Source organism: Grampus griseus (assembly GCF_964374135.1).
Source record: "Grampus griseus genome assembly, chromosome: 6".
NCBI lineage: Eukaryota > Metazoa > Chordata > Mammalia > Artiodactyla > Delphinidae > Grampus > Grampus griseus.
The window spans coordinates 4,269,843-4,382,862 of NC_139000.1; the positions used below are offsets into that span (position 1 = coordinate 4,269,843).

At 53.6% G+C, this 113,020-nt stretch overlaps 1 protein-coding gene across 3 annotated transcripts; it reads right to left on the reverse strand.

Moving 5' to 3' along the window:
• Positions 1–709: 709 nt before the first annotated feature.
• NTNG2 (netrin G2) lies at positions 710–70,061 on the reverse strand (the record flags this gene model as incomplete). Of its 3 annotated transcripts, XM_082656774.1 has the most annotated exons (10): positions 710–1,708; positions 2,410–2,544; positions 3,956–4,123; positions 5,559–5,660; positions 7,116–7,190; positions 10,464–10,601; positions 11,536–11,562; positions 14,076–14,248; positions 42,533–43,176; positions 69,849–70,061. In XM_082656774.1, the coding sequence occupies 10 exons, from the start codon at positions 70,059–70,061 to the stop codon at positions 1,473–1,475; spliced, it is 1,911 nt and encodes a 636-aa protein (XP_082512900.1). In that variant the 3' UTR covers positions 710–1,472. The 3 variants fall into 3 exon arrangements, with proteins under 3 accessions (XP_082512900.1, XP_082512899.1, XP_082512898.1); XM_082656773.1 differs by lacking the exon at positions 10,464–10,601; XM_082656772.1 differs by lacking the exon at positions 10,464–10,601 and having other exon boundaries at positions 2,338–2,544.
• Between the last annotated feature and the right edge of the window lie 42,959 nt (positions 70,062–113,020).

A 113,020-nucleotide genomic window follows, 5' to 3' on the forward strand; every position in this document is an offset into this window, starting at 1 on the left:
GGGCCAGAAAGACCCACGGGCACCCCAGAAGCACAGGGCTAAGCTGAGGCACCCCTTTCTTTGGAGCTCCCTTTCACAATTCCCACACTGCCCCGGTCCCCTCAGCCGTCACCTTCCTGATGCTCTGGAGGGAAAGAGGAAGGAGAGAGGAGAGGGGGGTCGGCTGTGGGTCTTTGCGTTGCCGCCTCCACCAGCCTGTGCCCACCCTGGCATGTGACCATCAGGGGGCTCTGGAAAGCGGTGGCAGCAGCAGACACTGGGCCTGAGGCTGGGGTCCAGCAGGCCTGATAGGACCCCCCATCCTGATTTATAAACCGGAGCATCAGAGTCGAGCCCTGTTAGACGGCTCTGTCAGTCGCTTGCCTTGCACTTTTCAGCGAAGGTATCAATGTCCACCACATGCTTTTAAATTTGAGGACAACCAAGGCAAAGTGCCAATAAGCTCTGGATTTTTTTTTGGTGGTGGGGGGAAGGAGGGAGATAACCTCCCAAGTTTGGGGAACATTGTAGGTCTCTGCAGGGCCAGGCCTGGCCACATGGTGAGAGAGCTCCGGTGGCTACGCCTGCCTGTCATTCACAGAAGGGCCTGGGGAAGGGACGGCCTTGAGCGCGAAATTGCTTCTTTAAGGCTATTTTGTGGACTCCCCTTTAACTCCCACACTTGCTGGGTAAAAAAGAACAGAAAGAAAACAGGCCCTGGAGGCAGCAGTGAGCAGATTCTTTACTGTCAGATTATACACCATCAACCACCCCCGTGGTGTCCAGCGTCCCCGCTCTTTGTCCCTCCTTATAGGGGCAGTTAATACAAACAAAAATAGTTCTCTACAAAAGTAAGTTTCCAGCCCTCCTAACCCTCCTTCCTAACTCCCTTCCCCCAGACAGCGAGCTCCTTGGTCACCAGGCCTCTGGAAAGGCCTGGGGTCTGGTGGGTTGTAAGGGAAAACAAAGAATAGAAAAGAGAATCAAGTCAGCGACTAGAGGTGTAGGCAACTGGATTTTCGGGTCCGCTGGCTGATGGTGAGCCAGGGACAGGCGCAGGGGGTGTCTGCAACAGTCGTGTGTGTGGGGGGGGTGGGGGGGAGAGGGAAGCAGGAGGCAGGACCTGGGGCTGTTGGGATGAGCAGCTTCTCCCACGCCCCTGTCTCACCGCCAGCTAAAAAAAAAAAAAAAAAGGAAAGGGTCGGTGGGTAATATAAAAGAAAAACTAAGACCGAAATCGCGGGCCGCTGGGGCCGCGACCACACAGCATCCCCTGCTGCAGCGCCGGGGCGGGGGCAGGTGCCACTTCGGGGGGGACGGGGCGGGAGGACTCTGCTGAGTAGCACCTGGGAGCAGCTAGGGCCGCACCCTTCTGGCCGCCGGGCCTCCGACGCCGGCCCCCGGGCTCCCGGCTCTCCGGGCGCGGGGCGCAGGGCGCGGCGGGGCGCACGGACCGCCTCCCCCCACCCCCGGCCGGGGTTTCTCCGCGGGTCTCAGCAGTCCAGGCAGGTGGCCAGCCGCAGCAGCAGCAGGCAGCCGAGCAGCGTGGCGGGGCACGGGGCGGCCCCGGGCGCGCGGTCGCAGTCCAGGCCGCCGTCGGCGGCGCCGGGGTCGCAGCGGGGCTGCTCGCAGCGCACGCCGGTGTAGCCGCGCGGGCAGGCGCAGCGCTGGTTCTGCACGCAGGTGCCGCCGTTCTGGCACAGCAGCTGGTCGTCGTCGCACACGTTGGCTGCGGGGCGGAGGAGCGGTTAACTCGGGTGGCGGCCCGGTCCAGCCCTCCCTCTCCCCGCCCCGCGCTGGAGTTTCAGCCCCTGGGACGTGCGAACACTGGGGGCGCGGCCTGGACCGGGGGTGTTGGAGACTCAGGGCGCATTGGCGCGAAGCGTCCCGGCGGGGATGGTACCAAGGGCCGCGCGAGACCGGGACCTTGCCTCCCTCCCGCCGCTGCCCGGCTCTCCCCGCCCCGGTCCCGGCACTGGCCTTGGTGCGGTTCTTCAGACGCACCTGCTCTCCCGTCCAGAGCTTAGCACGTGCAACTCCACGTGCCTGGGGCGCCCTTCCACCCTCTTCCCGTGGCTAACGTCGGGTCTCCGCTAGCCCCTCACTTCCTCGGACTGCCTCCCTCCCTCCCTCCCCGCAAATCCGCCAGCCTCCAGCCAACTGCAGCCAACGCCCGGCTCCACTTCAGCCTCCAAGCTCCTTCCCGCTACCGACTCTACACCAGCTAGCATCAGGCCCCGCCCACCACCCGGACCCTGCTTCGGACAACACCAGGCCCCGCCCACCTACAGGGCCCCGCCCCGGAAGCACCAGGTCCCGCCCCTGGGACCCACCCACCGACCCGGACCCGGACCCGACCTGGGCGGCCTCGAGGCCCCGACCCGGGCCCCACAGCACGCGGCCCCGCGCAGGGGGGCGGCGCGCACTCACGGTAGCAGCCCTGGCGCCAGTAGTGCGTGGGGAGGCAGTCGTCGCACTTCGGCCCCGCCGCGCCCTCGCGGCACTCGCAGAAGCCGGTCTCGTTGCACCGGTCGTGCACGGAGCCGATCTGGTTGCAGTTACACTCTGGACGGACACGCGCACGGCGAGCGATCAGGGGCGACGTGCGGGCGCCGTCCGCACGGGCCCACCCCGCCCGGCCCCGGCAACCCTCCCAGCAGGATCTCCGCACCCGCCGCTGGACGGCGGGGTGGGGACGCCTGGGGCGTCCAGATCTCGAGGGGACAGTTTTCATTTTCTCACATCCACTAAGCCCCTTCCCCTCTCTGGCTCTGGCGCTGCATGGCCCGGACCAGCCCCTTCCCGTCCCTGGGCCTGCGTCTCCGCTTCTGTAACTGGAACGGGCGCTGATCCCTCCCGGCTCCAAAGAGCTATGACTGACAAGTGGGAGGAGCCTCAGCGGAGGCCACCGGCCATCCGTCCTGGGGGCCGGGGTGTGTGTGTGGCGGGGGCAGGGTGTAGTCGGCCTCCGAAGCTCCTCTCCAGGGCGGGTGGAGGAGCAGCCCCAGAGGCCTCCCGCTCGCCCTGCTCCGTGGGAGAAGCCGAAAGCCCCCACTCTGGGAGTCCTTGTCGCCTAGTGCCGGGCCCGGGGGTGGGGGGCGGAGGCAGACAGGCAAGGCAAGAGGAGGCGCTGGGGGAGACGCCTCTAATCGGATCCAGAGGCCCTGCCCTGTCCCTGCTGCTGGCTGGTGTGACATGGGCAGCACGGTTCCGTTGGGATCACTTTAGAGTTGTGATGAAATTATCTGAAGGCCGCTGCCATAATGCAGACTGACAGCTGCAGCTTTGCGGGCGGCTTCTCCTGTGCACAGCCGGGGCTGGCCTGCTGGGCGGGGGATGGGCAATGGGTTCCCAAGGGCGCTGGGCATCGGAGGGCTGAGAACTGGCCTCTACGGGAGACAGTCTTCCAGACTAGTGAGTGTTGTTTGTGGGCCACATGTTCGGTCTTTTGGGATGGCCTGCCTCTGCCTGGGCCCAGGGCCCAGGGCCCCTATAGATTTCCTTCTTTACCCCAAAAGCCAGTCCAGTTTAAAGAAAGCCAACCGTCTGCCCACTGGGGGTGGAGGGCATATAAAGTGTGAGAAAAGAATTCATTTGAAGAAAAGCTTCAGTTCCCCCAAAATGGTTGAAAACCCTTGATCTGATCCACCTCCCTATTTTACAAACAGGGAAACAGCCCCAGAGGGGGGAAGAGAATTGCCCAAAGGCACACAGCCCGGCAAGCCCTAGAACCCGTCTTTGACTGGAACTAGTGGTTCTGAAATGCCAGTGCCTGCAGGGAGGACCACATGGGGAGGTAGGTTATTAATAGAGCGGATTCTGTATTTAGAGTGGGCCCAGGAATTGGCGTTTCCCCAGCCTCCCCCGGGGATTCCAATGCAGGGGTGCCCCGATCCCGTCTAACGCTGCTCTTCTGCCTCGCACCCTGGTCCACACACTCGCGTGCGGGGCCCCCGCCTCCCAGCCGAGGGCTCACCAATGCACACGTTCTCGTCGTCCAGCTCCGCGGAGCCGTTGCGGTAGTAGCCCAGACGGCAGTGCTGGCAGTGCTGGCCTCGCGTGTTGTGCTTGCAGCTGACGCAGGTCACCACGTTCAGGAAGTCGATGTAGCTGCAGCGATTGGAGTGGCCGTAGCACTCGCAGTCTGGGCCGGCCAAACGTGAGAAACACCAAGGGTCAGAGAACAAATGGCAAGCGTGCCTTCTCGCTGCCCCTCCCTGGTGCATTCCGGAAAACGGAGGCCAGGGGTAGGACCTGGCACAGGATGGTGCCCTGGGTCTCTGACACTTCTGTACCATGTGGGGAGAGATGGGCCTGCTAGCTTCGAGCCCGAACGAGAACCAGTGTAGGCCCAGCTCACAGATTACCACCTGGCCCCATGGACAGGGCACCAGGGAGGGCCAGTGGGCAGCATCCACTAAAAGCCTGGCTGGGTACCAGGGCAAAGTGCTTTCTGGAGGGAGGCCCTCGTGATGCTGCGGGTGGTTAGATATGATTCATGCAGGGAAGATGGGTCATGCCGTCAGACCGTGAGCTCAGGGAGGGCGGTGCCCGGGTTCATGGCATTCACCATGGTACCCCAGTGATTCAATGAAGGGTAGACGCATGCATGAACGCTGGAGAGGATGGAAAGGGCCAGGAGCTTCCTCCCCATGCTGCTTTGGAAGTTGGTTGGAAGGAAAACACCCACCTGCAGGACCCTTTCTTATTAGCCTGAGCTGTTCTGCAAATCTCATTGGCATCAGAGGGCCTGCTCTTGCACGACCCTGAGAGTGAATGCTGCCTTAAAGTTTGTGCCCCCAGCATCTCACCTTGACTCCTCCTAGCCCTGGCCCAGCTTCTGACTCTCACCGGAGGCACCTGTGACCACCTGGGGCAAAGGCCCCGGGGTTTGGAGGTGGCTCCCATGACATCATCAAGGGGCGGGGTTTGGTGAGGAGGGTCACCTTCCCTGCCACAGAGGGGGGCATCCCTTGGTGTCCCTCCTAAGAGGCTCAACACCCCCTTGAACAAGAAAGGATGCCGGCTCCCCGCTGTGAGACACCATCTGTGTATCTCTAGAGGAGAGGATCCAACCCCCATTTTGTGATGTGAGAAGGAGGGACTGACCAGATGTCGAGGTCAAGGGCATGGGAGACCTCAGAGAAATGAGCCTCTGACATGTGCCCAGGAGGAGACGGTGAGCATTCCCACACCATGGCCTCCTGGACCTGTCCCCTTCACCTTGTCCCTCCAGGGACAGTGAGAAGGTGAGGCATCCTCCAGGTGTCCCAGATCTTGCTTCAGCCAAGATGAGCCCCTGGGCCACACCTCCCAGGGAAGCCAGGACAGGTTATTCCTGGCAGCTCCTGTGCCTGCCCCCGTGCTAGCCCACTGTACTTCGGACTCATACCTGCTCCCAGCTCCCTTGGGGAGGGGGGACTGGAGGCGAGAGAGAGGCTCCGTTTCACCTTGACCCAGCTACTCGGGGAGGGGGCATCGGTCCACGCACTGCATTGTTTTGTTTTGTTTTTTTCCAGTGGAGGTGGGGGGAGAGGGGCCGGAGGAGGGGCTGATCAGCCCCGGGGCCTTCCTCTTACCTTCGAATTCTTCAATAGGCATCACTTGAGGAGATTTGGGCCTGAGCTGGAAAAGTCTGGAGGCCTTGGCGGGGGCGGGGGCAGCGGCGGAGGTGCCCGCAGCTTGGAGAGATGAGAAAGAAGCTCTTTCATCAGCTGTGGTCCAGCTGCCCAGGGTGGGCTGTCCTGGTCGAGGTAGAGCTCAGCACAGGCTCCCAAGGTGCCCTGGGCAAGCTCTGAGCAGCTTTGTCACCTGCTCAGAGACGACACAGCACAACCAGGAGCACACGCAGAACCGGGCCTGCCTTTGGTCCCGCCTTGGACATCATCTACACATCCAGCTGGATTCATCCTTCCAAAGTATTCTCTATCTGCCGCATCCCTTATATTGTGCTAAATACTTAGCTGAGGCTGGACAATTTTTTGACTGGTTGAAAACATTGCTTTGCACACCCTGGTACTCTTGCTGTCCCCTCTCCTCTCCAAACTCCCGGGAGCATCACGTCCAGCGTCTGTAGCTGGTATTCGAGATTTGGCCATCTCCCTTCCTTTCTGAAGCAAACTCCCTGCTCCAGCCAGAGTGAGTCCTTCCCCGTCCAGCCATGAGCACAGACTGCCCTGCCTTCCACTGCCCAGAATCCCAGCCCCGTATTTGCGGGGGAGCATGCCACGGTCTCCTCGGCTTCCACCTGGGAGGCTGTCGTGCCCCAGTGGGTCCAGGGCCGGGAAGTGGTTGCTTCAGCCTGCTCTCCGGGGAGGACGCCCTGACTCAGAGGCCGGCCAGGTTGCTGGGAACTGCAGACCCTCACCGTTGTGGGTTCGGCTCCGGAACTGCTTGCCAGCAGGGGGCGCCCAAAGCCCTGCTCACCACTCACAGCTGGCGCGGGAGGGAACTGGAGGTGTGGGCTGGGTTGCTGCCTAAGCCAGGCATTAGGGCTCAACGTCCAGGGAACCGTAACCCGGGACCGGGGACAGCGTCCCATCTCGGAGACTCAGGCAGGCCCTGTGTGCCTCCTGGGTGTGCCCACGATGGCTACAAATGAGCCCGTGGGCCCCCACGTGTTTCTTCCCACTGCGGTGGGAGAATGAGGCTCTGGGCTTGGTCCCAGTGCCTTCCACGACCCTTCCCCGCATCTCGCTCAGTCAGGCCGCTTCTCCCTGCCACCCCACCGCCAAGCCTTTGCCCCAGCTGGTCCTGCCGCCTGGAAGGCTACCTTCCCCCTTCATCTACTCACAGCCAACCCCCTGCAGGAAGCCCTCTCTGACTCTGAGCTCCACCTCGCCCAGGGTGTCCTGTGAGCACGATGGTGGGAGAGAGAGGGTTACTGTCATCAGGACAGGGTCTCCACTTGCCCCGGAAGCCCTTGGGGCTCAGGGTTAGGGTTAGAGTGTAGGACTGAAAGGGGTCGGGTGTGGTGATATCACTCGGGCTAAGTAGGTGAGAGTTGGGGGTAGGGGCAGGCAGAGCTCCAAGGCCCCTCCCCTCGGCGCCCTTGGGCCCCTTGCCACCCTGCGTCCCCACCCCGTGCCCCTGCTCCCTCCACTACAGTCTCAGAAGGAGCTCCCCGCTCCCCATACCTTCTGCACTGGAGGACACCTGGGGCCAGGGGGCGCTCGCCCAGAGGGGGGCAGCAGTAGATGGCCTGATCCACTCTTAGGGGAAAGAAGAGGAGAAACCAAGTTATGCAAGGGGCTGGGGCTGGGCGTATCCTGGGGACCTACTGAGGCATCACCGCATACAGGCCCCTTACAAGAAGCAGTACTATAAGAAGCGGCTCTGCCTACGCTGGCCAAATAGAACTGGGTTCAAATCTACAGGCGAGGCAGCGTCTACACTACGGCAGCCTATGAAGGGCACACGGACACCGGATGGAAGCGGGACCCATGCCCGAGAACCTGCGTACTTTGGGCAGTCCTTTCTTCAGCGGGACACCTGATTCTTGAATCTCCCTCCCTGTGTGGCCCCCGTTCACACTGAAGGCTAGAGTTAGATCAAGTCCCATGTATCTGGGCCCAGACCTCTCTGCGCTGGAGTCTCTGGCCAATGGCCGTAAAGGGGGCATGTGTTCTGGCTAAGACATCAAACGTGTCCAGAGGGTCCTCTTCCTGTCCAACCCCAATCTAGGGACTGGAGCATCCTCCCTGACCCCTAGATTGGGCCCATTTTCACCAGGGACCCCAACGTGAGTCAGCCCCCAAATGCCACCGTGCCCATCTCCAAGACTAACTGGACACACAGCAGGGGACGCAGGTAGAGCTGGCAAGGCAAGGAATCATTCTGTGCCGAATTTCAAAGGACAAACCCAGAGGGACAAGGGAGAAGTCGGATTTTTTCCGCTTCTTAAAGGGATTACGCACGATGCCGGTTGGTGGGGAAAGAAAAAGAAAATCTACCAGCTAAGAAGTGTGGGAGACTTTCCAGCTGGGACCCAAGAGCCTCTGGACATGAAATTGACATTTATGCGATGTTCAATGAGAAGAGGCTGCCGGTGTCCAAATTGGCAAGGGCTTAATTAGGGCCGCGATAAACCCGCCCTGAAGGCACTGTGCTTTACAGCCTCTCTCCCACCACCCTCGGCGGCCAAGCTGGGGAGAGGGTCGATGGTCTTGAACAGCCTTTCTGCCGGCAGCCCCTGCCCTCCGGACAGCTTGACACTGGCAGAAGGGAGAAACATCTGGGCCAGGGGTTCAAGGGCCCAGGTGGACTTGGGCCAGAGCGCCTGAAGCACTTCTTGGGAGGTACCTGGAGAGAATCAGGACCTTCATGGGGGCCTGGGGGTGGAAAAGACTGGGCTGTCCAGGGACAGGCTCAGGTATGCAGGAGGAACCTTCTCGCAATGACCTGTGTCACTTGCCAGGGCCAGATGGAGGCCCCGTCTGTTCCTTCGGAGCTGGGGAGCTGTGCAAGCCAGGCCTTAAAGGCGGCACCACCTCCCAGACCCCCGAGGCCTCGGGGCCGTGGCACTGGGTGGCTGAGTGGGCAGGAAGCATCGGGAGTCGGTGAGCCCCGAGTTCAGGTCCTGCCTGTAATCTTGAGCAACTACTTCTTTTTTCTTTTTTCAAAACAGCTTTATTAAGTATAATTTACATACCATGAAAATCCAGCTGCTTCTTCCTAAGCCTTCATATCCTCACCTACGGGACTACGAAAATAACAGCCCCATCTCACGGGGCTGAGAGCAAGGAATAGAGTACAAGCTCCTGGCCCAGGAGACGTCCGAGCTCCACTAGCTGCAGCGAGTCACGACTCGTGGGGTGGGGGGAATGGGGGCCCAGGCACAGGCTTCGGTTGCTAAGGAGGTCTGATGATCCCCAAGGCTTGGGACACTCAGGCCACCGGCTGTCACACCGCAGCCGCCTTTTTCTCTTAATGCCTGCAGCCTGGCACTGAACTCAGGATGCAAAGTGGACCACGACCCCACTGAAGGACGGTCCTGCCTGGAGGGAGGGGCACGTCCTTCTCACCACCTGAGTCCTAGGGACCCTCACGATTCAAACCTTCTCTCGTCCAGGCTCACCGCCCTGACTCTGATGCTTTCCTTAATTCCTAGCTTTGCAGTTTGCACCCCTCGTACCACGTCAGAAGCAGCTCCAGAAACGGGGTCCGGGTTCCTCAATGTGTGTGTGTGGGCGTCTGGCCTCCCACCCAGACGGATCACCGTCTGCAGGCAGACACGGGACCTACCACGACTATTTTTGGTCCCGTGTGCCCATCACAAGCTCAGCAAAAAAAGCGCAAGTCTCAGGCGGCTGGACCAACTTGTGCCCGGAGCCCGGATTTCCAGAGTGACACACGTCCTCCATCCCAGAGAGGATTCCTGGGCCAAGAGGCCATCCCGAAATCCTCGAATCTCCCGGCTGGCCCCCTGCCCCCCGCAGATGTCTCCCGTGGAGAAGGGAAGGAGGGAGAAAGAAAAGAAGTGTGATGTGTCACCCTCTGGTCCAGTGGAGGAGCTGGGCATTTTCCACGGCATTCACTGGCTGGGAGCGTTCTGAGCACCGACCCCCAACAGGCCAAAGCCGGAGTGTCGGGGATCCCTCCCCAGGGGACAGAGGGGTCTCTGCCCGTTGGAAACACCACCCTTCCAAGGGTCCACGAGCGTCAGAGAGAGGAAGGGCCTCTGCACTGGCTGGCTGTTTGACAAGTTCTCTCTCTCTGCCCAAGGAGTAAGGGGCACCTTACCCCGCCACCTCCTCCCTGCAGAGGGGGTGGGGCAGAGGCGGGGCACACTGTTGGGGACCAGGGACCTTGGCCACATCTTCCCGGCATCCTCTGGGAGGGATGAGTCCTTTCAGACTCCTGGCACTCGCGGTAGGCAGGAGCCGGTGGGATGCCCCAAGTGAGGCCGGGTGAGACAAGGGGGCCACCCCAGCACCCCAAGCCTTGAACACACCCCTGGCCTGGCCCTGCCCCGAAAGGCCCAGCAGCCCAGAGTCTGAAAACGCCAGCTCAGAGGCTCCCTTCCGCCTTGCTGATCTGAGGAGTCTACCTTCTTGGCTAACCCTGCACTGTCTGTTCCTGGGGGTCAGCTGCTGATGGGCAGGGGGCAGAGCCGGGGCTAGGATGGCTGGTGGGGGCGGGGCCTGGGCCGGCTCCCCTGGGCACCCCCTGCTAGGTCACCCCGCCTTTTGGCCAGGCTGAGCAGTGCCCTGGTGTGGGTGGGCAGCAGGAAGAGGATGCAGGACTTTCATGGGAGCCCTGGATGCCCTGGCTGGGCCCAGTGACAGGTGTGTCCAGGCAGCCCGGAGGGCTCTTGGCGCCACGCCCTTGCGGCTCTGGGATCTAGCATTCTCTACGCTAAAAGCCAAGCCCCTGCCCTCCCCAGGGCTGATGCTCCCACATCATCGCACATCACAGAGAGAGGCAGGGACTCGGGCCAGAAGTGGGGAAAGGCAGGGCAGCTGGGGCTGTAGCTGGGCACCCACCTGTGGGCTGTGGGGTGCTGGGGGCCATGGGGGCCCAAGAAGTGGATGTGGAAGGGGCAGGAGTGGTGGGGTCCCCCCTCACGGCCACAGCGGCCACAGGGGCTTTGGGGACGGGGTCTTTCCGGGACCTGCTGATGCCTGGTAAGAGATGAGAAAAGCAAGAGAGGGTGGGGGAGTTGGTGGGTGTGGAGCAACGCAGAGGGGCAACTTAAGACCCCCACGAGTGGACCAGCGTCCCCGCCAGGTCCAGCTTCCTCTGGCCCCCTCTCCGCCCGCTGGTGCCCCGCAGGGAGCAGCCCCGGGGCTGAGTGTGGCCCCAAAGAGCCCTGGCGGAGGGAGGCGGCGCCCCTGGAAGCCTTCCTGAGACTTGGGGTCTGCACTGGCTGGCTGTTTGACAAGTTCTCTCCTGCTGAATCTGAGAGCAGATGGCGATACCCACCTAGGGGGGCGGTGGCTTCAAGGATGAAATGTGATAGTACGAGTATCCTGCTTAGCCGACGCCTGGCACTGTGCGTGCTGGCTGATGACTTCGTGATAGGTGGTCACCCCCTACCGCCCTGCCTCACCTTCCCTGTGGAGCTCTCGGGACTCCCCTGACCCTCCTTCAGATGGTCTGGCTGCTCTGGGGCCTGAGCTGACCTGGACGCGTCGGGATCCGGGCTCACTTCCCTCAGCCTCCCCGTGGGCGAGCGGCTGCAGAGGTGATAGCTGCGGGCTGCCCGGAGGGAGGCCGAACCCCATGGTCAGACTGGGGGGGAGGGGTTCTGCCACTGGTCGGGGAAGGTGACCCCCACTCTTGCCTGGCAGGAGAGGGGGCAGAGAGTGCCCCCGGGGGGCCAGGGGACCTTTCCAAAGCAGCACCAGCTGAGAAGCTAGGGGGAGGAACTGTGAGACACGAAGGAGGGGGAAGAAGCAAATGGATTAGAGGAGCGGGTGGTGAGGCCTATGGACCCAGGGGGACAGGAAAGCCCTGTCTCTTCTCTCCTGCTCTTCCCAGGACATGCAAAGAGCCTCATGCACTGAGGGCCCCAGTCGCCTTCCCAGGGTGGTGGTGACCCAGGTGTGTACTTACTGCCAACGGCAGAGCCTGCGGCGGCACCTGCGGAGAGAGAAGGGTCACAGCAGAGTAAGGGGCCCGGCCACCTCCTCCCTGCAGAGGAGGGGATGGCAGGGCTGGGGAAAGGAAATCAGGGGGCCTGGGCACCTCTCCGTGCAGGGATTGGGTCAGATCATCCATTCCATCCTCACTGGCGCCCTGAGAGGGAGGGGCCCCTATGAGCCCATCTTGCAGATGGAGAAACTGAGTCTCAGCGCTGTGACTTACCCTATCAGGGGACCTGCTGATAAGCCTCCGCTGGGGGCTTCACAGGCACCCTTCTCGTTTGATTTTAGACTCTCGGGTCCTCCAGTGCAGGACAAGGAGGCGGGTGGCCATTCTCTCAGGAGTGATGGGATTTCAGAAAACATGAGGGTCCCCAGTCACGGGGACAGACTGGTTTACTGGAAGCTCTGATGGAAGTTACCACCAGAGGGAAACCGTGGTGCATGCTCCCACCTGAGGAAATGCAGGGACGGCTGAACGACTGATTGGAAGATGATCGCAGCGCCTGCCACGTGTTGAGAGCTTTCTGCACGTCGGCACGTGCTGAGTGCTGTCCCCACCTGGGCCGTTCAGTCCTCACACAGCCCCACAGGGGCTTTTATTAGGGTCCTGATTCTACAGCTGAGAAAACAGGGCTCAGGCGGAGAAATGGCTTGTCCAAGGCCACACAGCTGTGAGTGGCAGAGGCCTGACTCCGACCCGGGCCTCTCTGTCTGTGCCCTGGGGATGATAGGGGCCCAAGGCCACAGTTTGACCTGGGACTTTGGGTACCAGGGCGGGAATCGTCAGTCTCAGAAGGAAGGAGCCAGGGCCACAGCTTCCCCTCCAGGCGGTCCTGACAAAGGACGGAGCGTGAGGACACCCCTCCGTGCCCCGGGAGCCCTGGGGTGGATGCCGAGATGTGGGCAGGGGGACGTGTGGCGTGAGGACCTTCCCTGGTGACCCTGGCGGCGGGACAGTGAGGGAGGCCTGGGAGGATGCACCTGGGGGCCCACAGTGCATGACCTGCAGGTAAGGGTCTTAGTCTGTGGGTGCCGGGGGACCTTGGGGGATCCTTCCAGGAGGAGAACAGGGTCCAGAGAGGAAGCAGGGAGGTGGGGAGGCCAGCAGGACAGATGAAGGGATGAGCCTGCGAGCCAGAGGGAGGTGACAGCGATGAAGGAACGTGTTCAAGAAACGATTCTGGCAACAAAGAGGTGGGCTGGGCAGGCGGTGAGGGGGGAGCCGGGCGGCGCTGGGCTGTCGCCCAGAGCGCTCTCCGTGCCTTTGCAGGCCAGCAGGTGCCGTGACTCTGGGAGGTCACCCTTCAAAGGCTTCTTAAGCGTTGCCCGCACACGCACAACATGCCTGTCACAGCCTTGTTGCGAGGCTTCCGGCTTTGTCAGCCTAAAGTTGCATAAATCTTTCACCGGTTGGTCGCGGGGGTGCCGATGGAGGGGCTCCTGGGAGCGTGCCCAGGAGGGGCGAGCTGAGCGGTGCCGGCGGCCCAGCCTGGCTTTGGAGCTGGGTCCAGTGGTGGCATCTAACTTGCTGCTAAATTAGGAGGGCACTGAGGGTCACTGGGGCTCTGTTTGTTCATCTGGAGTGTGGGATAATAATGAAAATAGCACCCGAGGGGTTACTGTGAGGGTTGAGAAGCTGTGTATGGAAGGTGCCCGGTGCAGCCTCCTTGTCAAAGCACTTGACCAGTGTCAGCAAATCACTGGGGCGGGGGCAGCTGGGGAGTCCCACTCTGGGGCCAGCCCAGGCCCCCTTGTCCATGGCAGCTGGGGGCTCCCTGGGACTCTTGATTTCAGGGGGATACCCAGGGACTATGTTGGGGGCCAGTGATGGGGGCCCCCAAAGCATGTTCATAGTGCAGGCGTGTGTGGGCGCACCCCGAGGATGACCTCTGGCACAGGAAGGCTGAGCCGGGAGAGGAGAGGGCCACGCAGACGGCACGGGCCAGGCCCTCGGAGGAGCCCTCTGTTAAATGGGGTAACAGGAGACCCGCTTCCTGGGGCCCCCCTAAGGGCTGAGGGAGTGGGGACCCCATAGCACTTGGCTATGCAAATGCCCCATAAACACTGGTGATGAGGGATGGCGCTGCTCTCCACGGTTAGCCCGGAGCGAGGACTCCCTACCCCTCCTCCCTGACACCCTCTGGGCCTTCTCTCCTGCCCTGGGGACAAGAAGGGGAAGAGGCCAGCGGAAGGATGCTCATCTCAGGTTTCCAGCAGGATGAAGGTGTGCTAGAGGTTCTTGACGACAAAGCCTGGCGCTTAGGAGCTTGGTAACAAGGGTGTGCCTGTGTGTGCATATGTGTGTGTGCGCATGTGTGCCCACGTGTGCATGCGTGCCTGTTTCTGTGTGCACACCTTTGTAGGGAGTACATGTGTGTGCATGTGTGTGCGTGATGGGATCCACAGCTCCTGAGGTCGAAGGCTAGGGGAGACCATGGCCTCACTGGTCCGAGGGGGCAGTGGGCGGGGGGGGGGGTCCCGGGTGCAGCGGCCGCTCTGTGTACGCACACGCATTGGGAGAGCCGTGGGGCAGTGGCAGGTAGGAGCCAGCCCGCCAGGACCGTGTGCGGAAGCTCCTCTTGCACTTGCCGCAGTCAGGGCCTGTGGTGTTGTGTTCACACTCGCACTGCAGGCTGCCCTCGCGCACGGAGCACAGGTTGGCGTGCAGGTTGCACTTGCACCTGGGGGGACATGGAGGGGGCAAGGCGTCAGTGAGCGTGTGGGCGGGCTCTTCCAGCTCTCTGGAGGGGCTTGGAGGGTGGCCTGGAAGGGACTCTTGAGGCCATCTGTCCAACCTGCCACGACTCTCCTTCGGGACAAATGCTCCCGGATTCAACATTTTGAGTCCTTCCCCAGCATGAGGGGTCCCTGGCTCCTACCTCTCAGTGAGGGGGGTGGGGGGCGTGATGAGATGCCCTTGTCCCAGGTGCTGAATTTTTAGTAACGCAGCTTCTGGTCACCTTTGCTCTCAACCATGGAGGGTTGGCAGGTAGCAAGAGTTACCTGTCCCTGGTTGTGGAGACGTGGACCTGGCCCCAGGCTGTACCTCTGCTCTCAGCCGCGGCCCACACCCATGCCCTTGAGGGCAGAAAGAAATCCCAACTCCCCAAACCCTGTCAATTCATCCACACATGTATTATTCATTCATTCATTCAAATATTTATAGGCAACTCATCATTCTGAAACCAGTAAATAAAGGGAAAGAATCAAGCATTTGTCTCGCCCGTCCTATAAAAAGGGTACCTCCAGGTAACCAGTAGTTGATGAGGGGATGTTTCTTTTTATAGAAGCATTCCAGCTGATAACTGAAGAAGGAAGGACAGAATTTGAAAGTCACCACGTAGCATCCCCTACCGAACGGATAGCTCTTGGCACAGAGCATCAATAGAGAGAGACAACCAAAGAAAAAGTCTCGTCAAGGCAAATTGAACTTGAATCTGATCAACGCTCTGGATCCAGCTACAAACTTATAGGAAATACAGAGGACAGAGAAACATACTAAACACCATCAGGGGGACGCAAGCAACAAAACCCGGAAGTGATGATATAGTTTATAAGACGGATGAATTGCAAGGGGCAAAACTTGAAATGGAGGGAGAAGGGACCCAGATCAGGAGAAACCTCAAAGGCAAAGCAGTCAAGTGCAGATCGTGGACCTCATCTGGATCTCGGTCAGACAACCTCTAAACTCAGATAAACAATGTATATTCGTGAGACAACTGGAAATGTGAACACTGACTACATCTGGTGATATTAAATTAATGTTTATTAAGTGCAATGGTGGTACTGTGGTTACATCTTTAGAAGTCCTTGGCTTTAGGGACACACACGAGTATTTACAGATGAAAGTATCTGATGTCTGGGATCTGCTTCGGAAGAACACAGAAAGGGAAAACATGGGCAGAGATACAGATGAAACAAGAAAGGCTATGAGTGAATTGCTGAACTTGGGTGAACTTGGTTCATCATAGTAGATTCTATTTTCGTATGCATGTTGGAAATCGTCCACAAGAAAAAGTTAGAGAGACAGAGTGCTCCCTATTCTCATATGGGAAGATTTCCAAGATATATTGTCAATATTTGTGAAAAGCAAATTGCAGAATAATGTGTTTGGTAGGATTTTCTTTTTATTAAAATACACAAAGAAAAATGTGTATAGGGCACCTGTTATGTGCCAGGCTCCGAGCTGGGAATGGTGAGTATAATGGTCGACAAAGCAGATGGGGTCCCTGCTCTGATGGAGGATAGGGTCCAGCGGGGAGACGATCAAAAGATCAGTGATTGGGGGAGGGACGGGAAGGATGAATAGGTGGCGCCCAGGGGATTTTTAGGGCAGCAAAGTGATTCTGTACGTGACACTGTCACGGCGGACACATGGCGTTACACATTTGTCAAAGCCCATAGAAGCACAGAGCAGCAAGGCAGAGCCCTAGTGTCAGCTGTGGACTTGAGTTGACAACACTGTATCAATGCTGGTTCATCAACTATAACAAACGTATCACGCTAATGCAAGATGTTAATAACAGGTGGAACTGGGCGGGGAACCCGGGTGTCAGGAACTCTTTGCATGATCTGCTCAATTTTCTGTAAACCTAAACCCTAAAATTTAATATAGACTTAACTTAAAAATAATGATCATGCAAATCTTTCATTAGTGCCAATTGTTATAGGTGCCCACGTGTTCTACAAAGGAGAGGGGATCATGGGTGGGTCTTAACTTAGTCTGGGGGCAGCAGGATAGGCTTCCAGGAAGAACAATTTAACATCGAGAGTTACTCAGGCAAGGAGGGGAGAACCTTCTGGAAGGAGACAAGAGCACTGGGGAAGACCCTAGGGCCGAGAAGAGCTCAACCTGTAAGGTGTAAGATGAGGTAAGGGGGAAGAGGAGGCCAGACCGTGGTTCGGAGGCTGGGTTGTGTTCTGCAAGCCATTGGAAGGTTGGAGGCGTCCCGCTCTGGCTCTTATTTTATGTATCACCGCGGTCGCCTCATGGAGGATGCTTTGTCAGGGGGACCAGAGCCAGGGTATGGAGAGCGGGGAGGAAGCTGTGCCTGGCTGGCAGCAGAGGACAGTGGCGTGGACCAGGGCGGAGGCGCCTATGTCCCACCAGTGACGCCCGGCGTGTGCAACATTTCCCCTCGCTGGATCTCATCGTCTCAAAGATTGTTCCCCGAATGCTAAACCAGCATTTCTTCTCCAGCTCGTAATTTCCCCCTTCTCTTCAAACCCCACCTTCCCCTGAGGGACACTCCTCCCGGACAGAGCGTCTCCCCTTAGCCTCTGCTTATTCACACGATGAATATTTAACTCCCTGCATCTTCCCGCTTCATAAATCAGTCCTGCCTCCCCTCCTGCCTTCTCTGACTCCATCTGACTGGAGCACTGCTGTGAGGCCGGCCTTCCCGGGCAAGGATCCCAAATGGGGAAAACTGGTTGCCAGGTTCCTAGCAGCCCTGCAGCTTGGAGTTAACCTGCTGCCTGCTGGCTTCAGAAGTGCCGGGGCTGCCTTCCTTCTCATAGCTTCTCTCTGCCCTCATATCATCTTGAGGAATGGTTACAGGAAATTGGGCACCTCCATGCTATGGAGTATTATAAAGCCATTAAATATTATGTTGTCAAAGGCTACTTCAAGCCTTGGGGAATGTTCCAGATAGAAATGAAAAGACCATACGCTGGTACTATTGTCACCTTCATTTTACAGACGAGGAAATGGAGGCTCAGAGAGGTTAAGTATCTTGCCCAGAGTCACAGGGCTGTCCAGAACTGTGACTGAAACTGGAACGCAGAGATATCCAACTCCGGAGTCCAAGAGGCTAATGTGGCTTAGAATATGGATTGTAAAAATGTAAGATACCAAACTGTAGGTATTATAGTGTTATGGACTGAATTGTGTCCCCCCCACCAAATTCACATGTTGAAGCCCTAACGCCCCAATGCAACTGTATTTGGAGAGAGACCCCTTAGAGAGGTAATTAAAGTTCAAGGAGGTCAGAAGGGTGGGGCCCTAATCCCCTAGGGTTGGTGCCCTTACAAGAGGAGGAAGAGACCCCAGAGCTCTCTCTCCACCATGTGAGGACACAGTGAGAAATTGGCCATCTGCAAGCCAGAAAGAGGGGTCTCACCAGAAACCAACCCTGGTAGCATCTTGATCTTGGACTTCTAACTTCCAAAATTGTGAGAAAATAAAGAAATGTCTGTTGTTAAAGCTCCCCAGTCTGTGGCACTCCATTATGGCAGCCCAAGCAGACTAGTACATGCAGCTTCTGATTATGTTTAAGTACATATATCCATACCCGAAACACCAGTAGACAATACATCTAGGTATTCCTGTACTTGTCCTGAGGGAGGGGTGGGATTATAAATGATTATAGTTATTATTTCTATTTCCTTCTTTGTCACTTTGCACGTTTCCTGCATTCTCTATAGTGAGCAGGTGTTACTTATTATAAGTAGATAACAAATGGTTTTTGAAAACTGGAAGTCAGGCCAGGCGGGGAAGGAGGCTGGTTCTTGAGCTCACACAGGCCTTTCCTCTCAGGAGGAGAAGCAGGTACGTCAGGGTCCTGTTTGGGAAACCGTCGCTCCATGTTACACACCACGCACTGTTCGTGACTCTCAAGTCCCAGGTTCAAGGAGGTTTTCTGAACTCTCTGGAATAGAATTCTGATGTAGAGTGAAGGCCCTGTCCAAGGAAATTAGCCAGTGCTAAAGTCTGTGCTATTTCAACTCCATCTTCCCTGGACACTTAGCCCTGTCAAGGTTTTACTGCAGCACAAAGCTGAAACAAACAGAGCATGAGAAAGCCTGTTCACTCTTTCCCTGGAGTTCCAATCGATTACCACATATGTACTGTGAGTCTACTATGTGCTCAGCTCTGGGAAAGGCACAGAGAGGGCTGGGCAGGCACCCGCTGGCACTGGGGACCCTTCTTCCTGGGAACACTAGACCCCAAGGATGGTCCATGGCAAAGAAAGGTTCTGTGTTTAAACCTTATTGGTCAACACATATGATGCTCTCCTAATGCCCTCACATTCTGCTCCCTGACTGCCACCCTCCACCCAGGGTCCCAGTGCACATTAGCATATTAAAGGCTCTGACAAGTCCTGCAGGAAAGAAACCTGCTGACTTTGTCTAACAAAAGTTTGTTTGCAAAACAAACCTTCTGGTATTTGACCTCAGAAGGTTTTAATTTTTTCATCTGAATTCCTATTTACCATACCACTGAGCTAGCTGGAGAGGAACACCCCAGCTGGGTGGAACCAGGAATGTACCCCATGCCTCTGGCCCGAGGATCAGATATTTTCAGATATCAGCTACAGAAAACAAAGATTGCCATCTCAACTTTGGGTGTTAACACTGACCTTGGCTTGTTAAAAATTTGTAAAAGGGCAGCTGACTCTGAGTAGCGTGTTATAATGATGATGGTAGAGGGAGTCACAGAATGTGAGAGCTCGACAGGTCTGGCGGGGGCTCGGGGTACAGCCGGGGAGAAGCCTGCCCAAGGTCGTGCAGTTTAGAGGTTACTCTGGATCCAAATCCAGACTTCCTTCCCTGACCCTGGCTCTGCCCCACCCCGTGCTGGCCAGCCCCGCCCACCACCTTCATCTCCCAGAGGGTGTCTTGGCTTCCCTGCCCTCCCCGGTTGAGCCCTGGAATGAGCACTGTGCCTCCTCTATCGGGGAGAGAAGAAGTTCCCTGCTGGGCAGGGCTGCCAGGAGGAGCCCACACAGTGTGGGGGAAGCCTCGCCAGGGCTGGCACAGAAACAGAACCCAGTCAATGGAACCGCTTCTCAGACTTCCTGACTTTTGCAGGGAGCGCGTTGCAGGGAGTAATGCGCTGTGTGTGTTGGGTGGGGGGGCTTCACCTTTCTGGGTCTCTCTTTGTGTCCCTCTATGTCTCTCCATGTCTCTGTGTCCCTTCCCATCTCTGTCCAGCATGTGTTCTGATCCTGCTTTCCTCTAGACCTCTGCGCAATGCAGTTCCCTCCGCTTGGATCGAGCTGCCAGGCTCCGCCCCTTTCTCCTAAAGCTAACACCTAGTGGGCGTGTCAGGTTCAAGGCCAAATGTCGCTTCTGCAGGGAGGACCTCCCATCAGCCCCTGCTATACCTTCCCTCGTCCCAATGCTCATTGCAATAAGCATCATCTCCCAAAGTGGAGCATACGACATGACTGAGGGAGATGCGGGCTAGAACTATAAAAGAGTTTAATCGATTTTGTTTATTTTTGATTACACAGTATTTTTTTTTTTTTAAGTGACAGACTCACCAAGCCTGGGAATCTCAAAAATGTTATTTGGCCAAAGGTCAAAGTTTAAAAGCATATTATTTGAAGAAATTATTAAGTAAATAAATAAATCATGTGCAATATCCTTATGCAAAAGCCTGACATTAGAACTCAACCTCACGCCATAAACAAAAGTTAACTCAAAATGGATCAAAAGGGGCTTCCCTGGTGGCGCGGTGGTTGGGAGTCCGCCTGCCGATGCAGGGGACGCGGGTTCGTGCCCCCGTCCGGGAAGATCCCACATGCCGCGGAGCGGCTGGGCCCGTGAGCCATGGCCGCTGAGCCTGCGCGTCCGGAGCCTGTGCTCCGCAGCGGGAGAGGCCACAACAGTGAGAGGCCCGCGTACAGCAAAAAAAAAAAAAAAAAGGATCAAAAACCTATATGTAAGAGCTAAAACTAGATAACTCTGAAAAGGAAACACAGGGGTAAATCTTCATGACTTTGGATTAAACAGTGATTTCTTACACATGACACCAAAAGTACAAGTAACAGAAGAAAAAATAGATACATTGGACTTCATCAAAATTAAATACTTTTGTGTTTCAGAGGACGCCATCAGGAAAGTGAACAGATAACCCACAGAATGGGAGAAAAATCTTCTCTCTGGTGAGAGACTTACATCTAAGAACATATAATGAACCCTTACAACTCAATAATAAAAAAACAACTCAATTTTTCAAATTAGGAAAGGATTTGAATAGGTATTTCTTCCAAGAAGATACACAAATGGCCAACAAGCACATGCTCACATCACTAACCATCACAGAAATGCAAGCAAATTACAAGGTTACCACCTCACATCCTTCGAATGGCTAGTGTCAAAACCACAGATAATAACAAGAAAATGATTGTGAGAATCTGGAGGAAATGGAAGCCGCGTACACTGCCGGTGGGGATGTAAAGTGTTGTGAGTGACTTTGGAAAACTTTCCTCAAAAGTGAAACTGACTCACCATATGACCCAGCAATTCCCCTCCCAAGTATATACCCAAGAGAAACGAAAACACATCTGCACAAAAACATGTACATGAATGTTCACTGCAGTGTTATTCATAATAGTCACAAGGTAGAAACAACTCATATGTCCATCAACAGAAAAACCAAATGTGGTGTATATACACCATGGAATATTGTTCACCCATAAAAAGGAACAAAGCACGACACCTGCTACAGCGTGGGTGAACCTGGAAGACATCATGCTACACGAAGGAGCCAGACACAAAAGGCCACATATTGTATGATTCCACTGATATGAAATGCCCAGAACAGACAGAAAGTAGACTCGTGGTTGCCAGGGGCTGGGGAGAGGGGAGAATGGGAGTGACCGCTAGATGGTACAGGGTTTCTTTTTGGGGAAACGAAAATGCCCTAATGTTGACCATAGGGATGGTTGCACAACTCTGTGAATATACCAAAAGCCACTGAATCGTGCACTTTAAATGGATATGTTACGGCTTGTAAATTACATTTCAGTACAGCTGTTGCTAAACAAACAAATGAATAACTAACTGGAAAATATGGGAAATAGTGAGGGCGTTACCTGAGTGACTAAAGCCTGGGAACCAGGGTTTTACTGCAATCTCTCTCCTGCAAAGCTTCAAAGGTTTGTTTTACTATTTGTATCAACCTAGCACGCTGCACCTTAAAGAAAGTCTTGCTGGGTGAACACAGCTGATATAAGGCACCATTCTGAGAACTCACGGATAAACACTTCAGCCTTTACCAACCATCCTATGAATGACATACTGTTATTATCTGCATTATACAGACGGGGAAACTGCGGCCTGGAGCGGTGAAGTGAGCTGCCTGAGGCCCTCCAGCTGGTAAGGGGCAGACCCAAGACTTGAATCCGGGCAGCCTGACGCCAGAGCCCACACTGAACGTCCGCATGCCGTGGTGGCCCAGTGTGGCGGGCACTGGGGTCCTGGGATCAGCGGGCAGGGCTTCGACCCGCTCCCAGTGCACATGCTGGGTGGCCCTGCACAAATTCTTCACTAATCTGAGTCCTAGTTTTCTCACCTGGAGAATGGGGAGCAACAACCCTGGTCACACCACGGGCTGTTGTGAGGATCGGTGACCTCGGTCATTCCTGAATAGGGGATGAGCGAATGGACATAAGTAATGCATCTGCCGTGTCACCCAGCCTCGCACACAGGTGCTCATTTGGGCTTCATACTCCTCTTGCCTTTCCTGCTGATTGTAAGATGGTAGCCCTGGCCCCTCGTCCCCCTAGCCTGGGATGTTCTGCCACTTCCTGTGTGACCTTAGGAGGGTTGCTGAAGTTCCTCGGCCTCTGTTTTCTCATCTGTAAAATAGGGATGGCAGTGGCACCTACCTCATATGGTTGTCCTAAGGAGCAACTGAGACATGGCCCTGAAGACATGCATGTAAGCGCTGGGCAAACGCTAGTGTCCTGTTGGTTTTCTCATTTCTTATCTTTATGAGTGTCTAGAGACGGGGTCCTGAGAGCTTTCTTTGAACAAATGTGTCGGTTCTTCACAAGAACCTCATGAAAGGTTTATTGCTATTATCTCTATTTTACAGACAAGAAAATGAGGCACAGAGAAGTTCAGCAAGAGGCCCAAGGCCACACAGCTGGTGAGCCCCACTTTAAGAAGGGGGTGGCGGCCTGGGGTCCTCCAGTGCCGGCTCTCACGCAGACATAGGCTCAGAGACATCCAACCTGCCCACAGTTCCCCCAAAGGACACAGTCATGTCCTTTCCTCCCCGCCCTCAGGCTGCTGTCCCGAGGTTTCCCTTCCCTATTCCAGAAGGCCCTCGGGAGATGAAATTAAAATAAATAAGCAAGCACATACAAATATAGAGCACTCATAGGTGGACAGGTGACGGGCGTTATTGACTGAATCCTTGTGAAAACCCAGGAGGCATCACTCTTGCCATTTTACAGGTAAGGATATAAGATTGCAGTAGGTCAAGTGTCACGAACTCACCCCCAGGTCTCTGGGTGGAAGAGGCTGGATTTGAACCCAGAACTGTCGGGTGCCAGACTTGGATTTCATCACCATATTCTATTGGCCTGTCTCTCCCGGCACTTGCCTTATGTTGATTCCACTTGGATAATGAAGGCCAGTGGGGAGGGGCCACCGGACAGATACTCCCCCAAGCCCACTACCAATTCGGAGGCCCAGGCTCAGCCTAGGAAATGCTGGAGAAAGAAGCTCCCTTTCCTAACTTTCTTTCTAACGCCAACTGCAGCCTGCGTCTAGACGCAGGTGGGTGGTCCAGACTCCTGGCTCTGCCGCTGGCCCGAGTATTTCTGCATCCACGCGATCAATTTTCCTAGGGAATTACTTTCTGAATTTGACCTTTGAGAACCATCAATCTCACCAGAAAGCCATCATCTGAGCCGCCTGACCCCGCTACACAGCACTTTTCGGCTCATCCATCAGGGAACATTATTTAATAATGAGAGAGGGACAGGGCAAGGCTGGCCAGCAGTCCACTCCCAGCCCATCAGGATCTGCTGCCTGCCCCATCACAGAATCCCAGGGCTTTGACCCTTTGGATGGCAGCAGGAGTGGCTCCGTAAGAATGGGGGGTAACGGAGGAACAGAGACACTGAGTCAGTAGCCAGAGTCAGAGCAGATTCCCTGCTCCTGATCTGCCTGGGTGACCTCGAGCGAGTCACTTCTCCGGATCTCAGACCTTTCGCTTGCAGTTTGGAAGGGTTGAATTACATCTTAGCTTTTCAACTTTTCTATTTAGTTGTTCATGGGTGCCTAATATACTGTTTGGCACGCAGTGGGCTCTCAATCGATAGCGGCTGAATGAACGAAGGAGGAAAGGAAGGGAGGGAGGAGACGATGCACAGAGGCTCTTTGCACAGCATCTGGCATGGATGAGCCTTAACGGCTCAGTGAAAGCCAGGCAGTATCGTGGCTGGAGCAGTGTGGTGGCAGGTGACCGCAGGGTCTTAGTCTCCGGGTCCATAAAACGGGGGACTTGACGGTTTCCACGGGACAGGGCTATTGAGAGGATGAAGATGGGCTGGCCCATGGGGCGTGCTCAGCACAGGGTCGGGCACATAGGGAGCCCCCCATAAATACCAGCTGCTTTGCCATTGCTAATAGCCAACAAGTGACATCAGTGGGAATCTGGGGGGATTCCCAGGAACAAAGATTGTCCTTATTCGGCAGCCCCCGGGTGCCCAGCCCCGAGGAACAGGTCCCCTTATCCATGCTGTCCTGCCAACACCCTACTCCAGAGCCCCCCCCCGCTGAGATCAGCTGGCCTTTTCTCCAGGCCCCTTGGGACGCGCCCACTGTCCTCTGAGAGTCACTTCCATGAAGGGCCTCCTGTCACTACAATTGCCAGATTTAGCAAATAAAAATATAGCATGCCTGGTTAACTTTGAATTTCAGGTAGACACTGAATCATTTTTTAGTATAAGTACAGGCGTGTCTCGGAGATATTGCGGGTTCAATTCCAGACCAATAAAGCAAATATCGCAATAAAGTGAACCACATGAATCATTCTGGTTTTCCAGTGCATATAAAAGTTACGTTTACACTATACTGTAGTCTATTAAGTGTGCAATAGTATTATGTCTAAAAAAATGTACCTACCTTGACTAAAAAAATAATATATTGCGAAAAATGTTAACCATCAACTGAGCCTTTGGTGAGTTGCAGCAGTAACATCACAGATCACTGTTCACCACAACCAATGTAATAATAATGAAAGAAAGTTTGAAGTAGTGCGAGAATTACCAACATGCGACACAGAGACCTGAACTGAGCAAACGCTGTTGGAAAAACAGCACCGACAGACTTGCTCGATACAGCATTGCCACAAACCTTCAATTTATAAAAAAACACATTATCTGCGAAGTTCAATAAAGTGAGAGCGATAAAACAAGGTTTGCCTGTATGTCCCATGAAATATCTGGGACACACGCTTACACTAAAAACATTGTTCGTGGCTCACCGGAATTTCGGATTTAGCTGGTATCCTGCGTTTTATCTGGCAGCCCTACCCCTACTCACCCACATGGTGAGCCATGGCCCTCTGGCCCGACCCCTGACCCCTCTCAAGGCCTGGCCTGGGTGTCCCCACCCACCCATCAGAAGCTGGCCGGGCTGCCTGCCCTCCAGAGAGGAGGCCACGGCTGCCTTCTCCTCTAAGTCGCTAAGTTGTTTCTTTTTCTCTAGTTGATGAGTCCCTAACGAGCCCCAGGGGACCATGACGGAGGCAGGACTGAGCCTCACCTGCACGGGAAGGCCACCCCAGACAACCTGAGTTCTCAGGGAAATGTGCCGTGCTCCTGCCAGGAGGAGACCGACACGCTGACTTCACCCCCTCCTGTCCACCTGCCGGGCCCGGCCGGGGGCCTGACAGCCGCGCGAAGCACGAAGCAGTCGTCGGACGGCAGGGGCACCGGCCGGTACCAGGCGCCAGCGTGCCCTGCCCCGCAGGGAGGGGCGGGCAGCGCCTGGGCCCTGCCGGCGGGAGTGCCATCTGGACACGGGCCTGGCACCAGTGCGCCACGAAAATCAAAATCGTGAGCCGGGCCCTCCTCTCCTCAGGGTGAGAGAAGCGGGGTGTTTGGAGCGCCTCCCAGACAGGAGGGTGGAGGAATGTAGGTCAACTCCTGGCTGCCGGAAAGAGTGATGTCATCGGCTCCTGGGGGAAAGATGGGGAAGTGGTAAGTTTAGGCGAGCGAGAGAGCCGGGTGCCGGAGCCGGGCAGGGAGGAGGGGGCCGGGGCTGGTTCCCCTCAATGGTCAAACTTGCCAGGATCTCAGGGCAGTCACAGGGACCCCTCGGTGAGCACAGGTGGGGCGCTCGGGAGAGCCCAGGACCCCAGGCGGTCTTGGTAATTGATCGCCTCTTCCTGGCGTCTCCCCCACTTCTTTCACCACTCGTCCAAACAGCATTGCGTGTGCAGCCTTCTGGGAGCGGATGGGCGTATTTCTGACACCTTGAAGGTCAGAGTCGCTTGAAACAAGTTTCTATTTGAAAGCCTCCAGCAGCGCCTTCCCATTTCTCTTGTCAGAGAGAGCATTTATTTCTGGGGAAAGACTGTTCTTTTGTTTGGGGAAAAACAGTTCAGTGGGCTGCTGGGTTTATAGGGAAGCGAACCCCGAGCCTATGCTGGCCTGGAGATGTTAGCACGTGAGGGTGGACACATGAGGGAGAAGGCTGACCTCGAGAAGGGCACTTCCCTTGTGGAGGGGCTCATGCATCTGGGGCTGGAGGCCTGGACTCCAGGGAGGAAGGATGCAGCCATGAGAGGGGGCTGGGGGCTCACGACAGAGGTGGTCCAGGGGCTGCCCCTCCCAGGCAGCCAGTGGCCACGGCCAATGGCTGGGTCTCCAGGTCAGTGCTGGCTAATGGCCATCCTTTGAAGTGTTCTCTTTGTACGTGATCATTCTCCTGGGCTCGCCCCAGCCTGTGAGTCCACGTGCGAAGGATCACCGTGGCCTGGGGGTGTTAGATCTTCTTTGGGGGATTAAGGGAGAGACCGTGTCTTTGGCTGGTACACAGCAGCGTGGAGAGATTGGCAGCCTTCAAGGAAGCAAGCGATGGTCAGGAGAACCTCTCCTGATCCCAGAGAGGCTGGATCAAGAGGTGACCAGCAATGAGAAGGCCATAGCTGGGGATCTCGCTAAGGGAAGCCTATAAAATATTGGACTCATAGCTAATTAGTGGAATGGGGGCAGGGCTAGGGTACTAGTGGAAAGAGGGCTCCTGGATGCTGGAGAATTTGAACCGTCTGGGTCAAAAGGCTTCAAGTCAAGCCCTGAGACCCCGAGAAGAGGGGACACTGAAAGCCGAGCCGCGGGGCGCGGGTGTGCAAGGCCTCGGCCACCTGGCGTGACCTGGCTCTCTCAGGGTCACGTGGATAAACGCCAGCTGCTGCATCTCCTGGAACGCAGTCAGGCTGGCAGCTGAGTTCATTGCCAAATCAGATTTGGGCTTCTGTGCGAAGTCCTTTTATATTAAGTGCTTTAACATACATCACCTCCTCCAGTCTATTGATAAATCCTATTACCCATTATGAAGCCAGAGGCAGCTTCCCAGCCAACAGGAGAGAGGCTGATGGAGGGGTGCTGGGGGGCTCGGGCGTGTGGCTTGGGGGAGACACGGTGGGTATGACCAGGCTGGTTGACTAAAGCAAGCTCACCTCTTCCCCTGTGGGAGGGCCCAACACCCTGGAGGGAAGGGCCAGGCCTGGGCCGGGGGAGAGGGGGGAAATGTGAGACGTGCTGGGCGTGATGGTGGAGGGCCAGCCCGTTGGTTTTGTCTACCCACCTCCTGGCTCCCGGATTCCAGACCCCTTCTCCTCCGAAAGAGTTACGAATATTAAGACCCATTTGTTCATGAACGAATGAGCGAATCATTTCAACGAATGCACAGCATTCCTGCCTGGTTCTCAGTGCTGTGGCCTCACAGGGTCAAGAGCACAGACCCAGACCCTGTCCTCTCAGAGCTCAGAGCCCAGGGTGGGGAAGGGGGAGGGCGGCTGGGTACAGGAGTGTGCGTGCAGCCACGCACCTGTGACAACGCAGTGGGATTGCTGTGCTCTTTGACGGCCAGAGGAGGGGAGGCAAGGGCTGGCCGCCCAGCTCTCCAGCCTGCGGGGACCCCGGAGAGGCGCCCTGCGAGCCAAGCCCTGAGGAATGAGGCGTTTGCCAGACAGGAGGGGCGGACGGGGTGCGTTGTGCTGCAGGCAGGAGGAGCAGCCCTGAGGCGAGTCAGAGGGCCCCAGCTCCGGGCGGGGGGCTGGCCTGTGAGGACTCAGGGCCCAGGCTGCCCAGGGAGGCGAGAGGAAGGATGTGTGGTCCACGGGAACGGAGTTTCTAAGGTCAATGGGAAGCCACTGAAGGGTGTTGTTCAGGGCAGTGACGTGACTGGGTTTGGGTTTGGGGAAAAACCTCCACGTGGAAGGGGCAAGGCTGAAGGGGGCAAGCCCAGTCCCCTCCCCAAACAAAATCCTGATGCCCCTCTCCGTGGGGCAGGGGTAGTGATGGGGTCCATGTAGGAAACTGCTCAGGCTGACAGAGTGGGATGGGAGAGGTGGGTAGGAATCCAGAGGTGGTCACACCGGTCAGAATGGCCATCATTAAAAAGTCTACAAATAACAAATGCTGGAGAAGGTGTGGAGAAAATGGAACCCCCCCTACACTGTTGGTGGGAATGTAAGTTGGTGCTGCTACTATGGAGAACAGTATGGAGGTTCCTCAGAAACTAAAAACAGAATTACCATATGATCCAGCAATCGAACTGCTGGGTATATATCCAGACGAAACTCTAATTCAAAAAGCTACACGCGCCCCTATGTTCATAGCAGCACTATTCACAATAGCCAAGACACGGAACAACGTAAATGTCTATTGACAGAGGAATGGGTAAAGAAGATGTGGTGCGTACATACAATGGAAAACTACTCAGCCGTAAAAAAGAATGAAATAATGCCATTTGCAGCAACACAGATGGACCTAGAGATTGTCATACTAAGGGAAGTAAGTCAGAAAGAGAAAGACAAATACTATGTGATATCACTTATATGTGGAATCTAAAACATGACACAAATGAACCTAACTATGAAACAGAAACAGATTCACAGACGTACAGAACAGACTTGTGGTTGCCAAGGGGGAGAGGGTTGGGGGAGGGGTGGAGTGAGAGGTTGGGGTCAGCAGATGTAAGCTTTTATATATAGAATGGATAAACAACAAGGCCCTCCTGTATAGCACAAGGAACTATATTCGATACGATATAGTTATCCTATGATTAAACTATAATGGGAAAGAATATATAAAAAAGAATGTGTATATATATATATATATGTATAACTGAGTTACTTTGCTGTACACCAGAAATTAACACAACATTGCAAATCGACTATACTTCAATTTAAAAAAAGATATTTTAAAAAAAGGAATCCAGAGGTGGGCATTTCCCCACAGAGTGGAAAGAGGCAACTCCAAATGGGGGAGAGGCACCTGGACTCCCCGAGGCCAGGGCAGCCCAGACGAGGCCCCTCGTCGACCCTGGGCTTCTGCAGAAGGCTCGGCTTGTCCTGCGGGTCAGCCTCTGTGCCCTGGGCTGCGTGAAGGCGGTGGAGCGTGTGATGTATGTGTGTGACCGCTGCTTGTGGAAGTGGATTCACGCGTGCAGGTGGGGCAGGTACGTGTGTACATATAAGGGAGCACCTGTAAATCTAAAACGTGCTGAGGGACTTCCCTGGTGGTCCAGTGGTTAAGACTCCGTGCTCCCAATGCAGGGGGCCCGGGTTCAATCCCTGGTCAGGGAACTATATTCCGCATGCCACAATGAAGATCCCGCGTGCCGCGACTAAGACCCGACGTGACCAAATAAATAAATTAATTAAAAATAAATAAATAAAACATGTTTGATATGGGCAGCGTGCCAGCAAGCCTTCAAAATGACCCACTCTGGGCTCCCCCTGTTGTGGGGTAGAGAAGCGGCCCAGCCAGGACAGGAGCCCCCACTCCAGCCCTGTCTGTCCTGCCCATGCCTCATTAGCCCCAGTTACAGCTAATAAGGTCCCTCCAATCCCCAAGCTGGGGGCGGGGCAGAGAGCCAGACAGGAGCAGAGATCCAGGGATTCAACTTGGCTGGAGAGGGTCCCCCAGGTGAGCCATGCACCCGTGGAAATGGGGTTTTGTTCAGGTAACTAAATACTGACTCCTTGCAAATAACAAGGGCTCCCATTTCGCAAGCACCTACTGCACGTCAGGCCTTGAGCTGACCTACAAGTGCTCAGACAGTCCTCCAAACAGTAGGATCCCATTTCACAGATGGGGAAACTGAGGCTCGGGAAAATTGAAGAGACTTGCCCTGGACCATAAACTAGCAAACGAAAGAGTCTGAATTCAAACGCAGTCTTCTCTTTGACACCAAGATGTGCCGCTATCGACTCATTACAAAGAGACCTCGGAGCCCCGAGGATGGCTGCCTTCGGTTGCCGGGACGATATGGGGTCTTTAGAAGTGTAAGATGCGGGGTTTCTGGCCGAAATATTGTCTGTCAGCTCGCACCTGTTCTCTTCTCCTTGTACATCATGGAAGCCCGCCCCCCCCCACCCCCATCCTCTCAGGCCCTCTGCCCCTCGCTGATGGCTTTCTCCAGCAGTTTCCCCTGCTGTTCCTTTCTGTTTTCTCGGCATCATCACCAGAACCCCAGGGTGCTGCGGTCCCTCCCTCTTTTCAGGAAGAACCCTTTCCTTCCCTCAAACTCCCCACCAGCTTGTACTCCATTTCCCTGCTCCCTTTCATGATCAAACCTCTGGAAAGCCTTATCGACACCACGTTTGGTTTTTTTACCCCTCATTCATCCTTTTAAAATCTTCTGCATTCACCCTGGAATCCACCCAAGATGGGCTTTGTCCCCGACTCCCCCAAATCTGCCCTCCCAAGGTCACCTTTGACCTCCATGTTGCTAAGTCCACGGACCCACCTGGCCGTCCTCTGTCTGGACCCCTCAGTGGCACTGGACACTGATGCCCATGCCCCCTGGACATGCTCCGCCCGCTGGGCTTTGGGGCACCATCCTTCCCGATTTTCTCCCCTCTATGGCTCCTTGCTCTCCATGTGCTGCCTTCACCGCCCAACTTCCCAGGGCTCCATCCCAGGCCAGCCCTCACCTTCCTCCTTGTTCTCAGAGCCTCACACGCTCCCATGGCGTCGGGGGTCATCTCTAAGCCCAGGACTGGGTTGCCTGCCCTTCAGACTTGGACGTCCAAATGCTCCCATGCCTCAAGGGCACCTCACAGCAACAGGTCAAAACAGAACTCTGGGGCTTCCCTGGTGGCGCAGTGGTTGAGAGTCCGCCTGCTGATGCAGGGGACGCGGGTTCGTGCCCCGGTCCGGAAGGATCCCACGTGCCGCGGAGCGGCTGGGCCCGTGAGCCATGGCCGCTGAGCCTGCGCGTCCGGAGCCTGTGCTCCACAACGGGAGAGGCCACAACAGTGAGAGGCCCACGTACCGCAAAAAAAATAAATAAATAAATAAAATAAAATTTTAAAAAACCAGAACTCTTCCTCTGGGGGCACAGCCACTTGGGAAAACCGTTCTGCAGTTTCTTATAAAGTTAAACACACATTTATCATATGACCCTACAATCCCACACCCGGGGATTCACTCAAGAGAAATGAAAGCTTATGTTCATACCCAAACCTTTACACGAATTTTCAGAGCTGCTCTATTCATAGCTGCCCCAAACTGGAAGCAACTGAAATTCCCTTCTCTGAGCGAATGTGTTAGGGAACCGTTGATTGAAACCGCTCACCTTGGCCCGGCATGACGGCATGACGGCATGACGGCATGACGATGACTGCTTCCCTGAGTTGTCTCACAACAGGAGGTCCTGATAAGTAACCCGGTGCTGCAGCCAAAAACTGGCCAGAAGAATTTGGGAGGGGCCCAAAAGGGGAAGGAGACGCCAGCCCATAATATGTCCTACCAACCTCCCAGAAACCCTCGCGCTGGAATCCATCTTGGCTGAGAGATGCGCGCGCCACCAGGAAGGACCCTGAGTCAGAAAAAATATGGGTGAAGCAAGATGATTGGCCAGATACCACCCGGAAACTCACCTCATCACCATAAACCCCGAGACTGCGAGCCACGTGGCAGAGCAGGGCTCCTGGGCTCCCTTACCCTGCTGCTCTCCGTCCGGGTGCCCCTTCCCAATAAAGTCTCCTGCCTTGTCAGCACGTGTGTCTCCTCGGACGATTCATTGCCAAGTGTTAGACAAGAGCCCACTTGGGCCCTGGAAGGGGTCCCCCTTCCTGCAACAATGGACGGAACTGCAGTGCTGGGGGCAGGATGCTCCCCGGCAATAAAAAGGACCATGCTTGACGGCAACAACACAAGCACCTTGAGGGCACTGTGCTGAGCAAAGGAAGCCTCTCACATGCTGTGCGACTCCATTTACAAGACGTTTTCAAAAAGACAAAGCTGTAGTGACAGAGATCAGTGTTTGCTGAGGACGGGGTGGGGGGAGGGCCGGGAGAGGAGGGTGTGGCTACAAGGGGGGGCAGCTCGAGGGAGCTCTCTGGGGAGATGGACTGTTCTGTGTCTTGATTGTGCTGGTGGTCCTATGAATCTACGTGGGTTAAAATTCATAGAACTGCACCCCCAAAGGTCAATTTTACTGGATGATAATATACAAAGCAAAATGTAAACATATTCAAAAATTTCTTCCAGAAACTTCTTCCTCCACCGGCTGTCCCCACTTCACTAGGTACAATCTCCATCCACCCAGGGTCTCCAGCCAGAACCCGGGGCTCCCCTGGATGCCTCCTACCAGCCACTCGGTCAACTCCATCCCCAGGCAGCCCTCGGCTCCCATCTCCACATCCAGAACCCAGTCCAGGCTGTGCTTTGTCTTGGCGGAAACTGCCTGGTCTCCCTCCAGCTGCCCCTCCCAGCTCAAGCGGCCGGCCAAGCATCAGAAATCAGAGAGCGTGACCTCCCCGTCTAAAATCCTGCAATGGCTTTCCCTGAACTTAGAACAAAACCAACTCCCTCCCGAGGCTGCAGGGCTAGCACCACCTGGCCCTGTCCCCTCTGCTCTCACGGCGCTCACACACTCTAGCCACGTCATATTAAGCTCTTAGAAGGCATCACCCGTGAGTTGAAGGCAGGGCCTTTGCACCTGCGGTTCCCCTGCCGGAAACGCACCTCCGCCTGCTCCGGCTCCCCCTTCCGCCTGCAAAGCTTCTTCCTCGGGGGGCTTCCCCCACCACCTGGGGCCTGGTGTCAGGTCGCCCCTCCCAGCCACCCTCCCTATGGCCCCCTCGGTTTGTCACCTTCCCAGCACCTTGAGTCACCTGTGGTGGTTTGTTTTGTTTATTCCCATCTCCCTGCTAGACCGTAAACCCCGTGGGGCTCTTGGATCTGAAGCACCTGGCTGTGTTGGACACATAGTAGGTACCTGTTATGGATCGAATTGTGTCCCCCAAAAAGATAGATTGACGTTCTATCTATCCTGGTGCCTGTGACTGCGACCTGATATGGAAACAGGGTCTTTGCAGATGTGATTAAGATATAAATTAAGGGGCTTCCCTGGTGGCGCAGCGGTTGAGAGTCCGCCTGCTGATGGAGGGGACACGGGTTCGTGCCCTGGTCCGGGAGGATGCCGCGTTCCGCGGAGCGGCTGGACCCGTGAGCCATGGCCGCTGAGCCTGCGCGTCCGGAGCCTGTGCTCCGCAACGGGAGAGGCCACAGCAGTGAGAGGCCTGCGTACCGCCAAAAAAAAAAAGATACAAATTAAGATGAAGTGATACTGGAGTAGGGTGAGCCCTTAGTCCAGTACGACTGCTGTCCTTCTAAGAAGAAGAGATAAGAGGAGAACACTCTATCGAGACAGAGGCACAGAGAGAAGACGGCCACGAGAAGACAGACGAAGGCATGGGATGATGCATCTACAGCCAGGGGATGCCAAAGATGCTGGCTTCCCCCAGCAGCTCGGAGAACGGATTCTCCCTGACAGGTTTTGGAAAGAGCATGGCCCTGCCACCACCTTGATTTCAGACTTCAAGCCCCCAGAACTCTAAGGCAATACATTTCTGTTGTTTTAAGCCCACCTGATCTGTGGTACTTGGTGATGGCAGCCCTAGGAGACTAACTAATACAAGTGCCCTTTAAAAATATCCATTGAATGAATTAATACGACAGTGACAAAACTCTCAGAAGGAAATCCTCCCCCCTCAGCGAGAGAAAGGGGGGCGCTCGTTCTCCCCAGCACTGTTGGAAGGCATCACTGTCAGGGATTCCATCCCTAACTCACCCACCGGGGCCCCATATCTTCTGAGACCCCAGCCAAACCCAGGACCCCCCTGCTGCCCCCTCCCACCAGGGCTGGGGCCACACCTGGTAGGTGAGCAGCCCAGAGGTACCCAAAGGAGCCTGGACAAATGCCCCATGGGTCCCCCTGCCACACTTGGCAGTGGACACCCCCCCATATCCTCAGCACAGCTCTGCCCCCGCCCCATTCCTCAGCAGACGACAGTATGGTGCGTGTCCCATCTTTGGTGGGAGGGAGTGGTTCAGGAAGATTGGCAGGTTCGGTTAAAGGGTGTAAACTGCGCCTAACAAAATCTCTGTCCTTAATGAGCTGGGAACACACATGTTGGGTTGAAAAAATAAAAAATAGAACACGAAACTGACTCTCCAAACGTTTGGGGATCACAGACCCCTTTGGCAATGGAATGAAAACTAAGGCCCTCAGTCGGGCCGACCTCACACCCACACGATGCTTAGCATGTATTTCCGGGAGTCCAGGACCATTAAGGCCCACTCTCCTGAAAGCACGGGCCCCGTAGAAGGAACTCCAGGCCGTGCCCTGGGATCCTGGTGTTTTATTGACACAGTGGTGACCCTAGCACTTACTGCATGTTTACCACGGCCTGGCCATGGCTCTGAGCCTCTTCACGGGTTGTCTGATTTAAACTCCATGGTTATGGGACTTCCCTGGTGGTGCAGTGGTTGAGAATGCGCTTGCCAATGCAGGGGACGTGGGTTCGAGCCCTGGTCCGGGAAGATCCCACGTGCCGCGGAGCAGCTAAGCTCGTGAGCCACAGCTACTGAGTCTGTGCTCTAGAGCCCATGAGCCACAACTACTGAGCCTGCATGCCACAACTACTGAAGCCCGTGTGCCTAGAGCCCATGCTCCGCAACAAGAGAAGCCACCGCAACGAGAAGCCTGTGCACCACAACGAAGAGTAGCCCCTGCTCACTGCAACTAGAGAAAGCCCGTGCACAGCAACGAAGACCCAATGCAGCCAAAAATGAAACAAACAAACAAACTCCATGGTTATTATCTCCATTTTATGGAGGTGGGAAAGGAGCCACAGACAAGTTAAGAAACTTGCCCTGGGTCACACCTGAGCCAGGATTTGCACCTGGACAGTCTGACATGGAAGCCATCCACCTATTTCTTTTTCTTCTTGTGTGTGTGTGTGTGTGTGTATGTGTGTGTGTGTGTGTGTGTGTGTTAAAATATACATAACATAAAACTTACTATTTTGCCATTTTAAAGTGGATAATTCAGTGACATTAAGTACATTCACGTTATTGTGCAACTATCATCAATATCCTTTTCTAGGGACTTCCCTGGTGGTCTAGTGGTTAGAACTCAGTGCTTTCACCACTGTGGCCAGGGGTCAATCCCTAGTCGGGGAACTAAGATCCTGCAAGCTGTGCAGCACAGCCAAAAATAAAATAAAATTAACAAACAAACAAATAAAAGCAATTACCTTTAAAAGATATCCTTTTCCATGGGGAGGGGGAAGGGTGAGCTGTGACAAAGTGAGAGAGCGGCATGGACATATATACACTACCAAACATAAAATAGATAGCTAGTGGGAAGCAGCCGCATAGCACAGGGAGATCAGCTCGGTGCTTTGTGACCACCTAGAGGGGTGGGATAGGGAGGGTGGGAGGGAGGGAGACGCAAGAGGGAAGAGATATGGGAACATATGTATATGCATAACTGATTCACTTTGTTATAGAGCAGAAACCAACACACCATTGTAAAGCAATTATACCCCAATAAAGATGTTTAAATAAATAAATAAATAAATGATTTTGATCCGTTAAAAAAAAAAAAAATCCTTTCCAGAACACTTACATCATCCCAAACAGAAACTTTACACCGTCTAAGGAACTCTCCATTCCCCCCTCCCTCCAGCCCCTGGCAACCTTATCCTATTTTCCATCTCTATGAACTTGCCTATTCCTGGTGCCTTACCTATGTGGACTCACACAGTATTTGTCCTTCTGTGTCTGGTTTATATCATCCGTGTTGTAGCAGGTGTCAGGATTTCCTTCCTTTTCAAGGCTGAATAATATTCCATGGTATGTATAGACCACATTTTGTTACTCCATCATCAGTTGATGGACACTTGGGTTATTTCCACCTTTCCACTATGCGAGTAATGCTGCTGGGAACATGGGTGCACAAATATCTATTCAAGTCTCTGCTTTCAGTTCTTTTGGGTGTATAACCCGGAGTGGAACTGCTGGACCATATGGGAATTCTATGTTTAATTTTTTGAGGACCCAAAACACTGTTTTCCACAGCCGCTGCGCCATTTTACATCCCTACCAATAGTGCACATGGGTTCGTCTTTGTCCACATCCTTGCCAACACTCGTTGGTTTCTGGTTTCTGACGGTAGTCATCCTAAGGGGGCACCTCCATCTATTTCTTAACCTCCAAGCCTCAGTTTCCTCATCCGCATACTGGGGACAAGGACCCTCAAGGGGCAGGACTCAATGAGGAAACACACATACGGGACTTAGAATACCATATGGCCCATAAGAGCTGCTCGGCAATGACAGCTAATGTTCCTGAAGGGGGGAGCCCCACCCCCCAACCCCAGGTGGGGGTCACAGAGCTACAAGGGTCAGTGCAGGCAGAATAAAAATCACACGCTTCCCTTCTCACCCATGTTCCCTGGGGATCAGCAACGGAAGAGACTAGACGGAGGGCGGGGCAAGTCCGTGCAGTAAGTGGAAAGGCCTCTGCTCTCTCTGATCCCCTCCCCCTCCCCCTCCCCTCCACACACACACACACACACACACACACACACACACACACACACACACATGCACAAAGCCTGCTTCCCTCCTGCGTTTTCTATTCTTGTCCTAAGTTCCGTCTATCTTTAGTTACTGGGTGATCAATACGGCAGGACGTTTATGGAAGAAGACAAGAAGGCAAGAAAGGGGCAGGGGGTCAAGGGAGGAGAAAACCAGGCGGGTGCCGGCTGGCCCAGGGCCTTGGATGAGAAGCCAGACCCCAGCAGCATCTGGGAAAGCCAGTGGATTCTCACACCTACCAAATTTTAAAATGGTATCTATAGTTCCTGTTCACTTAATCAATGGTGAACAGATCAGGTGCACAGGACCTTCATCTGATGCATGGGACCTCTCTCCGTCATCTCCCACCAACACCACCCTGCTTGGCTTGAATACCTCCAAGAACGGGGAACTCACTCTTCCTTTCCTGTCCTTGGCTGGCTAAGGCCCAGCTGGACTGGTTCCCTGGAGCCTCCAAGAGTTTTCTGGGTGGAGGACTTTGCCCTGGGGCAGGGCCTGAGGGTGAGAATAGGATGACCATTTCCCCTTCCCTCTGCCCCAGACCCAGAGTCAGCAGGCTGTTTACCCGGAGTTTGTCCAGATCCCAGGTGCCCGCCCTGCCAGAGGCCTGCAGAATACTGTGAGTGTAGCGGCTATGTTGTCACCGCTGTGAGAAGACAGGCAGGTCTCAGAGCAGAGGGGGCACACTGACAGCTTGTGAGCTGCCTTGGGTTGCAGGTGTGTTTTGTTTTACCTGCACAGGATTTTCAGTAGGTGCCAGTATTTCAAAAAGCAAGTGATTTCACATATATATCTGCTGTGTGCCTTCTCTCACAACATCAGAAGATGCGGCAACATCTGGTCTGCCTCTCTCCCTGACCTCTCCGGCCACCTAGCCAGAGGAATGGGACACTAGGGTAAGCTCTTCAAATATATCGTTTCACTGAAGCCTCACCCCAAGCTGGTGAGGTCGTTATCATATCTCCATTTTGCAGACGGGAAAACTGAGGCTTAGACAGGTTAAGGTGATCCAGCTAATCAGTGATGGAGGCAGGATTCAAACCCTGGTTGGTCTAATGATGCCAGCTTCTACCTGGGGGTTCCCAACTCTCCACTCCCTTGCGGAGATTTGTAAAGAATCTCTTCTGGACCTCGCCCCAAACTTATGGGATCCAGAGCTCTTAGCAGTGGGGCTGGGGAGCCCGTTGTTTTAAAATGCCCTCCTGAGGATTTCCCTGGCGGTCCAGTGGTTAAGAATCCACCTTCCAATGCAGGGGACGGGGGTTTGATCCCTGGTTGGGGAACTAAGATCCCACATGCCGTGGGGCAACCAAGTCTGCATGCCGCAACTAGAGAGAAGCCCACGCGCTGCAACGGAAGATCCCGCATGCCAGATCCCGCATGCGGCAACGAAGGACCCCATGTGCCGCAACTAAGACCCGACGCGGCCAAAAATAAAATAAATAAATATTTAAAAAATAAATAAAGTAAAATGCTCTCCTGTATGAAGCTGGTTGGATGTGGGCCTGGCTGCCCTTGACCACTGTGTTGGGGGTGCAGGTGGGGGCCTTGTCTCTTCTCCAAGCACCGTCTCATTCCTCCTCAAATCCGGTGCCGCCCCGGACTTGCCCAGTTAAAGCCAGCTGCTCTCCCAGTCCACACCTGAGTTTCCCTGTGTGTGGAAGGAGAAAATCGCTCCCGCCCCTTCCCAGCTTTCCAGGAATGGGAGCAACTTAATGGGCGGGACCCCCTCTTCTCTTTGTCTCAGACCCAGAGTAAGCAGGACTGGCAAAGCTGTTTTGCCTGGTCCTGAAGGGAGGGGAGGCCGGTGGTGGGCGGGACCTCCAGGTGCTGGAAGCTACTTTGCTCCCTGCACCGCTGCCCTGTGGGGCTGCGGTTTGCTCTCCTTCTTCCTTTCACCCCCTAATTTGTACCAGGTCCTCACCCCCAGGGGCCTGGGCTTCTCCATCTGCTCCATCCTCCTCCCCCAGAGCCAGGTGCTTGCTGGCTGGAAATAGGTGACATGAGTGACAGGGCTGGAAGCACCCATGGTATCAAAGACCCTTAGATTCCATAGAGAGATGGACTTGAGCTTGGGCACACTAGGGTTGCACCTTGACTGTTTGCTGGTCAGTTTCGCTGTGTGATCTACTTATGTCCCCTGACCTCGGCCTCCTTATCTAAAAACACGAGGTGGAGGGGAATGTCGTCCCCGTGGGAAAGGCTCTATGGGGCGGAGATCAGGTCCGGCTTGCTCAATGCTCCAGCTTGTGGGGTCTTAGAGATTTAATAACCTTGTGGGAAGTGAATGACTATTGATTAACTAAGATGCATGTGAGCCCTGAGCTCACTGCTCAACAGGAAAGGAGCCCATAGCAAACACTCAATAAGTATCAGCTACTATTGTTAGCAGGCCACAGGGGGAGGCACCGTGTAACTCTGGGTCATGAAATTCTGAGCAAATACCAGAACAGGTTCAGTCTGAAATCCCAGCACCCGACAGCCCGGGGATCCTCAGGTCACTACTCAGGAACACCAAGGGCATCATCTGGGTGGGCCCACGGGCACCTTTGCCACCCCATCCTGCCTCTCTGGCCTCTCTGGCTCCCAGGCACAGCTGGACTTTCCCACCTGGAATTTAAAAAGGAAAAGTAGAGGAAGTCACAGCCCGTTGCTGAAGCATCTGACCAGATCTAATTAATCGATTAGCCAAGCTGCCACTTTCCTGCCAACCAGCCGCCTGAAGAGTACTTACTTTATCTGTGAATTGATTGCGTGCTTTCACCACCACTACAGCTAATCCCCACCACCCACAGAGGCTGGGTGCCAGCGGGAGCTGGGAGCTGCCGGGCAGGGACCGCCCTGGCAGCCCCAGGCCTCAGGTTACAGACAGGAAACTGAGGTCCAGAGAGGGGAGCAGAGGGGCGGGGCTGGAACCCAGCTCACCTGACCCCCAGGTCACCTGGCACCAGAACAGCCCTCTTGATCTAGATGAGGCTGAAAAGCTGAGACTCTTTCCTGCCCCCCCGCCGCTGTCCCTCTGTCCCTTCCCAAATACGATCTGCCCCACTTCTGCATCTCAGAGTCCCTCCTAAGAGAAAAATGACCTTCACCCCTGGCTGAGGTGTAAGGGGCACTACAGGTCCTGGCTGTCACCATCCAGCGCAGACCCTGCAGCCGGCCTGGACCTTAGGACCCTGCACGAGCCGCCTAACGAAGGGGCAGGCGGGCCCTTGATTAGACGCCTGAAGATGAGGGACACCCCCATAGCAGCCCAAGGAGGTCAGAAAAGGGGCCACAGCCCCCAGAAGGGGTGGGGATCTTGTTCCTACCTCTGAACTGCTAAGCTGTTGGGTCGGCGGATGGGAGGGTCTTAAGAGAACCAGACCATCGCATCCCCAGGGCTGGCAGAGGTCACCAAGATGGCCCACGGCCCAAAGCCTGCACACGGATCTGAGAAGCAGGAGCAGGACATTGATCCTTGACTCCCCGCTACCGCAACAGCTGCCACATATCAGGCGGTCTCCAGACCACTCCTGGTTTAAAATAGCCTGCCCCCTGGGCTTCCCTGGTGGCGCAGTGGTTGAGAGTCCACCTGCCGATGAAGGGGACACGGGTTCGTGCCCCGGTCCGGGAAGATCCCACATGCCGCAGAGCGGCTGGGCCCGTGAGCCATGGCCGCTGAGCCTGCGAGTCCGGAGCTTGTGCTCCGCCACGGGAGAGGCCACAACAGTGAGAGGCCCGCGTACCGCAAAAAAAATAAATAAATAAATAAATAAATAAATAAAAAATAAAATAGCCTGCCCCAAGTGCGGGTGGGCTAGGAGTCACGGGTGTCAGAACCACAGGCCCCTGCATGTGCACCTGCCTCACTGCCACCTGCTGGCCTTGAACTGACCCCACCTCATGAATCGCTTGCCTTTGCCTTGGCCCACCTGGAATCCACACAGAGTCAAAGGAAAATAAAATGCAGACACAGCAGAAAACCAAAACCCCACACCGCCCCTGCCCACCCCTACTCCGCAGGTGTGACCACAGTGAGACGTTAGTACACAAGCTTCTAGCCTTTCCCCACATCCACGATGCTCCCGGGCCCGAAAGGGCTTCTTTCCAATGTCAACGTCAACAGAGAAATCATGTGTGCGGGCATATTACATATTTTACAAAAATGGGATTATACTATACACACCATGCAGCAAACTGGTTTTTGCACTCATCAGTAATTATATACTCGGGCAGTCTGCAGAGCCTGTCGTGGAAAGCTGCCCAGGGTATGTTGTCCCAGCTGGGTTCTGGTACAGCCCCTGCCCAAACTGGCCTAAGCCATGCTCCTGGCCCTAATTATGCCCCAACACCCTTGGGTCTCAACTTGGTCCTTCCTCAACCTGCCCCAGCTCTCGGACGCCATTATTTTGAACACTATGTATTTTATTCAATAAACACTTTTTTAGCATGTGTGACGTGCTAACCCACAGTAAACTACGATGTAATAAACACAAGCTCACAGTAGTTCTGAGTATCTCATCAGCTCTAACTCTAACTCAATTAGCTTACCACGATGCAGTGAGACAAGCATGTTCGTTATCATCCCTGTTCTACGGACGGGGAAACTGAGGCGCGGAGAGGTCCTCGTCCGGAGGCTCACAGCCCGTCGACGGCAGGGCCGGGAATTCACCCCAGGCCATCTGGCTCCAGAATGCCTACTCCGACTGCCACAGCAGCGGTTCTCGAACGTGCGTGTATCCGAACCCTCCAGAGAGCTTATTAAAACACAGACTGCTGGGCCTCACCCCTGGGATTTACGGTACAGCAGCCCTGGCACGGGGCCCGAGAATTTGCATTTCTAACGCGTTTCCAAGTGATGGTAATGCTGCTGGTCCAGGAACCACACTTAGAGAGCTCCTGTGTTACATGCTGCTGCCCCTTATGATTGACCCCTTGGTTACCCGCGATGCCCCCCGCCCCCCCGCAAGCCTCGCTCTTGAGTCCAGACCAGGGTGTTATATCCGTGGCTGGGGATAAAGGCCTTGCCCCTACTGACCAGCAGGTCATCTGTCGAATGAACAGATGATCTGGGACAGCGTGCGACCATTTTATCATCTGCAATCTACAGAGTTCCTGGGAATCAAAGGCTGTTTTTACCTCCTGTGATGGTCCTTTGCCTCCCCCCAAAGTGTCCACAAAACATCTTCTTCTCCAAATCTGTGAGTAAAGGACTAACTCGGCAGGGTTGGGCTGTCCACACGCTACAGAGTCCAAAGAAAAGTCTGGCCCTTAACTAGCTCCTGGGAGGAGTTTATGAGCCTTGGAATGTCCTGCCTAATAAGAGTCTTTGTTTATCTGGGGCCTGGGGCCACTCCAGATAATTGACACTAATGATGTGATTTATGATGGCGGCCTGGGGCCATGCAGTATCAGCATGACCTGTGGGTCAAGGAATTGGGGCCCAAGGTCAACCACGTGGGCAGTCAGCCACGCCTACATAACCAATTCCCAATAACACCCCTGGATACCCAGGCTCGGGCAAGCTCCCCTGGCTGGCGCTACTCCGCACGCGCTGTCACCGTTGCTGCACCGGGAGAGGATGACCGGAAGCTCGCACTGCTCTCTCCCAGAGCCTGCCCTCTGAACCTTTGTCTGTTGCTGACTGTAATCTGTATCCTTTCATTGTAACCACAGCAGCTGTGGGTATAACAGCTTTGCTAGGCTCTGTGAGTCCTTCTAGCAAATCCTGGAGCCTGAAGGCGGTCTCGGGCACCCCCCAGACACAAGTGCCTGTTCATTGAGTCCGTGGCCAGTTACGTTGTACCTCCCGAGCACCAGGCTTTAGCTCAAACCCCACCCACACTGCCCAGGTCTGCTCAGCTCCACCCATCCTCTCCAGACCTCCCAGCCCTGTGGCTAGAGGTAGCCTGGGCCCTACGGAGGACATTCATCATCCAGCATTCACCTCCCTCCATGGAAAATCGCAGGTAGCCCCTTTGATGCAACACCAGGTAATGTCCCAGGTATCACGTAACATCCTAGGCCTCAGGTAACATTCCAGGTATCTGGTAATATCCCGGCAAGCAGGTAACATCCTGGGTACCAGGTCACCCCCGGGCCTTACCTGCCCATGACCTCGATGTTGGAGATGGCGTAGAAGTACTTGTAGAGGTTCTCCCGCTGCACATACGTGCCGCCCAGCGCCGGGCGCAGCAGCCGCATGCGCAGGTCGGTGAGGGTGAAGAATTCCTTGAGGCCCTTGGCGCTCTCCAGCCGCGTGTACAAGTTGTCCATGTTGCGCAGGTTGGGGCCGGCGAAGATGGCGAAGCGGTCCCGTACCTCGAAGCGCACGTGCTTCTCCTTCTTGGAGCCGGCCCAGCGCGAGTACTCCTCCGTGCACAGCACCCGGTGGGCACCCGACGCCGACAGGTCGCGGGCGCGGCGGGCGGGCATGCCGAAGGCCTCCATGCAGTCCTCTGCGTAGAACTGGTAGGGCTGCCACGTGCGCCCGTTGTCCAGCGACTTCTCCAGGACCATGGCGGTGGGCCGGCCGTACTCGAACGTCACCACCACGTCGTCCGTCAGCTCCAGGCTCTTGTTCCACGACAGGGTGATGTTGGCCTCCAGCGGGCTGGGGTAGCGGCTCCACGGGACGCTCTGCCAGTAGGTGGCCAGGCCCTCATCCTCCCTGTCCAACATGAGCCGGGGCGGGTGAGCCAGGTCCGGGTTGGAGGCGTCACACTCGTTGCTGCACAGGTAGGGGTTCTCCTGCGGGTGGGGAGAAGACCAGGGTGGATGCTGACTGTTCTGGGGGGCCCGGGAGCTTGTCCCAGCCCAGCCCCGGTGTCTGCCCAGAGGTCTCAGAGCCTGTGCTCCGACGTCCGGGCACCAGGAAGCCTCTCTCTTCCAAAGCCCATAAAGACATGCAGCTCTGTTGCCTCCCAAGAAAACATTTGTTCCTACTCTAAGCTGAGACAATCAAGAAGGGCGGGAGCTAGTCACTGCTCTGAGACCCTCCATGGCTCCCCACTGCCCAGAGGATAAAGCCCTACCGCTTTACCTCATTGACTCTGACCTCCTCCCACCATATCTGGAGCCACTGTTCCTGGCCTCCCACCTGAGCACTCCTGTCCTCCAAGCCTCCCTTGTCTGTGCCTCTGAGCCTTTGCAGATGGCATCCCCTCTCCTTGACATGCCCTTCCACTCTCTGTCTGCCTCCAAATTCCTACTCACACTTTTTTTTGTCATCTTTATTGGAGTATAATTGCTTTACAATGGTGTGTTAATTTCTGCTGTATAACAAAGTGAATCAGCTATACGTATACATATATCCCCATATCTCCTCCCTCTTGCGTCTCCCTCCCACCCTCCCCATCCCACCCCTCTAGGTGGTCACAAAGCACCGAGCTAATCTCCCTGTGCTATGCGGCTGCTTCCCACTAGCTATCTGTTTTACATTTGGTAGTGTATATATGTCCATGCCACTCTCTCACTTCGTCCCAGCTCACCCTTCCCCCTCCCCGTGCCCTCAAGTCCATTCTCTACGTCTGCGTCTTCATTCCTGCCCTGCCCCTAGGTTCTTCAGCACCATTTTTTTTTAGATTCCATACATATGTGTTAGCATACGGTATTTGTTTCTCTTTTTCTGACTTACTTCACTCTGTATGACAGTCTCTAGGTCCATCCACCTCACTACAAATAGCTCTATTTTGTTTCTTTTTATGGCTGAGTAATGTTCCATTGTATATATGTGCCACATCTTCTTTATCCATTCATCTGTGGATGGACATTTGACTCTTGAAACATCTCCTACACAGAGGCGCCTTCTCGACCCTTCAGACAATACAATTAGTAGCAACAGGAGGGGCAGTGGAAGAAGTCCACCTGGTGCCCAGCACATTATCTCATTTCTCTCCTGCTCAGTAACTAGCTAACCACCAATGCTCACAGTGTGGGAGTGTCAACTCCATGCTCGGGATGAAGCAACCCGGGCTTTGGAAGGTGGTGGCCCTTGCCCGAGGCCCTGCTAGGAAGAGCTGGGGGCCGCACTGTGGCCTGTCTGTCACTGGGGCCTGCTCTCTGTCCCCACAGCATGCGTGTCTGCCTCACGCACAGCCCGGGTTCCTCTCAAGGGGGTGCGTCTTGTGGCAGTCCTTTCCTTGGCACGTGCCTGGCTGGCCCAGTGGGGGACACTGTCTGGGTAAGGCAGGGCACGGCCCCACATGCTTCCTCTCCCCTCACCCCCGCCTCCAAAAGCTGGCAGCCCACTCCCTGGCCCAGCGGGCTCCAGCCGGGGCTTCCCTCCTCCGCAGTTCAAATCCATCCCCCGGGTCTGGTCTGCCGTGTGAACTCACCCAGAGGCCTGAAAATATCACTAACGTGGTGGTTGCCAGGGGTTGGAGGGATGAATAGGGGGGAGCCCAGGGAATTTTTAGGGCAGTGAAGCCATCTTGTATGACACTGTCATGCTGGATAAATGACATGGTACATTTGTGCAACGCCAGGAGGGAGCCCTACCGTCAACGTGGGCTTGCGTTAATAACGACACATCCATGTAACAAAGGTAGCACGCTAATGCAAGCTGTGGATAATGGGGCAGCTGTGAGGGGAACGGGTCTTAGGGGCTCTCTGGACTGTCTGCTCCATTTTCGGTAAACCTAAGACTGCTCTAAAAAATAAAGGCTATTAATTAACAGGAAACACCGTCACTGAGAACCGCACGCGCCCCAGACCAATTGCAGCTCCTTTGATGAATATTTCAGGACCCTGGTTTTCTCAGACAAAAGCGGCTTCGATCTGCGTTAAAGCCTCATGTTCTAAAAGGAGGCATTCGGCTCCCAGTGGCCGTGGGCGCCTTGTCTCCCGAGGGGCCGGGTCGGCATCACCGCAGCGACCCTGGGCCATCACCTTTGAAGCCCGTTAGTGGAGGGCCAGTTCCTAGGCCACCCAGGGATCCTCAGCGGGCAGCTTGGCTCTGGGGTTTACTGAGGCAGGTCCCACCAAAATAGCTCTGTCCTGGGTCCCCTGTGGTACCACTATCCACCCCACCTGGCCAGACCTGCTGATTCCCAGGACCCGGAAAACTTGGGGTGGAAGGGGTACAGCATTGAGTCCACCCCCCTCACTGAGCAAATGGGGAAACTGAGGCCCAGGTGGGGAGGACTGGCCCAGGACTCCCTGAGGGTGGGAGGGGTTTGAGGACGAGCCTGCTTGTGTCCTGGACAACCTCAGAGGTGTTCTGGAACTCTAGGGACCTCACGCATAACATGGCAGGGAGAGGGGCCTGGCTCGGCCCGTGGGGGTCCAAGCTTCCCCGCACTCCAGCTGGTGCTCTTGTGACGTCGCCCGGAACGGGGAGAGGCTGAAAGGCCCCGTGGGGATGGCTCAGTGGCTTGTAGAGTCCAGGCCTGGTGATGAAAGGGGGGCAGGCCTGCCTGTGGGGGACAGCCTGCTCCCCAGGCCCTCAGCTGGCTCAGAGCTCACACCTGGACACTGGGGACCGGAAGACACAGTTTGCACTCAAGTGGGCATCCTCCCCTCCCCCGACCCAGCAATCATCCTCTTCCCACAGCTTCCCTTCTCCTACTGCCCCTGGCAACTTGTTATGGAGTATACTGTGCGCCCCCGCCCCCCAAACTCATGTTGAAGCCTTAACCCCCAGTACTTCTGAATGTGACTGTATTTGGAAATAGGGCCTTTAAAGGTGATTACATTAAAATGAGGCCCTTAGGGTGGGCCCTGATCCAATCTGACTGGTGTCCTTACAAGAAGGGAAAATTTGGATACACAGACCCCTGGGGCACGTGCACACAGAATGACCATGTGAAGAAGCAGCAACAGGGGCCCATGGGCAAGTCATGGAGAGAAGCCTCAGAAGAAACTAGCCTGCCTTGGTTTTCAAGGGTCAGACCTTGACCTTGGACTTCCAGCCTCCAGAACTTGAGAAAATAAATTTCTGTGGTTTAAGCCACGCAGGCCCTAGCAAACTAATACATGCCTCACCCCAAGTGAGCAAAGCGTGGGTCAGGGTGGGAGGAACGGCCAGACGCTCTCTCTGGGGCCCTCCTCTACCGGCCCGCTTCTCAATACGCTGGTACCAGGTGGCATCATGCTACTCTGCCCACCTGGAAAGCTATCCACCCAGCACTGAAGCTGGGCCTTTTCCCCGGCTGTCTCATCCCCTCTCACCTCTGAGCTTGTGCCCCTGCAGCTGCTTTCCCTCCTCTGGGTTTTTAGAGCTTTCCCTATGTACTTCCTCCAGGAAGCCCTCCTTGCCTGATTCACTTTTGAACCCAGTTCCCTCGTCATTCATCACAGGATTGTTAGTGTGCTTATCTGGGACAGTGTAGTGAAGCCTCCCTATAGGGCTTGGACCTCAGTGACCAGTCACTAAGTTACAGTTATTTGGTCATCCTATTAATTAGTTATTAATAGAATGATAATTAGATTAATAGTCATAGACCTCATATGGAATGTTGATATTATTCCTGTCAACCCCCAGCTGCTGTGAAACACCTCACCTCTCCCCTGGTCCTTTTTTTTTTTTTTTTGGCCACACCGCGTGGCTTGTGGGACCCTAGTTCCCCGACCAGGGATTGAACCTGGGCCCTCCGCAGTGAGAGTGTGGAGTCCTAACCACTGGACCTCCAGGGAAGTCCCTCCTCTGGTCCTTCTCCATCCCCCTGTCTACGTTCCCTCACCTGCCCAGCCTCCTGTGGTCCCCATGGCGGGATATTGGATCCCTCATGCCCCCCCCCCCACACCCGGCCTGTCTGTCATCAGGAAGACTGACACAGCCAGCTCTGCAGAGGGACGGGGGGCTCCAACCTGGCTGCCCTAGCCTGCAGGGCTCACTGCCCCCTCCGCCCCCGCCCCGGCCTCAGCCCGGGAAGCAGATGGTCAGAAACTAATGAATCAGCCTGTGTATTTACCAACTCTGCTCCTGCTGCGGAGTGAGCGGGCTTAATCAACAGCGAGCACAATAAATAAATCCCAAGCCATCGCCAACACAATTCCCTCTCTCCTATTTCTCTTTTTCTTCCACCGCCCTCCCACCCCAAGATCTCGGAATTCCATTTAACCGTTGAGGGGCCAGAGTGCCCCCCACTGAAGGCGGCTTCACGCCCACGGTCCTTCCCGAGCGCCACGGGCTCATACCCTCATTTTCCTCCTGTCTACTAGGGAGGATGCCGAGGAGGAAGCCTGGGGTGCGAAGGCCGTTTCACCCCCGAGCCCCGCACCCTGAGCGCCGCTGATCGCTGAGAGTGTGAGGGAGGGGCCGGCAGGGGGGCAGCGCTGGCAGGCCTCCTAGGTCTGCACGTTTCTACTCTATGAGATCAGATTAACTAATCACCGTCAAGTTAAAGTGGCCTAATACCGGGGAGAAAGAGCCAGGGATGTTTGGGGCACACCCCTAACTTCTCAGGATGACAGCAGGGCCAAACTTTGATATTATCAAAAGCCGTCATTGTTTCTTTAGACATTTCATGAATATCACCAAAACCAAAAAATCATACCCCTGTTTAAAAACCTTAGGATGGGGGCTTCCCTGGTGGCGCAGTGGTTGAGAGTCCGCCTGCCGATGCAGGGGACACGGGTTCGTGCCCCGGTCCGGGAGGATCCTGCATGCCGCGGAGCGGCTGGGCCCGTGAGCCATGGCCGCTGAGCCTGTGTATCCGGAGCCTGTGCTCCGCAACGGGAGAGGGCCACAACAGTGAGAGGCCCGCGTACCGCAAAAAAAAAAAAAAAAACCTTAGGATGTTCTCTGGAAAAATGTAACACATCACGTTTTCCACTTAGGGGACTCGTGGGGTCCCATTTCCCCAGTTAGGAACCCCTGTTCTGGGGTCAAACAGTTAAGGAAACTGGTGTTGGGGTCTGAAAGCCTTGGCCTCAATCTTGGCTCAACCCCTTGAGGCTGTGTGACCTTGAGAAAGTTGCTTTGCCTCTCTGAGTCTTTATTTTCTCATCCAATATCACATGAGATAATCTGTATGAAATGCCTAGAAAATGTCCTCAAATGGTAGCAATTATGATTAAATAGCAGCTTCACGTACACTAGGTCAAGGGTTTTCCCAGCAACCTTCCAGGGGAAGAAGTAAGGCTGAAGGGCACCTGGCCCCTTCACGGCAAAGCCAGGAACTTCGCACACGACACTGACCACAGTGGGGACTGCTGGCTTGAAAGGGCGTGACGATCATGACATTCACTGAATGCCAACCATGGGCCAGGGCGGGCTGGGCACTGCACATCCATCCCGGCCGCATCCTCCCGGCACTCCCAGGAGGTAGGGCATCTCCATTTCCCAGACAAGAAACCAAGTACTTGCCAGCCCTGCATCACTTCCTGTGGATCCTGTGGGACCCCAGCAAGGAAATCTTGGGGAAACCAAGCCCATCATATCTGTGGCTCACTTATCTCTACAGATACACAAAGGCAACTCACCTGCAAAGTGGGGCAGCACAGCTGGAGGGGTGAAGGCCGGGGTGCAGGGCGAGGGGAAGGCAGTCAGCCTGGGCACCAGCACGGCAGAGAACAGGGTGGGGACAAATCTCCTCCACAGACACTGAGCAGGAGTCACCTGGACCAACTGTTCTACAGAGAAACATTTCATACCAGGCTTTTCATTGAAGAGACCTTGCAACTGTCTCTTCAGTGCTTTTGCTTTTATGTTATTTTTTTGTGCAAAGGGTGCGGCTGGAGTCAGAGTCAGAGGCCAGGCTGTAAAGAGCAGAGACAAGCTACCAGCAAAAAATATCATCGAGGGCTTCCGTGGTGGCGCAGTGGTTGAGAATCCGCCTGCCAATGCAGGGGACACGGGCTCGAGCCCTGGTCCGGGAAGATCCCACATGCCACAGAGCAACTAAGCCCGTGCACCACAACTACTGAGCCTGCGTGCCTAGAGCCCGCGAGCCACAAATACTGAGCCCGCGAGCCACAACCACTGAAGCCCACATGCCTAGAGCCCGTGCTCCGCAACAAGAGAAACCACTGCAATGAGAAGCCCGCGCACCGCAACGAAGAGTAGCCCCTGCTCGCCGCAACTAGAGAAAGCCCACGCGCAGCAATGAAGACCCAACGCAGCCGATAAATTAATTAATTAAGTTTTTTAAATGAAAAAGTTTACAAATATATATATCATCGAGTGGGAAAGCTGACTGTTAGCAGAGATGGAGGTAACCTGCCTGGGGGAAGTCTGGCTACCTGTTTTTCTGGGTCCTTAACCATGGAGAGCATGGACGGGGCAGTCACCGGAATTGTAAGCAAGTCTTAGGAGAAGGAATAAACAACTTCATGCAGACTGGCCTTGCCATCCAAACCTGTGTTGGGACAAAATCACACCACTGCCGGACACCGCCAGATCAGGTCCGGGTCTTTGCGGAGCAGCGGGCCACAGTGTGGCAGGAAGGGCTTTGCCCTCTGTAACTGGGAGGGCGGGTACAGGGCTCGGCCGCTCACTGGGCACTTGAGCAGTCGCTCCACTGCCGTGAGCCTTAGGTTCCCAACTGCAGGGGAAGTACCAGGAGGGCCGTGGCCACCCCCCCCCCCCGCCTCCTTCCCCACTGCAGCCCAGACCTTGGCACTTTCTGGGGACTCAGGAAAGCTCTGTCCAGTGAATGAAAGTCCAGGGAGGCTGCGAATGCTGACTTCATGGGCGGTCCTGAGAATTGCACCAGGTGCCACGTGGCAAGCACTCTGGGTGGCCCGGGCTTGTGGACAAGGGATGTAGGGAGAGCATCTTGACTATCACCGGCCCCGTGGCCTGGGCCAAGCGCAAGGTCCAGGCCATGCTTAAGCCCTGCATATGCTTTATCCTGGAGGATGGGGTCCTTTTACTTACATTCTGCAAAGGAAGGGGACTGAGCAATGTCTCAAGGTCACGGGGCTCCGCGGTGGCCGAGGTGGGACAAGAAGCCAGGGCGTCGGGCTTGGACACAAGTCAGGAACTGTGCCCCTCACCCAGAGGGAAAGGCGGCTGGCGCCCCAGCCGTGCGCCACTCCCCAGAGGCTCGGGTGTCACCGAGGCGTGTGGGCGAACCCAGGGAACAGTTTAGCAGCTGACAGATTTTTTTGAACCTGTCTGCCAAGTTGCTAGCTGAAGTCTCTTCCTCAGCCCCACCAACCTCAGCTGGGGCTGGGGCATCTGCGGGTGGGAGGCTGCAGGCGGGGGGCTGCCAGGGAGAGCCCTGGGCAAGGGGGGCTGGGCAAGGACTCGGAACACGGCCTTCCCCGGGGACCCTGGCGGGGCGCTTAGGGGAAGGCGGGGCAGCACAGCTCCGTCTTACAGAACAGGACTTAGGCAGGAGCAACAGTGGGGGGAAGTCAACCCACAGAGGAGCTAGCCCCACCTCCGCCTTGGATGACGCTTCTAGAACTTCAGGGGGAAACTCTTTGGACCTGGTCGCCGACCCATGAGATCATGGAGTTGGGATCCCGGAGACTGTCCCTGACCCCGTGTGTGACCTTGGGTGGGGCCTTGCCCTGTCTGTGCCTCGGTTTCCCCATTCATGAAACGACTGAGCTCTGACTCTCACCTCCCCAAGTCCAAGTTCCTCGGCTGCCCACACCAGTTCGATGAAAGGATGCAGAGACACATCCCCATGCCCTCATCCCAGGGAGAAAGCCAGGGTGCCGGGGGAATTCTCCTTAACAAATTATTTCCTATTTATTGGTAAGAAAAGTTGCAGCGGGGATAAATTATTAACAAATCGGAAACGGAGATTCTGTTGGGAGCCGATTCTAATTCTAGCCGCGCTGAGGTCTCTAACTCTCTCCTCCCTCCCTCCCTCTGCTCCTCCCTCCCTTCCTTCCTCCCTCTCTCTGTCCCTCCATCCTTGTTTCCCTCCCTCCCTCCCTTCATTCTTTTCATCTTCTTTCTTTTTTTTTTTTTTTTTTGATGGTAGCCATCCTAGTGGATGTGGAATGCTGTCTTATTGTGGTTTTCATTTGCATTTCCCTAATGGGTAATGATGTTGAGCATCTTTCATGTGCTTCTTGGCAATTTGCACAGCTTCTTTGCATGGCTATTCAAATCCTTTTTAAATAGGATTTTAAAAACATATTTTTAAACTGAATTATTTGTCCTCTTATTGATTTGTGAGAGTTCTTTATGATCTCGGGTGTCCTCAGCCTTCACTGGCCAGTGATGTCCTCCCCACGCCCACCCCAGACCCTGATCCCAAGCCAGCCACCGTGGGCATCTCCTGGTCCAAGGTCTGCCTTGGACCCGGAGTCACGGGCCACCTCCTGAGCCTGGCCCGGCCAGGCCGTAACTTAGGAAACGCACTTCAGTTCTGCAGCTGCTCGGAGCAGCCCTCCGCTCTGCTCCAGCCCCCCTTTCATTTCACCCCTGCCCACATTTAACTCCTTCCGGAACCTTCCGAGACTGAGACTGGACTCTGGGACAGCAGGGGCCGGGTCTGGCTCATCCTTGCCACCCCGCACTCGCAGTAGTGATTTGCACAAAGTGGCATTTGATGAGTATTTCCAAACTCGGTGAGGATCCTTGACAGTTGTATCTAAGAATGGTATCTGTTGAGCAGTTATTCAACATGCCCTTTTCTTCTTTTTTTTTAATATTTTGGCTCCACCGCGAGTCATGCGGGATCTTCTTTCCCCAACCAGGGATCGAAGCCGTGCCCCCTGCAGCGGAAGCGCAGAGTCCTAACCACTGAACTCCAGGGAAGTCCCAATGCGCCCTTCCTAACGTGCCTCACTGGATCCCATTGCTCTGATGCGACTCAGAGAGGGTAAGCGACCCTCCCGGCATCACCCAGGGAGGACTGTGCGGTTACTGAGGGGAGTGGAAAGCAGCCGGCCCAGGTGCTGTTCTAGCAGCGGGGCAGGGACCCACTTCCCCAGTCCTCCTCGCCCTGACTCTGACTTCCCCAACAGACCCAGCTAGCCAGCCTTTCTGACCACCTGAGGCATAGGGCTGCCCCGGCGGACGAGCTGTCCAGGAGACGGACAAGGACACAACGCCAAACACTGCTTCCACCACTGCAGACCCAGAGAGGCTGTCCATCAGCTGAACAGCCAGAGAGGGTGGGGTGAGGTCTTGCCAAGACTCTGGCTAGACAAGGGTTAATCTCTCCAGGAACTCAAAATTGTACTCCTTAAAAAAAAAAAAAAAAAAAAAGGAAATATTTCACTCCGTCCTGGGCATATGCAGATTCTTGCCACAGCCAGATTTTTAGGAGTGTTTGGGGTGGGAAATTCTATCCCAGCTGAAGAGTGCCTGGGTTGATCCCTGTAGGACCAACCCCCACGGGCACCTGCTGCACCCCAGCCCCTCACTGGGTACCACATAACTGATCAGATCCACGTGGGCATCTCTCTCAGACAAGGGATGGCAGCTCTTCATTTGCATACCTTCCACGACAGGGAGCTCATTACTATAAAAAGCAGATAGGCCAATCTGGACTGCTGGCTCCTTAGAAAGTTTGGCGATGTATTTGGACTCACACTCTGCATATTGCCTTTGCTCCAGGCCCCCTTTCTTCTACGTGTTTGTCCTCTTTCCTCTGGTTATGCTGTAAACATTTTCTAATTGATTAGAAAAAGGAGAGTGAGAGGCCGGATTAGCCCAAGCCCTCCTCTTCCCCCGTGCCAGGAGCTCAAACGCTTCCCCACCAGGGCCAGCGGGCAGGCTCAGCGTTCCTCCTCGCCCCGCCTCGCACGCAGACTCCACCTGTTCATCCGAGGACCCTCCTGCTTGGCGGCGGCCCTGGCCTCTCCCCATCCTCCCTGCCTGCCCACCCCACTCCCCATCCGAGGCTCGCCACCCAAACAGCTCAACGCTTTCGTGGAACACGTTTAGAAAAAAAGTAAATAAAAGTAAATAGGGAGAGACAGACGGACAAAAGGAAGAAGGAAAGAGAGAAAGAGAGAGAAATCGGGGCAGGGTGGGGGGAGGGGCGCAGAGAGGAAGAAAAGCTGCATTCAGAGAAGCTGGGTAAAGTGCATTATTGATTGAGGACTTAGAAAATGCTTAGAGAGTAGGAAAAGCGCCGTGCTCTTTAAAAGCTTGTACAAAGCAGAAGCTAGACACAGGCAGCCTTCCCAAAGAGGGCCTGCTCTGCTGACATGAATATTTTATCACGGAGGAAAAAAAGCGGCTTGGAGGATGCAGTGCTGGGGGCGGGGGGCGGGGAGGCAGGGGGACGAGCAGCCCCCTCCGAGGGGCCTGGCTGGAGTACTCAGGGGAGCCGCCTTCCCCAGACCCCTGGGGCCTTTGCAGAGCCCCTCTCCTCCTCTCTGAGAGCTGCCCTTGGTTTTCTTGCTGAAGAGCAATGGGGCCTCGGTGGGTCCTGAAAGAGCCCCAAGGCTGGTGGGACCACCGGCTGAAAGGGGAGGGTCCAAGAGGGTTGATCCCGGCATCCCCCTCCCCTGACAGTTGTCCTGTCCACCCCCTGCCACCATCAACCCCTCCGGCCTCCCCGCCCCGACCTGCCACCAGGCACAGTCTAGAAAGCAGCCGTGCGCTTCTGCACCCCAGAGCTGCACCCCAGAGCACCCTCTTCGGATAAATTCCAAACCCAAGCTGGTCCTGGCTCTGCCCACCTCGCCCACCTATCTCGCTTCTCATCTTGCCTTGCTTCCGTTTTTCTTTTTTAAACTTCCCTACTGAGTATTTTTCTTAGCACCAGACATTGAGATCGTGATTTTTCGTGTGAAATTTCCTTTCCTCTATTCATGACGATCCTAATAATTATTTTCAAAACGGAGAAGCCAAGGCACCGATAGGTTAGAAAACTTATTCAATGGCACTTTGCTGAGCAAAGGGCAGAACTGGTGTTAGAAGCTCCACAATATATGCTCTATAAGGAGCCCGCTATGCTACCCTGCCTCAGCCCGTAGGGTCATTCCTTGGTTTAGGGAAGATGAAATGAACTTTTGTGCCACGGAGCCTACAAAACGTATACAGAATTCTTACAAATCATTGTATGATCCCATTGAGGTCAATTTCCACCTTGTTTTGGACCCCGGAATCTCTCCTTCCTATCTTGATGCCCATCCCCCATCCCCCCTGGGCTTCACCACCTCTGTCTGGAGCTCCTCTCCTCCACCCCTTTGCAGGTGTCTGCTAACCCTCCCTTCCTCGGAGAACGCCCTGGCCAACACCTCCCTCCCCGAGATGGGCACTTGATCGGCTTTCCTTAGCGACTTCTTCTGTTAATTACTGTGTGGTCCCCTCCCCACTGTGTGCTCTGTGAAGACAGGAGTGGGGCCTGTCACACGCAAGATGCTTAATTAAGGTTTGCAGAGCGACTCCCCCTCCCGGGCGGGTCCCCTCTCCAGGTCCTCCGCATTGAAAAGGAGGTGTCAGGAGTGGATGCAGCGCCTGGACGGATGGGACCTGACTGTGCCAATGGCCACAAGCTGAGACTTTCTAGGGCTTCTTCTTGCTGGTCTCTGAGGCGTAAGAAGCGGTCGGGTAGAGGAAAGAGGAAGAAGTGTCTGGGCCTGCCCCACCCCGGGCACAACTGGACAGGTGCATCGCTCTACCGATGAAGCCCTTGGTGGTGGTGAGAGAGGCAAGCCTGAGCTGGTAAGGTTTCATTTATTTATTCCTTCACTTATTCAACAACTATCTCTAATGTGCAAAATGGTCCCGAAGAAGCTGCCATCAGGCCTGGCTGCCCATCCACATCCTTGGGAAGAAGAAAGAGATGAAAGTGTCTCTGGGCACTAAGGCCAGAAGTTCTGCTCCAGGTTGAACGCGAACCAAGCCACCAAACAACCAACCACTCAAAACCCCCTGCAGTGACTCAGATGCGTGGCCAGGTAGGGGCGCCTGCTACAGTTGGTCCAAAGAAGGACACCTGTACAGTGATGTCAGCCCAGCTCTCACCATCATCCCTGCTTTATAGCTGAGGGGACTGAGGCCCCCAGAGGCCAGGCACTGACTCAAGGTCATACCTGCAGTAACCTTTGACCCCTTATGGGAGCATTGACCACCGTGTTGTGACCACCAGAATATGGCACGGATGACAAGCCTGGAGGGGAACTGGCTGGGAAGGTCAGGAAGGCTTCCTGGAGGAGGTGGGGTTTCAGAAGGACAGGCCCACAAGGGTGGGTGGGTTGGATATGGACAGGTGGAGGGAGATTTGACCGGGCTGTGGGGAGGGTGCGCTATGTAGCGGGATCAAGAGAAGGGCCAGACCAGACGTGCAAAAGCCACAGGTAGAGAGGAGTTAATGTGCTTGGATGGACCAGGAGCCTGGTAGGCAGCAGGAGATAAGGTGGAAGGGGAGGCCTGGAGCCAGCCGGCAGCCTTGACATTTAGCAGCTGCAGGGAAAGCCCTGACTCTGGCTGGGCAGCCTCCTTTCAGAAAGAGAGGTTAAGAACCTGGGAACAAAGGGTAAGGTGGCGGCCAGCACCCTTCAGGTCCCAGGAAGCCAGAGCAAGGATGGGGTGCCTGCAGCTCAGATGGAAGGAAAGATTCTGAGAGCAATCCCTCTCCCCCTCTAGTCTTTGAATTCAAAAAACCAAGATGCTGAAGATGAAAAGACAAGATGCTTATAGCTGGAAGGGACCCAGTGCCGTCCTGGGCAAGACTGAAATGTTGGTTCTCAAACTTGGTTTCATCCTGGGACCACCCAGCTTGAATAAATCCTTGGCCCAGGCCCACCCTAGAGACACTGCAGTAGCAGGTGGGGCTGCAGCCCCGGCAGGTTGGGGGTGGGGATGTTAAGAGCTCCCAGGTGAGTCCACTGTGAGGCTCAGCTGAGGACACTCAAGTGGGATGGGGACCCGGACAGAACCAAGAGTCTGCACAGCTCCCTGTCCCCTGCCTTCACTCCTCTGGAGTCCCAGCGGGCCATCTGGGTTTGGGGCCTTCAGAAAGGCTGTCTCAAGGTTTAGGAGACCTGGGGGCAAAGGAGGAGAGAGCCCCCAGATCTGAACCCCTATTCCTGCTGTGGAGACACCCCTTAGAGTGGTTCTCACGTTGACTCACCTAGGGGAACCCCGGACCAACCACATCAGACCCTCAGGGGTAGGTCCCTTCCCAGGCATTGGCCAGTTACAGCTCCCCAGGAGACTCTGACGTGCAGCCAAGGTCAAGGCCACAGCCCGGAGGACCCTTCGATGGGACAATTCTCCATCTTGGAGCGGCACCTGGCTCCCAGTCTTGCTTTCCTTCCGCTCCCCATTCCCATGCCTCTCCCCCAGGCTGAGAGGCAGCCAGACCCTTGGGGAACCCACGGGTGGGAGGGGAGGAGCTGCCGGGTGCAAGCAGGCCCAGTGGAAGGCAGATGCCTGGCTCCCCGCCCCCACTTCCCTCCACCCTCTATTTTTAGGTCCATTATTGTCCATTCTTGGGTGTATTTTTTCCCCACTCCTTCCCCAGAAAAACAGATCGGATTCCTCCAGGCAAAGCCATCTCGCCTTCCCTGGAGCTGGTGCGTGGGAGCCCACACACTGCCAGATAGACATGAAATAAGTGAATTATCAAATCATCGGATTAGCAGACTCCATCATGTCTCAAGGGGTAGAGGGGGTGGGCAAAACGCTGCCGTCACTCCTCCCCAGCCCTCCTTGCTCAGGCTGCCGAGGAGTGTTGGGGGAGGAGGGGCAGACAGGGACAGTACACTCCCCCAGCGAAATGGCCACACATACGTGCACACATGCGCACACGCACATACACACACAACAACCACCTCAATCCAACCATGAGACAGAGATTCAGAGCGCCTCAGGTCAGCTAAGCAGCCTGGTTAGGAGCTAGGCACTGGGTCCAGGGAGCCTGGAGTGGAGGTGCCAGGCTCCTCTACTTGGAAGCTGTGTGACTTTGAGCAAGTGGCTTAACCTCTCTGAACCTCAGGTTCCTCATATTGAAAATGGGTATAAATATAGGATCTGTCGTTAAGTGTTCTGGGTGGGTTCAACGAGCGACTTCAGGTCAAGTGCTTGGTATGCAGTAGGCACTCAATAAATATGAGCTTTTGCTGGTCTGAAGAGGTGGTGGAAGAGGTGGAATCAAGAAAAGCCTCAGGCAACAGGATCAGTCAGTTACAAGAAGACAAATGGTGATTTTCCTGAGCTTAAGGGCCCCCCGAGGGAGCACAGGGGCCCACATGTGGACTCAGGGTGGTCTGGGAAGCCTTGTGAGTGTTTGCAACCGTGTGTGTGTGTGTGTGTGTGTGTGTGCACGCACACGCATTGTTCCAGGAAGAGCACCATGGATTCTCAAAGGGGTGGAGACCCCGCCGGAGAAGGAGGCACTGCTCTGGGGTTTTGCGTCTGAGCTGAGGTTGGTGTCCTGCCTCTGCCCATCCCCTCCGGGTCCTCCAGTGCCTGGGAGGTTATTGCTCTCTCCGTGCCTCTCCCTCTTCCTCCCTCTAAGTCTGAAAGTCCCAAAAGCCAGAAGCAAGATCTAGGAATGCAGTGGGGTCTGCAGGGTGAATACATAGACCCCCTCTGGTGAAGGCAGGAAGTTTACATCCCAAAGCAGGGACGAGACCCAAGGGCACCCAGCCCCTGGCAGCCAGTCCAGCGTGGAGCCTGATCCCCAGAAGCCCAGACCCAGCAAGACGCCAGCCTCGGAGCTGTTGGCAAGGGGTTTTAGAGGGTGCCTGGGGTGGGAACAGGGCATGCTCTTTGGCCCACTGGCTTCTCCTCCTGCCGTCACCTGCCTTTGCTGTCTCTTGATTCCCCAGAAGGAGCGGACAATTCAGGAACCTGCAGTCTCCCACGTGGGCACCATGCCCTTTCTGTGGGCTCAGGTGGGGGCGTGCTGCCGTGGCTGACGAGGCTCTGGGGTTACCTGCAGGCTCCATCTCTCATTCTCCTCTTTTTCATCTTTTGCCCCAAAACGGACTTCTGCTACGACCGAGGGGAAATGCCCTGGTCGTGTTTCATTTCCTTTTATTTCCCTGGTTGACACTTGGAGTCAAGTGGACAAGTGATTCAGGCAACAGGAGGGAGCTGGAATGCAGGACCGAGGGGGTCCAAATTGTCCCAAAGCCCCCAGGACAAACTGCGCTGGGGGAGAAGAATGCCAGGTCCTTGCAGACGGGCCCAGGACGCTTTAATAGGAAGGGCAGCTCTAGAAAGCCCCAGGTGTAGATCTGGAGGGATCCACAAACGTGGATTTAATTCCTTCCTACCAGCGAGGCCCTGAGGGGTGACGTGGTTGCACCTTGGGATCTCGGGTCCCCAAGGACAGTGATCCCGACTTTTGACAAGGCAGGATGGGACAGTGGTCAAGGCCCCGGAGACAGATCCTGGCTTTGTCACTGCTGTGCAAACTTGGGTAAGTCTCTCCACCTCTCTGAGCCTCCCTCCCTTCATCTGCAGTATACCCGTCCCAGTGCTGCGGAGAAAACACAAACGCCATGCACAGAAAGTGCACATGCAGGGTACCCGGCCCACAGGGAGGCCTCGGGAAATGGCAGCCAAAACCCACGAGATGGGGCGGGTGGGAGAAACACCAGCGTGTGGTGAGACACATGAGAGTGTGTCCCCGGCTCTTGCTTCCTGAAGCTCCCACCTGCGGGCCGGGGTTGGACCACATGCACCCCAGCCCGACATCGGAGGGTAATCGCCGAGGCTGACTTTGATCCCTAACCTTCTGCCCCCCATCCTGCCTCACCCCTGGCCTTGCCCACCTCCCACAAACATCCCCTTCCTGTCCACCTTTCACAGTGCTGCCACAGCAAGGAGAACCACAGCTTGCGGACGGGCCAGGGCAGGGGCCTTAAGATCCCCAGGGCCTGCAAGAGCCAGCTCTGAGCAGGGCTGGGTCACCAGGGGCTACACACAGGTGTGAGAGCTCACCTGAGCAGGCCAGAGAGCAAACCTTAACCTTACGGCCATGCCTACCCTGAAGGTGTGGCTCCACCGCGCGCTGGGAGGCGTTCCAGGTCCCCCACCGAATGCCACCACATGTGGTCAAATCCAGGAGGTGACTGGATGTACGGGGACCTGGTGTGGAGGGCCTCATGTCCCCAGGGCTCCAGTCCATAGCTTACGGTTGAACCTCCCAGGTCTGCTGCTCCCTCACTGGGGCCCGAGGAAGTCAGTCCATCCCGTCGGGCCTCAGTTTCCCCATGTAGGAAATGGGGCAGACGTTGGACACTATTAGTGGTTTTGTATTGTGTTCACAGGAGCCCTAGGATTTCCGGGGGTGGGGGCTCAGGGGTCCGGGGCAGGGGCAGAGGGTACCAGCGGCCAGGTTCCAGGCACCCACTTTCCCTTGAATAGTTAGTCCCACTGTAATGTGCTTAGAGATATCGGGGTTCCTCTGGTTTAGGTAATCTCTAAGACCCCTTCCCAACTGCACCATCTACTTGAGATGAGGGATAATTATCACCAGCGTTTCTTTATCGCCTACTTTGTGCAAAGATGGAGACACAGAATCTGGTGCCCTGATGAGCAGGGGAGGGGAGGAGGTGAAGTGGAGGCAGGAGATATTTGGAGACCAGAGAGGTCACAGGTCATGACATCCCCTCCCCAGATACCCTTCTCTGGGAATCACAGTTAACATCCCAGCTTAAAGGATAAGTTAGGAAAAAAGGAGCAAAAGAGGGAGGAAAGGACGGAGGTGGGAGAGAAAGGGAGGGAGGAGGGGTGAGCGTTTGGACTTCCTCCCTCCTCGGGAGGTTGAAGGACTAGGGTCTGAGTTTGGGCCTGGACTTTGCCACTCAGTATTAGACTCTCAGTTTTCTCATCTGTAAAATGGGGACAGTAAGATAAAGGTTGTTTCCACCATGAGGGATATTTGGGAGGGTTAGATGAAATACCGCACATAGACTGCTCAGTGCCTCAGTGGAATAGATCTGAGAGTCCAGAGATAAACCCACACGTCTATGGTCAACTGATTTTCGACAAGGGTGTCAAGACCATTCCATGGGGAAAGAATAGTCTTTTCAACACGTGGTGTTGGGAAAAGCGTATATCCACATGTAAAAGACTGAAGTTGGACGCTTGTCTGACATCATATACAAAAATTAACTCAAAATGGATCAAAGATCTAACTATAAGAGCGAAAACTATTAAAGTCTTAGAAGAAAACATAGGGGTAAGCACTCGTGAGCTTGAATTTAGCAATGAGTCCTTAGATATGACACCAAAAGCACAAGGAAAAAAGAGACGAATTAGACTTCACTAAAATAAAAAAAGAAATTGTGCCTAAAAGGACACAATCAAGAGAATGAAAGATTATCTGTAGAATGGGGGAGATATTTGCAAATCATATATCTGATAAGGATTTAGTATCCAGAATATATAAAAAACATGTACTACTCAACAACAGAAAGACAACCCAATGAAAAGATGGGCAAAAGACTTGAATATATATTTCTCCAAAGAAGATATATAAATGGTCAATAAGCACATAATATCCAGCATCATTAGTCATTCGGGACATGAAAATCAAAATCCTAATGAGATACCACTTCACACCAACCAGGTTAGCCATTATAGTAAAAAACAAAGATGGAAAATGACAAACGTTGGCAAGGACCTGGAGAAATTGGAACCCTTGTACAGAGCTGGTAGGAATGTAATATGGTGCAGCTGCCCTGGAAAACAGTTTGGCATTTCCTTAAAAACTTAAATCTAAAATTACCATATGGGGACTTCCCTGGTGGCACAGTGGTTAAGAATCCGCCTGCCAATGCAGGGGACACGGGTTCGAGCCCTGGTCCGGGAAGATCCCACATGCCGCGGAGCAACTAAGCCCGTGCACCACAACTACTGAGCCTGTGCTCTAGAGCCCACGAGCCACAACTACTGAGCCCACGTGCCACAACTACCGAAGCCCATGCGCCTAGAGCCCATGCTCCGCAACAAAGAGAAGCCAACGCAATGAGAAGCCTGCACACTGCAATGAAGAGGGGCCCCGTCTCGCTGCAACCGGAGAGAAAGCCCGCGCGCAGCAATGAAGACCCAACGCAGCCAAAGATAAACAAACACATAAATAAACTTATTTAAAAAATAAACAAACAAAAAATAAAATTACCATATGACCCAGCAATTCCACTCCTAGGTATAGACCCAAGAGGAATGAAAACATATGTCCACTCAAAACCTTGTCCGTAAATGTTCCTAACAATATTATTCATAATAGCCCCAAAGTGGAAACAACCCAAATGCCCAGCAACCGATGAATGGATAAACAAAACGTGGTAGCGCATACGGTGGAATATTATTCGGCCGTAAAAAGGAATGAAGTACTGGTACGAGCTACGACATGGATGAAGCTTGAGCACGTTATGCCGAGTGAAGGAAGCCAGATACAAAAAGTCACACGCTGCATGGTTCCATTTACATGAAATGTCTGGAATAGGCAAATGTGAGAGACAGAAGGCAGACTAGTGGTTGCCAGGGGCTGGGGGAAGGAGGAACGGGGAGTGGCTGCTGAGGGAGACGGGGTTTCCCGTCTGGTTACACAACATCATGCATGTGCTAAATGGCACGACTTAAAAATGGTTCAAAAGGCAAATTTTATGTCATATGTTTTACCCCAACTTTAAAAAACTGAATGGTTCATTTCATGTTAGGTGACGATCACCTCAATTCTTTTAATTAAAAAATATTTTTAAATGCCTTCACCACAAGAAAAACATTTTAATGGTGCATGGTGATGGATATTAACTAAACTTACAGTGGTAATCCTTTCACAACATGTACCTACCTCAGATCATCACGTCGTACAGTACACCTAAAACGGATGCCATCTTCTATGTCAATTATACCTCAATTAAAAAATTTGCAAAAGAATTTAGAAGCAGAAACCAAGGGGAAACGATGTGATGTACCGTTATGTTTTTAGCCCTCAGCTTTGTTTTTCTTTGTTTTGATTTTCCTTTAATAGACTACTATAATAAAGGGATTTAAACTTGAAAAAAAGCCTAGTGCTGTGCTGAGCACAGGATATGCACTTGGAACCCTTCTGTCTGCACTGGAGCCCCTCACTTTGTCTGTTTGAGACCAAGGCTGAACCCCAGCATAGATTTTTACCAAACTCCGAGAATGTATCTTACAATCACGCAGGGATGCTGGGTGAAGTGGTTAATCTAGCCAAACCCCATCGTTGCACAGTTGGGGAAACTGAGGCTAAGGAGCTGTCCCAGCAGCGAGGAGACTCTGTCGGGGCCCAGCACTGCCCCACTCGCATCCTGCGCTCATGCTACTCTGGCACGCCACCCACCCCCCACCAGCGCCAGCAGTTGGTGTGTGCTTGGGGAATTAGAAACACGTTTGCATATATTTAAGCAAATACGCTGTGATGAAAAACAAATCAGAACCTGCGAACCAAAGCTGAACAGACCCATGCATCATCTGCATTTCCCACTTTCCCCATCACTCCGGTCCCCTCCAGGTGGGAGCTGAGCATCCTCGTGGGCCAAGTGGGCCCTGGCCAGATCTGAGGCAGGAAAGCCTGGGTCCTGGGCTGTGGGACAGGAACAGAGCTTTGCAGCCTGGACCCCGTTACTGGGGCAGTGAGGGTGAGGGAACCTGCTTCTTTGAGCCTGCCAAGCTCTGTTCGGCCCTGTGGCTCAGGAATCCCATGCCCTGTGGGCTCCCTCAGGTCTCTGCATGCCCACTGCTCTGCCCCTCCCCTCCTCCCCCGACACCCTTGGCCTAACCCCCCTGACACTAGAGAGTAGTTAGGAACCAGGCAGAGGAAGGTTGCATCCCAGCTCCACCATTAGTGGGCCTTGGGGAACCTTGGTCTATTCCTCCATCCAATGGCACAATAACAGTCCCACCCAGAGGCTTACAGGGAGCGGGGTGGGGGGTGGGGTGATGAAACAAACAGGTGGAGTGGGTCATCCCCTCCCCATCACCCACACGCTCTCCCCTCATGTCACACGGAGCCCTACCTGCATCTCTGCAATTGCGATTCTTTCTGCTTCATCATCACTCTTCTGAATCCTCCAACCCTTCAAGGTCATAGACCAACCCAGACCAACCCGGTGCCCTGCCTTCCCCCTCTGAACTCCCACAGCATATGCTGACTCTACCCCACCTTACACACTTGGCTAATAGGCTCCTCTTCTGTTATTTTCTACTTTCACTCCTTTTGTCTCTCACGCTAAATTCTAGGATGGGGGAAAAAAATCCCTTTCGGGAAACATTCATTTTGTGCCAGGCACCCAGCTGAGGGCTACACGCTTTGTCTCATCTCATCCGTACGACCTTCCTTTGAGATTGTGTTTAGCATCATCCCAATTTTCAGATGAGAAAACCGAGGCTCAGAGCACGAGGGACTTATCCAAAGTCCCACAACCCAGAAGGGGTGGGATGAGCATGGGCCCCCGTTTGCCCCATCCCAAACCTCAAGTTCTCACCCACAGCTGGAGTGGCCTGCCTGTCCATCCATCCATCCACCCCCTGCCTCGTCACACGTGGGACTTAACAAGACAGCTTGTGTTATACGTGCATTAAGGGAGAAAAATGAAAATATATGAAAAATCAGGGCCAGGGAATGTAGAGAGGGAAGAGGCGGATGAGCCTGGGGAAAAGTTCTAGAACCTCTAAGTCTCTGACACTCTTTGGAAAGATGTGTCCTCCAGGCCATTTCCCTTCCCCCTGGCACTCCAGAGGCCCTGCCCCCTACCCTCCATGGAGTGTCTGGACCCAAACTCATTCCCTTAAGAAGAGTAAGAGGCCAGGATCTCAGTCGTGCGGGCCCGGCCCTCGGAGGCAGCGCTGCTCCCATCCTGTCACTCGTCTGCTCCCCTGGAAGGAGACTTTACCAAGCAACAAGATGTCATGCATGGAACTATTCTTGTCCCAGGCTGGGCCCTGCCTCGGGCACTTCAAGAGACTGAGTGGCTTTAACTAAGGGCTGGGGGAAGCTCAGGTTCCAACACCACTTCCTGCTTAAGGACAGAACTGTGCAGACCTCCTGGTGACAACTGATTGAAAATCCTACAGAACAGGGACTCAAATGGAGATAAGTAGGGGCCTTTGGTGCCTCCTCTGTCCTGATTGAAACCCTAGTTATTCCTGTAAGAGTCAGCCCCGATCTCTCCTCCTCCGAGAAGCCTTCCTGGATCACACTGTCCCTCCACCCACCCATCCATTGGTTCAGTAAATGCCTTCTGAGCATTAACTGAGCCAAGAGGGAGGGATGCAAAGATAAACAAGGCAGCCCTGCCTCTGGGGAGCTCACAGTCCAAGGGGGAGGCAAACATCAAGAGTAGAATAACGAGCATGGATTGACCATTGACTCCAGGCACTGTGCTCATGACGGTTCCAAATGCATATTTCCATCAATAGTCCCATTTAAGGAAATGAGACTCAGAGAGGTTAAGCTTCACGCCAAAGGTCACACAGCAGGGGATTCCAACCTCTACCTCTCTGCCTCTAGAGCCTGAACTCTTAACCAGTAGGCCACTTCTGTAAGCCCAATGACACAGTTGTGACCAGATGGGGCCTTCTAATCACCTGGGCTAGGGAGTCAAGGACGGCCTCCTGGGGGGGGGTCCAACCTGAACCTCAAAAACTGAGGTAATCTAGGTAAACACGAAAGCCTCGGAAATGAAGGAAGCAAAGAAGGCGGAGGAGGCAGCACGGGCCAAGGCAAGGAGGCAGGAAACCCTGTGGTGAGCTAGAGCATATGGTGCGGTGGGGGGGGGGGGGAGCGGGTCACGCCCTCATCCTTCTCAAGCTCCTTACGTTAGGTCTCAGTCTCACCCACTCCTAGTTAGTTGTGCACCACCCTTAACACCTGCTGTGTTTCTCTTGTTGTTTATTTGGATTTGCAGGAGTTATTGCACTGTCCCATCACAGCTGTACCTGGCATGAGGTCAGCCCCGGAAACGGGACGGGAGGGCTGTGACGGGGAGAGGAGGGAGGGGTGGGGAAGGGTGTTCCCCAGGCTGTCCTCTGTGGGTTTGGGGGCAGAACACAGAGGGGAAAGGAGACCCGAGCCAGTGGGCTGGTGAGCTCAGTGCTGCTGGATGGAAACGTTTCGTGAACATCAAGGCCTGGCAGGAGGCGTGGCATCTGTGACCTTGATTCTGCACGTGGTGTTCAGTGTCATGGTGGGGAGGGGCTTGAGGCCCCCGGGACCCACCGGCCGTCTGCAGTCATCAGCCCAGCAGACCCCATGGGGTAGGGATGGGGCCATTTGCTCTGCGTCTGGGTATACGGAGGCGCAGAGAAGGCAAAGCAGGTTCTGAGGAAGACGTGGGCTCTAAGATGCGCCTTCGTGACCATCTCTGGGTTTTCCTGTGCACCAAGACCCAGGCACCTCTGTGTGCGCAAGTCTCCTTAGATGAGACATTTAATGTTCAGCTATTTCACCGTGGAAAAAGCAAGATGCTCAAGACTGGATCAACGACACCATCAAAGCCTCACCCTAGAAGAGAACTTGCGCTCTCTAAGCGCTTTCCGATATTCTGAAAAGCGCTTCCTTCTCCCAGGAAGTCAGGGGCAGGGCAAGGCAGCCATGTCCCATTACGTGGGGAAACTGAGGCTCAGAAAATTGAAAGACTTGCCCCAGATCACCCAGCCCACAAGCAGCAAAGCTGGGATGCAAGCTCCGGTCTTCAGATTCCAGGCCTGTGGCTCTTGTCGGGATAGCACACCACCTTTCTGGAACCTTCCGCCAGGTCTCCCACATTCAGGAATCTGAGCTCCCAGCTTCACCCCTCACCCCTGGGACCTCCACCCCTCCTGCTCTCTGCTTTCCTCCTTCCGCAGTGGCGACACCTCCTTACCCTGCAAAGGTCCCGTGGCAACCACAGGCCTCCTGTCTGTCCATCATCAATAGTAAGTATCACCCATGACTGACAGATCACGTAGAGCAGCGTTCCTCCGAGCGTTCCCCGCGTGCATCCGAATTACCTGGACTTCTCGTTAAAATGCAGCTCTGGCTCAGCGGGTCCGGGGCGGGGCCCGGGGGTCTGCATCTCTAACAAGGTGAGTCCAGGGACTACACTTCAGGCAGCAGTGTGTAGCTAGCTGTAGGATCATTTTCAACACCACCTGCCTGGTCTATGCCCCCCACCCTCTTTTCTCACCGTCTCTCTCCTGAGCCTCAAGGCGTGAGGACAGGGTTTCCCCCTTCCTTTCACGGCAGCGCAGGCAGCTGGCCGGCGACCGCTCTTTCGAAGCTCTGCGGGGCTGCTCCCCTAACCCAACAGTGCCCTCCCCATCCCAAAGGGGTCCTGCTAGGGGCTGAGAAGCCCTTGCGGGCGCTGCCTTTCCCTCCTTCTCAGAAGGCTGGCCCTCTCCAACCAGGCCCTGGGAGTCAGGGGTGGGAGGCCACCCGCCTTCTCCCGCAGCCTTCATTGAAATTTCGCCCTTGCCCAAGAATCCTTGGTTGAGAGCTCAGCCCTATTAATTCTCATTGTGCATTTGGAGCCAATAGGTTTTTTGTTCATTTATCTTGGTCTTCCTCCCCGCTCGCCTTCCTCCCCAGGCTGGAATTTACAATTCAGTTCTCAGGTGGCCTTGCGGAAGTACACAAGTCCAGGGGGGGAGAGAGGGTCTGCACACTGAAGTCTGAAAGGGGCAGTCGTTCTGTGGCCCCTCTTGCAACCTCAGGGTGCCCCAGGGCTCATGCTCCGTTTGGGTGGATGTTAGGACAGGCCCAGCACTCGCCGCAGGAGGGGTGCCAGGAAACAGGGACCCACTGGGCTACTGTAAGGCTAAGGGGGCAGAGGGCCACCTGGGTACCACTAGGGCGCCCCCTGGTGGCGCCACCGGCCATGGCTAGAGGAGTGAACGCTTCCTGAGCACACATCCACCACCTGCTGCCCTGAGACCAGGAATACAGGGCGTGGTGTCCCCAAGGCTGGAGAGAGGCAAAGAGACAAAGGCTCGGACACAACCAAGGACATAATAGCCACAATGGTAAGCAAATAACAGCTACCACACATTGAGTACCTACTACGTGCCAGGACACCCATGGCCAGGCTGCATCTTTCCACTGGCACTGTGACTTGCCTACACCACCATCTCTGCTTCACCAAAGCTCAGAGAGGGAAGGCTGGGCCGTCGGGTGCATAAGCACGGGTCCTGGCCACGTACAAGGTCCCAGCCCGCCCTCCAGACCGAGTGACCTTGGCGGGATTTAGCCCACGCTTTCTAATCCCTACAATGGGATTAGAAGAGTCCCCACCTCAGAGCATCCTAGAGGTGATTTAATGAGACATGCACAGAACCTGCTTAGGGAAGCTGCAGTAAACAGTGGGGTGGGGTGGGGGTTTGAATCCATCTGGACGTGACCCCCTCCTCCCTGCAGAAGCCAGCCTAGGCAGCCTCCCCATCCTCGTTGGCTGCACGTTTGTAATCAAGGGCAGAGCCGGATGGCAGCCCATCATGAAATATTTAAGTCCATCAGACAGGTGTCAGGACACCGAGGGAGATGCTGTTCCTCCCCTGCTCCCTCCTCACCGGTCTTCCCAGGAGAGGACAGGAGGGGCATGAATGCTCCTTGCACAGCTCAAGGACCCATGCTAGGTGGCATCAGGACTGTGGCGGGGTGACCACTCCACCCCGGCAGCTGCGCTGGGTTCTCTGTGTGTGAGAGTGGGGGCAGGGCGGAGGCCCGGGGCCAAGGGCATCCTGAGCCAGCTTTGGCCAGGAGAGGGCCTCAGACTTGCATTTGATGGTCATCTCCACCCCTCAAGCCTTGACCAGAAGCTGGTCCAGTGATTTATGATTTAGGCACCCCGCCCCACGGCCCCGCCCTCCGCACATTAAGACGATTAATATTCAAAAGAAGAAGTACAGTCAAGACTCTGAATACAAGAGGCAGCGGTTGACTCTGCTCAGGGAGTGTGTGGAGAAGTCCTTACATGAGCTGGGGTGGGCAGTCAGCTTCAGATGTGGACTCAGAGCTGGGCTCCCCCGGTGCTGGCCTTGGCCCTGACCTTCAGGGGCCAGCCCCCTTGACTGTCCCTGAGCCAGCAAAGCCCTGGGGTCCTCAGTGCAGTGGGACTCTCCAGTCCCTGGCTCCTGGCCCTTTGCTGCTTTCTCCTCCCTCCCTCTCTCTCTCCCCAGCTAGCTCCCCCCAGCCCAGCCACCACCCACAGTGACAGCCTCCTGACTGCTGACCATCCAAGTGGGAACCTACCTTCCCAGGCTGACTGCTCTAGGATAGGACCCAAGCGCCCCGCGGGACTGAGGCCTCCTCAGGAGCCGAGTGGGGACATCGGCTCTGTCCAGCCATAAACCCAGAGACCTGGTGGCTCCCCGCAGGACACGTGAAGGCAGCAGCCGCCCGAGGATGACACTGAGCCCTTCCTGTGGCTCCTGCAGCCTGGCTCCCCTGTCCAGCCTCCCACCCGACCTGGGGCCCTGCCCAGTGGGAAGGTGTCTCTCGGGAGGCAGATTAGCTCAGTGACTCTGGAGCCAGACACTCAAATCATAGCTTCATCACTTCCTGGGCTGTGACTTTGGACCTCAGTTTCTCCATCTGTACAATGGGGATGACAATAGCTAACACCTAGGGGCACTTGCTCTGCGCCAGACCCTAGTCTGCGCAGTTTAGGGTGCATTAGCTCACTTACTCCTTACAGTGACTTGAGTGTGTGCTGTTAGTGTACACACTTCACAGGTGATGGAGTAGTGGCCCAGAGATGCCACTGGTCCAGAGCTCACCCCCTGAAACTCCTACTTTGTACAACACAGGATCAGCCCAGCTCAGCCGAGTGGAGGACTCCATGGAATGACTCGTATTGAGCTCTTAGCCTCCACACTCAGGGGCTTGCACAAATGGTCCCCGCTATTATTATTGTTGTTGTTGTTGTTGTTAATGTTACTTGAGTACGGATGTACTCTGTGGCTCTAAGACTCCAACTTTCTCTAACTAGGGACTCAGGTGACAACGCCTGAAAGCCTGCCTCCCCCCTGACTTAACCAGCGACTGTGGTCACTGCACATAGGGGTGGAATCAGAAATGGTACCAGCCACACCGCCCGCCCTGCTCTGACCCCTTCCGTCCTCCCTTACGAATCCCCTCTGCACTGCCATCAAAATCCCCCCTGCGAAGCGCTGGCCCGGTGCTTGGCATTCCCTCGCTCGGCAAACCTGTTTGCTGGATTGGATTGGGTGGAAGAGGAGGTGGTACCACAGAGGGACGAACCGAGGGAGGTCAGAGTGCAACGCTGCAAATAGTACTCTGCTCGCTCGCCCAGATGCTGACTTCCTACGAGAGAGGCGGGGCTTATCTGCAAGGCTGGGGAACGGACTAGTACTGTGGTTTTCCCAAGAGGAGAGGATCTAGCGATCACCTGGCCAAGAATCTCCCCACCCCAAAGAGCCATGTCACGTGACCCCAGCATCCTCAGGGCCGCCTTTGCTTTGGCACGTTTCCAAGCTGGGACAGAGACCTGATCCCAAACCTACATGCAGGAGAGCCAACCTTGCATCTTGGTCCTCCCGCTCTGCTCACCCACCCCCAGGGTCCGGCCCAGACCCCCACCCACTTGGCCTGAGCGAACAGAACGGCGGGGTGGGGCTGACTTACGTGGGAGCAGAATCTCTCAGGGGGGTCTCCACACGTGATGCCGGAGGGCTCCACCTTCACCTTGACATAGTCCTTCAGGCGCATCACCTTGGGCTGGCAGGCATAGAACTCCCAGGTGGGGCCTTCATCCGTGGTCACCCAGGATTTGCAGATGTCGTAGTCCCCAGCGGCCAGCGGGAGGCAGTGCAGGAAAAGAGCCAGCAGGTGCAGCATGGCGGCGCAGTCCCCAGGGGCGAGGCCCAGAAAGGGACCGGAGAGGAGGCGACTGGGTCAGGAGGGCCTCGCCGCCTCAGCATGGAAAAGCCACGTCTACCAGGCGACGGAGGCCGGATGTCCCAGGGACTCTGCCAGGTTGCAAACAGCGAGGAACTTGTTTTTTCCAAGAGGCCGATGTGGAAAACTCAGAGCCAGCGTTTCTCAGACTGCTGATGGGCAGATCGAGAAGTTGCCCACAACTTGGCGTCCTCCTAACCTTGGCATCACACCTCTCCCAGAGGGGAATCTGATCAGATCAGGCAGACTCTCAAATTGTGACGGTGGATGGAAATGGGATAGGGAGAAAATCCGCAGGGATCTGGCGTGAGGCCGGATCAGATTGCTTTTAATTTTGGTCCTTCCAATCAACCCGGGTCTTTAAAGGGCCCTGAATGTGTGATGTGCACTCAACACAACTGCAAAACAACCCTCCGGCCTGCGTTGTAAAGATAAAGTAAAATCAGGAGGTGTACCTGTTTGCTGCAAACACGTTCCCTCTATGGGATTGGACTTGGCATTTTGGACCCATAAAAGAGATTTCTTTTCATATGGGCTTAAAGTGACAACAATTGTGCAGCTGGACTGGAGCATAAAAAAAGCGACTGAGGTGTTAACTGGGGAGCAACTTATTTGGCTCGTCTTTGGTGGGGACAGGCGCTAATGGGAACCAGCTGACCTTGGCTGGTAGCCATGGGCAACTTATTAGGAAGTTTCTGAGACTTCAGCTCCCAATCCATCCAGGTACCCGGGGTCTGGCTTGTCTTTCATTGTAAGAACGGAGGAGAGAGAGCTCGTTAGCAACAACACCTGCAACAAGTTAAATAGAGAAAGGGGGGGGAGAGTAAAGATGTATAAGAACAAAAGCTCTCTGGCAAAATGTGCAAAAGATGAGGCTGCATTATTAGCAAGGTGTCCCGAGGAAACTGGGTTATTTTTATTAATATAGGAGATGCACATTTGAAGATGGGGCACGTTATTAAAAAGGTGATGCGCTTTCTCCATATTTATGGGGGTGTTGGGGTCGGCAGAAGTGCCCCTGTTTGGGGTCAGTGACTTTCTAAAGCAGCCCCAGGAGCCGAGATGAATGGTGGCTTTCTCATGCCTGACAAGTCAAAATGTCAAAACCGTAGATGAGGCTGTAATTAATTACAGGTGCCGACGAGGCTGTGAGGACAGGTTCAGGTTAAGAACGGTCCACGCGCGGGCCGACAATTACGAACTGGGTGCCAGTAAATACATCTCCAAAATTCTGAAATGGTGAATTTAATTTTTAACTGTAAGAAACTAGGGATGTTGAAGACTTGGACGGAAGTGACAATGATTTGTCATATTCGCTTTTTCCGATCAAGGCCAAAATTTTGCAATCATCCCTTAGAGGGTATGTTTATAAACAGGTCACCATTATGATTATTGCTTTACTATTTTAAGCTACCGGTAATTATTTAAAAGCCCTAAATAGACATAACTAAGATGAATGTTACATTGCGAAAAGCACGACTCCAATAGTGCGGGGTGTTCCGGGACACTTGATATATCACCAGGAGAATTTGGTCCCCAGTGTGGGATCTAGCCAATAGGGCAAAAGTTACTGCAATGAGTCACAGCAGAAGCGCATGTGTTATTAATTCTGGTTATTATGTCTACGATTATTGCATCTAAATTCCCAAACTGCTGACTCTTCAGCCATTGTACCTAGAAGGTCCACGACGTTTCCATGAACCTCCATTCTCCACCCAGACACAAACGCACTCCTGCCAAAAATGACAAACCGGAGTGGGGGGACATTGTCCAAATGGGGGCTGGCCGCCCCGTGCCTCCCCAGGAGAAGCCCCCAGCCTCTGCCCCAAAGCTCCAGGCTGGGGGCATCATAAATCTGCATTAAGGCAGCCCCTGCCCCTCTCTCTGGCTGAAGGGCTCTTGATGCAGATGAATGAGCCGAGGGGGACACAGTTTCACATCTCACCTCTGGCTGTTTAAAGAGAAACAGTGTTACAGAGCCTGTCCGGCCTTGAATGTGCTTCTTGCTAGAAAACTCTCAGAAAGAACCCGCCTGGAGACTATTTTTACAACCTGAGAAAATGTAGTAAAAATAAGATAGCGCGGCCGGCAAAGGTTTGGATGCCTCTGTCTGAGCTTCGCGCTGCCCAGAAAACAGCACATTCCTCACTCCTTCTTCCAGCCGCGGGCTCCTGACTGTTCGCTCCCAGGTAGGGCGCCCGACTGCGGCTCGCAGGGTGCGCCCGGACGCGGGCTTTCTTCGTCTGCAGGACCAGAGTGCTGCCTCCGGCCTGGACCGCACTGGACGCAGGCGGGCGTGGGGAGGCAGTGAGGCCCGGAGGCCAGGAGGCCCGCGAGATCGAAGGGGCAGCGCGCCTCGCAAGCCTATTCATTGCTTTGCAGTTCCGCAGGCTTAAATGCCATGCATTCCCTGGAAGATGGGGTGGGGGAGCCAACAACATCAAAATCTGCGGGGAGGGGGGGGTGGGTAATAAATATGTTTACAACTAGTCAATCAGTTGGGCGTTGCTGGCATCGTAAGGGAATTGCGAGCTCAGCATGAGAATGTTACAGTCAGTTTTTGCCAAACAGAAAAAAAGGGAGGGGGAGAGATGCAAGCGTCTCCGGAACAGCGAGGAGGAAAGCACGGAGTGAGAAGCCAGTGTGGGAAATTTCAGAGTAAGAGGTTGTATCCCGGCGGATAGTTTACTCCTTGGAAAATAAATCTTCACCTGATATTATTAAGAAACTGCAGCTCCCAGAAACAAATCGAATCAAAGCGCTTTCTTTTCTTTTAAGAGTCCTCAGGAGCCGAGGGGGCTGAAAGCCAGGTTATTAAAACCCGAAAATTAGATTTTACCAGGATTTCTGAACTCAGATTTTTCTGTCTTATTGAATTAGCGCCTCTCGAGCTGGCTGGGCTGGAAGCAGGCTTCTCCCGGAGTTGCCGGCTGCGCCCTCGCCTCGTGGGAAACTTGCCTTGGTGGACGCGGAGCCCCTGGGGGGGGGGTGGTCCCTGGAGAAGGGGCGCTGGGGGCTTCTCCTAGGACCCAGCCCACCCCCAAGTTTCTTCTCCTTTCCCAGCGGGGACAGTCGAGGGGGGTGATATCTGCCTTCAGGGGAGGGTGCTGGGAGCCAGGAAGGAAAGGGGAGCCCGCTCCCGGTCGCGATCACCTTCCAGTCCCACCCCATCCTCCCAACCCTAAACCTCCCTCAGCCCACGCCGGTCCAGTAGGTGCCCCGCTCAACGCGGCCGCACGAGTGAGCATCCCATTTCCGGCGGCCCCAGTGCCCCCAGCCCCGGAATGGGAGCCTTCTTGGGCTCCCGGGCGCCCCCCACGCCCTCTCAGCGCCCAGACAGCCCCGAAGAGTTGAGCGCGGGGGGTGGGGCGCGAGGAGGAGGCCTCGGCTGGGGCCGGGGGGAGGGGGGGGAGATGGGGGTCAGCTCCCAGACTTGGACGCCAAGGGTTCGGAGTCCGTGCTTCGGGTGGGCTGCAAACGGCGGACATCGCACGGGGACGTGCCTGGCAATCCCGCAGTTGCTTTTTGTCTTCCCGAAGTTGAGTGCAAGCCACGGGAGCAATTAATAATCACGCCTTTCAAAAAGGCCCGGCGGGCACCGGGTGCACCCACACCTGGCACCGCCTCCCTTACTTAGAAGACGCCCAGCAAAGCGCCGGGGAATTCGTTGCATCCTTTTCCCCAGCGCTGCCGCCCCCAGCCCAGGCGGACAACTTACTCCGGAGCCCGCGGACGCCGCGAGTCCACGGTCCTCTTCCCGCCTTCCCGCGGCCTCTGCTCCCACCATCTGCGTGCCACCCAGCTGGAGGTTCGACTCCACGCTGTCCCCAAGCCGGTCCAGGCACATAACCCTCCCCATTAGCCCACCCCTCCAGGGCACGGAAAGAAGTTTCTAGCCGCCGCTGGAAGACAGAGTTTCTCTGTGCAACTCACACATACCCAGTTTTCAGAGAGGGGAAGGGGTGGGAGGAATCGGGGTGGCGATTAAATTGGGGTAGGGGAATGGCGCGCGAGAAGGGTTAATTTCCTTTTCACAAACACATCCAGGCATTCTGGTAACACCCATCCCCACCACTCACTCTCACAAACGATGGAAAAAGACCCTGGTGGGAAAAAGCCAGCCAGGAAGACAAGCTACTCCTTTAAGATACTGCCACAAATGCACACTCACACACCCCTCTCCAAGCGACTCCAGTCCTGCGCTAGTAACGGCCGCCACCAAATAACTTTTGCATCCGAGCCTTTGCTGGGCCGCTTTAAGTGGCTCCTGGGCCGCGGGAAAGCCTGCATGGTCACCGAAGCCCTTTAAAAATGAAACCAGCCTGGCAAAGCTGCAGCATCTCTCCCCCCCCCGCCCCCCCGCTCGCCTCCCGGGCTCTCCCCTCCAGCCTTACCCCGGCTCGGAGCGGCTTCCCGGAGCGGAGACCCGGGAGGCCGAGGACCGCCACCCTCGGCGCTCCGCCTCCCCCGTCTGGCTGGCGCTGGGTGGGGCGAGGGCCGAGGGCTGCGAGCCGGTTCTGCTTCCCCGCGCTGCTCCCGCTGCCGCTGTGGCCGCCGCCGCCGCGGCCGTCAGATCGGGGCTGGGGAGCCCTCCGGCCGCCGGGGGGGCCGCCCGCAGCCGTCCCGGAGACGCGGGCCGGGGGAGGGGCCCGCCCCAGCCGCCCGCATCGCCCGCCCCGGCCGAGCGGGAGGTCGCCGCTAACAAGTGCAAACTTTTGGGGCCCCCTGGGCGGCTCGGAGGGGACCCACGCTCGGGCACCGGGCAGCCCCCGGCCCGGGTGGGCTTCGCGGCTGCTCGTCGGGGCGCCGGGGCATCCCCCCGGCGCGGCGCGGGCCAGATGGCGGGGCGTTTCACTGCCCCCCTGCACTCCGCTCCAAGTTAATGCCGAGGCTAAATCCTCTTGCCATCACTCACGATCACCATCGGGGCTTTTATCTCTCGGTCTGATCCGGGCTGCGTAACTTCCTCTGTGTGGCTTTAACACACCATCCCACCACGGAGCAACGGTCTTCTTAAAGGTGCAGGAAGGAAATACTGCGAGACTCGGGGGACGCGCCACGGCCCGGGGAGGGGCTCTGCGAGCAGGGGCGTCCCGGCGGGCCCGCGGCCAGGGTGGCCCCAGCGGGCGGCCGCGGGAGCGAGCCTGCTCTGGGGGGTCGCAGCCTAAACATCTCCTCCCGGCCCGGGGGCCAGCGGGTCCCGGCGCGCAGAGCGCATTCTCAGCCAGCTCGGGTCAGGCGCCGCGGGGCTGCGGCTTCCTTTTCCGAAACCCAGGGGCCTGACAGGCTGCCAGCGCCCATGGGTGTGGGAGCTGCCCCATCGGCCCCGGGGAGGGGGCCAAGTGAGTCAGTCCGCCCACCCCCCAACAGCCAAGGGCTCAAGGCTGCAGCTCGGTCTCCCTCTGGGAAGTGCTGCCACCCAGAAGGCCCCAAGCAGTGGGTAAAAGGGTGGGTGGGTGGATTGGGGGAGATGGGGAGGGAGCGATCTGAGCGCACAACCAGAGCCTGAATACCAGCTGACACATCGCCGCCTCCACCCTGATGGGCCCTGCTTTTGACGAAGCCAAGCCAGCTCCGGAGGGAGTGCGGAGTAGGGGGGCAGGAGAGGCCTCACTCCCTGGTAAGCCTGGGAGGAGCCCGTGCGAGGACTCCTGCAGAGCCCAGGGCAGAGGCCAGGGAGCTGGGCACCCTGGGCAGCCCTGGGCTCTTCAACCCCCTGGAGGTTTCCTTCCAGGCTGCCTCCCAGGCCTGTGGGGAGAGCTTCCTCCATCTTCCAGGGGAGACCTGTGGTTTTCAGGTGCTCCTGGCTTCCTGGGGGTGGGTTCTCACTGCAGCGCTCAGGCAGCCAGCACGGTCATTTGGCGCATCAAGAACAAAGAGCCTGAGGACAGGGAGAGGGAGAGAGAGAGAGAGAGAGAGAGAGAGAGAGAGAGAGACTGGTCCAAGGTCCAAGGTCACAGAGGGTGTTAGGAAGAAGAGCAAAGGATGTGGCCCTGAGTGCCACACCCTCTGCCACCTCTTACCTCCACCTTAACCCTCCCCTGCTTTGGGCCCCCCCTAAGCTTGCAGAGGGGGCTGTATTGCTGAATAACGTTTAGACTGTTGTCACAGAGCAGGCAGAGGACACGGAATTAAAGACTGTCATCTGCTTTAATAATAATAATAATTTAACTTTTATTGAATACCTGCTTTATGCCAGGATCCATGCAAACCACCTTATGTGTATTATCCACTGATTCTTCCCAGCAGACCTGTGACTTAACTCCTGTCAGTAAAGTCCCAAGTTATAGATGAAGCTTAGAGATGTTAAGTAACTTGCCCAAGGTCACACAGCTGAGGAAGACTCTGGCCTGGGATGCAGGGCTCTTGGGCTTCCCGGTGGTGCCCCTCCTGACTTGCTGGGTAACTTGGGGCACGGCACAGATCGTTTCTGGGCCTCAGTTTCCCCACCTGTGAGATGTGAATGGTGAGTCTTTCCTTCTCCAAAGAGCGGTCACAAAAAGCCATCGAGTGCCTCCTCCTGCAGTGCTCTCAGATCCCTCCCGCTAGAGATCCCCTCTCCTCCAACACATGCAAAGCTGTCCAGGAGAGCAGATGCAAGCCAGCCCCTGCTTACCTGGTCCCGAGGCCTCAAAGCATCCAGTAGGAGAAAGCTCCTTGGAGGAGAAGAACACATCTCAGCAATTTGACTTTCAAGCATTTGGCCTGCAGGCAGTAGTGAAGGGCACAGTGGGGGGCTCCCACACAGGCAGGGTGAGTGATGACCTGGGTAGGCCCTCAGCCTGCTGTCGCCCCCAGGCAGGGCCGTCAATTCCTGGGAAACGCCTTGCTCCTCCATCATCACCGAGACTGGATGCTGTCAGGACAGCCAACAGGACATGGCGGAGGGGGCTTCTGATTTGTGGTTCACCTAAACACAGTGGAGGGACCCAGGGCGTATTCCTGTTATTTCCCAGATGGTTTAAGTGACCCATGTGCAAAGCTACATGCCGCGGAAACAATGTTTAAATTGCCTCTGCAGCCCTCCTCTCCCCAGCACTTCCCGCCTCGCCGGCGAGCTGACGCCGACCGGCATTTTCAGAGACCCATTCCCCAACCTGTCTTCTGGTCTCCCCATTTCCAGATCCCGGAAATTATGGAATCGTGGAAAGAGCACTGACCCGAGAGTCAGAATAATAGCCCCTACTAGCTATGTGGCCTGGGGCCATTACTTCCCCGCTCTTAGCCTCAGTTTCTCCATCTGCGTAATGAGGGGAGTTACCCCAGAAGGTAGTCCCTGCGCGGTGATCCCGAGTTGACAGCAGGCCATAGCAACCTCTGGGAGACAGCATCTCTTTCAAGTGACTAATAAAGTGCTTCTTTTCCAAGATGGGAAACAAATAGGATTCCAGCCATGTAGGGACCAGGTGGTCAAGGGATGTTCGTTTTTAAATTTCATTAAGGTATCTTACGACAAATGACCTTTCCCCAGCAATGACAAGAAGCTGAGCCCCAGGGGCAGGAAAGTGTGAATGAGTCTCCCCCGCAAATAATTGCTGGCTCCCCTCTCACAGCAGAGCCGAATGGTCCTCTTCACTGATGGGATATTGGCTCCACTGCACAGTTTTAATTCCAGCTGTGTATGTGGAATCTATTATCAAAAAAGCAACTGCAGAATAATGCATGTAATTTTGTTCCATCTATGTTTTTTAAACAAAGGGGCTGTATGCATATAAAGATACATATGTACCTGTACATATATATACACATATGTAAACTAAAGCTACCACAGTATGAGCAGGGGAGATGGGGGATGACATGCCTTATTACGTATATATTCTTTCTGTGTTACTTGCCTCCTTTACAGTGAGGGAATAGGCATGGATGGGATAGAAAAATAACAGGAAATTATAAAGTCACGCTCAAAAGCGATCTACTAGCTTTGCAATGAGAGGTTACAGATGAGGTCCAGCCCCTTCGGGGATTTCTGAGAGAAGGCAAATCCTGATGCAGACGGACTAAAAGACAGACAGATAAAATGAGCTCACACCGCTGACCAAAGGGTCAAGTGTAGGCTCAAAAGGCACGCGCACCATGTTCTCACCGTTCACTTGATTCACTCCATTCTCAGTTATGCCAGACCAAGGTTTTGATTTGTCCCCTTGACCTTGAGCAGTGGAGATGCACTGGAAGTAGGAGGTGAGACCCTGGGAACTACCCCAGGACCATCTAGGGGTTTGGGGGCAACCCTGGGCCCCTGACTTCTACGGCCAAGGCAGGGCCAGGAGGAGAGAGACCACGATCCAAGCCCAGGGCATTCCCCCAAGGTGACACCTCCAGGTAGTGGCAGAGGCTGCCAGAAGCACCCCGACTCCTCCCTGCCAGTTCTCTGCTCTAATCTCTAGACCATACTCGCATTAATTATTATTACTGTATTAATCATACATGTGATTAATTCAGTAATGGTGATTCATAATTGATTGCATTTTATATGGTGCCTTTCATCCACACATCTCCCAAGATGTGCACTGCCTACAACAAGAGACTCATAAAGCAAAACGTGTTCTTAGCTCGCCTGCATTTTTTTGGATAAACTTGTCTTTGCAGAGGCAGGAGGTAAGGGTTTTGGGGCAGACTGGGCTCGCCAGCCCCAGCTCCGTGCCCATCTCCCAGCTCAGGCAGTGCCTACCCAGCTGGGGACTCCTGCTTCATCCTGCCTTGCCTCATGGTGGCCATGCCCTAGGAACCCTGCAGACCCCACTCCCTTGGCGGGTAAGTCTGCCTAGGATCCAGCTGCGAGGCAAGGCCAGCTCGGGCTCTGCGGGGAGCTGGTGCCACACGTGGCACTGGACAATGGCTCTAGAGCTTGACTCTTTGGGTGTGGGTCCTACCGCTCCTGTCAATTAGCTGCGTGACCTTGAGTAAGCTACTGCCCCTCTCTGCCTCAGTTTACCTGAATGAAAAATGGAAATAATAAAAGTCTCTCTCTTCCTAGGGTTATTATAAGATTTACATGCAATGATGCACGTGCAGCACTTCAAAGATGGCACATAGTACGTGCTCAATAAATGTGAGCGGTAACTGTGGGTGTCGTAGGTCTGGTTCTAGCAGCAGCTGCTCTGTGACTAGGCTAATCTCTTCCCTTCTCTGGGCCTCAGTTTCCTCAGCTGTAAAATGGGTGGACCAGTTGATTTTGAGGGTACCTTTCAGATCTTAGATGAGCACGTGTTATAGTCACCGTTGGGATTCAGGGCTTCAGAATCAAGCAGCCCCGGGCTCACACTCCCGCTCACCATTTCCTAGTTGTGTGACCTTGGGCAAAGGACTCACCCAACCTCAGTTGCCTCCTCTGGAAAATGGGGATCGTAATAGCACCCAACGCCTGGGCTTGATGTAAGGGTTTAATGAGCGAATGCTTGAAACCTGTTTGGCTTCTAGAAAGTGCTTAACACAAGGTGGCTCTGGTATTCCACAGCAGGCCTGGTGCACAGCACTTACTGATGTTCTCACATTTCTGCGGTGCCACCACCCTGGGAAAGATGCTTTTATCGGCCCCGCTGTTCAGATGAGAACATTGTCCTGGGTGGTTCAGTTAGGGATTGGGGCAGGGGCAGTATTTGAACACAGGCCTCATGGCCACGCTCGCTGATGTACGGTCTGTGTCCTAAGCTTATCGTTCCAGGATTGTTTTCTTCCCGATGATCCTGGGAGAGAGCTGGCATTGCAGACCCCACTTGGCAGCAGAAGACCCAGGGACCCAGAGAGGTTTGGCACACGGCAAATGAGTTCCCGGCTGATCAGAACAGGCTCTGTCGAATGGGTGGGCGTGGCACTGGGATGCCTACTTTTGCCTGCGGAATCTCCCCTGCCCCATCCTGTCAAGCCAGGCTGGGTGTCCTTCCCTCTCCACAAGGGACTGTCCTGTTCCTGAGCCCCAGGCAGGTGGGGCTCCTCCTGGCAGAGCTGCTCAGGGGCTTCAGGAGGGGTGGCTGCCACAAAGAGAGCAGCCCCCCACCGAGTTTCCAGGGGGACCAGCAGACAACCAGGGCTTCAGCCCAGTGGGTGCCCAGAGTGCAGTCTGCAGGCACTGTCTGCAGGCCCCACAGGCAGAACCAGCTGCTGCTCCTGAGTAGACTCTAGAGTCTCTGGGCTTCCTCAGCCTGGGGGATGGGGGTGCAAAGGAGCATCGGCTTCCCTCTCGCAGTGGGGCTGGTCACTACCCTGACCCTGCCAGCTTAGACCTCGGGGGACATCACCCTGCAGGGCACCTACTGTGCGCCAGCACCCAGGGATGCAAATGGCGACAAAACCACTGGGTCCTGCCTTTGGAGTGTGGCAATTCTAACAGATTATCCGTGTCGCAAGTGTCAGGCTGCCTGTGCGGCCCACAGAGGTTTACTAAGCACCTACTATGCGCTAGACACTGTCAGGCGGAGTCAGGGAGGCGGTGGAGTCTGGGGAAGTGTGAGCATTTATGTGTACGTATGTTCGTGTGTGTGTGTCTGCGCACACATGTACATGAGCCCGTGTGTAGGCCCAGTGTAAGTGTGCCAGCCTGGCCATGTTGCCAAAAAACACTGGACAGACTAAAATAACTGCAGAGACGGGCTTCCTTGGGGGCGCAGTGGTTGAGAGTCCGCCTGCCGATGCAGGGGACACGGGTTCGTGCCCCAGTCCGGGAAGATACCACATGTCGCGGAGCGGCTGGGCCCATGAGCCATGGCCGCTGACCCTGCGCGTCCAGAGCCTGTGCTCCACAACGGGAGAGGCCACGACAGTGAGAGGCCCGCGTACCGCAAAAAAAAAAAAAACGAAAAAAACTGCAGAGGCAAATCCTAGTTATCAGGATAGGAGACAAGGAAAGGTCAAACCATGAGCACGAAGAAAAATAAGACCCAGGCTCGTGAGGACCCAGACCTCGACTCCCTCCTGCCTGAGTCCCAGTTTCCTCACCCCTCAAGCGGGGATAATGATAGCACCTACTTCCTGGGGTTTGGGGAGGATTCACGGAGAAACGCACGTAAAAATCCTCCAACGCTGGCAGTAGTAAGTGCCTGATCAGTGTTGGTTCTGGGTGAGGGACCCTCCTTCCAGCGATGAGGGGGGTCCAGAGCCCTTTGGGAGCCTGTGGCCCAGCAGAGGACACTACTCTGTGTCGAAAGAAAATGGGGTTCGTCAAGTCTGGGAAATACATGGGGATACAAGCCCCAGCTCTCCTCCCGTGGACCTCTTCTCACAAATCCGCCCTTGGGAGGTTGCTTCTCCACCTGCATCCCACCCAGCTCTCAGCATGGGGGTGGGAGGCCGGAGATCTGGGGAGTTGAGGAAGGAGTCGCGACCACCCCTGCAGGATCTGGATCCTGCCCACCCCCAGGTGTGTGGGCAGCTAAGGGGGCTGGGGGGTGGGGGGAAGGTGCGCCCCAGCGGGGGGCGGGGGGAGGGACACACTGTCAGCAGGGAGGAAGCAGCCCTCCCACCTCCTGCAGACCCCTCCCACCCCAACTCCTCACCTAGAGGAAAACATTTTTCTTTCTTGCCAGGCAGGTGATCTGGGCGCAGCAGAGGCAGCCTTCCTCTCAGACGTGTGCTGATCGCAAAAACAGTTCACCCAGTTATAGAAATACCTGTCCTCTCCCTCTCACTCCTCCTGGGGAGCTGACAGAGAGGGAGCGGCCTTCTGAGCATCCCAGCCCCACTCAGGTCCCCATCATGTGCCAGCTTGCCGAGTCCCCAGCAGTTGATCGTCTGCGTGAGCAGGCTGAAAGCAAGGGGCCCTGTAACCAAAGGCAGCTGGAAATTCCGAAAGACACCCCACAGTGAGAGAGAGAAACAAATAAACAGAAAGACATGCCCTCCGACTCCCTCTCTCCTGGTCACACACACACTGACACGAGCCGTGTTGCAGGCAACAATTCCCTTGTTAAATTGGCCACCGCGTGGAGGCCGCCTCGGCATGCAAATTTCTCTGCCATCAACCCCTGAATTCTAAGAGCCCTGCGACCTTGGCCCCTGGTCTGGGTCCTGCCAAACGGGGCCGCAGGGGCGCTGCTCCTCACCAGCCATGTTTGTGCGGGCTTTCGGGCACTGATAATGGGAGACAGCATCTCTCTTTCTTAAACCTCTTGGTCAGTCTTTTCTGCCCAAAGGAGGGCGTCAGGATGGGGGCTCTCTAGACAGCTGTGGGTACCCTTGCTCCTCAAGTTTGACTCTCCATCTTGGGAACCCGCTTCGCTTTCTCACTTAATGGCACTCGGCCTAATGGATGGAGACAGCTCGCAGCTGACACTGCTCCCTCCCTCCATTGACTTTGCCGGCTGTCACCCCTGACCTCTAGGATGGCCACGCTTAACCCTTGCTGCCCCCATTCCCAGAGAGGCTCCTCAGCTCCACAGGGCCGTCATGAGGCTTTGTCTTCACGCGGGGATGCATCCTGGTCCCACCCCACTCATTTTCCACCATCGGTCGGTAAGTGCAGAGCGTGCAGGGCTGGGAAGGTTAGCCACCTGCTCTCCTGACCCACCATCCATCTGATGGTCGGAAGGACATGGCTTCTAACATCCCAACCCATGGAGGATGCCCAGAAGTTTTTTTTTTCTTTTTAATCTGGAAAAACAAAAGCTCTGTATCAGATTTCCTTTCATCTTGACCCTGCTAATTCCCGAAACCGAATTTGCTGACAGGGCAGTTCTGTGGCTCGTCAAGGCTCACCCCTTTCCTGGCCACTGCCCTGCGTCTCAGCAGGGACCCCTCTGCAGAGTTCTGACCACCAAGCAACTCTGGCTGCTGTGGAAGTGTCTACGGGGGCCTACAAGGTCCTGAGCCAGGCGTCCGTGGGGTGGGTGCTGAGCAAGCCGTGGTGCACCCCCGTCACCACACCAGGCACAGTCCAGACCCCGTGTGAGGGGCTTAGGCTGCATTTGCAGAAAGTGATGCTCACGGGCAGGGTTCAGAGATAATAATGGTACCCACCTCACAGGGCTGTTGTGAGGATTTCAGCATGAAGCCACAGGGGGAGCACTTTCCTACCTGCTGGATGGGCTGCTGCCTGATTCATAAATTGTTGGATAAAGCCTATTAGATCTTCAAATAAGAATTTTTTTAAAAAAATAATGAAATCATGGTTGCGGGGAGCTCAGAGGGGTGTGGTAAACCCCGAGTGTGACCAGGCTGCCAGGTATCAGTTGACCCTTGACACTAGAGGCCCTCCCTTCCCCTAGAGAAGCCCTTTGATCCTCCAGGGACAGGAGGCACTCGCCCTGCCTCAGAGGGGAGATGCCACCTTTGGCTTTGAACTCATGAGACAGCTAAGCTAGGGGGACGCCAGAAGCCAGAAGGAGTATAATTTCAAGTCAAATTGGGTGATGTACCCCCATGCCCCGATCCAGCTGAGTTCATCCTCTGAGGCCAGCTTAAATCTCGGTCTACAGCAAAGCTGGAGGCATGACCCCCTGTCTTCCAAGCCCCTCCCCTTTACCCCCCAGGCCCACTGTTGGTCCTTAAGTTACAGCCACTGCTGCTGGCCAGAGTCGGGAGCCTGCTGGGGTTTCTTAAAGAAATCTCCAGTGACTGATAACAGACCACGTGCCAGACCCTGGGGGAGGCGCTCTTATCTGCCTCCACCTTCCATATGGGGAAATTGAGGCTCAGAGAGGTAAACATCTTGCTCCAATGGTGCACTGGGATTCAAACCCAGACCCGCCTGACCCCACAGTCAGTGCCCTTGACTGGGCACTGGGGAGATTCTCTCTGCAGTTCTGTCCCCCAGGATCTTTTGAGCCCCGGGTCCCCCTCTCTAGGCCTCAGGATCTGCACTGTCAAGTGACGGGGGTTGAGCTGGTGACGCCCTAGGGTCCTTCCAGCCCTAACATTTTCAGATGAACCGCCAGCCTCCCTACTCAGGAGTCTGAGCTCTCCCACTACAAATGTTTCCCTGAACGATCAACAGAGTGACAAGTCCCTAAGGAGAGGGGAGACATGCGTCAGGAGCGGGCTTGTTAGAAGCCTGACTTAACACGCCTCGTGCACGCACAGGTGAGACCCAAGCATGGCCACGGGGGATGTAGAGGTGGCGGCAGGTAAAGGGGCCTGAGATGGCTCCAGAAATGCCTTTGTAGCACACGGCCTGGAGGCCTGCTTTTGCAGCTAAAGGGCCAACACGTGCTGGGCAACTACTCTGTGCCTGCGGGGTCCTGGGCACAGACAGGAACTCCTTGGCCAGATGTGACAGGACCGTTTCCAGAAAGACCCTCTTAGCATGAGGCATCCCCACGCAGGGCCTGCTTCTGTTCAACTGGATGCCGATTGTTGAAACATTGAAATGTTTCGTGCATTTACCTGTCCTGAGCCCTGGGGGAACCCCCACCACCCGCTTCCCGGCCCACCCAGGACCCTTCCTTGGAACCCTCTAGACACCCCCCCCCAACGCAGCGGCTACCTGCATTCCTGCACGCACCTGGCACCTGCATTGATTGGCTCACAGGTGGTCTACCATTCTCATGACCACTGCTGATCACACACGTCCCCACATGCACACAGAGCCCAGAGTTTGGGGTGCCGTGGTTCTCCCCAGTCCTCCAGGGTCCTCTAGGGGTGGCAGCCCTCAGGGTCCAGTTCGTTGGATTGGCCCCTTTGGGGTCTCCCCACAGCAGGGCAGGAAGGTGATTTCTGGTCCCATGGACGCCTTGGAGCGCAGCACCCACCCACAGAGTTGCAGTGGCCTCTCAGAGCCTGTGTTCTCCTGTCACCAAAAACTTCTCCCCAGCCAAGCCCACCCACCACTCCGCATTTTAGAACCAGAGCGAACACGGGCTTCTGCTTATAGAGAGGGAGAGTTCCTCTGGTTGCCCTGTGTGCTCTCTCTCAGGCAGACTCCAGGATGGAGAAGTGTAGCGGGGCAGAGAGAAGGGGCCAATTCCAGTGGGCAATGTTGACCATCTGGAGGGCTGTGTTGAGCGAGATCCCAGGGCATCAGGACACAGTGGTGTGATCGATTAGTTATGGCTGCCTGGTGATGGTTTCATCATGTCTGTCTGGGAGAGGGGTCAGGCAGGGCGGACCTCACGTAGTTCTCCTTTTTCATCCCCTGAGTGTGGGGATGAGCCTTTGTCCCTCCCCCATGGAGAGCCCAGAACTGTACCAGACACAAATAGATGCTTGGGAAATGCTTCTAATTGAGGGTGATTTTAAACATGAACCGAGCAAATTGCATTTATTGAACACGTATTAGGTGCAATTGGACGATAAAGTAGGGAAAGGAACTAGTAGTGATGCTCTGGGAAATTTGGGGGTCAGTTTATTTACCCATCCAACCATCCATTCACTCACTCCACAGTTATTTGCTGAGTGCCTTCTGTATGGGGGCTAGAGATACAGACCAGCATCTGCTCTAGGAAGCTTCCAGCCAGGTATGGGGAGAGACAAGTTGAGGACAGGTGGGGTATGGGGTGCCACGGGCAGCAGGGCGGGTAGATACAACTCTGTTGTTCTCAACCCTGGCCGAGTCGCCCTCCAGGGATGAGCCGGGGTTATTTATATCCTGCTGAGTCAGGGGGCTCTTGAGTTTCAGCATCACAAGATGTTAGATGTTCTTGACTCCAGACTTCCCTCTCCCTCCCTCCTCTTTCCCACCTGCCCTTCCTCAAGAAGACTCTACCTACCTGGGGCTGTCCATAGGCAGCAGGTGCTGATGGAAAGAGGTCTGAAAGGGTAAGACCTTGGGAGCGAACAAGTTTAAGTCCCCATTCTGCCATCCATTAGCTTCCTTGTGAGAAACATCACCTCTCTGAGTCCCCTCATCTCTGAACAGGAGAAAAGTATAGCAACTATGCAGCATTGAAAGGGTTGTTATGCCAAGGGCGGACCCCTAGCAGGTGTTAAGAAGTGATGGCTGTTCATCCAAGTACCCTCTGAGACTGTTCCATGTGTCTTGTCTGGGGAATGACCTTGGACGTGTTGGGAGGCAGATACAGGACGATGATGGGGCATCCAGGGCCCCGCAGTTCCCGCTAGAGCCTTCGCTTCCACTCCTAGGGAGCCCTCCCACACTGTATTGTTACTGGTCCCCCTCCCCCCACACCCCCAGTGGACTACAAGCTCCACTTGGGAATGCTTTCCCGTCCAAGTCAACAGACCTCCCAGTGCCTAGCGCAGAGTAGGTGCTCAATAAACGTTTGCCGCCTCAATAGACGAGCAGCAAGTGAGAAGTGTGATGTCTCCTGTGCACGCGGGTGAAGCTGAGGAATTCGTCGATTAATAGGATCAGTATAGTTGCTAATTGGAATATTTAAAATGAAATTTCCTTCTAGTTCTTGCTAGTGCACACACTTGCTTCCTCTCCCTCCCTCTCTCTCCTCTCCCGCACCCCTAGCCCATCTTTCTCCCTGCCACTTTCTCTCTCTCTCCCGAATAGAATTGCCTTAATGGTCAGCTCTCACCATGTATACGTGTAGACTTGGAGGCGATCACAACTCTAAAAGATCTTCTCAGCATTCTGAGAAGAGGTGGAGAGGTCTGTGTGTGTATGACTTGGCATCACTACTAATCAAAACAGTGCATCTCCCACCCTGTCTGGAAATCCCACGGCAGATCAAGGGGTGCCAAGAACTCCTGCCACAGGGAAGAGAAAACGCGGCCGCACTTGGCCCATGTCGGGTAGTACCCCCCACCCCCAGCCCTGTCCCCACCCCACCGGCCTGGGTTTTCTTCATCCTGTGTCCCGGCCGTCCTCGTGATTTCCTGTGCACGAGAGGAGGAGGAAGAAAGGAAAGCAATCAGAGACCCAGGGCCAGCTGGTGCACGGCAGGAGGGATTGGCACCACCAAGCAGCATCTAATCTTTGGACATTGGTGACCCTGCTGGCTCCATGAGCACCCAAGAGATATGACCCTCCACTTGACCTCAGCGAGCTTATGTTTTAGTTGGGGAGGTGAAAACGAACAGTTTGAGGACGCCTCCGATCAGTCAGTGCTTAAGATCTCCCAAGACCTTCAGAAGATGGTTTAATTCCCGACACCTATCGGTCACCCCCATGCCCCTTTCTTCCCCCTTTTACTCCACACCTGGCTACACTCAGCTTCTCATTGTCTAGAAGGTAAGGCTTAAAAATGACACTTAGAGGTTAGCCTGGCTCACCTCCACCATCCCCTCCTTGCCTCAGTCAGGGGGAGCCAGGCTGTTTCCCCGACATACCTGAGATGTTCCCTGCCCAGGTCTGTCTTCCACTGGGAACAAAATAGTAGGCACTTAAATGGGTTTGAGCCCAAGCCTGGGCCCTCTGCATTCCTAGGTGTCCAGCAAGTCCCACGTGGCTTCAGAGCCTGGCACCGAGGCTCGGCCTTTGGCCTGGGAACTAATGTCAGCTCCTGACCTGGAGGTCCCTGGACTGCTCCTCTGGGGAGATGGCACAGTGTGGCGACGACACTAAGACACTGCAGGTGGCTGGCTTGGAATCTCAGCCCCTACCCTCAGGAGATGCGTGGTTTTGGACCTCAGTCTCCTTATCTGCACGATGGGAATAGGAATAGCCCCTCCCCCACAGGAATTAGAGCGATTAGAATTGATCGCGCACAAAGCACACCTCAAAACTGTACGCACTGTGAGCGCTCAGCAAACACTGACCGTGAGTATCATGGTCACGAGCTGACTTAACGTCGGAGCTATTTGGACATATGGCCCACGTCCTGGACTAGGCTGTGAAGCACTTGAAGGCAGAGACCACTTATGACTCATCTGAGTCCTTTATTCCGTCCCCTACCTCCCCACCCTCACAGCCCCACCAGCTTTATCAAGGGAGGGAGGAGAGAGTGGTAATAGAAAGAAAAAGTGATGCTATTCCCAGCTCCCATCGCCAAGCAGCTGGTTGGTGCCAGGGGCTGTGCTTTATAACCATCACCCTGATACCCACTGCCTTGTGCTGTAACCGTTTGTTCCTCCTTGTTCACAAAGGAGAAAACGGAGGTTCAGAGTAGTTAAGTCACTGGCCCAAGATCACCCAGCTAGTGGGAAGTGGACTCCAGGACAACTGATTCCAAAGCCAGAGCTAGAGGCCACAGTGCACAGTGTGACAGGAGAGGAGCGCTCACGTGTATACACACCAAGCCAAACACTACGGAGGTCCCCAGCGTGTCTTTCTCGTTAGAGACTTTAAAAAAATTATTTTATTAAAAATTAAAAAAAAAATTTTATTGAAGTGTAGCTGATTTACAATGCTGTGTTAATTTCTGCTGTACAGCAAAGGGATTCAGTTATACATATGTATATATTCTTTTTCATATTGTTTTCCATTATGGTTTTTCACAGGATATTGAATATAGTTTCCTGTGCTATACAATAGGATCATCTTGTTTATGCATCCTGTACTTAATCGTTTGCATCTGTTAATCCCGCACTCCCAATCCTTCCCTCCCCTACCCCCGCCCCTTGGCAACCACAAGTCTGTCCTCTGTGGTAAGAGACTTTTTAAACCAAGTTTTAGCAGGAGCTAAGGGTGGCGGAGGAGCAGTCTGGGGACGGCTGTCCTGTTGAGAAAGAGGAGTCGATGTTTGGCTTGTTGGACCAATCCCGTTCTACTCACTGCTTGCCTGCTATTTTCACACAGGGTGGGAAAAATAACCATCGCATCCCCGCCTCCTGTCCCAGAAGGGGTGGCGTGTAAACATATGGAGAGCGGGGAAGACGAAGCCCTGAGAGCCTTGACTCAAACCGTCATTCGTGCGCCAGTTTTCCATGAGGACTGAAATGAAGATCCGCGGTGAAACACACGGAGAGAAATGAGATTTGGATAAAGGGAAAAACAACCCAGAGCGGCTTCTGCTCCCGGTAATGCCTGCTCCCTGGGTATAAGGCTGCATTCCATGGCAACAGCGTTCGCACTTCCCTGAAAGAAAAGCTCCTACCAGCTGGACCCATTATTAAAGCGGGGCCCCAGGATTAGCATATTTGTGTGATGACAAAGCGAACCAGCTGAACAGCTTCAGGAGACGCTGGAGCCCCAGGGACAGGAGAGTGGGCAGCCTTGCTTGGCCGGATCCCGGAGCCTCTCTGGCCGTTCCACCCAACGCTCCTGAGGGCCCCTGGGCTACGATGCAGAACGGTGGGGGCCTTTCAGACCTAAAACCAAGTCAAGCCTAGTGGTTATGGATGGGGCAGTGGGGACAAAAAGAACTGAGTTTGAATCCCAGCTCATCTAAGACCTTGCTGTTTGACCTGGAACGAGCCCATTCCCTTCTCTGTGGTTCAATTTTCACATCTACAAAATGGGTGTAACAACACATCCCACCCAGGATTCTGTACTGATCCAATGAAGAAACACATGCAAAGCACTTAGCAAGCCATCAATAAAAACCTACTTTCTAGTGAATTCTTCTAGAGAACTACAGTTAACTTTTCAGGAATGGACCTGTTGGGGAAAGCGAGGATCCTTTAAACATTTGATGCTTTGTGAAAAACTTTTGCACTACCCAGTTGCTCAATAAATTCATAAAGCCACGTCTCTATGTGTGTGTGTGTGATGTGTGTGTCTGTGTGAGTGTGTGTGTGTGTGTGTGTGGCAGTCATCATGTGGATGAAGGAGAGCAAGCCTGAGCCAGACTGATGGGGTTTGAATCCTGCCTCATTTACTGAGTGACCTTGGACGAGTCGCGTCACCTCTGATCTCAGTTTTCTCTCCTCTCTAGAACGGCGATAACACACCTACATCGCAGAGTTGTTTAAAATGACACAGGCACACGGGAATTCCCTGGCGGTCCAGTGGTTAGGACCCCACGCTCTCACTGCCGAGGGCCCGGGTTCAATCCCTGGTCGGGGAACAAAAATCCTGCCAGCCTCGTGGCCAAAAAAATAATAATAATAATTATAAAATAAATAGATAAAATGACACGGGCACGTGAAGGACCTAATTAACATTGGTCAGCCTCTAGAAGAACAAAAAAAACGGCTATGGCTAAGTGCAAAGTTGGATCATAGAAGAGGAAAAAGACATTAGTGGAAAAACAGGTGAAATCCAAAGTCTGACGCTCAGTTAACAAGGCTGGGCCGGGAGCTTCCCTGGTGGCGCAGTGGTTAAGGATCCGCCTGCCAGCGCAGGGGACGCGGGTTCGAGCCCCGGTCCGGGAAGATCCCACATGCCGCGGAGCAACTAAGCCCGTGCGCCACAACTACTGAGCCTGTGCTCTAGAGCCCGTGAGCCACAACTACTGAACCCACGTGCCACAACTACTGAAGCCCGCGCGCCTAGAGCCCATGCTCTGCAACAAGAGAAGCCACCGCAATGAGCAGCGTGCACACCACAATGAAGAGTAGCCCCTGCTCGCCACAACTAGAGAAAGCCTGTGCTCAGCAACGAAGACCCAACGCAGCCAAAAATAAATTAATTAAATTTAATTTTTAAAAATATATTAAAAAAATAGTGCTGTGCCAATGTTAATTTCTTAGTATTGATAAATGTATCTTGGTTATACGAGCTGATAACATGATGGGAAACTAGGTGGAGGGTATAGAGAACGCTCTGTACTATCTTTGCAACTTTTCTGTAAATCTAAATATTTTCCTCAAAAAATAATATATATATATATATATTTTCTTTTTTTAAGGGCAGAGGAACTGGTCTAAAGGGACTGAAAGATTAGACAGAACAACTTGATGTGGTGTGGATTCTTGGACTGGATCCTGGGTCAAGGGAAAAAATAAAATTGCTGAAAATAACAGTATTGGGAAAATTAGCAAAATGTGCACCTGGGCTGTATATAGGGAAGCAGTATTCTATCAATATTAAATTCCTGAATCTGATCACCATCTTGAGGCTGTTTAAAGAGAGTGTCCCTCAGAAGGAAGATGGGTGGTTGCCCGGGACGGGGGAAGAGGGTTGGGAGCAATTGCTTAATGGTTATAGAGTTTTATCTTGGAAGGATGGAAACGTTCTAGAACTAGGTAGAGGCGGTGGTTGCACAGCATCGTTAATGTACTAAATGTCACTGAATTGTTCTCTTTAAAATGGTTAATTTTACATTATATGAATTTGACCTCCATAAATTTTAAAATATGTAAAAAAAAAAAGAAAGAAAGAAAGAAAGAGAAATGTCCCTGTTCTTAGGATACACAAGCTTCATACAATTGCTGGTGAAGGGGTGTGATGTCCGCAACTTCATCTCAAATGATTCAGCAAAACACCAACAATAGCGGCTATGAGGATCATGTATGTTCACGTGGGGAGAGAGAGAGAAAGCCATAAAGCACACGGGGCAAAAAGTTAACAGTTGGTGAACTTAGGCAAAGGGTATACAGGGACTAATTTTACTATTCTTGTGTAGGTTTGAAATATTTTCAAATTCAAAAGCAAAATACAGCAACAGCCGCATTTAATTATAAAGCACCTAGCACTTGCTACCTATAGGAAGCTCACTCAATACAGAGTTATTACTACATTTGCACACAGCATTAGAATTGTATCTGAATAGTTATTATTTATTTTCACAATGACATCTTGAACACCCCTCTGGGTGGAGATCTGAGCTGCGCCCTGGCAGAGGCGGGGTGAACCTGGCGGTGCCCGCCTTGGTTGCTCGGGGTGAAGGCCACGCCCGGGGACTGTGGCCAGGTGACAGCAGATTCTGTCTCCCATGCCCAGTTGCTGGCCGGGTGCCTGCACACAGGAGATGCCTACGAGAAAGCTTGAGGAGGAGTACTACACAAACGGATCAGCAGACCCAGGAGCTTAATATTGTAGGGGCCACAGAGAGGTCCGAGAGCTTAAGTGTTGAGGGGGATTGGGGGCGGTCCTTCGCAGCCATTGGCATTGGAGAAGCAGCCACTCGGGAAAGTTTAATGGCAGCGGAGGCCCTGGGAGACATAGCCGTGGGGTCCCAGATTGGCCACTATTTGGGACAATACCCAACCAACCACAGACCCGGCCCTGGGTAAGTAGGGTAGGGTGGGGCAGGGGAGGGAGGTGGGAATGGGAGGGGGTCCTCTGGCACCCCACCCACACCGGAGTCTCCAAGCCCCCTGCGTGAACTGTAGCAATCAGGTTAGGAGCGCATAATCGGATAATTCAATTGCTTTCCAGGGAGAGCTGCTGTTTAACTAAAGAGGACTGAAGACAGACCAGTAGGCTGGGGAAGCCTGGCCTGATCATCTAGAGAGAGTGCAGCCATCTGACAAGGTGCGGAGTGCGCCACCGACCTGTGCCACCAGACGGTGCCAGGGGCAGCCTGTGGTGCTCCAGGCAAGGGAGGTGCGGAGAGCACCAGCCTGCTGCCAGAGAAGGGCAGGGGGCAGGTCACATGACAGCAAATCAGAAGATCCCGCTGGCCTAGGTTTCAAACACATTTGCATTTAAACAAACACCATATCCTATAGTCTGCTGGTTTCTAGCTGTGAGACTTCAGGAAGTTCCTTAACCTCTCTGAGCCTCAGTTTCCTGATCAAGGGCACAAGGTGAGGAATGTACCTGTGGGGTGAAGTGAGGGATTCTTGTAACGTGTGATGCTTTGTAGAAGCTTTTTATATTAGCCAATTACTAAACATGACCATGAAGCTGTGTGAGTGCAGGTGTGCATGTGCGTGTGCGTGTGTGTGTGTGTATGTGCAGGTCTGCGCGTGGGGAAGAGGGGGCGAGTGCCTGTTCTCTGGGACATACTGATTAAGTTGCGCTTAACTAGCTGTGGGGTAAGGCTGCCTTCACGCTTGCCTCCCAGGTGTGTGAGGGTTAAGTAAAGCCCTCAGAACAGGCCCGGGTGTGTGCCCAGTGCCCAATAAATGTCAATTCTATTGAAAGGGGGAAAAAAAAGTGATTAACACGTCTTGGACCTGGAGAAAAAAAATGCCTGCTAAATTCCTGCCATAAATACATTTATTAAGAAATGTAAGCCTAAGAAACCCACCCAAGATGCATAAAGATGCTTAAATGCTCTCCGCCCCTCCCCTTGATCATTTCCAAAGACAGCTGGGGATTTTGCTGATAATGAATTAGGGCCAAGTAACCAGTGATGATGTCATATCATTATCATTCAGAAAGTGTTTACGGAGCACCTGCTGTATGCAGGGTCCATGCTCCACCAGTGAGCACGGTGGGCAGGCTCCCCACGCTGGGGAGTTTTCAGTGGGGTCGAGGCCATGCCTTTGGCCTCAGAAGTAGGGGTCCCTAAGTGGCAGGTGGATGGTCGATACGCCACAAGGGCAGGAAACAGGCACCAAGTGCCAAGAATGGTTTGCTCCCACCAGGACAGGCAAAACGACCAGTAAGACTGAGTTCTCACCACTTCCTCCTCCAATTTCTTGCTGCCCCCCAAGTCTTCCTCAAACAGCAGAGCCGCTGCTCCCCCCGTGACCAGGCCCTGGGTCGGACCCCTGGCGTCGGGGTTAATATTTTTAATTGGAGGCTTCTCGGGCTGTGGTCCGGTGTCCCCCAGCTGAAGCTGCCACGGAGCGGATGGGCTCCAGAGGAGGCCGCCCCACAGGACATTTCACTCTGCCCTCCCGTGAATGATTTCCTTTCATTTCCTCTACTGAAGCGGCCCTTTTCATTCCGTCTGTGTCATCTCTCTGCTGCCCTCTGATTAGGGAAAGCTTAGCCTTCTCCCCCAGCGCCAGACCTTGCCCTCCCCTTCCCAGAAACCACCATGGCGCTTAACTACAAAATAAAACTGTAAAAAGGCCCATATTCCCTGCTTCCCGGGCGGGGTAGGGGGCAGGGGACAGCACTTGCTGAGTTGCCCGCATGGGTGGCTGGGGGTGGGGAAAATAATGGTGAGAGTCCCTGAATGAGCGAGTGGTAGGAACTCTGTCCTGGTGCGCCCCCCTCCCCAGAGGGGATGAGCTGGGGGAAGAACCTAAGCTTTGGAGAGTCTGCATAGGAACAAGACCGCATTGCAGGAGGGGAAAGTGCCTGTATATGAAGTATTTTTAAGGGTCATTAATATTAATAGCATCGTTCCAAATAGAATAATGAGCAGGATTCTGATCATTTTTAATGGCAGCTTTGCTCCCATTTTCATACTACATTTTTAATCAACAAGTCTCCCAAGGGGCCATTGGGAATAGTAACTGGAAGTGGCAGCTCCCCTCCCCACAAGGAGCCCCACTCCAGCCTGCCATCTGGCAATTGCTCCCAGGTCAGACAATCCACGAGGCTGCCACAAAAGACCTGGCAATTGCAGAGATGATGGTCACGTATTCATTCAACAAACATTTTAGGAATACCTACTACGCACCCAGTACTTTAATAGGCTCTGAGGATGCAATGACGATCAGAGCCATCACAGAGCCACATTCCCATCAGGGAAGACGGCTGCTCCAGCAATAACCACCAGGTGCAGAAGGGCTTGCCTGGAGATGGCCGGGTGGTATAGGAGACCACCAGCCAGCCCAAGTGCAGCAGGGTGGCTTCCTGGAGGAAGTGGCATGAAACTGAGCCCTGCAGTGTGGGTAGGAGTCAATAGAGAGGGGAGAGGCATGGACAGGCCTGTGCAAGGGCAGAAAGAGAGAAGCGAACAGGTTTGAGAATTGCAGATCAGAGTAGCACAGAGCGGGAGTAAGTGAGTTGCGTGCCCACCTTCACAGCAGCACAATGTACAACCAGCAAAACGTGGAAGCGACCCAAGTGTCTGTCAATGGATGGTGGATAAACAAAAGGGGGTCGATCTCTACCATGGAATATTATTCGGCTGTAAAGATGAATAAAGTACTGATACATTGTACAACACAGATGAACCTCAGAATCGTTACGCGAAGTGCAAGGAGCCACAGAGGCGAAAGGCCACATCCTGTCTGATCCCATTTATATGCAGCGTCCAGAACAGGCAAATCCGCAGAGACAAAGCAGATGGTGGCTGCTGGGGGCTGGGGGAGGAGAAGCTGGGAATGACTGCTCACGGGGACGGGGTTTCACCTGGGGGTGATGAAAACGCTTTGGAACTAGACAGAGGAGGTGGTCTCACAACACCGTGAAGGGGCTAAATGCCGTTCAACTGTTCACTTTAAAATGGTTCATTTATATTATGTGAATTTCACCTCAGGAAACAAACAAAAGAAGAGGCTAGAAAAGAAAACGCGTGTGTGAGCAGCCAGGCAAGAAGACACGAGCTGCGCGCGCTCTGCCTCCTTCAGGTGGCCCTTGGTCCCCTGACCCGGCATTTCTAATCATAGCCCCTCCCCCTCCCTCTCTAAGAGGGATTTTACTATACAGCACAGAGAACTATATTCAGTATCTTGTAATAACCTATAATTGAAAAGAATCTGAAAAAGAATATATATATGTATATATGTATAACTGAATCACTTTGCTGTAACCTGAATCTAACACAACACTGTAAGTCAACTATACTTCAATGAAAAGAGGAAATAAAAGTGCCCGAATCTAATGCATTATCCTTTTTTCCAGGATCTCTCTGTCTCAACTTGACATGGTGTTTTGTATTTGCTATTCAAGTCATTCTCAATTTAAAAAATAAATTAAAATTTTAATAGCACAAGAAAAAAAAGAGAGAAATGGCTCTAAACCTGGCATGGATACCAGTCAAGTTCTCAGATTTTGCAAGAAATTTTCTAGAAACTATTGTGACGCCTGGCTAGCTACCCCATTATTGAGGATCCAATGAGTTAATGTACAGAAAAGGGCTTCAAAGTGCCTGGCACAGAGCAAGGGTCAAATTTTGCACCAACTAAAAAGGACCGAGCACTTTCTCTAGCTCAGACGGGTGGCCAGTCTCTGCCTGTATTATGCTGTTTAACCTCCCACCAGCCCATCACGCACGATTATTACCCTCCATTTACAGGTAAGGAAATCAATGGCCCAGAGATGTTAAGTCATTTGCCCAAAATCACACAGTGAAGAGGTAGAGAAACCAGACCTGGAATTCAGGCCTGTCCAGCTCCAAAGTCTATGCTCTTAGTCATTATGGTCTGTTGCTTCCTAATTTATAAACTATTTTTAAAAACACGAAGGAATTCCCTTGCGGTCCAGTGGTTAGGACTCCACGCTTCCACTGCAGGGGGCATGGGTTCGATCCCTGGTCGGTCAACTAAGATCCCACGTGCCGCATGGCGTAGCCAAAACAAAACAAATAAAAAACAACAAACGAACAAACACAATCTCTTCCCTGACCCCCCTCCGCCCCCTTTGCCATGTCTTTGTGACACTTTTCTCCCGGCTTCAAAAGCCTCGACTGTCGTCCTTTTTATCCCCATTGCCTCACCATCCAGAGGACGTGGACGAGAGCAGGACTGAGCTCCCGGTCTCCGAGCTGCGTGTTTATGGCCCGTCTCGGCGTCCCCGTGTGGATGCCTAAGTCCAGCCTTCAGACAGTCGTCTTCCCTTCCGGGCCTCGGGGGGGTGTTCTGGCATCCGTGAAAGCAGCCCTGGGGCCAGTACCATGTTAGAGATGACCATCTTTCCCGCTTTATTGATGGACTGAGGAGGGGGCTATTGGAAACCTAAACCGAGGGCAGTTGATCTCCCAACTTGTGTATCGATTGGCCATCAGGAGCACATGCCCCAGCAAAAGCACGTTCTCATCCCAGAAGAGCCAGGAGCAGGCGATTTCAGCTTCCTTTGTGTGCCAGGAACCGGGCACCCACCCAGGAGCTGTTTCTTTCTTTTTTTTACATCTTTATTGGAGTATAATTGCTTTACAATGGTGTGTTAGTTTCTGCTTTATAACAAAGTGAATCCGTTATACATATACATATGACCCAGGAGCCGTTTCTGCACTGCTCCTCAGGCTGAGTTTTCCTGCGAGGCTGCTGTGAGGGCTTGTGACAACCCGGTACAAATTGGCAGGATTCAGAGCACCAAGGAGTGGACACGTAGTCCCCTCACGCCGCAGGAAGGTAACAGAGGCAGACATCGCAATTGTAGAAATAAAAGATGTTGCCCTTCTTTTCCCCTTTGGTAACCGTAAGCTTGTTTTCTATGTCTGTGAGTTTCTGTTTTGTAAAAGAAAGGGGGTGGGGAGGGTTAAATTAGGAGTTGGGGATTAGCAGATACAAACTATTGATACTATATATAAAATAGATAAACAACAAGGTCCTACCGTATAGCACAGGGGACTCTATTCAATACATTGCAATAGCAAACCTATAATGGCAAAGAATCTGAAAAAGAATATACATATACATTATATATATAATATATAGATATCGGAATCATTTTGCTATACATCAGGAACTAACACAACATTGTAAACACCTATACTTCAATGGAAAAAAAAAAGGACGCTGCCATGTGTGAAAAAGACTTGATTCATTTTCCCGGTGACTTCCCCGGGTCCACTAGCCGTTTTCATCTCCTTTTTGCAGCTCATCAGAGGGCAATTGACAGGCTTCGGGCCTCACATCGATCTGAAATATAAATACTAAAAAGAGGAGGGCGAGGTGACATTTTTATTGAGTTGACTGTAAAGGAAGTCAGGGGAACAAAAGGCTGATGGGTAACGAAACGGTACCAAGCTGTCATAAGTTTGAATTCCATAGCAACAGACCGGCCTGAAAGCCACCATCATTACCCAAAGATGAGGAAACCCAGGAGTGAGGTGGGAGAACATTCACAAGTGACATTTGGGGGTTCTTTGGCAAGAACAAGAAGGCAGGCTCCGGTGCTGTGGGAAGTCCACCCACACACGCTTGCAGGGACCTAGGAGGGAGGAAAGACGTCGCAGGGTCTTTCCTGGGGGGCGAGGCTTAGCTGGCTTGGGAGAGGGCCCGGAGGACTTGAGCCAACACCCGCAGACAGGGAGCTCAGAAATCAGCCGTCCTTCTTGACAGGCAGGGGCTCAGGGCCCCCAGAACCCCAGCCCGCCAGCCACAGAGAAGAAGGCCCAGAGTAATGGGGGAAGGAGCAGGGGACGCGGGCGGTGAGCGCAGAAGAATCCCACTAAGGAGCGAGGCTAATCTATACTGGCTGCAACCAGGAAGGTTTAAAACCCTCTGCACCAAGACTGCTCCCCCATCAGCGGGGCACAAGTGGCAGGAGAGCTGTTTGGACCCTTCTCTGGGAAGGAACACCGTCTCCAGCAGGGAGGAGAGCCTGGGGGCGGGCGAGTCACAGCCTGTGGGGTGGGCTGAGGTGGTGAGCCAGCTGCCCCTGGGGGATCTGGGGACACCAGAGCATCTGTGGGAGCCCGTCCTGGGATCTACACATCCCAGCGCTGGAAGGGACCTCGGAGATATCCCCAGGGCCCTTCCCTTCCATTTCACAGATGAGGGCACTGAGACCCATGAGGGAAAGGATTTGCCCGAGGTCACATGGCTATAAGGTTCCAGGCCTCTGTCTCCTGGCACAGGTGACTTTCCCCTTCCAGGTCTATTAACATGACCTTCCCTCTCACTTTTCTATATTATCACTAGTGGTGCCTGCAATCTTACAAGCTAGTACTAACTGACTAAAACCACCACTAACTGGGCACTTGCTCTGCCTGGGCAGTGTGCTTATTGTGTTATGTGGATTGTGAGTTGATGTGAAGGCACTGAGGACTGAACCTTCCAAACACGATGGACTTGGTCCCATTATCATCCCTTTTCGGAGAGGTGGAAACAGACCTGGAGGTCTCAGGACTGGCCCAGGGCCTCGCTACATGGGGGCCAAGCTCCATCCCCCAGGACTCCAGAGCCGGGCTTCTAGGGAGTCAACATTCAGTTGAGATGTGACCCAGCAGGAGAGGGGGTGGCCCCTCTCTGATTCTTCCTGTGACCTCGGGGTTCTGCGGGTCGGTTAGTTCAGCCACCCCCCAGTTTAGCTGCCTCTCCTGGTGCTGCTACCAGGGCCGAGCTGGATCAGCAGGCGGAGGGTGAGGGCAGTGGAGGGTGAGGGCAGCTGGTGGGGGCCGGCTTACCCCTGAATGGGCTCCTGGAGTTGGTAGAGGAGGGGGGCATTCTCACCAGCCCCCACCATCTCTTTCTGGTCAGAACCGCACCAGGGTCAAGGCCACTAGGAAAGGAGGCAAAGAAGGCCTGTACCAGAGCTGACACATAGGATGAATGCCCCCGGGCTTTTGTGTCCCATTGGATGAGATGGTCTCCAGAGTTCTCCCAGCCATGTCATTCTACGTTTCAGCCACAGTTTTTGACATTACCGTGAGAACCACGACCATTAACGGAGGGCTCCTTGTGGGCCGGGCACTGGGTGAAGAAGACGTGTATTAACTCACCGAATGCTCTCTACCTCCCTAAGAGGTAAGTTCCATTATCATTCCCATTTTACATGGTATCAGACAGAGTTAAAGAGGAGCTCAGCATTCCACACGAGTAAGTGGCAGGACCCAGATCTGTGTGACCCTGGGGATGTCATGATTGATGCGGCCACTCAAGGAATTCTCTGCTCTCAATATCACTAGGCAAGAATAGGTGTGGGCACCAGTGATTCCTCAAAAACTTAAACATGGAATTACCATATGACCCAGCAATTCCGCTCCTAGGTATAGACCCAAAGCAATTGAAAACAGATACAAAAACAAGTACATGTACACAGCAGCACTATCCACAATAACCAAAAGGTGGAAATAGCTCAAACGTCCATCAACGGACAATAAACAGTTAAACAAATGTGATCTATCCATACGATGGAGTATTATTTATCCATAAAAAGAAACAAAGTACCGGTAACATGCTACAACATGGATGAACTTTGAAAACATATGCTAAGTGAAAAAGGCCAGCCACCAAATGACAAATATTTTATGAGATAGCCAGAGGAGACAGGTTCATAGACAAAGGACACAGATTGGCAGCTGCCAGGGGCTGAGGGAGGGACTGCGTAATGGATGAGGGGTTCTACTTTGGGGTGATGGAAATGTTTTAGAACAAGATGGGGTGGTCATTGCATAACATCGTGAATGTACTAAATGCCAATGAATGAAACTTTGAAATGGTTAATTTTATGTTATATGGATTTCACCTCAATAAAAATAGTTTTGAATAAAGAATAGGTGTGGGTTTTGTTGTGTTGAGTTGCCCCAGTAGTGATGAGGGGAGATGGGAAAGTGAAGATTAAAGGTCTAAATGAGAGGGTCGAGGGAGCCAATGGTTGAGAGGTCCTTTGACTTCACCTCTTTTCTGTCCCCTACTTCCTGGATGTGTGTGGCTCAGTGAGGGCCACAGGGCATCTGTATCTGCAATGGGCGGGGAGAGGGCCTGAACCCACAGCCTGAGACTGTTCACACAAGCCAGAGGAACATATCATTACACTAAACAAAATGTGGAGAAGGGGACAACCGGCTCTGCAGGCCTTGGAGAGAACAACACGTGTGTCTTGTCATTACATCATGTGAAACCACGTGCTGCCAGTTGCAACTCTATGAGACATCTGGCTGGGGGGGTGGTCAATCTGGTCTGACCCTATCTCAATCCTGTCTCCAAATCATTTCCCCAGAATCAAAGTGGTTTTACAACTTGTTCTCAAGGAGGAAAAACAAAGCTCTGATTTGTCGTGTTGGCCAATTTCCTTGGTGTAAATACTCCCACAGTGGCTGGTTTCACACTGCCAACGTGATGCTGTTGACCATGGGGTCAGGAAGAGATGCTGGGCGGCCATCCTTATGCAGTATTTCCACCACACACACAATAGATGTAAATACAATCGAGGGCACAGGCAATTGAAAACTGTGTTAAAAAATTAGGAAGGGATGAGTTTAGGGTACTTATTACCTTTGCTTTTAATATTATTTATTGAATTATAAGTTTATGTAATTCTTTTTTTTTTTTTTTTCGGTATGCGGGCCTCCTACTGTTGTGGCCTCTCCCATTGCAGAGCACAGGCTCCGGACGCGCAGGCTCAGCGGCCATGGCTCATGGGCCCAGCCGCTCCGCGGCATGTGGGATCCTCCCAGACCGGGGCACAAACCCGTGTCCCCTGCATCGGCAGGCGGACTCTCAAACACAGCGCCACCAGGGAAGCCCTGTAATTCTATTTTTAATAACGGCTGTGTTTAGCAACCAGCTCACAAAATTCCTGAAAATTGAATAATCAGCCCTGGTGATTGACCTGCAACTCCAGTGCAGTGCTGACCCCATCCTTGTCCTCTGACATTCCTCCTCTCCCTGCTTAATGATTTCTTCAATCCTTTTATCATGGAGTAAAATCTTTCCTTTCACAAGAAGAACTCAGGTTTAAGGTTTAGGTTTAGCTCACAGCCCTAGAAGGAAAAACACTGACGCGATGCAGATTATTCTCCCAAAGCAGACTTGATTCATGAGGTTGACAAAGGGTGGACGCTATGGAGTAGCAGAGGGGGTCCTAGTGGTGGGGAGGGAGGGGGCATGGAGTAAAGGTGGGGGGCGCCCAAGCTGCCGCCATAAAAATCCTCTTCCTCTAGGTCCATCCATGTTGCTGCAAATGACATTATTTCATTCTTTTTTATGGCTGAGTAATATTCCATTGTATATATGTACCACATCTTTATCCATTCCTCTGTTGATGGACGTTTAGGTTGCATACTGAGTGAGGTAAGTCAGACAGAGAAAGACAAATATCATATGATATCACTTATATGAGGAATCTAAAAAAATGATACAAATGAACTTATTTACAAAACAGAAATAGTGTCACAGATGTAGAAAACAATCCTATGGTTACCAGGGGAGAAGGAGGGGAGGGATAAATTGGGAGATTGGGATTGACATATATGAACTACTGCTTATAAAATAGATAACTAATAAGAACCTGCTGTATAGCACAGGGAAATCTACTCCATACTCTGTAATGACCTATATGGGAAAAGGATCTAAAAAAGAGTGGATATATGTATATGTATAAACTGTATAAATAAACAGTTTATAAACCGTATGTATAAACTGTCAGTTTCTGTATAAGCAGAAACTGACATGACATTGTCAATCAACGATACACTCCAATAAAAAAGAAAAGCATCGTCTTCCTCACAATCCCAGCTCCAGTCAGCCGTAGCCATGGGACACCTGGAACCAAGATTCCTGCCAACAGACCTCTGATCTCCCTGCTATACTTCCAGCCCAAATTACCAACTGCATCCTTGACCCATGTTTTCTGACTCTGTGTAACAAAACTATTGCATACCTTAGTGGCTTAAACAGCATGAAAACGGGACTGTAGTCTCTCACAGTTGGGACCTGACTGGGCTCAGCTAGGCAGTTCCTGCTTGGGGTCCCAGACAGGGTTGCAGTTAGACAGTGGCTGGAGCTGGAATCTTCCAGAGGCTCGCCCACTCACACGTCTGTCTCAAACAGCTGGGGTAGCTGGGGGACCTGTCCCTCTGCATGCCTGCCATGGGTCTCTTCAGCATGGCAGCGTCAGAGTCATCCAATTTCTTACAGGGCAGTTCAGGGCAGAGAGAGACAGATATATTACATATATTTGCTTGTGCTTGCATATAGAACCCAGAGGATAAATAAGAAGGTCATAAAATGCTTGCCAACAGTGGAGGGGAGGTAGGGGAAGGATGGTGGGGAAAAGCCAGACTGCTCAGTGTACAACTTCTTGCATAGTTTTGATTGGGGGACCATGTCATTACCTGCTGTTACAAAGATCAGGCAGGAGGGCAGGTGTGTTGTCAGATTCCTGGCTGTGAGCAGAGCTCCCCTTCCTTATGCGCATAACCCCTGGCTACTTCCCTCCCCTCTCTAAGCCTCTGCCGTCACCTGAGAATGAGGACAGCCCTCCTCACTTCCAGGGCTGCTGGGAAGGAAGGTTGAGCGTCCAAAGGCATTTTGCCCAGAGCCTGGCACAAACGTTCGCGCACTCAGCCTTCTGCTCCTAAATCTCACTCATTCAGGGCTGGAATCCGGGTTTCTGAAGAGTTTGTGGCCAGCTGGTTAAAGGAAATACAGTATATGAAATTATTTGTTTTCAATGTTTTTTAATCTTTATTACTGCAATGCTTTATTTTATTTTTTGGCCGTGCCACGTAGCATGTGAGATCTTAGTTCCCTGGCCAGGGGTCGCACCCGTGCCCCCTGTATTGGAAGCACGGAGTCTTAACCACTGAACTGCCAGGGAGGTCTCTATGGCTTTACTAACCATACCCATCTCTAGCCTGACCTTTTTGTAGCACTTTCCCCATTCATAAGATCTTTCCCGGACTTCTCCTTTGCTCTTGAAGTAACCTAAATATCCCCACTTCTAGGTCGGGAAGCTGAGAAGTTCCCATCTCCTGCTTCCTTTGCTCCACCCCAGCCTTGCCTCACACGGGAAGCCAGGCCCCAACTTACGCCAGGGTTCAGGAGTGGCCGTCCTACCGGCAGAGTTCTGCTCTGTGCTGAGTCGGCCTGGAGGAAAATGCCGAGAGACCAGGAGGCCTCAGGAAAGGCTGGACCCAGGGTAGGGCGCCACGGGCAGTGCAGGGACCGTGGGACTCGTGACTGATCTCAGTGGCGGGCGCCCCTGTACCACAGAGCTCCATGCGCTCAGGCTGGATGGGCAGGGCGGTGGGACTTGGAGTCACGGGGCCCTGGGTTGGGTCCCCGTTCTGCCACTTACTAGTGACCTTAGCCAAGTCACTGAAATTGCTTGAATTGTGTTTCACTTGCAAAGCGTGGGTGAGAAAAAACACCTCACAGCCCTTTGGAAAGAACTCCCCGCAGATAATTCATGCAAAGCACTCGGAGTTCTGCCTGGCCCGAAACTGGTGAGCTGTTCTTATTTCCTACTCTCTGTCATCCATGTTCTATAAGAAGTGACGCAATAGACCTACATTTCATTTAAACTGCCTACAAGGGGACCACCAAGCAGATGGTTTAAATTAATATATTAATTAACCCATTAACAACTGACATTTAGATTCTCTGTGCCTCGTTTTCCTCATTTATAAAATGGGGATATGACCCACCTCCTAGGTTGGTACGAGGATTCAGTGAGATAAGGCATGTGTGTGTGAGGCACATTATGAAACCAGCAAACGTCAGCTATTAGTTATTATTTTTATTAGTTAGTGAGGCAGCTAGTCTGACTCTGTTTTCCCAAACGCTGTTTTGGGCCAGGTGGACCACATCAGCCCACGCGTTGGCATCATACAGGCACAGCCATGGGGAGGATGAATCCTGCTTCCTTAGGTGGACACAAAGAAGGAGTGGTGAGACACCTGGATACAATGCCAGTCTTGGTCAGACAGAGTTAAATTTAGACCCAGAGAGATGATGGATCAGTGAGTCTTTTTGTTTGTTTGTTTGCTATAAATTTATTTATTTATTTTTGGCTGCGTTGGGTCTTTGTTGCTGCACACGGGCTTTCTCTAGTTGTGGTGAGCGGGGGCTACTCTTTGTTGCGGTGCGCGGGCTTCTCATTGCGGTGGCTTCTCTTGTCGCGGAGCACGGGCTCCAGGCACGTGGGCTTCAGTAGTTGTGGCACGTGGGCTCAGTAGTTGTGGCTCGCGGGCTCTAGAGCACAGGCTCTGTAGTTGCGGCTCACGGGCTTAGTTGCTCCGCGGCATGTGGGATCTTCCCGGACCAGGGATCGAACCCATGTCCCCTGTATTGGCAGGCGGATTCTTAATCACTGTGCCACCAGGGAAGTCCGATCAGTGAGTTTTTACTGAGGACCATCATGAGACGAATGTCACAGGGGAGCTCGAAAGAAAAGTGGCTTCCCTGCCCCTGAGGTTTCTTCCTTCCCCTATCCCATAGACCCCTTACTCCAAACTCAGCCACCTGTCATTCCTGGTACCTGAGCCACAAGTTCCCACCTCTCTGCCTGTGCTTGGGCTGTTCTCCCCACCTCCCCACTACTCCCGACCCCCGCCCAGAATGCCCTTCCTTCCCTTCCTCCTGATCTGCATATTTAAATTCTATGCAAAATAAAAGACCCAGATCAAAAGGGTAACAGCCACCAGGTCCCATCCCCTGTTGCTGTGGCCTCTGAGGTCCTGCATTAGGTCCAGGACCCACAGCTGGCAGAGGCAATGGAGATGGTTCAACTAGCTGTGGCGGGGCTGGGGTGGGTTCAAGCAATGCCTGGGGCAGAGCCTGATGCAGAGGGAGGTGTTTGCACAGATTTCATAAACTCCCAAGTTGCACTTTTCTCCCAAGTCTTCTTTCAACCCATAACCACTGTATTACTCAGGGCTCCTTTTATTAAAAAAAACAGCTTTATTGAGATATAATTAACATACTATACAATTCATCCACTTAAATTATACAATTCAATGACTTCTTAGTGTATTCACAAGTTGTTCATCTATCAGCACAATCAATTGTAGAACATTTTCATTGTCATAAAAAGAAATCCTTCTCCCCTTAGCTGTCACCATCCCTCCCCAGTCACCTCCCCCAGTCGCCCTGACCCCCAGCCCCCGCCCTAGGTAGCAACTAATCTACTTTCTGTCTCTAGAGATTGCCTATTCCGGACATTTCCTATAAATGGAATCCTACAATATGTGAGGTTTTTGGCGGCTGGCTTCTTTCACTCAGCATAGGGTTTTCCAGGTTCATCTCTGTGGTGGCACGTATCAGTATTTCGCTCCTTTTCATTGCCTAAAAACATTCTACTGAACAGACATAGAGCACATTCTGTTGATCCACTCAATAGCCGATGGACCTTTGGGTTGTTTCTACCTTTTGACTATTATGAATAATACTGCTGTGAACATGCACGTACATGTTTTTGTGTGGACACGTTTTCATTTCTCTTGGATATATACCTGGGAGGGGGATTGTTAGATCAAATGGTAGCTCTATGTTTCACCCTTTGGGGATCTGCCAGACTGTTTTCCAAAGTGGCCGCCATGTGTGAGTGTTCTGACTTCTCCACATCCTTGTCAACACTTGCTGTTTTCTGTCTTTTTGATTCTAGCCATCTTAGTGGGTGTAGAGTATCTCACTGGGGTTCTGATTTGCAATCCCCTGATGACTAATAATGTCAAGCATCTTTTCATGTGCTTAATTAGTCAGGGCTCTCTTAGAGGTAAATGAGAGAAATGTACCCCAAACCATCTTAAGCACAAAAGGCATGCATTGCTTTAGGTCAGCAGTCAACAAAAATAGAGGGGTTGGTGGAAGGGTTCCCTAGATCCAGGGACTTGAACAGAATCAAGGATTTCTATTTCTGCCTCTCTGTCTCCCATCTCAACTCTTCTCTGTGGATGAACACCATCCTCTCAGAAAGAGCAGCTATAGGGCAGCCACAGCCTTATAATTTCTTACCAAGGAATTGTAGGAAAATGAGGACTTTCCCCCCTAGATTCAGTATGAAAACTTTCAGGGAAGGACTTCTATTGGTCTGGCTTGAGTCGCATGACCACTCATGGACCAATCATTATAGTTCCCTGAAGGAAAGGGAGTTTTTGACACCAGGGGAATGGGAGGAGGGGTCTCTTTAGTACAACCCCCCACACCTGTGATGGGAGGGGAGGGAAAGGAGGATAAAATGACCACAAGAGAGAAGCAGTGATCTCCGGCTTCCCAGAGCAGTCCTGCCTGCCCCAGCCCCCATTCCTTCTCCCAGCACCACTCTGGGGGCAGTTTTCAGGGCCTTATCTCCCATAACAACTCAAACAGAGCCAGGTTCCCTAAACTCCAAGCATTCTGCCACGGTACACGCTCCTTCTCTCAAAGCAAGACTCACGGGGCTTCCCTGGTGGCGCAGTGGTTGAGAGTCTGCCTGCTGATGCAGGGGGCATGGGTTTGTGCCCAAAATTTAAATTTTGAATCATCTAATGTTTAACCTAATAATATTTGTTTTAAATAGAAACTTTATATCACAATGCTAAATGGGAAATCAGTACAACTGGCTGCAAACATAAGGTAACTATAAAAATAAATACAACAAAAACCCAACAAGGCTGTCAGTTTCAGGAGGTACTGTTCCCATCGTAGGCCGGGGAGCCTGGGGACAGGTCTCCTTGTTAAGGAGGGAGATTAGCAGATATTAGGGAGGCGTGAAAGATTCAGGAGCCCCAGAGTCACAGATTTCCCTTTAAGCAACGTGACGTTTGAAAAAGAACGGGAAAGAGAGTAATTCTTACTGTGATTTCACATTACCCAACATCAGGCTCGACTCCACTGACGCTCTTTCACTCACCACCAGGGCTATGCGTCCCACATGTTGGCAGGCAGTGAAATAAACCATAAGGAGACTCCACTGGGGGTCCCCGTACCAGATTTCACAAATCCAAATCATCAGGTTTGCTATACCAGCCATCCGCCCTTTGCCCTTGATCCCTGGCTGGGGGGCGGGGGTGGGAGTGGGGCAGTGTCTAACTGACTCCAAGGTCTAAGCTAAAGTCTTCTCACAAATGTTCTAGGAAGATCAGCGATGCAGGACAGGCTGGACTGTGTTTCCCGTCTCAGGGATTCCATTCAGCGGAGGAACGGAGGTTATTCCAGGTCCCCCTCCCCGACACCTCCCTAGAAAGCTCTGATGCTCTATCAGCCAGGCTGATAAATTGGGAGCGTGAGTATGTTGATACCTTGAAGCCCCAAAGCCACTCGCCGGCAGAGACAACCCCACCCTAGGGCTAAGTTATTAATACAATGACGATGTGATTGGAGAAGCTGGAATGAGCACTTTGTGAGCCTTGCTTTGAGAGAAGGAGCGTGTACGGTGGCAGATCTTCAGCGAGGCAGCGGGCCAGGCTGCCCGTCGCTGTCTTCGTTCATTGCGAAGACATCAGCTCTCTGTTGCTGCTTTCTTTTTCACATTTCAGGGACAAGGGGGTCCCTGGCAGGGGGTGGAGGAAATCCTCGTGTTCAGAAGGAAACTCAAGTCAGCTTTGAGAACAAGAAACAGGGGAGGGGCAACTCTTCATGATCGGCCGGCTTTATTTTGGGGGCTTGTGGAGAGAAGCGTAGACTGTTGAGACCTGCTCTTTGAAACGAAGTTAGCCGATGGCTGAAATCACTAGCAGTAGAGTTCTGTCTGAATCGCCGGCTTTGAAGGACTCAGACATCGCTCCGTTTCCCGCTTTCTTTCCCTGCCAGGACTTGGCGCGCTCTCAAGTCCACCGGCAGGTGAGTTTGGAATTGAAATGGTGCCGAGTGCAAACAGCTATTTTGCTCCCAGGCGTCCAAACAGGAAGACCTTCATTCCAACATCGGATGGCACGTGGTGTCACTTTCTGGATGCAGACAGGCTTTTTCCCTCAGGAAACCAAACATCGAGTTTCCTGATATGAGATCTTAGTGGTCAGGGGAGAGGGAATGGGGAGGAAGTAGGGGCAGCTGCCCTAAATAATGGATTTCTAATGGACTTAGAAAAGCTTTGTCGTGTCTCTGGTGGTCTCCTGAAACCATACCATCTGCTGGGGGCTGGCCATGGAAAAGGGAAGAGTGGCGGGACAAAGCGTCTACTAATATAAGAGGAGGGAGATGAGATACGGCCCCCAGTGCCCCAACAGCTGCCACGCTGACCTTGTTTCGACAGAAAGCTGAAATGAACAAGGACTGAAGACGGCTGGAAGTTAAGAGAGACTTGATAACAGTAAAGAATTAAGCACTGTAAGCCCTGATCAATATTGAGATGATGCCCATAGCAGCTCGTATCTCTTTTGCCGCTCTCTTGTGATAGGCCCAAATCATTTACGGAGGATTTCAACTTTTCCCTCCAAATCCCTTTGTGGAGGGGCGGCAGAGGAGGGAGGGGCGAGAGGGGCGAGCTGAGGTCCTTCTCCCCTGTTTTAAGGTTGAGTGAATGGAACCCTGCAGTTCTGCGTGTGGACAAGCTACACAGATTCTGAGAGGTACTCCCGGGAAGGAGGGGCCCAGGCTCTCTCCTCACCTGGTTCCCTCTGGGTAAACAAATGCACCGTCAGCACATCGGGGCAGAGCATCCGAGGGCCCTGGAGGAATTACCTAACCTACTTAGTATTTTGGGAACATTATACAGGATAAACCTGAGACCAGAAGTGCAAGATGATCTGAATGTGGTACAAATATCTCAGAAAAGACAGGGAAGTTGTTCTCAAATCACTCACCCAAACTTGGAACGCAACCATAAGGCCACCTCCCCGCAGGACTCAGAACGAACTGCTCCCTTTTCCCACTCAGTCGAATGTTTCATACCGCCCCCCCATCCCCACACCCGATCAACCTGTTACCAGAGCCGATCAATTTGATAGTTTCCCCAGGCGATGACCTGCTGTCAGGCAGAGAGAACGGGTCATCTGCCTGGTGAGCTACAGACTGAGCTGAGCCCCGCCAGGCGCACGACACAGCTCTCTCCACGGAGCCCTGGCCGAGCAGCAGACACCGCTGTCCTTTAGCTTCACGTGCACAGTGACCCTTGAGATGAGAGCTGTGAACCCAGGTGCCTGGGGAGGAGACTTGGGCTCAAAAGTTGAAGCCTTTGCTCCAAATGGAGGCAGAACTCTCATACGGATCGTGTCAGATTGAGCCGTTCCATCTTGGCTGGGTGTCACACGTCAGGCCTTGCTTCCCTCTCACCCCAGCGATCCGTGGAGCCTTGAACACAGAGGAGTGTAGGGCTGGTGGAGACACATTTTCAGCCATCTTTTCTTGTAGCCACCCACCACCCACTCTGGGCCTTCTCAGCTTCTCTAACGCTGGCTGGGATTTCCTTATACTTCTGGTCCTCTTGTTCTCTCTTTTTTTTTAAATAAATTTTTAATTTATTAATTTATTTATTTTGACTGCGTTGGGTCTTCGTTGATGCGCACAGGCTTTCTCTAGTTGCAGCGAGCAGGGGCTACTCTTTGTTGCGGTGCATGACCTTCTCATTGCGGTGGCTTCTCTTGTTGCGGAGCACAGGCTCTAGGCGCACAGGCTTCAGTAGTTGTGGCACATGGGCTCAGTAGTTGTGGCTCGCAGGCTCTAGAGCACAGGCTCAGTAGTTGTGGCACTGAGTTAGTTGCTCTGAGGCATGTGGGATCTTCCCGGACCAGGGCTCGAACCTGTGTCCCCTGCATTGGCAGTCAGATTCGTAACCACTGCACCACCAGGGAAGTGTGGCTCTTGTTCTCTTTTGTTTGTGCTTCCCTTCCCTTCAGGGCCCTTCCCAGACATAGCACATTTGGGTTAATAGATGTTTACCATAGATTTGTATAAATATATTTTGTAATTGTTGCTAAGCTGAATAATATTGGGTTGGCCAAAAGGTTCGTTCAGGTTTTTCCATAAGATGTTATGGAAAAACCTGAACGACATTTTGGCCAATGCAATGTATATGTTTTTTTCATCTGCAGAGGAACAATTTGCCATACAAAAGAATCCCAGGACTTTCCTGATGGTGCAGTGGTTAAGAATCTTCCTGCCAATGCATGGGACACAGGTTCGAGCCCCAGTCCGGGAAGATCCCACACGCCGTGGAGCAACTTAGCCCGTGTGCCACAGCTACTGAGCCCGCGTGCTGCAACTACTGAAGCCCACATGCTTAAAGCCCACGTTCCGCAGCAAGAGAAGCCACCACAATGAGAAGCCCTCGCACCGCAACGAAAAGCAGCCCCTGCTTGCTGCAACTAGAGGAAACCCGTGCGCATCAATGAAGCCCCAATGCAGCCAAAAATAAAAAATAAATTAAAATAAATAAATAAATAAATTAATTAATTTTAGAAAAGGGTATGTTGTAGATTAAGAGTCTTAAGAGGCATGTCCACCAAATACATCATGTGGTCCTTATTTGGGTCCTGATTCATATGAACCAACTGTAAAAAGACATTTTTTAGACATCAAGGGGAAGAATTGAACAAGGAAACCAAGTATTAGATGATCTGTCATAAGGAATTATCCTTTTTTGAAATATGCTTTATATATTTATGGTTTATTGAAATTAAATTCACATCCAAATTTATTACATTTTATGTTGCATATCGAATTTTACAAATACCTACATGAACATACCTGCACAAGCTATTGTTTAAAAATTAAAAATTTTTTATTTTGTATTGGAGTATAGTTGAATTGTGTTGGATATGATAATGGTATTATGGTTATTTTTCTTTTTAAGTCCTTATTGGTTAGAGGTATATTCTGAAGTCATTACTGATGTTAATGATATCATGTCTGAGATTTGCTTTAAAGTGTCCTCCCTCCCCCCCAAAAAAAAGCAAAAAGGAGAGGCAAGGAGATGGGATAAGAATGGTAAAATGGGGACTTCCCGGGTGGTGCTAGTGGTTAAGAATCTGCCTGCCAATGCAGGGAACACGGGTTCAAGACCTGGTCCGGGAAGATCCCACATGCCGCGTAGCAACTAAGGCCATGCGCCACAACTACTGAGCCTGGGCTCTAGACCCCACGAGCCACAACTACTGAGCCTGCGTGCTGCAACTACTGAAGCCCGGGAGCCTAGAGCCCATGCTCCGCAACAAGAGAAGCCACTGCAGGGAGAAGCCTGTGCACCGCAACGAAGAATAGCTCCCACTCGCTGCAACTAGAGAAAGCCCACGCGCAGCAACGAAGACCCAACGCAGCCATAAATAAATAAATAAATTTATTAAAGAAAAAAAAGAACGGTAAAATGTTGTAACTGTTGAAACTGAATGATGAGTGCCTGTGAACTCATACTCGTTCTGCGTTTCGTGCATGTTTAAATTTCCCATAATAAAAACTTAAGGTTTGGGGCTTCCCTGGTGGCGCAATGGTGGAGAGTCTGCCTGCCGATGCAGGGGACACGGGTTCGTGCCCCGGTCCGAGAAGATCCCACATGCTGCAGAGCGGCTGGGCCCGTGAGCCATGGCCGCTGAGCCTGCGCGTCCGGAGCCTGTGCTCCGCAACGGGAGAGGCCACAACAGTGAGAGGCCCGTGTACCGCAAAAAACAAAACAAAACAAAAAAAGTTAAGGTTTAAAAACACATGCCACACTCAAGTATTTTTCAATGCAGCGTGTACCTGATCGTATGCTGCTTTCATCAGAACCCAGACCTGTTCATGGCTCTCTGTGTGGTGGGTACATGCGTGTATGAATGTTCTCTCTGCTCAGTTGAACTGTAAGATTCTTGAGGACAAAGGTCACTTCTTCCACGTTATCTCATCCCAGCACAGTGGAAGTCAGAATCCAGTAGGTATTTAATACAAGGTCTCGGCTGGTTGACCAGGTGATAGAGAGATTCGTGGAAACTCAGCTAGCGTCCCAAAGACCATGGGTTCCCTGGCAATGTTTCTACTGAAAACAAGCAGGTCCTCGAGCTAACTCATCCTTCTGCTGGCACCACACATACAGGGGGTAGTTATCAGATTCAGTTTTAGTACAATGTTTACCATAATATGTCATGAGACTTTCCTTACGAAATAAATTCAACACAGGATGGAGAAGAGCATTACTTTGGAAATGGAGCTATGCACACGGACAAACCAAAGATAAATGACAGAGCACAGCTTTGCTGAAGGTGTGTGGAATTGCTGTTTGTTTCGCTCTTCTTAAACATCTTTTATAATGATCTGGAAAATGGAGTAAACAGCATGCTAATGAAATTTGCAGGAGGTCCTTAATTGAGAGGTGCTACTATCACCCAGAAGGGCAGAGAAGTGTTGCAGGTGCCTCAGAGGGGGTTAAAGCTATCAATGGAAAATAACAAAATAAGATTTGGCTCAGAGGGAGAAAGACAAATTCAATTGTGAGGAAAGTCTAAAACGGGATATTCCCTGGAGAGAAGAACAATGCAAAAATAATGCTGGAAGAGGTTCAGGCAGAGAACAACCTTAGCTGAAGTGCAAAGTGGGGGAAAATGGTCAAGATTAGGAAGGACATTCCAAAGAAGACATGCATGCTGATAGTGGGATCCCCATGCCCCCTGCTCCCCCAGAGTTTCATAGACTCCAAAGACTCCATCCTGGGCCACACAGGTCACTCAGACTCCAGAACCTCTGCTTAGGAAAGTGTCCTTACAGGGCAGTAGGGAATTTCCTTTCTGAGGTCATCCTGATTCCATGGAAACTAGATATACATTTCCCAGGAGCTTCATCCTCTGGGAGGGCACTGTAGACCAGGAAAGTCTGGCCCCTGGAAGGCCAGTGGAGTCAGGCCAGTCAGGCTGACCCAGCAGACAGCCCTGTGTGGTTTTCTGGATGAAAGAAAA